Raw genomic sequence first — 144,179 nt, forward strand, 5'->3', positions numbered from 1 at the left:
CTATGCAGGACTGGTAGCATCTTCCTAACAGGTTCGTGTAGTCTCACAAATGGGATAATAAATGTGCTTACTCAGAAAACAGCCGTACTTTTGTTTACCCTCCGGTAAGTTCAATGAGATAGTGGATAGAGGGTCGAACCAGGATCGACGAAATCCGCGTTCAAGTCCCACCTTGGTCATAGAAACTGACAGGCGAGTGAGACTAGTGGGAAAAAAAAACCCAACACCCTTAAATATCACACGTACAACACCCGCCACACATCAGAGTCGACAGCACATCACACAAGTGAGCCGTTAGCTTTACAAACTGCTAGGCGGTTGACCTACGAGCACAGCAGCTGTGCTTTTATTAACAGTGGAGCCAAAGAAACCAGGACGCAGCCCCTATTGTCTCATCAGGGCGAGGCTGCATCTGACCTGACGGAGGGAGGTTACGGGAAGAGGGCAAGAACAGAAACACCCGACAACGAGAGACGTAGACTTCGGCTTCTCTAGTACGCATGCGCGGACCAAGCCGCGGCCCGAACAAAACGGGGGGACTTTGCGACAGTTAATGTCGTTGCCCTGTCCGCATGCGCAGTCTTTCTCAAAGCAGACAAAATGGCAGCGCCCGTGGACCTTGAGCTGAAAAAGGTATTGGGTGGAGGCGGGAGGGAGTGAAGTGCAAACAAAGCAAAACGCCGGTTAGGAGCTGGTGGAAAATGTTGGAGGGTTTGGTACTCCGAGGCTGCTGCTTTCAGGAATGAGGCGGATGGACGTTGCTGGTTGCCATCTCCTCTCCAGTGGGACTTGTTCGGGGTGGCACGGGAATATCAGAATTCTTTCTTCATATGGACTCCCTTGGGTGCTGTTCTGTTGAAAACAAAGCAACGTCTTTTAATTGCAGTGCCTTGAGTTAGTCGAAACATTGGAAGAGCTCTCCTTAAATGGTTCTATTTCATCCAGCATCCTGTTTTTCCAAGTTGGCAAATCAGATAAGCATCCCATGGAGGTCTCAAGCTCATCTTGAGCCCAACAGCCTTTCGCCGTGGTTGGCCCAGAATTTGTCCTTTGTAGACATACTGGCTGTGATCTATTTAACTGTCATAACCAGTAGGTACTGATCAGTCTCTCTGCCACACTTTGAGTTAATCTTTTCTCAAAGTCCTCTAAGTATACTATAGCTGTCACTGCTTCCCGAGGGGGTTAATTTTGTAAGTTATGATGTTTTGCATTAGGAACTTGCGTGCCCTTAATCTAGAATCCGTCAGTTTCTTTGTATTCTAGTATTGTTGGAAGTGAATGTCGTGTTTCTTTCATCCCAGCAGTGTACAATTTTATTGTAAAACAAGGGCTTGAATTAAACAACATTTAGTTTGAGAGAAGAACAATTAATCAGTGCACCAACAATGATGGAAATTGTAAATTAAGGCACTCATTTAAATTCTGTGCCATGTAATCACTAAATACCTACATTCTTCTGTTTTATGCTGACAGCCAAGCTTCCATGTATCCATTTCACCTCTTTTTCTGTTAGCCTGAGTTCTTTTCTGAAGTTTGAGGGAATGTTGAAGCCCAGGATTCATATTATGCCAGACTTAAATAAGGATATCTGCTTTTGAATTCTAAACTCTTAGTTTTCACAGTTGACTAGTTACATAACTCATTTTAAGTTGCTTCTCCAGAGTTTATTAAATACATTAATTGTATACAAAATGAAAGCTTATTAATTCAGTTACAAAATTTGAAAGGATTTAAACAAACAACCTTGTATGTGTGTTTAATAATAATAATAATAATTTATTGTCATTGTCAGTATATACACATACAATGAAATTCACAGACACCCAGAGACCAGACACATGCACAAACATAAAATTCCCCAAACACTCCCCACCCACTAAAAGTCCCCCACTAAAAATACAAACATCTACCCCGCAGGCCAAGTAACACAGTCCAACTAATTATTCACTACTGGTGGTCTTTAAGCTCATTATTAATTGCAATTACAGCTCTGGGATAAAAACTATTGAGAAAACGTGTGGTCCAAGTCTTAATTGTTCTATATCTTCTGCCAGATGGTAGCAGTTCAAAAAAGTTATAAGCAGGATGGGAAGAGTCTCTCAGGAGACTAAAAATTAAATATTGCTGCATGGTGATCTTCATTAACTAAGTTGGATATGTGCATCAATGTGAACATGCTTCCACACTTGTGTTTAGTTCTGCATTTTTTTGCCATCCTTGTCCCTCCTTATCATTATTGAAATATTCAATTCATTCCAAATTCCTAAAAGCTGATGTTGGTGGGATAGTGGTTCTACTTGAAGAAAAACAAGATCCATTGCTTGCTTATGCTGTTGGATTTAGGATTGCTTCTGCATCTGCTGTGGCCAAAAATGCCGTTGTCTAGTTTCAAGTAGTGTGTTAGCTGTCCTTCCAGAGGAAGGCAGTGATCCATGCCTTACCTGCCTCATTTAGAGAACAACAAGTTCTGTATGTTGCTGCTCATTGAAAATTCTTCAGAAACTACGGCTAATGCAAAATGTAGTAAATTACAACTAGAATAGGCCCATTTAATCAATTGAACTTAAGGGGTTGAGTCACCACATTTCTAACTGATCTGATGGACATATTCTAGCTGTGACTTTCTACTGGATCCTAGTAATTCTGTTCTTTGGAGACCATATGGTATATTTTAAGTTTTAAACTATTTACACTGATTTCTGAGACTGGTTCAGGATGGTGGTTAAAGCCCTAAAAAGCATGGTGCAAGAGTGTCTGACTTTTTGTGTACAAGCCTATTTTAATCTCTGATCTTTGTCAGTAGATCTCAGGACTAAGTAGAGTGTTTGTTTGAACTTCTATCCCGTCCATTAGGTGGACAAGCCACTATTCTGTGTGGCTTTCAGGATATCACAAAAACATACAATACAACAGTTAGAAAAAAATTGAATATATAAAAGCAAAAGCTGTTTGGTGAATCATGGGCTGACGTAAATTCAGTACAAAATTAATATTACAAAGGGGTGAGGTTTTTAAAGGCCTGGGTTAAAAACCAGGTTCACTTGTTACTGAAGCTCAGGAGGGTGGGGCCCAATCACACCTCTACAAGGAGGGAATTCCAGAGTGGGGCAGCCACTACCGAGAAGCCCCAGCCTCTGGTTGATGACTTCTAGGCCTCTCTCAGAATGGCCACCCACAGCATCAGGGATTGGGAGGTGCAGGTGAGATGGGAGGATGACCTGAGGGAGATACGTTCTGACAGGTAACAAGGTCCTAAACCCGTAAAAGGCTTTATACATTAACATCAGTGCCTTGAATTTGACCTGGAAGCATACTGGCAGCCAGTGCAGGTGAGCCAGGATGGGTGAAATACGGTCAAATTTAAATGTATCAGAGACCAGCCTGGCTGCTGCATTTTGCGCTTGCTGCAGCTTCCGAACTGTCTTCAAGGGCAGCCCCAGGGACAAAGCATTGCAATAATTGATCCTTGAGATTAGCAACGTGTGAACCAATGTTATTAGAAACTTCCTATCAAGAAGGCGGTGGCAATGTGCAATTTGACTCAGATGGAAAAAGGCAGATATGGCCATGGTCAAGATCTGCTTCTCCATCAAGAGGGCTGGGTCCAAAAGCACACCCAGATCATGGGCTTGATCCTTCAGGGAAGTGTGATCCCACTAAGATCAGACAACAGACCCCTTAACCAATTAGGATGTCCTCCCAACAGCAAGATCTCCTTCTTGTCAGGATTCACCTTCAGCCTATTTGCCCTCATCTAGTCCCTAACTGCGGCCACAAAATGCTCTAGGGTCTGTATAGCTTCCCCTGCTGAAGAGGAAAAGGAAAGACAAGAGTTGCGTGTCATCAGCATCCTCATGACATCGCATTCCAAATCTCTGAATGACCTCCCCCAGTGGCCTCATGTAGATGTTAAATAGCAAGGAGAGATGGTTGGCCCCTGTGGGACACCACATTATAATCTCCACAGGGATGAACAGCTTCCCCAAGCTGGACTCTCTGGCACCAGCCATCAGGGAAGTAACAAAGCCAGCATAATACTAGGCCTCCAATCACCAGTCCCAACAACTAGTCCAGGAGGATACAGTGGTCAATGATATCAAAGGAGGCTGAGAGATCCAGGAGAACCAACAGGTTTATATTGACCTGGTCAGCTTCCCATAACCGGTCATCTAGCAGGGTGACTAAAACTGTCTCAGTCCCATGATGTTGGCCTGAACTCTGAATGAAATGGATTCAGACTATTGTTAATTATCCAAGAACACTTGCAGGTGGTCAGCTACCAACATCTTAGTCAGTTTCGCCATTAATGGTGTGTTAGCAACTGGATGATAGTTCAGGTCATTGGTTGATAAGGTGGCTGTTTTCAGAAGGGGTATCCTTCTAGATGGAAGGTAAATATCCTTCCTGTAAGGAGGAATTCACTATCTGAGTGGCCCATTCAGTGGTCACTGCCCTGGCCGATTTTAAGATCCAGGAGGAGCATGGGTGTGATTGAGGCAATGGGCTGAGCCGGTTCCCTTGCACCTGTCCAGAGGAGGGAATGTTAGAACCCAGAACTGGAACCAAATGCCAACCCCAGGTTCTCGTGAAATGGCCAACAAATCCTCCAGCACCATATCTCCCCCTCCCCATCACCACCAATATTCCATTGTGCCCCCACATATTTAATTTTCCAGGTTTAACCCTCTACCACCAGGCCTTAATTCCACCACCATACCAAAAAAGGAAAAAATTAAAATATATATATAAAATATCCCACCCCATTTAGTCCCAAAACCAAAGAAAAAGGTCCCTAAACTAAACTTCTGAAAATTAAATTTACAAAAAAGGCTTAAAACCCCTAAGGAAAACAAACTGAAGACTAACAAGAAATAATTATGACCTAATAAATACATAAGAAAAATAATAATAAATACAAATAATAGTGGGCATATACAGCAAATGTATGATAAACACACAAGTGTTAAGGCAACTACACCAAAGAAAAGGTCCAAGAAGCTATGGACATGTTTGCACTAAAGAGGTGAGTCCAAGAGTGGAGACGCTCTGGGCAGGTGGGAAATGGCAGCTGATGGTGTTCAGTATCAGGCCCTTCAGCACTCAATGTTCACAGACTTAGCTGGGCCAACTAAGTCCAGAGAGTACCCTCCAAACAACAGTCTTTTGAGTGTCAATGTCCCCACCTTCATAACTAACCTCCCTAATCTCTGGGTTCCAGTCATCTTCGGCTAGCTGAAATGCCACCATCCAAACTGACCCTGTCGTCTAGAATGATCTCACCAGCTCATGTCCAAGCAGGACATGGTTTCAGCACAACTCCTTCATCCTCTCTGTCTGCTCCAGACCTCTTTCCATTCAACAATCCAGCACACATTCATCTGAGCCTTTGTCTGCCCTCCAAACGTTCCAATCTGTGCTAGTTAGCCTCTTGACCCAGTTCTTATCATCTTCACATATTTCTGTCTTCCTTTATGGTGATTGTGTTAAAATCTATACATCCTTGCTGTACAATAGAGCCAAGTATACATAGAAATATACTAATAATTCTACGGTGTATTAAGCTAATGTTATGTTATATTGTACAGTTGTCAATACACTCTACACTTTTATTTTGGATTGTTAACTGCATTTCTTGGGCTGCTAGCTTTTTATTGATGACCATGAACTTGGTATCTTAGCAGTCAGTTTTAGCTTGTGTTTATTGCTTATTTCATTGATTTTACTGAGTAAACTTCAGAGACCATCTGTATTGTCATCCAGTGCCACTGTAATATCTGCATATTGTATGTTCTTGGGACCCTTTACATTTCAGTTAGCTTTCCTAAATATGTTCTTAGAATACAAATTGAAAAATAGTGCTGATATAGTGCACTCTTATCCTGTTCCTTCTTGTATCTCTATGTTCTGTCATCTAATCCAGGGGTCCCCAACCCCTGGTCTGTGGCTCTGTGCTGGTCCCTGGGCTTCGCAGTACCAAGCTGCAGAGAGAGATCTCCCGCCCCTGTGCATGCGTGGGTGAGCGGGCATGTTCGTGGATGGGTGTGACACATTTGCATGTGGGCGTGGTGTGCTCGGGAGTGGGGGTGGTGCACTCATGGGTGGGCGTGGCACGCTTGTGCACATCACTCACCCATGAGCGTGCCACACTCATCCGTGCATGCGCGCAAGCGTGCCACGCCTATAGTCAGTACAGCAAGCATACATATCCACATTCTTATCACAGTATCACTTGCTATTTACATATTGGTAGAACAGTGCTTCCATGGCTCCAGAGTCTCCTGTGAATACAAATTGTGTATGTTCTGCTCCTTCTTTACACATATAAGTTATGCAGTGTATTATTTTAAAAACAGCCTTAAGTAACTGGCTCAATGAATTTATTTCTCTATTTACCTTTTTGATCAATTGAATAAACATTGATCCCTGCCATATTTCAGGAATGATTACTATTTTTCAGATGTAACTGAAAAAATTAATTAAAATATTTAGCTCCCATCATCTTTTAGATTTAAGAGGCCCGTGAAAATATCCCAGAATCAAAGAGTTTTGCTGCTTTTTATTAGTTGTACAGTACTGCATTTTGAATTTTAGATTTATATATTTCCAGTCTAGTTTTTACTGTGGCTGTTGCCCCCTTGATCCTTTTCAAGCTCATTGAAGGAATTCTGAGTACTGTACTCTCTAGGTTTTGTATTTCTGGACATCATCCAAACCTCCAATTTTGATTCAGATACTTTTATGTAGTTTTGTATTAATGTTTTCTTTATTTTTCCATTTTCATCTGTACTCCATTATCTCTGTTTCTAGTTTTTTACATTTCTTCTTTATAGGTTGCTCTTAGCCATGTCAATTAAAGCCTTCATTAGTTTAGAGCAAATTACATTTCAATCTGAGCTAGCTGAGTATGCAGTCTTATCGGTCCTTTCAGGAATTTCTTCCATAATAATAGTATATAAAATTGGATCACTTTGATGTTTATTTTATATGCTTTTCTTTTTTCTTTTCTTTTATTTGAAATTAGCAACAGTGACGTCAGAATGATGTTCTGAATTTAGATCAGCTCCAGGATAGGGTTTCACTGATTTGTTAATGATTAACTAGAATATAATCTGTTTGATGTTTTACAATGTTGTTGCTAGGAAATATTCATAAATTCTGTCTTCTTGATGGTAGTTTGAATTCAGTGATGTCAACTACAAGCGCTTCTTCACAAAACTATATAATTTTCAGTATACATTTCATTTTTCTAGTCTGTACTTCCCTTCCAACAAAATCTCTGCAGATGTCTTTCCCTCTCTCTGTGCGGAAATCACTGATTGAGAAATTTAGTCGTTTTTTAACTTATTTACTTACTGTTTAATTTATATAGTGCCCCATTAGTGCAGGAGCACTATTCTGGGTGGTTTAACAACAAATTAAAACATATAAACAGTAACTGGTAAGATTAAGATTAAAACACATAAAAACCAATGGCACCATGAACAATTTCCTAGTTCTAGCAGGACAGGAGTTAAGCAATCCATCAACCAGGGTCAATATGAAAGGCCTCTCTGAAAAGAAATGTTTTGACTTGCCTTCTAAGTGACAACAGCGAGGGAGGCAGGCATAGCTCCTCCGGGAGCTGGTTTCGTAAGGTTACAGCTACCGCGGAGAAGGCCCTTTATCTTGTAGAAGATTTCTGGTCTTCCCTTGGGGTTGCTACATGGAGTAGCTTAGTGTAGAATGATTTGGTGGGCCAGGTAGGTGAAATAGGGGAGGGACACTCTATTTCATGTTTTTATAACAGTTTTGAGTTCTTCATGGAATGTTCTGTACTTTCACCATGTTTATCAGCAGTTGGAACATTAATACATTGCTTATAAAGTGTTGCTATTTATAGGATTTATTTTTTTATTGAGTATGCCTTACTTGGTCTGTGTATGGAGAGTTTGAAGTGGCTGCATTTAGATCTTACGTTGGGATGATTGCAATAGTATGATGGTGCTATGTATTATTACTGCCTCTATAAAATAACTCCTATACTAAAAACAGAAACAAAAACAAAAGTATTATTGCACTTTTAAGACTTAAATTTATTTCAGTGTGTGTTTTCATAAATTACAATCTACTTTTTATACACAGCTAAGTTGATTATTATACTAAACATGTACTTTGTGACAAGTGTGTGTTAAGCCTTGAGAATGTGCACTATTAGCTCATGGAGCTTAGAATCAGCATGCTTGAAACAGTTTATCCTCTACTACTACACAGCAATTAAATGGTGTTAAGACCCCTCCCTCCCTACAGTTGCTGTGTAGGACAAGTCCTCTAGTTGTTGAATGAAGGGAGGTGGTGAGTACACTTTGCTAGCCAGGCAAGTATCAATGAATGAGTCAGGCCAAGTTGTTTCACTGAAAAGGAGTAGAAAAAGTAGGGAGGGGTTATAGTCAGTGCCATAAATATTTGCTTCTTCTGTGGTTATTGGAGTATTGTTTTTATTTGTTTTTATAAGGTTGGATTGGTTACTGTAGAAACAGACTATGAGTATCCTTCATATCAGGGCTGAGCAGAAGAGAGTTATAAAGGGGAGTTTGGAATCTGCTGCAAGATACCTGGCTATTGCTAAACAAGCAGCAGGTTTCTAATTTCCCTTTGTTTAATGGGGGTAGAAAAAAGTTTCCCCAATCTCTAAATTAGGTGAAGGGGAATGGGTGGAAACAAGGAGTAGATTTTTGTGAGAACATACTTGTAGTCTGATTCCTGATATAGATCCTAGTCTGAGCCCAGAGACATCAAGTTCTTTATCTGTGAAGATTCTCAGCCATCCAGGTGTGACTATCTGGAAGTTGAGTCATGGCAACTGGACTTTATTGATTGATTGATTGATTGATTGATTGATTGATTGATTGATTTGATTTGATTTGATTTGATTTCTACCCCGCCCCCTAGACAACGTCTACTCGGGGCGGCTTACATATCTTAAAACATATTAAAACAGCTTATAAAACGTATATAGTGCAATTATTATAATTAATTCTTTCTTATTAGGTTGCAACCTTTTGCTACTCATCCAAATAGCTTTTTCAGTCTTCGTAGGAGATCCATGTGAAATCAACCACGAATCAAAAAGTACAATATTTTGAAGCCAAAAAAGGTTTTTAGGGACATTGAGGGTTAAAAAAAGATATGGGAAAATAAAATATATGTAATATTATTTTTGAAAGCCTAAAAACTGTAGCAATATAAAATGATAAGTGCATAACTTAATTAACATATACCATTTTACTATTTGGCATATTGAATTTTACCAATATGAAAGCCTTATTTCTTGTGCAGACCAAATGATGTATATGCCCTGTGTTAAAGAGAGGGTTATAAACTGCTGCATCTTATACTACCTATGATAATGTATTACAGTTTTTGTAGTTTAAAAATAGGGGGGGGGGAGGAATGAAAACAGCATCCACAAAATAAGATGTATTTGGATGGAAACAGTTTTGCTTCTACTGTGAATGTCTCCCTCAAACCAAAATGAGGGTTACCCGAAAAGGCAAGCAGTTGTCTGCAAATAATGAAAAAACCCTGCCTCCTTATGCTCCTTCCATGAAGATGACATCAGGCATTAGATGCAGAATGCGTCTTGGAGCTGAGTGTTCTTATTTTTCTACAAAATGCTTAGGACTTCTCATTCTCTAATTCTGTAGACTGTCTCATATACAGATCTTCACACAGTGCAGTTCCTAGCATTTGAATGAGTAATTTATTTTCTTCGAAATTATTTCATTTATTCCAAAATTTCATCAGAATTGTTCTTCCACATTCTTCCAAGTTCCAGTATTCCATTAGAAAAATGTGAATTAAAAATCCTTTAAGGAGGGGGAATGAAAAGAAAATACCGTCCTCCCCCAGTTGTTTCATTTCCCCCCCTAGACCTTTGTGTCCCTGTCAAGAATCAATATTAAGAGATTTGGCAACAGTGAAAAATACTAAGAACCAGATCAGTTTCCATATAATAATCTTTGCTTGGCTGGGCTCCATTCCTTGTCCTTCTTATAGGTGATCCTGAGGTTGAGGGGGATTTGTGCCTTTGAGGGAATGGGAATGAAGGGATAAGGTATATCTTCATGAGAGGCCATGGTGTTCACCATAATTGGAGAGGATAGTACATTGTGATGTGTTCTTGCTTATACATCCTGACCAGAATCCAGTTGGTGTTTGTAAGTTGCTGTGGTTAACTGCACCCTGGTTAACAAGGTACCAGTGCATTTGCGTTGCATGCCTGATTGTGGACACAGAAGCAATATTCTACCTTTATAAACCAGATTTTTTATCTGAGGAATTGAACGTAGATGGCTTTCCTTTCAGAAGAGGATTGAGAATAATGAACTCAAGTTCTCTGTGCCTGAAATGTACAGAAGTACTTTTATGAATAACCATTCCTTCCTCAGGAGTAAAAAAATACATTCCTGTTATTTTGGGATTTTACTATACTTGGCTTCTCAGAACTGGTAAACTTGTCTAATAACATGAATATCGTTTAGAGGTGTGGTTAAGTCAGTCACCGATAATTCACTAACTTATGCTTATGCTGTTTTCCATATTAGGCATTTACTGAACTTCAAGCTAAGGTAATTGATACACAGCAAAAGGTGAAGCTGGCAGATTTACAGATAGATCAGCTGAACAGGACGAAAAAGCATGCACATCTGACTGATGCAGAGATTATGACTTTGGCTGATGAAACGCGAATGTATGAAGGGGTTGGAAGAATGTAAGTAATTCTTCTTCTTCTATCTTGTATATTCAGTTTTGTACCTGAACATACCTGTTATCTATGGTTGTTGTTATCTGTTATTGTTCAGAGCCAAATTTTTTTGAGAATATTGTTGTTTAGTCATTTAGTCGTGTCCGACTCTTCGTGACCCCATGGACCAGAGCACGCCAGGCCCTCCTGTCTCTCAAGAGCCTCCTCCAGCACCACAATTCAAAAGCATCAATTCTTTGGCGGTCAGCCTTCTTTATGGTCCAGCTCTCGCTTCCATACATCACTACAGGAAAAACCATAGCTTTGACTATGCGGACTTTTGTTGGCTTTTTAAGATGCTGTAGAGGTTTGTCATTGCTTTCCTCCGAAGAAACAGGCATCTTTTAATTTCGTGGCTACTGTCACTTTCCCAATACAGTGGTGCCTCGCTTAGCGATGTTAATTGGTTCAAAAAAACACGTTGCTGTGGGAAAACATCGCTAAGCGAAACACCATTTCCCATAGGAATGCATTGAAAACCGGATAATCCATTCCAATGGGAACGGATTACCGTCCTTAAGTGAAAATCTCCATAGGAAACATCGCTAAGCGAAACGTGGTTCCCCCATTGGAGTGCATTGAATAGGTTTCAATGCATTTCAGTGGTTTTGACAGGTCCATATTCACTGTTTTTAAATGTCTTAAAATGTTCAAAAACTGTTTAAAATGCTTGGAATTGTTAGTGCACCCTGTAAAACCTTTGCAAACTTTATTTGGCTTTGTTCTGAGTCTTTGTTAATTTTTGGTGAAGCAAGGTCCCGAACATCGCTATGCAAAATTTCCCCATTGGAAACATCGCTAAACGGAGCGCAAGATCGCTCCAAAAACCTCATCGCTAAGCGAATACATCGTTAAATGAGGCAATCGCTAAGCGAGGCACCACTGTATCAGGGTCTTTTCCAGGGAGTCTTCTGTTCTCATGAGACGGCCAAAGTATTGGCGCCTCAGCTTCAGGATCTGTCCTTCCAAGTAGCACTCATGGTTGATTTCCCTTAGAATGGACTCTCAAGAGCCTCCTCCAGCACAATTCGAAAACATCAATTCTTCAGCAGTCAGCCTTCTTTATGGTCCAGCTCTCACTTCCATACATCACTACAGGAAAAACCATAGCTTTGACTATGCAGACTTTTGTTGGCAAGGTGATGTCTCTGCTTTTTAAGATGCTGTCGAGGTTTGTCATTGCTTTTCTCCCAAGAAGCAAGGGTCTTTTAATTTCATGGCTGCTGTTACCATCTGCAGTGAACATGGAGCCCAAGAAAGTAAAATCTGTTACTGCCTCCATCTTTTCCCCTTCTATTTGCTAGGAGGTGATGGGACCAGTGGCCATGATCTTAGTTTTTTTGATGTTTAGCTTCAGACCATTTTTTGCGCTCTCCTCTTTCACTCTCATTACAAGGTTCCTTAATTCCTCCTCACTTTCTGCCATCAGAGTGGTATCATCTGCATATCGGAGGTTGTTGATATTTCTTCCGGTAATCTTGATTCCGTCTTGGGATTCCTCCAGTGAAGCCTTTTGCATGATGTATTCTGCATATAAGTTAAATAAGCAGGAGAACAATATACAGCCTTGTTGTACTCCTTTCCCAATTTGGAACCAATCAGTTGTTCCATATCCAGTTCTAACTGTTGCATCCTGTCCCACGTATAGGTTTTTTCGCAGGTAGATAAGGTGTCAGACACTCCCATTTCTTTAAGGACTTGCCATAGTTAGCTGTGGTCCACATAGTGAAAGGCTTTTGCATAGTCAATGATGCTGAAGTAGATGTTTTTCTGGAACACTGGCTTTCTTCATAATCCAACACATGTTAGCAATTTTGTCTCTAGTTCCTCTGCTCCTTTGAAATCCAGCTTGTACTTCTGGGAGTTCTCGGTCCACATACTGCTGAAGCCTACCTTGTAGGCATATTGAATGTAGCACCTTAACAGTGTCATCTTTTAAGATTTTAAATAGTTCAACTGGTACGCCATCACCCCCAGTGGCCTTGTCATTAGCCGTGCTTTCTAAGGCCCACTTAACTTCACTCTCCTGGATGCCTGGCTCAGGGTCAGCAACCATAATATCTGGGTTATCCGGTATATCCAAATCTTTCTGGTATAATTCCTCTGTGTATTCTTGCCACCTCTTCTTGATGTCTTTTGTTTCTGTTAGGTCCCTCCCATTTTTGTCCTTTATCATATTCATCTTTGCAGAAAATGTTCCTTTAATAGCTCCAATTTTTCTGAACAGATCTCTGGTTTTTCCCTTTCTATTATTTTCCTCTATTTCTTTGCATTGTTCATTTAAGAAGGCCCTCTTCTCTCTCCTTTCTATTCTTTGGAAGTTTGCGTTCAATTTTCTGTAACTTTCCCTATTTCCCTTGCATTTTGTTCCCCTTCTCTTCTCTGCTATTTGTAAGGCCTTGTTGGACAGCCACTTTGCTTTCTTGCATTTCCTTTTCTTTGGGATGGTTTTTGTTGCTGCCTCCTATACAATGTTACGAGCCTCTACCAAAGTTCTTCAGGCACTCTGTCCACCAAATCGAGTTCCTTAAATCTGTTCTTCACTTCCACTGTGTTTTCATAAGGGATTTCGTTTAAATTATACCTGACTAGCCCAGTGATTTTTCCAGCTATTTATTTATTTATTTATTTATTTATTTATTTATTTATTTATTTATTTATTTATTTATTTATTTATTTATTTATTTATCTATCTATCTGTCCGTCCGTCCGTCCGTCCGTCCGTCCGTCTGTCCGTCCACCCACCCACCCACCCACCCACCTATCTTGATTCGATTCGATTTGTATCCTGCCCATCTAGACTACATCTACTCTTGGCGGCTTACAGTAAAAACATGAAAAACAACATATAAACAATTAAAACGGCAATTCAGATCAATAATATTAGTGGCATTCAAGACGGAAAAGCAAAATGGAAGTTAAGAAAAGAAAATCAGGTAGTGACTAGAGGGAAGGCCTGCCTAAAGAGCCAAGTCTTAACTTGGCTCTTAAAAACACCCAGCGAGGGTGCCAGGCGAATTTCTGATGGAAGTTTATTCCAAAGTTCTGAGCATCCCTTGGCATTAGGCCCCTTGGCCGCCTTTCCTGGCTATATCGAGTGATTCAAGTAGATCTAGGTGGGAGAAGGCGTTGCGCTATCTTGCATTCCAGGTTCCTATGCAGTATTTTTCTTTGCAGCATCAGACTTTCCTTTCACTTCCAGGTGCATCCACAGCTGAGTGTCCTTTCAACTTTGTCCCAACCACTTCATTAGCTCTGGAGCTACTTGTCCTTGTCCTCCACTCTTCCTCAGTAGCATGTTGGACGCCTTCTGACCTGAGGAACTCATCTTTCAGCATCATATCTTTTAGCCTTTTGCTTCTGTCCATGGAGTTTTCTTGGCAAAGATACTGGAGTGGCTTGACAGTTCCTGCTCCAGGTGGATCGCGTTTAGTCAAAACTCTCCACTATGACCTGTCCATCTTGGGTGTCCCTGCACGGCATAGCCCATAGCTTCTCTGAATTACTCAAGCCCCTTCACCACAACAAGGCAGCAATCCATGAAGGGGGACTAACACAGCTACTTCTTCTTAATCTACTAGTAATGTTGCATACTTCTTCTGGAGTCAAGGATGGGGTGGCTTTTCTTTTAAAAAAAAGACCTGCTATCATTATAAAGGCTATTTTGCCAGTTTTCAGGGTTAATATCTCTATCATTTGTTAGACTAGAAGTCTTCCTGCATATTTATAACCTGGAATGTCAGAAATGGGTTCAGGTGGAGAATCAGAGTATGATGAGAATAGCAATGTTTGAGAGTCTGTGGGAATGTTGATGTCTCTCAGAATTGGATCTCCTTTCTCCACTTATAACCTGTCAGTGGACCCGGAATATGCCGTGTGTGTGTGTGTGTGTGTGTGTGTGTGTGTGTGTGTGTGTGTGTGTGTGTGTGTGTGTGTGTGTGTGTGTGTGTGTGTGTGTGTGTGTGTTAATTTGGGGGGGGGGTTATGTGTGCTGATCTGGATGTTGTCAGTGCTCCCCTCCATCTTTGTCAGTGTGGCAAAATTTGAATATTTATGGAATACAATTTATGGACTACTGTAGTACAAAAGACCTAATGACTGTTCCTGCTACTGTGCAGGCAGTGGGACTGGAACCGAGTGCCTGAGCAATGTATAGTCTCATTGTGCCCTGTTCAGAAATCCAAGCTAAAGAGAGGAAGTTTTCCTTTACAGTTTTGACATCTCAGGATGACAAGTGCCATGACCTTTTTATTATCTGGACTGTATTCTGAAAGGTTCTTTTCTACACACTCATATATTGTAAAAGGAAGCCGTGCAAGTGTCCAAACAGAGCATTCTGCATCTTAAAATTTCATCATGGTTCCAAAGTAAAACATTGATGTCAGTTCGCAAGTAGCTGAAGCAGCAAAACTAGACATTGGTGTGTATGAGTGTATCAAGCTACATAACAAGTCTTTCAAAAGAATATGAACTAATAGAATTAAAATGCACTGGCAAGATGCCAAGATCCTGGACTATCTTTTGAGCAGCAGATACTGTTTGCCTACAGTATGTACAAATTCATCATACCCTACTATGCAGTGTTGGCTTTCCTTGTATGAAGGCAGAAATAACTGTTGGAAGAGAAAACAGCATTAATTCTGGTCAGGCTTCTTAATTGAAGCGTGGAAGAGAGTGACCTGAAAATCTACATGTTGCATGTAGTGTTCTTTTCATTGCTTTTATTTTTATTTCTTCTGTTCTTGCTGCTACTGTTGCTTTATACAAATATAGTCTGGTATGTGATGAGATTATTGATTTCAGAGGGACTTCAGTGTGCCACATATTTCTGACTGAGCCTGTATTTGAATAAACATGCATAAGAGTGTGGCATTAAGTCCACTAAAATCCCCAAATATATGTTGCTTACAGCTGCAGCTTATTTTGGGTTTTGTGGGGAGGTGGTGTATTTTGATGTTCCCAAACTGAGTCATGCTACGCTACGCGAGATGTTAGTTGCTACAGGGTGCTTTTTAAATGTCTGCACCAGCATATATTTATATGATATCTGTCCACTGCCCCATGGGTAATGGTTTTTGCAAGCCACAATAAATCTTGGGGCACTGTTTCAATTTATGGTTCACTTTGAAATGTTTGCTACAGAAAACTGCTTCTTTATAACATAAATGTTAGTTCTGCTGCTGTATCCCTAAAATGTTTGTACCAGCATTTTAACAGTAGAATATTTAGGAAAAATCAGGCACTCTTGACTCCTTGCTTTCTCTCTCTCTCAGTCAAACCATGATATCCTATATATGCACTCATCCTAGCATTAAACACATGCTGTGAATAAATGTAGTGTATGATATCAAGAGAGCACTAAAGTTGCATACAGATGGATTATACTGTGAAGGATGCAATATAAAGTTTCATTGAGCTCCTGGAAGCAAGATGGGAGACAACAATGAACCAGTATATGTACACAGTCGAAATATGAAGTGCAAAAAAGGAAGCAGTCCCTGATTTACATGCCTGTATGGCCAAAGTTAGTTTTGGTATTCCTATTGATACCATAGGAAACCTAGGACTCATTTAAAGCAGCAAGTATACATTATATCTCATTTTTATTGGATCACCTCTCTTGTGGACAGAAGGAATATTGTAGACATAGTATATCTTCACTTCAGCAAAGCTCTTGGCAGAGTGCTCCATGATATTCTGATTAGCAAGCTAAATAGGTGTGGGTTGATTAAGACAACTGTCAGGTGGATACACAGTTGGCTACAGAATTGTACTCAGAGGGTGATGATTAATGGCTCCTTCTCAAACTGAGAAGATATATCAGGTGGGGTAGCACAGGGTTCAGTCCTGGGATCAACGCTCTTCAGCATTTTTATTAATGACATGGGGTCATCAGGGGGTACAGAGAATGCTAATCAAATTATCAAATTTATGGGTGACACAAAATTGGGTGGAATAGCTAATACTCTGGAAGACAGAAAAAAAAGAAATTCAAAATGATCTAGATAGGCTTGAGCACTGGGCTGAAAACAACAGAATGAAGTTCAACAGGGATAAGTACAAAGTATTACACCTCGAAAAAAGAAAACAAACACAGAGGTACAAGATGGGGGATACCTGATTTGGCAATACTACGAGTGAGAAGGATCTTTGAATCATCATAGATCACAAACTTAATATTAGCCAACAATGTAATGTGGCTACAAAAAAGTCAAATGCTCTTTTAGGCTGCATTAACAGAAGTATATTCTCCAAATCCCGCAAAGTACTAGTTCCCCTCTATTCATCACTGGTTAGGCCTCATCTTGAGTACTGTATCCAGTTCTGGACACCACACTTTAAGAAGGATGCTGACAAATTGGAACAAGTTCAGAGGAGGGCATAAGGGTGATCAGGGGGCTGGAAACCAAGGCCTATGAGGAGAGTGAAAGAACCAGGCATGTTTAGTCTTGAGAAAAGAACACTGAGGGGAGATATGATGGCACTTTTCAAATATTTGAAAGACTGTCATATGGGGGGAGGGGGGCAATATCTCTTCTCAGTCATCCCAGAGTGCAGGACATGCAACAATGGGCTCAAGTTACAAGAAGCCAGATTTCAGTTGACTATCAGGAAAAGCTTCCTAACTGTTAGAGCACTACGACAATGGAACCAGTTACTTTGATGGTTGGTAAGTGCTCTAACACTGGGAGGCATTCAAGAGAAATTTAGACAACCACCTGGGATTTGTATTCCTGCATTGAACAGGGGTTGGACCCAATGGCCTTATAGGTCCCTTCCAACTTCATTATTCTATGATCCTGTGATATACACTTAACTTGTAATTAGCCCACTGAACTCAGCAAGGCTTGCATTTGAGTAGACCTGTGTTGGATTACAATGAAAATCTGTTATATGCTTGATTTTGGCTAGATTTCAGAGATAGGCAGAATATGCCTCTGCTTTTCTTGGCATGAAGACACAGCTGTGGGGAAAATGTCACCTGCTAAATGTTTTGCTTCAAAAAAAAAAGGGAAGAAAAAAAAAGAAAAAGAAACAGGTCCGTCTGCTCTAAGGAGAGGGAACAGCATCTATCTCACTATAACTCATATTTGTGTTAGCTTCCTCAAGGAGTACAGAGTCAGTCTACAGCTCTAGCATATTACATTACTTATGCAAACAGAAATAACCACACAGCTTCCAAATGAGGATTTTTGCATTGCTAGACACTTAACTGGATAGTAGATTTATACCATTGTCCATAATTCACCCCCTTTCAAATGAGGTAACATCTCTGAAACACAACTTGAGACAGTACGCACTGATAAAGATAGGCAAGGATTAGTTTTTAAATGATTGTTCTTGTTGTTTAGTCGTTTAGTCGTGTCCAACTCTTCTTGACCCCATGGACCAGAGCAAACCAGACCCTCCTATCTTTGATTGTCTCCCGGAGTTGGGTCAGATTCATGTTGCTCGCTTCGATGACACTGTCCAACCATCTTATCCTCTGTCGTCCCCTTCTCCTCTTGCCTTCATACTTTCCTGACATCAGGGTCTTTTCCAGGGAGTCTTCTCTTCTCATGAGATGGCCAAAGTATTGGAGCCTCAGCTTCAGGATCTGTCCTTCCAGTGAGCACTCAGGGTTGATTTCCTTCACAATGGATAGGTTTGTTCTCCTTGCAGTCAAGGGGACTCTCAAGAGTCTCCTCCAGCACCAAAATTGAAAAGCATCAATTGTTCGGCGGTCAGCCTTCTTTATGGTCCAGCTCTCACTTCCGTACATCACTACAGGAAAAACCATAGCTTTGAGTATTCAGACTTTTGTTGGCAAGGTGATGTCTCTGTTGTTGCTTTTTTTTTTTTTGAAGCAAAACATTTTTACATTAGCAGAAGTAAATTGATGATTCCAGTAGAATTATGGGAAGAGAAATTCAGGAAGGGAGGCACTGAGCAGTGGCAGTAGCAGTGGAAGGTAAACTCTTGGATGATCTTTTGTAGACAGTGGCAGGGAAACTCAAGCAAAACCTTGTTAGTACTACTCAAACAACGCCAGTGGTAAACCCATCTGAATATTTTATACCTTGAAAACCCTGTGATGAAGCAGTCCAAATGAAACAAGAGATAATGCCGGAAGATGACACTTTCAGGTCAGAAGGTGCTCAGTTAACTGTTGGCAAGAGCAAACAATGCTGCTGCTTTTGAAGAGTCTGGATTAAAACTGAGACAACATTTAATGGCCCATTTGCACAGTGGCAAAAGGAAAGTCTGATGCTGCATGACACATACAATTGGAACATGAAATGTGAGAAGTATGGAATGTCTAAATTACTTGGTGTGCAATCTTATTAACCCATTGTGGTGCCGGGCTTCTATGCTGGCCAGATTTACTATTTTCCCCTCTGCTGTTCTTTTAGGCAGATATTGTAATTTTAGGCAGATATTGTAAAATCCCCTTTAAGAACCGTCAGTGTAAGCATTGTCTAGTAGAACCGGACTCAATCCCACATATTCTTCTTCCCTACATTTAGCGAGCCCCATCAATTACTACTTAGCTCTATTATTTCAAATTTCATTGGCTCCCCTGAGAGCTTAATCCAAATGATGTTAGCAGATAAACAACCTGATTTGACTGAGCGGGTAGCTGAATATCTTGCTATTGTAATGAACTAGACTGACTGTGCCAAGGAGCTTTGACGTAACTTGACCATATTTATCTTACTGTAGTAGAAAGCATAATCTTTATTGTACAATTACTGGGTTTTAATGCCAATAAATGCTTTAATAATAATAAAAAAAACTTTGATGTGAGTGAAGTAACATGATCAGAACAGGACTTTTTCAATGAGACAGAAAACATACTTTCAAAATGACAAACTGAGAAGAAATTGTGGGTCTTTGATAGGGAAACAAGATGTTGCACAGGCAGTTTGGTTTTGTAATGTAAACTCTTAACTGAGTAATATCTACCACACCTCTTGGGAATCTGAAAATAACCATCATTCAAACCAATTCTCCAGCTACAGATGCTGAAGAAGTAACAGAAAAGATTTGTGCAATGTTTAGGAAAATGCTGATCACACACCAAAACAAGATGTGCTGATAATTATGGGTGACAAAAGTGCAGAGGTGTGAAACAAAGCAGAACCAAACATTTGCCCAGGGAAATGGGATATTAATTCTGAATGGAGACACTACTAGTAGAGCAAGCAGTCTTTACAGATTGTTGTCACCATGCCCTGAACTGTTTGATTGTTGCTGTTCAGTAAATGTAGAAGCCATGCCTGGGCAAGGTGTGGCAATTCAGCTAAGGTCAGGGGCCTGTTTGTGCAGGTTCCTATGTGGTTTTTTTAAAGTAAGATGTTGATTGGTTATTTGTATAGTTTATATATAATAAACTAGCTTATTTTATGTTTCTACCGTCTCCTTTTCTCACACTATTATAGGTTTATCCTTCAATCCAAAGGAGTAATTCACAACCAGCTCTTAGAAAAGCAAAAAATAGCAGAAGAGAAAATTAAGGAATTGGAGGTAAGTTTTGAATTCTTAAAATAGTTATACTCTTACAATGCTTGCATGTCTTTGAGCTGGCGTGATCTAGCAGTGGATGTGGCAAAAGGAAAATGTCCTGGCCACTGCAACTGAGGATGCTAAAGACAGTCCTACTAAACTGCTGCCTCTTGGGTAAGTGCTAAAGGAACTTTTTCACTTAGAGATTGGAAACCCAGGTCTTGCCCAGATCAGTGAGATGAGCCTCCTGGACAAAGACCCTGGCATGACAAATATTTTTGTGGCATGCATTTGTATGTCTCTTGTGGAGGGAGATCTTCTCACACTTTCCTCATCTTTGAACATCTATTTTTGCTTGTTTATTTTAAATGTAGAGGAGGGAATAGATATGTTTAGGGACAACTGCACTAATGATATGAAGTAAGCTAACATTTTAATAACATTTGGGGCTGAATGTCAGGTCTGATCAAATGAAGACAAAGTCTACTTGACTCGACAGTTAAGGACAGCCTTGGCGGCCAGTGCAGGTCAGATGCCCTAAAGGAAAAATGGCAGACATGTTATAGCTATATTTGCTCCTCTTTCAAAAATGTGTTTGGGAATAACAGCTGTCATTTCTCTGTGATGGTGACCATAATGACCTCATTGCTAGGACAGTTGGCAATAGGGTTTGGGGAAAAAGCTCAGAACAAAGTTTCATGTCTTTTATTAAGCTTGTTTTACAGTTAACTGAACCATCATTATTTACGATATTATTATATAATATGGGATTTTTCTATCCTTTCTGTGAAGTGTTATGATAGCATGAAATGAAAGGGTGAATTAGATGATACAGAACAGTAGGTAAGCAAGAAAGGTGATGTATGCCAAAGTCTCCCGCTATTATTACAGTTTTCTTCAGTGGATATGTAAGCAGCAGCATGTATTCAGACATTGTCAGTATACATGTGAAAAGTAGGATATTTAATATAAAACCATCTTGGAAATTATGCCTTTGTTTTTCCGTTATTTGCTTAGCATTTTTTAGTAATAATTGTGTGCTGACAGATAATTTCTGACTCATGGCAACTCTTTCAAGGTAGAGAATATTCAGAAGTGGTTTACAGATATGCAGGCCCATGAGAATCCCAGCAGTGACTCATTAATTGCCAGCAATAAGCAACAGAATGATACACTGTGAATGTGCATACTCCTTTTCCAGAACTCTGGTCTTTTGGTAGAACCTTTTTTTGTGGTGAGGTGAACATTAATTTTTTACTGAGTTTTAGACGTGATTTTGTTTGTAAGAAACTGCATGGTTGAGAATTCACATTTCATAATTAGAGCAAGTTGTGCATAGGAGTTGTAGTTTGACTACTAGGATAATTTGCATTTTAACTGAGAATCCAGAGTGATCTAATTGCCCTTTTCCACCCACTTTTCTTAAAATAATAATTTGTACATTGAGCATCCAGAATTACATACATATTTTTCTCTATCCAGTAAGTATTCCCCAGTGATCGTTCTTGTATATTGACACACACATATACGTATACACACTCACTCACTTCTGTAGCTCCATGGATAGTGTTCTTGGAGCACGTCCATCAGGCCCATCATAACTGGGAAGAAGCAGACTGGAACTTTATGTTGTGACAGGCATTTGCCTAACAGACCTTTATCTTTTTGAAATATCTGCTGCTTCTTTTCCTATTGCAGAGAAACTCAACCAAACATTGTGTAATTGTTGAGCCTTTGGCACTGGAGACCCAGGCAACTGAACCTAGGCAAAACTATGTGCACTATAGATGAATTATGACCTCTGCTGAGTTATTGTTTGTAGTCTTGGCCAGTCTTCTTCATCACTGAAATGTGTGATCTCTCTCATGGTTTAATGATACTGCATATTCTTGATAGATCTTAGTAAGATACGTATGTGCTGGGGTGGGGGTTGGTTTGGAGATATCCTAAAATAATGGGGACGAGCCCTTGTCTCTCAAAAGTACTGACAGAAAAATATTGTGTTTTTCTTTCCTTGTACAGAGACCAACATAGTAGAATAACAATAGGGGAACAACACTGTTTCAGGAAAGCATTATCTATTTTCATTGTCATTTGGTGTGTTTAAACATGGCCTTTTAAAGAGAACAGTTTTGTGGTGTCCTAAAGACATGAAAAACACTCATTTCTCCTTATGGAGGAAGTGATTGTGGGTCACTGTTTTCACTGCTGGTACTTGATAATCCCCTCTACTATTCTTGCCTGCTTAGTCGTCGGGCGTTGTCAGATGAAATAGCTAAAAATAGCAAGTAAGGGGGAGGGAGCTCTGAGATGGATTTCTCCAGTGCTGCGACTTGCTGGATTTATAATTGCCATATGAAGGGGGTATGAGTGGGGTGGGAGACAAAACCTTTTGGCATTTTTGATAAATGGATTTCTGTTTTTAAAATACTGTGGATTCTGTTGCTTTGTGTTTCATGCTATAGCCAGGGCTGTTTGACCAAATTCTTGTTCAGGAATAGAAAGGTCCCAGTTCTCTCCGTGCTGTGTCTAAAACTAATAGAAATCGCCATGATACTGTTGCAGCTTATGGAGGTCATACTTCAATAGGATTTAGAAGGCTTATAATGTGAAGTAGGTTCTTGCTTAACAAACAAGTAGTGAATTTTATCTGATTATTCTATTGCTGGATTTTGATTTATTGCTTAAATTTGAATGGCCTTTAGGTGGGTGTAATGTTTGAAGTAATAGAAAATCTGCAGCTTGTATACATAATGTGTCCATCTTTTAGATTCCATTATTGTGATACAGTATCTATTATATTAGTACCTTGGGAGAGTAAAAGGCCTGGTTCTCTCTGTTGCTTTCCTGCATTATAGCCCAAATATTTTAAAAGTGCCATTAAGAGATGCCAGAGGTGAGAGGGCCTGGATTCCAGATATTTATGTGTGAGAACAGTTAGATTGTGTCATAATCTCTTCCCTGTGTAATCTTCTTCCATACGTGAGGATCTGTTTGAATATAGTGTTCTTTCTATATTTCATAGCTCTGCTCAGGAAGTTAACCCTATTCAGTTGTCACTGTGAGATTGTGCTGCTTTGTCTTTTGCCCCAATGTGTTTTTCTTGCTTAACACTCTTTTCCTTCATGCACTAGAAGGTGAAGATCTAGGTTCTCTGAATGATTTGGAACCCCATATAGACAAATTCCTGCCTTTTTTTGGCAGACGTCATTCCTGCAAAAAACGCATGGAGGACAATAAAGCCAAGTGACAGTTACACAATGAAGGGTCAGTGTTGGTGAGTGTGGTCCCACTCCCACAAGTGGCTTTTTTGTGTGTGAAAAAAGAATGACTGAGCAGGGCAAGAATTGCACACTTAGCCTCCTAGTGTCATGTGTTGCATTTGGTGTTGAATGTATGGTTCTGTAAGAATTGTATCCACATCCTCTAAGCAAAAGTTACTGTCTTAGTTAACTAAATTCAGCAATACTCCATAGACAGCAGCAATCCCCCAACCCTGCTGTCTTTGCAAAGACAGCAGGGGTGGGGGATCACTTAGATCAGGCTTCGCTCCTCTTCCTATCCCCACTCGGGCATAGGAAGAGGAGGAAAATGGAACCCAAGTGATCTCCCACTGTCTTTGCAAAGACAAAGGGGGTGGGGGATCACTTGGGTCCCCCTTCTTCAGCCCTCGAAAATGTGTAAAATATATGATGTAGCACACACACTGAAAAGTTTGTAGGTTAGAGCCAGTTCTTTTGTAGATAAGTCTGTCTTGTTTTGAACTTGAATTCATTCTCAAAAGTAAATACAGTAACTGCATCAAGTCATAGCCTCTACGCATGTAGTTACTGCATAATTTCTGAAGTACACATTTGAGTACTTATGATTGCTCCTAGAGAGCATATATTACACAACAGCTCTTCCTAGAACTTGGCAGAGTTTGGGATATTGAATCAAGAACATCAGGTGTCAGTTGTGTGTTAGTGTATGATACCTGCAAGAATCACAGCTGCCTGAAAAAATTGCCCAGGTTTATGTAAGAGTGAAACATTTTATATCCCTTTTTAACTCATCAAGTCCTCCTACATTTATCTGCAAACCACAGATATGACCTTACCATTGCATGCTTGCATATAACTGTATATTTAAAATGCATCATATAATGAATGCTTCTGTTAGCTCAGGTTCACTGGCTGCTAGTCTATTTCTGACCCCAATTCAAACTCGTGGTTATGATTTATAAAACCTTGTAGGGCATGGGTCCAGGCTATTCGAAGGACCGTATTTCCCTATTTGAGCCTTCTTGGTGTGGGACGCTAGAAGAAGCCTCCCTGAAGAGTGGAAAAGCATTGTGAGCACACTCAGGCATCCTATGGGCAACTAGGTGCAGCAGGCCAATCCTTCTAGAAGCATTGCTCCGTAAACAGGCACAAAAACTCTGCTAACATCAAGACCACCTATACTACAAAGCAAAAAGCAGTAATTTCACAGCTCAAACCAATAAGCGTTGATGGAGACTTAAGTTGTACTTAAGTCACAGTAGTGACTCGACTCAGACTTAACTCACCTGTTTTTTTTTAATGACTTGAGCTCGATCGGTGACTTGGAGCCTTTTTCCCAAGTCATTTTTTCGAGTCACTATTCTTTTAATTAAAAAACAACACTTGTTTCCCTTATTTTTTAAAACATTCCTTTTTCTGGCTAGAACCTGGTTTAACAGGCTGCAGAGGGAAATTGCAGATTAGAAGCCTCCTCAGGCTCCTCCCTCTTTCCCCCCCTCTCTGTTTGTGTGTCTGTGTGTGTCTGTGTGTCTATGTGTAACTGACATGATCATGGAGGACCGCCGAATATCAGCCAAAAGTATTGCCAAAGACTTATCAACATCCCTGCCAGTAAGCTTCTAACTATTTGTTCTCATGTGTATATGTGCTCCCCATGTTGCCTGATCTCCTGGATTAGCCCCATAAGGTGGACTGGTTTCCAGGACCAAATCTGTTGCCCACCCTTGATTTATAGCATAGTAGTACAGACAGAGCAACAGTGATGTTAACTTCACTTCCAGTTTTCAAATAGGTCATATGTACCCTCATTAGAGCAGACAAATTACTGCAGTATAACAAATCCAGTGTGTGCTGTTATGTATTTCTCTGACATACTCCTCCTCTCCAGGTAGCAATGTGGTGATTGGTGAAATCCTCTGGATGATCAGATTTGGGTTTGAAATCACTTCTGGCAACTTAGTCTGAGATTTAATTACTGTATATGGAAAGATGGATAACAGCATTCTTTGAATGTTAACTGCCTAGAGTACTGACTTGCACTAATTGAATAGTATAAAATTTCGATGGATGGATGGATGGATGGATGGATGGATGGATGGATGGATGGATGGATGGATGGATGGATGGATGGATGGATGGATGGATGGATGGATGGATGGATGGATGGATGGAGGTTTCAACAGAATGTTTTAGTGAAAGCAGTCTTCCTTTTTAAATTTTTATAGGAGTTTTTTTACTGCATTGTCTGTATGGAATGATTTAGTTTTCTTCCATTTGCACTTTATACAGTATTTTCAATAATTATTGAGATCACTGGGTTCAGAGTAAAAATAAAAGTACAGAGCAAAATCCAGAATCCTATATATATTGCCCAGAAAGTTCCCTTATGTCCTGTAGGCCAGGGGTCCCAAACCTTTTTCACCCTACGGACCGGCTGGGGAAGGCGAGGCACCCCCAAGCTCATGCACATGCGTGAACTAGTGCACGCTCATGTGCATGTGTGAACGAGTGCACGGTTGTGCGCATGTGTGAATAGCGCCATGGCGTTTGTGCAGGCGGGCACACATGTGCAAAAGGCAGCATGGGTGCTTGGGCGCTTGTGTGCATACATGAACAGCGGCACTCGTTTGCATGGACGCTGGAGCATGCAGGGGTGAGTGCATGTGGGGGTGGGGTGGGGCAGGAGGTCTGTCTCCACGGCCTGGTCCGGCTCAGGCCACAGATCGGAGGTTGGGTGCAGGGGCAATTTTGCCATATCTTGAGTTTCTACAGCATCCTTCAATTTTTAAAAGGTTCTGGATGCAAAAAAGGCACAAATGGGCAGTTTTCAATTAATTTTTTCCCATTTAAAAAATACTGTACCCATTGTAACAAACATTACACTGCATGACTTTCATAAGGCTGCCTACTTTAACAGAGAACTGGCTATTCCATTGTGCTTCGAACTATTACTGTATGTCTTATTTTTAGAAAAATGCTTTGTATTTAGGAAAGTCAGTCCTTACAGTACAAAATTAGCAAGATGTTTCAGTTAATTTAGACTATGCCTTTAATGTAACAACATTTTAACAAGCTTGAAAATTGGTAATAAGATACTTTTACGAGGGGATGCTGATAAGTATTGAGCCTTTCCCAGAAAAAATTGAGCTAGGAAGCTATAAATTGCAGGGTGTATTGGCCAATTTGTCTGTATTCAGTGGTGCAAAAATCAGCTACCTATGATTTTAACTTATCTTTCATGTTCAGAAAAGTGCAGTGTGGAAGAGCATAGGACCATAATCAAGTTCCTGTTTCTCCAAGGGAAAGGTGCAAAACAGATCCATGATGAAATGTCACAAACTATGGGTGACAGTGGCCCTTCATATGCAACAGTTAAATGTTGGGTTTTCAGTTTTAAAACTGGCCATTTCAGTGTTGAAAGTGAGAAACCCAGTGGAAGGCCTGTTTCTGTCTCTGCAAATGTGAAAGCCATCCATGACATGATCATGGAGGATCACCGAATATCAGCCAAAAGTATTGCTATATATCTGAGACTATCACGTGAGAGAGCTGGTGCCATTATCCACAATGACTTGGAAATGAGAAAGCTGGCAGCATAGTGGATCCCCAAACTTTTGACAGCTGAACAAAAGAGGAAACCTGTGGAGTCATCGGTGGCTGTTTTGTAACATTTTCCATGAAACAAGTCAGATTTTCTGGGCAAACTGGTAACTGGTGATGAGACATGGATCTACTGTTATGATTCTGAGACAAAGGAACATCTAAGGCAGTGGTCCCCAACCTTGGGCCTCCAGATGTTCTTGGAATTCAACTCCCAGAAATACTGGCCAGCAGAGGTGGTGGTGAAGGCTTCTGGGAGTAGTTGTCCAAGAACATCTGGAGGCCCAAGGTTGGGAACCACTGGTCTAAGGAACGGAGGCACAGTGATTCCCTCAGGCCAAAGAAGTTCCAAGTGCAAATGTCAGTGCAGAAGCAAATGGCAACAATTTTTGAGGATAAGAAGGGACTTCTGCTGGTGGACTACCACCAACAGGGTTCAACCATCAATGCAAAGTATTACTGTGCTTTATTGACGAAGTTGAGGCAAAACATCAAGGAAAAACATTGAGGAAAGCTCTCCAAAGGTGTCATCCTGTTGCATGACAGCGCCTTGTCACACACTGCAGGCGAAGCATTGGCAAAACTGACATCCTTAGGCTTTCAAGTGATGCCCCATCCACCCTAATCTCCCGACCTGGCTCCTTCTGACTATTATCTGTTCCCCAAACTCAAAAAACACCTAGAGGGACAACGATTTGGGGCAACTAATGCTGCAACTGAGTGGTTACACCAGCAGTCGGAAGAATTTTATTTGCAGGCACTTAAGAAGCTGCAGGACGGATGTCGCAAGTGCATTGACTTCCTGGGGGAATATGTAGAATAGCGTTGCAGTTACAGCTTCCTAGCTCAATTTTTTTTCTGGGAAAGGCTCAATACTTATCAGCATGCCTTTGTATATGCTCAAAAAAGGAATAACTTCCCAGGCATGAGGTCAACTGCTCAAGTTTTTAGAATAATGCTTAGTATACATAGAGACCAAGTGTTTTGTACCATTGTTTTCGTGGGTATATGAAATGAGTGTATTAAAATGATGTACTTTTTGGTTCTTTACTTGTAAAACCAATGATTTAAAAGGATACTCTCAGATCACTTTTGCCTTAACACAGTGTTTGTAGAAAATGTTTTCTTTTTGTGGCATTTCCACCCTTTTCTAACTTTCCAATGGAGAAAGCTTTTTTTTAAAAAAAATTAATTTTCATGCCCAGCCAAGTAAAACTGACTGTTCTTTGCTCCATCCACCCCTTGCAACAACACCCCTGGCTATTAGCAGTTGTATTTCACCAATATTTTAATCTGGTGTTCCAAAGTTGACACAGCTGCACATTCATGATAACATTCCCAAGGGGCTCTGGGAGTGTCCTCATTTTCTAAAAAGAAGATTTTATGGTAGGGGTTCCCTGTTTTTCCAACTCTGTACTGTGTTTCATCACACTAGAAGGATTCCTATGAGGTCAGCGTTGGTGGTGAGGCAGTTGCTCTACCCTTTCTCGAAGGCATTTTTAAGTTCATTGACATAGCAGGAAATGTATGTGGTACAGAGGCTGTAGCCATGTGAACAGTTTCCCCCCCCCTAAACCAATAAATATTTCTGCATTATAACATCTCTCCTCTTACTTCCAAATCAGTGTTCCTAAGTCTGGGTTTTTATTCTGTTTTTAAAGGACAATGTATCAGAGTATTAGGGAAATATTAGGGAAGTGTATGCATTTTGAAAGCCAACTACAGTGGTGCCTCACACAACGATTGCTTCATACAACGATGAATTCACACAGCGATGGGTTTCTTTGAGGAATTTCCCTCATCGTTTAACGATGTTCTCTATGGGGGAATTTCACTTAATGATGTCCCTTTTTCGCTCCTGTAAAAGTGTCTTAAACTGTTAGAAACCTGTTTTAAATGCTTGCAATCGTTAGCCCACCTCCTGAACCCTATGCAAGCTTAATTTGGTGTTGTTCTGAGTCGTTGTTAATTTTTGGTGATTTTTTAAATTCTCCATTGAAAGCCTTTGAATGGTCCGTTCAAAGGCTTTCAGTGGAGAATAAAAAAAATCACCAAAAATTAACGACGACTCAGAACAACACCAAATTAAGCTTGCATAGGGTTCAGGAGGTGGGCTAATGATTGCAAGCATTAATCTGTTCCAATTGGAACGGATTAACCGGTTTTCAATGCATTCCTATGGGAAATGGTGTTTCACTTAACGATGTTTTCACATAACGATTTTTTTATGGAACCAATTAACATCGTTAAGCGAGGCACCACTCTATTCTGTTTCTTCTTCGTGGCCCTTGTGAATGCACACGAATGGGTTTTTCTGCATCTGTTCAGGACTCCTCGGAATATTCTAAAGCTTAAAAAGATGTAATTAGTAGGAAGTTGCCCTGTGTTGCGCATGCTCCACCTGCCCGAAATACCTCAGTTCCTTTTAGCTGCCACTGAGTTCGGACTCCTTTAGCGATTATTAGAGCTTCTTCCATTTTGATTTAATGGTTTTTGATCTTCGGCTTGTTGAACAGTTTCTCAGACTTGGCTTTGTTGATTGTTTGATTACGGCTTTCTGATCTTTGGACTGTTTATCGTTAAGCATTTTGGATCATGGACTTGGGCATTCTGCCTGTGAGGTACTCTTTTCTCCCCCCCCCCTTCCCCCTATTTCCTGCCTCTCTTTTATGGCCTCTTTGGGTCCTTTCAACAGGTGCGTATCATGTCTCAACAAAATTCCTTTCACTGACGGCCACAATCACTGCTTGTTTTGCTTGGGAGAGAGACATCAGACCAACTCCTGCATCGAGTGTAAGAAATTAACCAAGCTGGCCCTCAAGCTTCTCTTGCAATGACTTCGGTCGTATCTTCGGAAAAGTCCCTATGACCTTCCAGCCCTTTAGCTAGCCCTGCTGCTAGCCCTGCAATGGAACCTACCGTTGTTCCTTCTTCTCAGTCCAAACCTTAAGTTCCATTGGCACTGATGACTCCCTCTCCTAAGACATCCTCCAAAGCTTCCAGGCCTAAGACGTCAAAGTCACCTTGAGTCTCTACCAAGAACCTCTCTCCTAAGAAAAAGAAGGATGCAGTTAGAGACCCGCTTAGCTTTCTTTTATTTAAGTCACATTGACCCCGTGAACCTTAAATGGTTCACATTTCCCTCCCTTCTCCTATCTTGGAGGAGTTATCGAGGAACATTCCAGACCCAGATTTCCTTTCTGAAGCTGGAAAGGTGGGACTGCTTCCTCAGACTCAAGTCTCGGCATCGGTACCGAGCTTGTCAGCATCTCATGGCCACTCTGAGGCTGATGTTATCTCCAGCCCGGCCTCAGACCATTCTAGCCCTATTTCTATCAGGCGGGCAATGGTGATCCACCTTTCCAACTCAGATGCATCGCTTTCTCAGTCTCTTCCAGAGGAGTGATCTGCTAAATGGCACCACATCTTTCCATCCCGACAGTATCATCAATATTGGGAGGTGATTCTTGTGCCACGCTCGTTTTGACACCACATGATTTCTAAATATGGTGAACCTCTTTATTCTGATGTGGATCAGTGTAGCAGTCAACACCGATGCAGGTTGAATGAGCCTGATCACCACTATGTTGAGGATTATTATGGGCGACCTAGGCACATGCATTATAGGTATGCCTCTTCCACATCTTCTCAATCTTCACCACTTCCCGCTCAACGTTTCAAACATGGATTACCCCCATCTGAGATCCCTCGACCAGACCTAGTACCAACGAAACATGCATGTTTATCCGCCTCAATTTCACAACTGGCTTCTGTTGTCCATAGGTCCTGCTCACATCACACTTCAGGTTCGATTCCACAAGTTTTAACCTCGGCTCACTCACCTCGGGCCCATCATCGTTCCCCTTCACCTCGTCTCTCGAGGGACTCTTCAATTTCGACAGCTTCTGAGCAGAAGCAGGATCTCTCTTCGAAAGCTTCTAGGGAGTCCCCGTTAAATTTGCCAACACCTGACTCTGATGTCGCAGATATCCACCCATCGTCTTCATCTGAGGAACTCAACATCGAACAGCCTCCACCCCCCGAACAGGACATCGTCTTCAACGACATAGATGAAGAGAAATCCCCTCTGTTGAGTCTGGCATTCATACCAGCCATGTTGGACCTTATCAAGGAGTCATGGGACAAGCTGTCTACTTCTACCCAAATCTCTCAATGCATTGAGAACCACTATAGAATGCATGGATCCAACACAGCTTTTCTCGTGAAACATCCTGCTCCAAACTCCATTATAGTGCAGTCAAATCAGTCCCGTGCCGGTAATCGATCTCCAGTCACTCCTACCAATAGGGAAGGCAGAAAGTTGGATGTCTTAGGCCATTGCCTATATTCTCTGGCCTCCTTTCTTATGAGAGTCTCGAATTACCAAGCCGCGATGGGAGCCTATCAGAGACAACTGTGGAACAAGATCCTCCCGTTCCTTCAGGCTGCTCCCGAGGAGACCAGAACCTCTGCCCTCAACACTCATCTTGAAGCTACATGCTAGCTAAACAGCAGCATCTCGCATCTTGCCACACAGCTGACGCTGCCTCAAAGGTTTTAGCCTCAGCTATTGCCCTCAGAAGGCACGCTTGGTTGCACTCCGCAGGGATCAATGATGACGCCAGATCCCACATTGAGGATCTTCCATTTGATGGCATTGGTCTTTTTAATGGGGTGATGGACAATTTGCACAAGATGCAAAAGACTGCCTGTTCCTATTCTACCCAGCAGCCCAGATACCAACAGCATAACCAGTGGCGCAGGCCCTTTACCTTTCAACAGCAGTACCAGCAACCCTATCGGCCCTACAAACCTCCAGCTCTGGCTCCTGAAAGATCCAACCCTCCTCAACTTTCCGCGGTTCCTCCCTTCTGTTCCCAGGTCCCTGCTCAGCACAGACATGGTTTCTGTCACCCTGCAAGAAAAAACAAGCAATATCTTTGACTCTCGTCTCCTGGACTGTCCCCATCATCCCCGGCTGGCTCCCTTTTCCAGCAAGTGGTCCACCATCACCAAGGACACTTGGGTGCTTGCCATCATACGTTAAGGTTACCTACTGGAATTCAAGTAGCTTCCTCCTCTCGGTCATGCCAGACCCACAACTTACTCACCTGCTCTAGAGGAAGAGGTTACACTCCTTCAAAAAGTGCTATCCAGAGGGTGCCTCCCCAAGATATTTTGAATGGTTTTTACTCACGTTACTTCATGGATCCCAAAAATGATGGAGGCCTCCGTCCCATCTTGGACTTGCAACTTCTAAACACCTACATTCATCCAAGGCATTTTTGCATGGTTGCCCTTGAATCAGTCATCCCTCTACTTCAGACAGGCAATTGGTTTGTGGTTATGAATCTACAGGATATGTATTTTCATATTTCAGTTCATGAGCGCCATTTCAGATATCTCCGCTTTCTTTCCATGGGTCTTGCGTATCAATTTTGTGTCCTTCCCTTCGGTCTGTCCACTGCTCCAAAGACCTTTATGAAGTGTCTGGCTCTGGTCGCTGCCTGTCTTCATCTGCACCCCATCATGGTATTTCCATATATAGACAATTGGTTGATAGTAGTAAGATCAATCAGCTCAGCCCCAAGGGATTCTACCTTTGTTCTTCAGACTCTAGCAGATCTCATCCTGCAAGTCAGCTGCAAAAAATCTCATCTCAGACTATTGATTATATTGGGGTGCATCTTGATTCCATTACAGCCAGGGTATTTCCTCATTCAGAAAGAATACTCAAGTTAAGGCAAGCCATTTGCCCCTTTTGGCGTTGCACCACAGTCACCGCTTACCATACGCAGCACCTGCTAGGTCTTATGGCTTCAACTACGTCTGTACTCCAACGTGCAGGACTGAAGATGCGGTCCTCACAGGCTTGGTACCTGTCCCAGTTTGACCCTTTGCTAGACCATCTTTCCAAGAATCTACTGGTGACACTGGAGTTAGCTCGCCAACTTACCTGGTGGACCTTTGTCCCTCACCTCCTGGTGGGCCGGCCATTCAGGCCTCTCTAGCTCACGGTACAGGTGACAACAGATGCCAGTCAGATAGGATGGGGTGCACACTGCGGTTGTTGCGAGATCCATGCTTTGTGGTCAGGCTCAGAGAGACTGCTGCACATCAATCACCTAGAGTTGATAACAGTCATCAAATTTTTCCAAGCTTTCCAATTTCTCAGAGCTAGTCACAGTGTCCAGGTCATCACGGACAATATGACCACCCTGTATTACAGTATATCAACAAATAAGGTGGCACCCATTCTTTAAATCTTCTATATTTAGCTATTCAGCTGTGGGAATGGTGTTACGATCACTATGTCTTTCCAGTGGCTCTTCACGTGTCTACAGAGACCAACGAGGTTGCAGACTGTCTCAGCTGTCCATGAGTGGACCCTCAATGATACCATCTTCTCTCATCTCTGCAGTTGGTGGGGAACAACAGGTGTCGACGTCTTTGCCACTCAGGTCAACTCCAGATGCAGCAGGTACTGCTCTCAGGCAGGAAGAGGAGAGAACTCTTTAGGTGACGCTTTCATTGTGGACTGGGGCAACAGCCTTCTTTATCTTTTTCTGCCCATTCCTCTCATCCAGTGAACGACAGTCAGGCTCTGTCAGCTGAGCTCCGATGCCATTCTAGTAGCACCATGGTGGCCTCAACAACCATGGTTCACCACTGTCAGAGCTATGGCTACTGACTCAGATTACCTCTTCAACTGTCCCTTCTGACTCAGGACAAATTTGTCATCTCAACCTCCACACTCTGCACCTTACAGCGTGGAGAATTTCCCCACCGTGGCTGAAGTTCTAGATAGGGCTAGGAAGCCCTCCAATTATTATATTCATATAAGTGGAACACTTTCACCAAATTTACTGCATTACAGAAATTGCCCACAGTTCCAGTTTCCTTGGACACCCTTCTCAAGTTCCTTTGTTATCTGTTTGACCAAGGTTTGGCTCATTCAGCGTTGAAAGTTTATATTTCTGCTATATTTTCATATCAGCCTGTGGGGTCTAAGGCCTCTTGTTTATTTTCTCATCCTACCTTGAAAAGATTTCTGAGAGGTTTACGGAACATGCATCCACCTACACGGCCTCCACTTCCGCAGTGGTCTCTCCAAGTTGTTCTCCGTGCACTTGCTCGTCTTCCGTTTGAGCCCATGACCTCTGCACATCTCAAACTTCTTTCCATCAAGACCTTGTTCATTGTGGCTATAACTTCTGCACGTCAAGCAGGCGAGCTATCTGCTCTTCTCTGTCTGCCCCTTATATTCAATTTTACCCAGACAAGGTTGTATTATATCCAGATCACCATCTTCCCAAGGTGATTTCTGATTTTCATGTTAATCAACCGTTAATCCTTCCAACATTGTTTCCAAATCCTTCTTCTGATGTTGAGCTCATGCTCCACTCCCTCAATGTTTGTCGTGCCTTAGCATTTTACATTTCTAGGATTAAGGAATTTCACACTTCTCCTAGACTCTTTGTATGCTTCCGTGGCCCATAAAAAGCCTCTCCTGCCTCCTCACAGACAGTTTTGAGGTGGATTGTCTGTGCTATTACTTTAGCTTATGACTTGGCAGGCAGGACACCAGAGGTACTAAAGGCACATTCCACTAGAGCTATGGCAACTTCTACAGCTTGGTTGTGTGGCGTTGAGGTCCCTGACATCTGTTGAGTGGCCACTTGGTCTACACCCTCGACTTTTGTGACGCATTATCATCTTGACATCAGGGTTAAGAAGGAAGCAAGTTTTGGAAGGGCTGTGCTGACTTCATTGTTGGCGTGATGGCCCTTCTTCCGGTAAGTGAGCTTGCTAGTCACCCATTTGTGTGCATTCACAGAGGCCACAAAGAAGAGTGGTTACTTACCTGTAACCATAGTTCTTCAAGTGGTCCTCTGTGAATCCACACATCCCGTCCATCCTCCCCGCTGGCCATCACTTGGTGTCTTGAGCTTGTTGGAGTCAGAGCCTTGACAGCGGCGGACATTCCGGAACTGAGGTATTTTGGGCAGGTGGAGCATGCGTGCCATGAGGCAACATCCTTCTAATTACGTCTTTTTAAGCTCTAGAATATTTTGAGGAGTCCTGAGCAGGTAAGTAACCCTTATACAGTGGTGCCTCGCATAGCGACGTTAATCCGTTCCGGATTAATCGTCGCTATGCGAAAACATCGCTGAACGGAACGGAAAAAGCCATAGGAACACATTAAACTTTGTTTAATGTGTTCCTATGGAGGATAAACTCACCGTTCAGCGATGTTCCTCCATAGGGGTGGCCATTTTTGGTGCCTCTAAAGCGAGGCAGCACAGCCGGTCGCCCATTTTGGAACCGCCGACCAGCTGACCGAAAATGGGGCCTTTGGCATTTTCTCCCAGCTGAGTCGCGGGAGCTTCAAAGCCCCGCCGCTCAGCTGGGGGAAAATGTCGGCAGTCGGCGGTGGCTTTGGATGGACCCCAAAGCCACCGCCGACCGCCGACATTTGCCTTCCGAGCTCTCAAAGGGCTTCCCCCCCCCACACACATTGGAGAAAGCCCTTTGAGAGCTCAGAAGGCTCTCAGCGGCGGCGGGGACAGGGTAGGGGGTGTCCGAATGGCTTCCAGGCGAAGCACTGGAAGCCATTCGGAACCCCCCTGCCCCCGCCGCTTGGAGCCACCCCGCGCCCGGCCAGCGCGTCCGAGAGGCGGTGGAGAAGCCTTCCCCCGAGGCCTCTCGGATGCGCTGGCCGTGAAAATGCTGGCCAGCGCAACCGAGCGGTGGCGGCGGAGCCTTCCCCCTCCTCTCGCCTCTGCCCGACCCACCCCTCACCCTCATCTCCGCCGCCACCGCTGGGTTTTGGAAGCCGCTTCCAAAGCCCAGCGGCGGCGGCGGAGAAGGGGGTGAACGGTTGGGAGGAGGGCGGCCGGAATCTGCCCCCCCGGCCAGCTTTCCCTTCCATGGTCGGACTCTCAGGAGTCCAGCCATGGATGGGGTAACCGGCCGGGGGGCGGATCCAAGCCCCTACCGCTGTCACCGCCACTTGGATCCATCCCCCAGCCGGTTCCCCTTGCATGGTCTGATCTGACCATGCAAGGGGAACTGGCTGGGGGCCGGATCCAAGCTCCTACCGCCACCGCCGCAGCTTGGATCCGGCCCCCGGCCGGTTCCCCTTGCATGGTCTGATCCGACTATGCAAGGGGAACCGGCTGGGGGCCGGATCCAAGCTCCTACCGCCGCCACCGCAGCTTGGATCCGCCTCCCGGCCGGTTACCCCATTCATGGCCGGACTCCTGAGAGTCCGACCATGGAAGGGGAACCGGCCGGGGGGCGGATCCTAGCCCCGGATGCCTGATAGGCATCCGGACCCCTGCCGCCACCGCCGCCGCTTGGATCTGCGTCGCGGCCGGCTACCCCATCCATGGTCGGACTCCTGAGAGTCCGACCATGGAAGGGGAACCGGCCGGGGGGCGGATCCTAGCCCCGGATGCCTGATAGGCATCCGGACCCCTGCCGCCGCCGCTTGGATCCGCGTCGCGGCCGGCTACCCCATCCATGGTCGGACTCCTGAGAGTCCGACCATGGCGGGGGTAGCCGGCCGCAGGGCGGATACAAGCGGCGGCGGCGGCGGCAGGGGTCCGGATGCCTTTCAGGCATCCGAAGGGGAATCCCGGCGGTGGCCTCGGAAGGACCCTTCGGAAGGGTCCTTCCGAGTCTACCGCCGGCATTTTCCCCCAGCTGAGCAGCGGGGCTCCCGCTCAGCTCGGGGAAAATGCCCCCTCCGAAGGGGAATCCCGGCGGTGGCCTTGGAACGACCTTTCGGAAGGGTCCTTCCGAGGCTACCACCGGCATTTTCCCCCAGCTGAGCAGCGGGAGTGGTCCTTTGGAGGCTCCCACCATTCAGCTGGGGGAAAATGGGGCCTGTGGGGAAAACATCGCAAAGCGATTTTTCCCCATAGGCAACATCGCAAAGCGATGGCAAAAGAGTTTGCTTTTTTGCCATCGCTATGCGGATTCATCGTTAACCGGGGCACTCGTTAAACAAGGCACCACTGTATATTATTTAGTGATAAAAGGACTTCCTTGAATGCACAGGTTCAATTTATAAGGATCAGAATAGAGATTGAACCAGTATGTTTATCTTTTTAGCACAATTCTTTATTAAAAGGAGTGTCTCTCTGCCTGTCTGTCCCGCTGTCCATCTGTCCATAACCAAAATCCTCCACAGGAAAGATGACATTGAAGGGATACGTGCTCATCATTACATCGGAGAGCAGCCAATGCAGTCAACAGGAATTCATTATAAAACTATATACAGACAACTTGCTGTGAAAACCTTCCACAGTTTTTTCCTTACTGTTAGAGCAATTCACATTCACCCTCTGACAAGATAGTTCAAAGTCTACTGGATGGTTGTTTCCCCACTTCCCTTCTCAAAGGTTCCTTGTCTTTAATGCCTTCAGGCACCTCTGGTTCCTGTACTGGCATTAAAGTACATCCCAGTGAGGGCTTGGTCCTCCACAGATGGAGCCCTGGTGATGGATGCCAAGCGTAGCCCTCTACCTGACTGGTGCTCTGAGGGGTTGCGGAAAGCTTTCCGGACCAACAATGACCCTCTCACAGTGGGATATACATTTAATTAAAAAGTAAATAAATGCCCATGTTCCATTTGTTGCTGTTGACTAGATATGAGTAATTGCTACTCCCAGAATCCATGTATTTGCATTAACCTTGGATAATGAGCTGTCCTATTCACTCTTTGCACCTTATTGCTCATTTCACCTAATTGCATAAAACTGGAATAATCTCATTGTCTTTCCTCCTTTTGCAATCTGGAGGGGCTCGACATGTATGAACAAACTCAGCAGAGCCTCATGGCATAACTGGGCTGACAAAGCATTGAGTCATCAGTACCAAACACACCTTAGCTTTTAACTATATGGAAGTGGGTGGCATTACAACTTCCTGTTGGGCTTGATCCTCTCCTTTACAAATACCTTTTATTTTTCTTGCAGCTATGTGTTAATAGAGAAGCAAGGCACCTGCCTCTCTGTTGTATATAACTGCCAGGCACAGAAAAGTTGAGATATGTGTGTGCCAGGAGGTTTTTTTTATATTGGTTGATGTTTAACTTTGATGTTTAACTTTTGGCTTTCAAATACATGACAGATTTCAAAAACAGGAGAAACATTTAGGATGAGTACTGCAAAAACCAATAAAAAAACAGAAAGAGGCTTTTTCTTTCATTTTTGGGTTCTTTCAAGGATCCTTGAAAGAGAGCCTCTTAAACCAAAAGGATTCATTTAAACAAAAGAGGACACAAAACTTACATGGGTTTTGAGGGTTTTTTTTGACATTTATATCTTATGTTAAAATATTCCTTCAGATCACCCGGGAAATTTTCCTTGCCTCACTGCCACTGATGGGCTATCAGGTCCACTTGATCTGCTCTTTCTCCTGTCTCTCTTTTCTTTACCACTGCTGCCATGCTCCTTGCCCTACTGCCAGCTTTGCCAGCCCCACTTTTCCCTCACCCTTCTTTCTTTGCCACACGACCATCACTACGCTCCTTCCCCTCCTGCTGCCATCAGCCCTACTTTCTTCACTGCAGCACCATTGCCTGTCCTTCTTAGCCTTCTGCCAGTCCCGCTTTCCTTTCCCCATCGTTCCCTCTTTGCTGCCTTCATCCCCCCCTTAGCCTCCAGCTAGCCCTGCCAGCCTAGCTTTCCTCTCCCTCTGCTTCCTTCACTGCTGCCACCATGTTCTTTATTCTCCTGTCAGCATTGCTGGTCCCAGTTTCCTCTTCCTCTCCTTCTCTTGTTGCCATTGCCACCGACAGGCTTCCTATCTTCCTGTGAGCCCTGCTTTCCTCTCCTCCTCGTTCACTTGCCATCCCCACATTCCTTATCCCCTTGCCCTGCCTGCCCGTCTTTCTACACTTTGCCCTACCAGTCTAGCTTTTTCCACCATGTCTGCTGCTGCAGAAAGGGGGAAAACCAAACCAAAACAACATGAAAGAGGTGCTCCTTTTCATGATAAAAGAAGTGGCACCCTCCCAAAATGTAAAGTAAAGAGACATCTCCAAAAGAAACCAAATCAAAATAGACACAGAGGTTTCTGACCTGCACATTCCTGATATCTACCAAGGTTGATCCGTCATAGACACCACACTATTTTTAGTGGAAGGTGGTATATACATTTTAAAAATAAGTGTGTTTTTGTGATGTAAGAGAGAAGTAATAGAATCTACCAGAAATGGCAGACCAGTTCCATGGCAATAGTCTCTCCCTCTCCCTCTGAAGGAGAAGGGGAACAAGAATATGTTGCTATGGATGTCAGTGACTTCAGAATTCCATATTAACTGCATTGTGTAATACATTTATGACCTTAGAAGAGTGATGTACTCTGACATGGCAACCCTTGATAATTACAGATTGATCTATTTTTGGACTGTTGATGCCTTATTGCTGAATGCATTTTCTGGGCTGTTAGTCCTAGCTAGGATAGATTCGTCAAATACATGATATTCCCATGATTATTTATTGAACAAACCCCATTCATTCAACAGGTCTACTCTTGTTTGGATTAGATATCAGTCAGTTCTCTCCTCTTTTAAAGATAGGTATCTTGAAAGATTTTATTTTGGTTTCAGCAACTGTATATGATATAGTTTTGCATGTCAGCATAACTGAGAGTCGTCACAAGAGATATAACATCTTAAGATGCTCCAGTGAAATCACTAGACAAATAAGCAACTTGATAATACTAGTCTTTCTTAAGTTACTTATTTTTATGCCTTGCAACCTATCCAATTTGTCTGGAATCTGGAAGATGAGGAAATCCAATTAGATTCTTCTTTGAGATCTGATGTCTTCTCCTAAAGAATGATTTTCCTTGGAGAGAGACATGAAACAACTGAATGAACTGTAATTAATTTTTAAAATTTAATTAATTTTAAAAAATCCAGGTGGACAGTCTGTTGATGTACAATCAACCCAACAACAGTATTCAGACCCCCTTTTGGGGTGGGGGGACTGCAACCTCAAGAACACTCTGTCATTGATTACTAAACTCTGGAACAGAGAAATTCAGATTTTGGTGTCAAGCAGATGGACAAGAATTAATCAAAAGGCTGAACTCTAATTATCTGTGGGACAGAATGGCTGAAATTCTGTTGCGCTGCTACTCAAAATGTGGAATATTTGGAGGCAAATTGGTCCATGTTAAGAAAACTTTGTAGACATTATCAGTTGCATACTGAGTCAGATGACAATATCCAACAGATAATGTTGACAGATTTCTTGATTTGCAACTGTTCACCTCCAAAAATTACACCTTTTCCATAGGAGCACAACAGGATTTCAACCCGTGGTGCTTTTGTTTTAATCCCAATGCATGTGTAAATCAGCTCACTAATGCATTATGTCTCAGCACTAGTATTCAGAGTGGTTCGCAACTTGGAAGTAACAGCTCGCAAGTAGAATCTTCACCTGCAACATATTGCTTCTGTGGGTAACAAGCACAATGATGGACCTGTTGCAAAATAACAAGTAGTACAATTTTTTTAAAAAAATGTTACTTTTTAAAAATAATGCTCTAGGCTCTGAGCTAAAATTTGCCACTGCTCTAGCTGTTAATAGTATGTGCTTATTTGACATTTCAATAGGAAGACTTGGTGAATTCTGTATTTTATGTTTAAGTGGACATTACCATTTTTGGTATTTTAAAAAGAGTTTACAGCATACCTCAGTGTCACTGTTTTACTGCCTTTCTTGTTTTCTTACTCTCTTTATTGAGACTCTTGTTATTTTAAAAACAGGTGTTTAATTCTCTAAATTAATAAACCAACTATAATGGGATAGTTAAAAATATTTTACTTGGGTGCTCTGAAAATATGGCTCCAAGGTGTCTTTCCATTCACCTAGGACCATGTGGACCATGTGAAGCATTCCAGTGATGGCAGCAGCCCCAGCAACCCAGCAGAACTACAGAAACCTCACACTACCCCTGTCTGACACCTTACTGGGTGGCAGGAGTCTGTCTCACCCCTCCTCCTTTGAAGCTGGGGAGGGAAGTGCTGTCGAGACAAACAAGTGTGTCTAGCTGGGTCTTGGGATAGGATGATCACTTTCCTGAAGAGTGTTCACACACAGTGTCAGAGGAATGTCAAAAATGAAAAGTGTTAACTTTAGAGATTCAGAAACTCCAGGCCAGACATTTTTTTCAGATGGTGTCACAAGACACTTGACATCAGGGATTTTTATTCAAGGCAGCTGTATCATGCCCCAGGATTCCAGGCTTTTCGTGGATAAAGGCATCTGAGCACGAGCATCTATTAGGCTGACACTTCAGAATGTGATGCCAGTGGTTCGAAGAGCATCTTCAGAAAGGGAAGCTGACTTTTCTGTTTAGCTCTAGAGATGCAGGGATGGTGACCTGTCCTCTTTAGATCAGACAGAGCAGCATTCTGTTGATTCTTGGATCAAGTATTCAAGTATCCTGTGACTGAAACTGGCTTGTCGGTCCATATTGCCAGCTCTCCAAATCCCATAAATTGTTGAAATACAGCTTTAGGGAAGAAATGGGACACATTCCTTACAGAACTTTAGGCAAATGGTTCTCACTGTTTGGTTCCTGGATACTGTTGAACTAAGATTTTAAGAATCCCTAGCTGTGTTGTCTGGAGCTTCTGGGATCTGGCATCTGGGCATCAGAATTTGGGACTTAGTGCTTTAGGTTCTTATCTCTAACAGAAGGTCCATTTGGATGGCTTGAGCTAGAGCTAGCGGAACACCATGATTGCAATTCCTGCTACAGCTACAGCCTACATCCAAGCAAAGGTCAGGAATCAAGCACCCTCCCCTTTAATCAAACATAACAGCAGATGAATAGGCATGCAAAGCAGATTTCTGTTAGGAGATTGTGTGCTTTGTTTTTAGAAATTAGTCACTTGTGGTGTTTGAGTCATGGGTATTTCCTGAATGTGTGGAATTCCTGCAGGATGACTTGTTTTGATCTCTTTTCTTTATACCTGTTCGAATAGCAGCTATTTGTGGATTTTATTAAGAAGGTTGTTTTGATGTTCTGATGGAAGTTTCAGTTAGGAGCCAACAGCATATGACCTGATTAAGGGATTTCTGCAACGTATGAGCCACAAAGATCCACACAGCTCACCAGCCATGTATGGCAGCCTACCAAGGTCTCATGTCTGGGACATCCTTAGCTTCGTTGTGAGTTGCATGGAGCTGACTAAGCAAAGGTCCATCAAGGCCTTGGCAGAGAATATGAGAGAATGAGCAAGTAGTCTAACCAGGCAAACTACATTTTCTTCTCCCAACATGCCCTGTATCTGTCTGGAAACTGAGAATTCTAATCTGCAGGATGTAGTAGTGGTTGCACCAGAGGTTTCATCACTGCTTTTTTTTTTTTTAAGAGTGGGCTGATTTCTGTTTAGACAGTCCTGGAGAGGAAAGAATAGTCAGGCATTCTGATGGTGTTAATTCATGTCTGTAAACGGTTTGCCTAGCAGGTCTTAAATTTTGAGTTTATTAAGCACGAATGAAACTACTCTCAACTGTTTGCCACCCACCCACTGCTGTTAAATGAGCTTATTTTCTATGAGTAGGCTCGGGTCCATAAGGTTTTAATATTAGTTTCCTTCTTGGAAGTCGGTGCATGAAATTATGGTCATAATAAATTCAGATGGGGACTGCAGCCAAGAACTCAGAAGACTGATATTATGAAGGGCAACCAGGAAAAGATCAACAACTGTACGGATATATCACTGGAGACCAAGGTGAAGATCATTGATCCTATAGTACTCATGATTACTGTGGATGTGAAAGATGGACAGTGGAGAAAGCTGACAGGAAAAAAAATATATTTTTTTGAAATACAATGCCGGAAGAGAGCTTTGTGTATATTATGAACCACAACAAAGATAAACAAGAGGTCCCAAATAAAATCCAGTGGGAACTTTCTCTAGAAGCAAAAAATAACGATATTGAGCTTGTCATAGTTTAGGAATACAGTGGTGCCTCGCTTAGCGATTGCTTTGTTTAACGATTTATTTGCTTTGCGATGGGTTTCTTTGAGGAATTTTCCGCATCGTTTAACGATGTTCTCTGTGGGGGATTTTCACTTAACGATGTCTGTTTTTGCTCATTTAAAAGTGTCTTAAATGTTTGAAACCTGTTTTAAATGCTTGGAATAGTTAGTCCACCTTGTGAAACCTATGCAAACTTAATTTGGCTTCCAATGGGGGGGGGGAAATTCACCAAAAATTAACGAAGACTCAGAACAAAGCCAAATTAAGTTTGCATAGGTTTCACAAGGTGGACTAACTATTCCAAGCATTTAAAACAGGTTTCAAACATTTTAAGACACTTTTAAAGGAGCGAAAACAGACATTGGAAAGCCATTGAAAATCATTGAGTCTGCTTTAATGATTTTCAATGGGGGAAACATTGTATCACTTAGCGATGTTTCCTATGGGGATTTTCGCTTAAGGACGGTAATCCGTTCCCATTGGAACGGATTAAACGGTTTTCAATGCATTCCTATGGGAAATGGTGTTTCGTTTAACAATGTTTTCCTATAGCAATGGTTTTTTTGGAACCAATTAACATCGTCAAACGAGGCACCACTGTATCATGAGAAGACAAGACTTCCTGAAAAGGAGAGTAGTACTAAGAAAGTTCAAAGCAGGAGAAAAAAAAGAGGGAGAACAAATAAAGGAAAGATTAGCTCTGTGAAGGAAGGCATGGCCTTATGTTTGTGGAAGTTGTTAATGGTAGGACATTTTGGAAGTCACTTATTCATAGTGTTGCCTTAAGTCTGAGGCAACTTGATGGAATATGACAAGAATAACAGCATCTCCTCCAGACACTGACTGCATCATGCATTGGCTTCACCTGCACTTGCGTTCGAAGCTGAAACACCAACCATCAGGTCAAGGGACTCAACTAGTGCTCCGATGAGTTTTCCCTTCAGGTACCAGTTAAGTAGTGAGAGGGCTGTGTGCACTGCTTGTAGCTGAAGAGACTCTCCTAGTACCTGGAAAGGATGTTCTTCCAAGTGCCAGCTGATTATCCAGTCACTTCTTATCCCAGCCAAAACAGCAAATAGGTGAATATACCGGAATGTGGAGGAGTCCCTTCTCCTGGCTTTTCTGACCTTTGTTCCCTGTGCACTTCCTCTAATTGGGAGAGGGGTGGGAAGCAAAGCAAGCCCAGATGCAGTTTTAAAGGAACACACCTCATAGCCATAGCTGAGTCAACTTCATTCCCCCTTTGCTTTCCAATCACAGAAAGAAAGAGGGAAGCAAGACCAACTGAATGCTTCCCTTGAAGCTCAAATGCTGTTTGCCTCCCCTTCCGCTGAACGTTGAGGGGCTTTAAGGAGGCAGAAGAAACTCATTAATGACATGATAGACTGAATGGACTAGCCTAGTGGCCCAGACCCAGAGGAAGACAGGGCTGGACAACTTCCACAGGTCCAGAGGCCTCAATGGGCAGGCCACCCTACTCCCTCCCTTGCAACTTAAAACGGGTCTCACTGGGACATGAGGCAATTTTGCCACATTCTTTCCCAACCTATTTTATCAAAAGGCTTCCCCCCCCCCAAAAAAAATAGAATTATATCTCCCCATATAATGGTTGGTTGCCTATATTATTCCTGTACTTTTTGAGAAAGTAGACATGCAAACAAAAGTGTACAGTTTACAGAAGATTTTGTGGTACTGGGGGATACATTGAAAAGGACTTTTCAGTAGGAGTATCTCTTCTTTGGAATTCTCTCATCAGAGGGGCTTGCTTGTCATTCCCTCTCTTATTTTTCCCTTGCATTCTGAGGACTTTTAAATGTATCCAAGCCATTGAAACATTTTTATACTGTTCAATCTTACTTTGTTGTTTAGTTGTTTAGTCATGTCTGACTCTTTGTGACCCCATGGACCAGAGCACGCCAGGCCTTCCTGTCTTCCACTTCCTCCCGGAGTTGTGTCAAATTCATGTTGGTAGCTTCGATGACACTGTCCAACCATCTCATCCTCTGTCGTCCCCTTCTCCTCCTGCATTCACACTTTCCCAACATCAGGGTCTTTTCCAAGGAATCGTCTCTTCTCATGAGATGGCCAAAGTATTGGAGCTTCAGCTTGAGGATCTGTCCTTCCAGTGCAGTGATTTCCTTTATAATGGATAGGTTTGTTCTCCTTGCAGTCCAGGGGACTCTCAAGTGCCTCCTCCAGCACCACAATTCAAAAGCAGAAATTCTTCGGTGGTCAGCTTTCTTTATGGTCCAGCTCTCACTTCCATATATCACTAAAGGAAAACCATAGCTTTGACTATGTGTAGGTTTGTTGGCAAGGTGATGTCTCTGCTTTTTAAGATGCTGTCGAGGTTTGTCATCGCTTTCCTCCAAAGAAGCAGGCGTCTTTTAATTTCATGGCTGCTGTCACCATCTGCAGTGATCAAGGAGCCCAAAAAAGTAAAATCTGTCACTGCCTCCATATCTTCCCCTTCTGTTTGCCAGGAGGTGATCGGACCAGTGGCCATGATCATAGTTTTTTTGATGTTGAGCTTCAGACTGGGTTTTGCAGTCTCCTCTTTCACCCTAATTAAGAGGTTCTTTAAGTCCTTCTCACTTTCTGCCATCAGAGTGGTATCATCGCCATATCGGAGGTTGTTGATATTTCTTCCGGCAATCTTAATTCCAGTTTGGGATTCCTCCAGTCCGGCCTTTCGCATGATGTATTCTGCATATAAGTTAAATAAGCAGGGGGACAATATCCAGCCTTGTTGTACTCCTTTCCCAATTTTGAACCAATCACTTGTTCCATATCCAGTTCTAACTGTTCTAACTGTTGCCTGTTCCACATATAGGTTTCTCAGGAGATAGATAAGGTGGTCAGGCACTCCCTTTTCTTTAAGGATTTGCTATAGTTTGCTGTGGTCCACACAGTCAAAGGCTTTTGCATAGTCAATGAAGCAGAAGTAGATCTTTTTCTGGAACTCTCTGGCTTTCTCCGTAATCCAGCGCATGTTAGCAATTTGGTCTCTAGTTCCCCTGCCCCTTCGAAATCCAGCTTGTACTTCTAGGAGTTCTCGGTCCACATAGTATGAAGCCTACCTTGGAGGATTTTCAGCATAGCTTTGCTAGCATGTGAAATGAGTACAATTGTACGGTAGCTGGGGCATTCTTTGGCACTGCCCTTCTTTGGGATTGGGATGTAGATTGATCTTTTCCAATCCTCTGGCTACTGTTGAGTCTTCCAAACTTGCTGGCATATTGAATGTAGCACCTTAACAGTGTCATCTTTTAAGATTTTAAATAGTTCCACTGGAATGCCATCACCTCCACTGGCTTTGTTGTTAGTCATGCTTTCTAAGTCCCCCTTGACTTCACTCTCCAGGATGTCTGGCTCAATGTCAGCAACCATGCTATCTGGGTTTTCTGGGATATCCAAATCTTTCTGGTATAATTCTTCTGTGTATTCTTGCCACCTTCTTTTGATGTCTTCTGCTTCTGTTAGGTCCCTCCTATTTTTGTTATTTATCATGTCCATCTTTGCACAAAATGTTCCTTTAATATCTCCAATTTTCCTGAACAGATCTCTGGTTTTCCCCTTTCTATTATTTTCCTCTATATCTTTGCACTGTTCATTTAAGAAGGCCCTCTTGTCTCTCCTTGCTATTCTTTGGAAGTCTGCATTCAGTTTTCTGTAACTTTCCCTATCTCCCTTGCATTTTGTTTCCCTTCTCTTCTCTGCTATTCGTAAGGCCTTGTTGGGCAGCCACTTTGTTTTCTTGCATTTCATTTTCTTTGGGATGGTTTTTGTTGCTGCCTCCTGTACAATGTTACAAGCCTCTATCCAAATTCTTCAGGCACTCTGTCCACCAAACCAAGTTCCTTAAATCTGTTCTTCACTTTCACTTTGTATTCATAAGGGATTTTGTTTAAGATTATACCTGACTAGCTCAGTGATTTTTCCTACTCTCTTCAGTTTAAGCTTCAATTTTGCTATGAGAAGCTGATGATCAGAGCCACAATCAGCTCCAGGTCTTATTTTTTGCTGACTGTATAGAGTTTCTCCCTCTTTGGCTACAGAGAATATAATCAGTCTGATTTCAGTATTGCCCATCTGGTGATTTCCATGTTGCCTCTTGTGTTGTTGAAAAAGAGTGCTTGTGATGACCAGCTTGTTCTTACTTAGTGTAAGCTTTATAGGGATTTTAGTATAACTGCTGTCACTAACATTCTGTTTTGTTCTTTTGGTTGTTTTGTAATGATTAATTTATATGGTTAGTTTTAATTTTCAGCTGCCATGGAAGCTCTTTTTTATTGAAGAAATCTTGGCAATTTTTAATTAAAGTGGCCATCCTGTAGCTACAATAAAAATCTTTTTGTGAATCTTTAAGTTCTTACTGTTGTTCATCCCATTTTACCTCTGTGCCTCCTACACTGTGCCCCTCTCACTTGATTCAGTTTTTGTCAGACCATCCCCAGTTGTGAGTAAGTGCTTACTGTGCTATCAGGGAAACAAGCCAGCAGTTATGTGTGCAGCTTTCTGTGTAAATGATCTACCTTGCCCTGGGCTCCCGTGGCACAAATATTTTGCAGATGTGTCAGCCAGCTATTCCTTTATTCATGTGTAATACTGCTTAAGGTTGTTATGGTCAAGATTTCTTGACAATATTGGGTGTTGTTAGAAACATAGTCAGTCAGAAATGTACAGTTGTCCATTCTGTAAAAAACATAAACCCCAGATGATTGAAAACCTGTGTCTCTCTTCTAAAAGAGAGAGATTCTGTACAAGAAACATTTCTGTAATCTAGAATGTGCTTTTGCCTATCTCCTTGCTGACAGCAGAAATGCTACTCATTTACCATTGTTGGGTGCATACATCAAGGGGAGGTGATAATAATGATCCAGGATAAACAGAGGAAGAAGAGAGGGATTCCTTAGAGACAGGGAATTCTTCAGGGAAATTGTGGAACAATGGAAAGTCAAAGGCTCCACTTCCATGCTGTTACCTTGAGCAATTTGGGCGCGCTAAGCTCCTGTTTCCCTCTGCCCTGGACGGGGGAAGGAGAAGGTGGCTGATCTCCATCCCATCTTTCTAGCAAGGTGAGAACTAAGCATTCATTTGCCCTTTGCTTGCCCCCAGAAGTTGTGTTCTGTAACGTAATGCTACATAAGGCTGATATCATCATTCACAGTGCTTCCTTTGTCACCACAGAAGAGGATTTCAGATGTTCTTGGTACATTCCTCTAAGCTTCTCCATGTTGTTGTCCCCCATCCTATGTTTCTTTCAGCAGAGGAAGTCATACCTGGAGCGGAGTGTGAAGGAAGCTGAAGATAATATCCGGGAAATGCTAATGGCTAGAAGAGCACAGTAAGCCCCTCCATTTCAGCAGTACCTGCCTACTTCTTACATTTGGACTGAATAGTGAAAAGCAGCACATGCTGTAAACCCTGGCTATAGACCTTTGTATGTTGAAGACATGACGAACTTGGATTATGTGGCCATGTCACATGAAAACCAATAAATTCTGCCTAGATCACATCCTGTGGCTGCTGGACCTCTTGGTTGTATTCTCTCTCAACACTGGTTGTGTGTTTTCCATCTGTCTCTTCCATTCTCTTGCAGCAGAGTAGGTAATGTCAGAGGCACCAACCTTCCGGAAGTCTGTTGTTTGAGCCTAGAAGAAGGCAGGAGGACACATCTTCCTCGGCTCTGCACTGCCAACCATATGCTTTGTGTAAAGGAGCTTTAGATTCCTGTTTTGTTTCAGGATCTCTGTGTTGTACACAGACCCAGAGTTAACCTTGTCCAGGGCCAGTTACATTAGGAAAAGTCTAATGAGGTTTCAATATCAGGATAGGAGTGCAAGTTGACATTAGGATTCTTGTTCACAGTTACTTCTTTTTTAGCTGAGACCACATGGGGCAGTGAGACTTTATAAGAACAGTGAGTGGCTAAATAAAAAAATTAATATCTAATTGAAGAATGGGGACAATGGAGGACATTAGATGTGGGCTGAGTAGATTTAGGGGATGGCTGCCACAATAGAGGTACTTTAGTGTAGTGTGAGGACCTTACAGCTGACATGTTGCAGGCAGAGTGCCCTTTCAGTAGGCCAGTATTCTCTCTAAACAACTTACTGCAGTAATCAGTCACTCCCAAAGAAGTTATACAACTCTACTAAGTTCATAGCTATTAAAGGTTAACAGAAGACTGTGATGTTGCTGCCACCTTGTGCATGACATTTTTATCGGTTGTTTATTTTTATCCTATCCTTCAGGGAGCTCGTGTGGCCTTGTTTATATTTCTTCTCACCTGGTATTTTATCAAATATTGTGGGGTAGTATAAAAAAGTAAAGGTAATGTTGAATAAGGATAAAATAATCCAGTATCCACATTGCACTGATATGTTAGGCAAAAATCACAGAATGCTATGCAAGTTTTCATGTTATCCAGAATTATTTATCATGCAAGATACTAAGCAAAATTAAAAAAATAAAGGGGGGGAGGAGAGAGAGAAAAAATCTGCTTTAAAAAAATCTCGCCTGAGGAAGCATTCTAGAGAACATGAAACCTTGCACAGTATTTTCTCCTAATATGCATCCAACAGAGTAGCTTGGGATAAAAGATGATTAGCCACCCAGTTCCTCAGTGAGCCTTCCCAGTGAGTAAACATTTGAACCAGGATCTCTCTAGTTCTAGTTCAGTTCTCTTCTCACCAACTTCCAGTCTTTATCAGCCTTTCTTATTGCTTGATAGAAAATACGTCAGTCCCTCATCCGAATTAATGCAGTCAACATTAAGAAGCAAACTAACAGTAGTATTCTATTATATTAACCTTTCAGGGACGGACATATCACTTCAAGGGCAATCTGAAGTTTGTATTCTTAAAACTGCCATCCCCTTTCTATGATATCTAGTATTTCCAACTTAAATGGACAATGTGCCTGAGATGGTGGGTGGGGAGACATGCTAAGTAAGGTGTTGAGTCAGTAAGCCAGCGTGATGGACAGGGTGTTGTCCTAGGACTCAGGAAACATGGCTTTGAATGCATGCTCAGCCATAGAAACTCACTAGGGATGGGGTAATGGTAAAGCCACTTGTTAAATATCTCATAAACCCTGAAGACCCTGTTAGGGCTGCCAAAGTCAGAAGCAACTTGGCAGCACATACTACACAATACTATACTGCTTGCACGTAATGCTCAAAAATGGAATTATTGTAACTCTGCTCTGTCTGAGGAAGAAACAAATGTACAATCAAAACTAAAAGGATGTTCCCACATATTTGCCAAAGACCATTCCAGACACGTTCTTTGTGTGTAAATGCTTCACATTGTCTCCCCAGAAGGAGAGAGCACTAAGAAGGTATGCGCTGTTGTTGCTGTTGTTTAGTCAAGTCGTGTATGACTCTTCATATGCACTGTAGGCTACTACAAATGGATCTCCCTCATCACTGAGAAGCTGTCATGAAAAAGTATTCAAGAGAAAGATTTATCATGAGGCTGTGATAAATGCCTCAGCTGCCATCTGCTGGTGGGAACCTGTTTAATTCCACTGCACAATGGTTCTTCTGACTGTGCTCTCCAAGTCTAAGCATAAAGGTACTAAACGTAAGATTACTCAGATTGCCCAGCAAATAATTTTGAGATTCAGAAATGGGCAGTATATTTGCTCTTCCATGTGCCCCCTCCTTCCTTATCCCAGCATGTGTAGAAAGGGCAACTTAGAAGCATCTGTTTGTTAACTTCACATTCTTAGTTCTTCAGAATTGGCAAACAGTGTTGCAGACCTCAATTTGGATGTATTTACTCTCTTTTCTTTGTCTGAACCACAGGATTGAACAAATTATATGTTTGTAATACTGGACACGACACAAATGTCTGCATTTATATACAGATTTTTCAAAATTCAAATCACAGTTATCCTGTTTTTCTTACTGAAACCTCAACAGCAAATAATAAGTATGAATATTTTTGGCTAACAGCAAATTAGTTATTAATTTTTCTTTTTAAAGTTCAATCAGGTGTTTAGCATTGTATTGTCCTATAAGCATATAATTAAAGAGGTATGGTAGTGCCCTTTTGATAAAGGCAGATCATGGGGGGGAAAGGTCAGAATGTTTTCACTTATAGAAATAGCATCTATTGAGTGAGAAATTTTGATCTATGATCTACTCAATACTCACAGCTGTGTGAAATTGCAAATGAATCCTGTAAAAATGAGAGTTCTGACTGCAGCACAACATTCTTAAATCTTAGTTCTGCTGTTACTCCTGTCATTCCATCTTTACTGTTTCCTGAGCTTTATAGGCTCAATCCAGCAGGTGGTGGCACTGGCAACTGCAGTGGCTCCTTGCTTTTGGTAGTTTTGCTTTGATCAACTGTCAAATGTCCTGGGGGAGCAGACCTTTACACCTCATTCTTCTAAGCCTCTTTATTACTGCTGTTGCTTTATTAGGCATACCATGAGGTACAGTATTCTGCTTGCCCTGCATATGGATTGTGGAGTAGTTCAGGCTGGGTAGCAAACAAGATTATTGTCCTACCAAGGTAGCAATGTCCCCCTGATGGTATCAGCAGCTCCTGCTCTCAGAGAGAGATTGGAGAACAGTTAATCTAAAAAAGAAACTGCTCTGTACATTTCTGTCAGCACTGTGATCAGAGTCTTAAGTCAGGAAAGAAAATCCGAAAATCCTCTTCTCCCTGTTGATGAGTGAATGCCCTAATGCAGCACATCGCTGCTACGTTTTATTTGCCAGTAATGCATCTGACCAAACACTGGATCACAGAAGTAGGTCACATGATTACTAAGCAGTTAATTACAGTACTGCTAGCACATTTTTCTTTTTATAGCCAAGTAAAAGGGCTATGCAAAAAGCACTTAGAGAAAGTGCTCTTTTTGATGAGGCCCTGGAACTTCACATTGTATGCCACTACCTTCTGGATTAAGGAGTATAAATCTGGAAGGTGCTTGTAGAGCCAGGCTCTTAGTGATGTGGTCCCTTGCATCTCCTCCTGGGCTTTACACAATCTTAATCCCATGCCTGTGCCTTCCCAGATAAAAAGTTAGTTTTCTGCTTTCTGGAATCAGCTGCAGCCCAGCAGCTGAGGTTGAGACACCCAGCTGCCTGTATTTCTGGATTCTTCTTGAGAGTGTGGCCTATGGGGCCTATCACACTGATTTCAAAATTTACCACTGAGCAGACCCATTGTGCTCCAATGGTGGTAATTCCTTTATAGTCACTGGAGATGAGAATCTTGAGGAAGGAGCACAAGTCAAAAGGAAATTATCCCTTAGAATGGGCACATTCATTTTGGAAGAGACACATTATTCACTGCTTAGAATGTGCCCCAGAGAGCTAGGGTGGTGGTAGCCCTGGGACTGGGTAACCAATTGTTCTGTCTGCCAAAATTCCCAGTAACACTCATGATCCACTGAGGAGGATAAAAATGTCTCTATAATTCAGGCTCTCATGCCTTGAAGCAATGACAAACCTAGACAGCATCTTTAAAAGCAGAGACATCACCTTGTCGACAAAGGTCCGCATAGTCAAAGCTGTGGTCTTTCCAGTAGCGATGTATGGAAATGAGAGCTGGACCATAAAGAAGGCTGACCTCTGAAAAATTGATGTTTTTGAATTGTGGTACTGGAGGAGACTCTTGAGAGTCCCCTGGACTGCAAGGAGATCAAACCTATCCATTGTGAAGGAAAGCAACCCTGAGTGCTCACTAGAAGGACAGATCCTGAAGCTGAGGCGCCAATACTTTGGCCATCTCATGAAAAGAGAAGACTCCCTGGAAAAGACGCTGATGTTGAGAAAGTGTGAAGGCAAGAGGAGAAGGGGACGACAGAGGACGAGATGTTTGGACAGTGTCATCGAAGCTACCAACATGAACTTGACCCAACTCTGGGAGGCAGTGGAAGACAGGAGGGTCTGGCGTGCTCTGGTCCATGGGGTCACGAATAGTCGGACACAACCTAATGGCTAAATAACAACAATGCCTTGACGATGTGATATTCCCTATTCAGGGTCTGATCTGGCCTGAAATTCAGTTTATTAAAACATTAAAAAAAACTGAAAGTAGCATACTTAAGCAGTAAAATAAGTTATGGATAGGAAATATATAATACCACCAAAATGGCTGTGGGTGAGTGGGAGATTGCAGCTTCTGCATTTCTTTAACAGAAGAGTAAATAGCTCTTGTGATGGAGGGACTCCATTGCCTTGATTTAGTCTGGAGTGGGGTCATACCTTGTACTGCTGTGACTCACAACCAAAATAAGTGGCAAGGTGACTTTAACATTAGGCAGTAGGAAATATAACCCCACACAGAGACCTTTTAAAAAAGCAAACCATGCTTCTTTGCACAGCATTCGGTGTAAGTGACACTTTGTAGTTACAGCTCTACCTGAGCCTTGCTGATCTCCACCTTGCAGTAGTAGCTTGTGGAGGGGGTGGCTGGATTCCTGTTTAAATGAACAGCAGCACGGGAAGAACCACGCACAGAATTGACCGTTGCAGCTGGATACTAATCCCAAGGTGTGTGCTGAACATTCTGCTTTAGTCAGAGCACAGCTTTCTGATTTTGGGAGTACAGCAGCAAAATTTTGGGAGGGGCAGATGGGGGGGACATTGCTCAACTCTTTTATCACACTGAAGTAGCAATAAAATAGGCTTCAGTTGCAGCATTATAGCCTGAGTTACAGTAGTCAGTGTTCTATGAAGAAACAGCTACAATTATGTAGGTGTATAAACTCTTAAGAGCTCTTTGTTTCTTAGAAACTGGGGGTGTGCTCATTTGTTCTTTTGGATTTCAACTCTCGGAATTCTCCAAAAGTTCCCCAGACAGAATTCAGGGCATTTCAGCCTTCATACACGCACCTACGGACACCTACATTTTGCTCACATGGAGCAGGACTCGTTCTCAAGGCTGCCTGCCCTTCCCTGGCCTTGCTGTCTGTTAAATCCTTGGAACTGCAATCCAAAAACATAAAAATGTGCATACCTGTTAGAGACTATCCTGGAAGTAGGCAACACTGTTGTGGTAATTCGGGGGTGGTGGTGGTGATTGTATTTCTTTGAAAAAAGGTCTGTGGCAAGGCACTCAGATCAGATGTAGTGAAAATCAAAAATCTGTAAGATCTCCAGATCCAGACGTAGAGTACATGGAACCTCGTGTGTGGGCCCTAGTGGTCTTGTGATTGGTATGCGCATGTGCCCACATACACCAATTCTGACAGCAAGTTTTAGCTGTTTCCACAGCTGATGATGAAACACTGTAATCTCTCTTAATCATGTGCCGTCAAGTCAATTCTGACTTATGGTGACCCTTTCCAAGGTTTTTTAGGTAGAGAGTACTCAGAAGTGGTTTACCCTTCCCTTCTTTCAGGCTGGGACTGTGCAGCTTGCCCAGGGCCACACCGGCTGGCTCTACTGACATGCACAGTGGGGAACTGAACTCTCCAACTCCGACTCTACAACCAGATACCAACTCACTATGCTGTCCGGGCATGCCATAATCAGTCTTACTACTAATTAAAGAATAATAATATCTGTAACGTTCAGCCCTGCCCTCACCTGTCCGTCACAGCTGGGCAGTGGAACAGCAGCCAATGAGGGGACGGAAGGTGGTGCTAAAGGGGGAGGAGCTGGGATATAAAGGGGTGTATGGTGTTTGAGAGATCAGTTTTGAGAGATAGAGATTAGAGATGAGAGTTTGTTTGTTATAGTGAGTGAGAGAGCCTGTCAGTGTGAAATAGTCTGTGAGAGCCAGTGATTTATTTACAGTGATTGACTTATTGATTCTTCACCAGTGATTTACCATTTTTATTTCCTGTAATCAATAAACTAGTTTTTGTTTTCAAAGTTACACTTGTCCTTTTATGATTTTTTAAGGATAGGTTGGTGGCAGCAGAGTTTTAAAGTGAAGTAGCAACCACTCTTTGAGGTTTGAGGGTGGCTGTTACAATGTCTTACTTTTTTTGAGAAGAAAATACAAGGTACTGTACGTAACTTTCAGTTCATACCACATTTTTGTAATTTAAAATGTTTATATTACCCCTTTCCACCTTACAGGAAATCACTAATTGGCTGAACAGCAATATAGACAGATTTGACAGAGATATTCATATTTATCTACAAATATATTGGACCCATGTGGCCAGGAAGCCCAGTCCTGCCTCCCTAACTCGACCTGACCTGTCCACTTATGGGTCACCACACAGTGCACAGGACTGTCATCCTGTTCATCGTGCCAATCTTGGATGTAGCCCAACTGCTGCTTCTCCACCTTCCTGCACTTCTGGGCACTCAGCACCTGAGTAGGGAGACACATCATCCCACCCCCTTGGCTGGAGTGGCCTGAAGTGCAGGAAGGCAGAGAACCATCAGCCGGGCTACATCCGAGTTTGACGCAGTGAGTGGGATGCTGGTCTGGCATGCTGCATGGTGACCTCTAAGTGGACAAGTTGATTCAGGGAGGTGCAACAGGGCTTCCTGACTATCTGGGTCCAGGATATTCCATCTCTAGACATCTGTAATTCTATTTCAAAAATTTAGAATGGTGACTCCTTTGCTTTGAAGCAAAAAGGATCAGGCCACATCATTGCCACTGTGCCTATCAAAAGGTGTGTCTGTTACATTATATTTGAGTACACAGTGAAAGGTGCCTGCAGAATATCTAAGTGCAAACATTGGACAACAGGATAATCACAGTATCAGTTAAATTTTAATTCTAGTGGGCTAAAATTAATTTAAGTTCTCAGTTTTCACCTGCAAAATAGTAGCTTTAATTTTAAAAAGTTAGTCCCAAGCATTCACATCATTTTGAGATCATGGATACATAATAATAATGTATGATAGGAAAAGTCCTATTTTTTCTTGATTATTTTTAATGGGAAAAATTAAAATATGTGCAATGCTTTATGAAATCTATTTTTTTATTGCTATAATATGAAATCATCTACAGTATAGCTTAGTAAGTCAAAGCACACATAGGATTGCAATCCCAAAAGTCTGTGTGTCTTGTTTCCTACAAGCTGAGCTGCAGTACTATGTCCAGTACTAGAAAGGGCTGCCAACTGCTGTATCCTAGACTACTCAAGGGTGTGTATTTTAATACTTGCTATATGAGAAGGAAAAATAAAGGCTGAAAATAGTAACCAGTGACCTTTGACTAAGGTCACTGGAAGGCACCTCCCAATGTGTGTATCAGCATCTGTCTACCATATGGATGGTGATTCTTCCCCTTATGTTTTAGATTCTTTGCCCCCACACACAAAAAATTCATTTTATGTTTTATAAGAAAAAAAGTCTTAAAGCATTTCATACATTTCAAAACAGGAAATATTATTTTGTAGACATTTCTCCCCCTCGCATTTTAAAACTGAAAAAAAGAGGGTTGGGGGAGAAAAGGAAGTCTTCCAGAGTACTGTACTTTTTTTTTGAAAATCTATCCTATATTATTCCATTTTTTCAGAGTCTTTATATGTACACACAAAACAGCCAGTGTATATATGCTTACAATCAATTTGTTGTGTTCATAATACTTCTGTAGCAATTTGAGCAATTTGCTCTTGGTGATATTTCGCTCCACAAATGCTTATGGATAGATACCTTCAGACAACAATTAAGCTTCACTGGTGAATGACCAAAATCAGTTTTGCAGGCTGCTCTGTTTCACTGTTTGGTTGGGGGCAAGAAATAACTAAGAGAGCAATACTGTATTCCGACTCATGAATCTGCAGGAAAATATCAGAAGCAATTATAATTGCCATTTGAATACTCATTACGGTATGACACTGGTGCATGGTGTAAAATACTAACTTGCACTGGTAAGTGATTACCAGTGCAAGTTGGTATTTTACACCATATTAATAATCATATTAATAACTTGTGATGAAAAAAAATTTTTTTTGCAAGCAGTGTGTGTGTGTGTTGTGGTGGTGAAGCTTTAGTATTAAAAGCTCCTTCATATCCTAATCAGGAGAGGGTCTTCAATGCTGTACCTTGTTTCCCCGAAAATAAGACAGGGTCTTATATTAAGTTTTGCTCCAAAAACACATTAGGGCTTATTTTCAGGGGATGTTTTGTTTCTTCATGTACAACAATCTACATTCATGTCATCATCATCTGGTTGCTGCACAATGGTGGAGGGTGGGGTTTTACTTAATTGGGGCTTATTTTGGGGGTAGGGCTTATATTACGAACATCCTGAAAAATCATACTAGGGCTTATTTTTAGGTTAGGCCTTATTTTTGGGGGAAACAGGGTATATACCATATTTTTCTGTGTATAAGACAAATAAATAGAGAAAAATAAATTGGGCTTAGCAAGTGTAAGGGGAAAGGATCACTTTAATCCCTGCTTTCCCCTCCACTTGTTTTTGTTCTCTCCTCAGCTTACTTCCGTGCATAAGACGAGCCTCAATTTTAGTCTAAAGATTTTAGATAAAAGTATAGTCTTATACATGGAAAAAATACGGTAAATTCCTTGATGCAAGCCCATTACAGTAAACTACTCAAATCCACGTGTCTTTCATGCCAGCAGACAGGCCAATCACCACTACAGTGAAGTTTGTTTCTTGTACAGCATATGAGCATGACTGGTAGGTTCCCCATATTGGAACTAGAGATTTCTATGGGCATGTAGAGAATGCTGCTTGAAATGAAATTTTGATTCAAATCAGAAGGTTGAAATTAGCAAGCAGCCAAACATGGCTGTCAGTTTCAGTTATGGAGGCTTCAGAAGGATTGGCTGTGTATTACAAACTGCTGAACAAATTCCTGGCTTGTTCATTCTAAAAACAGTTAACAGTACAGTCATATATCTGCAGGATACTTTAGGCAGAGCAGAGAAGAAGTTCCGTGAACTCTACTGAAGAAATCAATCTGCACAACCTCTTGCCTAGTAGCTGTAATTTTTAAAGCTTAGTAGAATGAAGAATATAATTTGCAAGGCATTAGAAGTATGGCAGAAGGAAGGGGGGCTTTGATCAATTTCTTCAAAGCATCAATTTCTTCAAAGATTTTTCCAGGAAACATTAGTCATAAAAAGGGCACTGTGTTCTACCTACTGTGTAGAAATGACATGGCACAAAGAGGGAGTGGAGCTTTCTAAAGTTATCTCTGGGCAAATATTTGGCATTACTGCCTTTGGTACCTTAGAAGCACATGAGAACAAAAACTGACGTGTAGCCTTCATGTTACTGGCTCATACCTTTATTGAACAAAGTTTATTAAAACAGAAGTGGAAGCAAGTAAGAAAAACACAAATGATTGGCTCGAATTATTGCATATTACTCAGTTTCTAAAAGTGGTAAGAATTATAAAAACATAATTTGCAGTAAAAGCCTTTTGGCCAAAAAAAGTGTTTAGCACATTCTTTAAGGAACCACAGAGTCTTAGAAACATACGCTACAAAGAGTGGATGGAGGAGGTTTTCCTCCACTGAAACTAAAAAGTGCATAACCAACATCATGGTGCTACCTCTATGGCGGACATGTATTATTGTCGCCTGTGCAAAGCGTCTCATTCATTACAGTACTAAAAGCTGTTGAGGAGAGAAAGGAGATTGGAGGAGGAGGAGGAGGAGGAGAATGCATAGCACTCCACATTAGAGGTACTGAGACACTTAGCATCTCAGGGCACTCAGGTCAGCATGTCCCAAAGGCAGCAGCAGCACAGTGCAGTCCAACATGCCGTCAGGCAGGCACTTTCACCTGTGTCGTCCCTTCGCCGTTCTTCCACAACGTAGACTGGAAAGGGAGAGAAAAAAAAAATCCCATCAGAGACGTCAAGGGATGCTGCATTCAATGGTAAAAGTTCATTCAGTGCAGTCACATTTACAATGCAAGAGCATTACACCCATTCACACAAGTGGCTTTCAGTGGTACTACTGGCTGCTAACTCTCCTTGAGAGAGTTAAATGTTGGTAAAATGTGAGTACCCAGCTTGCTGGGGTGGGGTGTGTGTGTGTGTGTGCATTGTGTAACCTGCATAATTAACTTGTAAACTGCCCAGAGAGTGCTTGAAGCACTATGGGGCGGTATATAAGCAGTACGCTTTGCTTTTGAAATGGGAGAACCAAGTAAATCATGAAAAATCAGGAAAGGGACACATGCTTGTGGAAACGATCCAAATGCAGGAGCAGGTGATAGCCTTTAATTGACCATTAAGAAATTTTAAAGAAAGGAAAAAAATAGTGAGCTTTTGGTGATGAATCATCTTCAAGGCTGTGCATCAAGTTCTGGTGGGCAGTTCCAAACTTATGTACTGTTTTTAATGTCCCAAATTCGCATGGCTAATGGTGTAGAGGCCAGGTAAGCTTCCTAGATGGAAGGAGCTGCAGCATGCATTTTGGTTTCAAGATCATGTTTCGGGGGAAAGGGTTCACCTATATCTTGACACATTGACTGAAATCCTGTTGCTTCGTATATCTTAAGGCTTACTAGAGCAGACTCATTGAATCAGAGGGTATTTGGTGCATCAACTCCTCTGTAAATTCCACTGATTCAAATGGACTTACTCTACTCTGGCTGTGACTTAGTAAAGTCACAACTAGCATGACTTAATAACTGTGAAGATTCTCAGTCATCCAGGGGAGGTTATTGGGAAGCTGAGTCATGGCAACTGCACTTCTTTCTGCTAAGCAACTGCAGACACAGAGAAGCTTGGATTACTCACTTTTTTTTAATAGGATGAAAATTAACTGCTTTGTAAACAAGATAATATCTATTTACCCCCTAACTCATCTTCCAAATTCCTAAATAAACATCCCTGACACTAGAAAATGAAATATTCATCATTATGACTTGGGTGTCACCATGCTTCTCACTTAACGTTCAAGTGAACCCTATAGTTGTTGAGAAGCATGGTGACACCCAAGTCATAATGATGAATATTTCATTTTCTAGTGTCAGGGATGTAATGCCTTCTCAAGACTGTAGCCACAGGCATTTAAAATCTCAGATGCTGAAAAATGAAGTCACTTTTACTAGGGAAGATAAGGCAGTAGTTCACCCACTTAGTCAAGGGTAAACTTCCTTATGCCTTCCCAAGTTCCTTCCAAAGGAAGCACAATCACTGGGATCTTTTAAAACAGTTTCAATTAAAATTAAGAGATGCAAAAAAGTATAATATATATATTTATATATACAATTTTGGGCCTGAAACATGTGGCTACCTACACAGATTTGGACTCTTCTCTCCTGGATAGGATTCTCTCCTCAGATAATCTTTTTGATGACTTTTTTCAATAACATTTCTAGCTTTGTGCCGGCATAGACTTACTGAATCCCATAATAGCTGGACCAAGGCAGCCGAGGCAGGCTGAAACTAACTGAACAGGTTTGTCCTGAAATGTATCTGGACTTTCCTTTGTGTCCTGTTAGACAGAATGAATGGAGTCTAGCAAATAGCATTTCTGTTTGTCTGTACACAGGGTACGCATTGTTTTGCTGAACTCCAATATCAGCTGGCTCTACAGCAACTCCACTTAACTCTCACCGCATCCTGACCGGCACAGCCACTGAAAGCTCGGCAAGACTGCGAGGCAGCCTTCCTCATCCTAGTGCCCTCCAGATGTGATGGAATAAGTACTTGATAATTTGATGCATATCACTTGGGCCTGGAGATCTTGCTAGACAACCAGCTTTCCACTGATCCTCTGAACCACTACACAAAAACTGGGCTAGACAAGGGATGCGGTGTTAGACACTACTGCCTACAGATACTTATGGTAGTGAGCATCCGTAGCAGTGGCATCCAAGAGTATATGCCTTCCACTCAGTCTTTTCCAAAATGTCATATGAAATGTGGGTGGTCCTCGGAAACCCCATGGGAAGACAAGACTAAAATGGGAGAAACAGGAATTAATACTCTTTATCCCATGTTATAGCCCCCTGTCCACACCTTCAGGAAACAAAGAAAAATATATTTAGCAGTCCAGTCCTTCTCTCTCATGTCACATCTAGTTCAATAATTGTTCATGAGGAGACTGGTGCCACCAATACTAAAGATGTGGAAAGAATTCTAAAGATTGAAGGAGATGGCTTGGAATGATCTCAAGAGGAGGGGTGTCATCTTTTCCATTAAATTCTCAAAAGCAGAGAGGCAATTAGGTGCCACACAGGCTCCAAAGTGAACTCTTATCAGGATTTTATCAAACTGTAAGGAATTTTCTGCCACTTGTGTTCTACCTGTGCCCCCCCCCCCTTATTTATCACTGAGTGGGCTTAACAAGAGACGTTTCTCAGAAAAAATCATGTCAGTCACCCAGGTCATCTCCATATTCCACTTAGCAGAGCTCGGAAAAGCTACCTTTTTAGACCACAGGCCCTGGAATCTCCCAGCTAATATGACCAGTGGCCATGCTGGCAAGGGATTCTGGGAGTTGCAATCCAAAAAGTAGCTTCAAGCTCTGCCACAAGAATATCAATAGTTGTATCAACAGAAGCTCAGAGAGCCTCAGGAATGCCTAGAATTCCTTAATGGGTGGATTGCTCCAATAGGAACCCAACAGCCCAAACTTCAACAGGAAGTAATCTTAAGAAAAAATCTTCTCTCCCCATTTTCCTAGTGAGTCCAAAAAACTTTGTGAATCTCACCACATCAAGGAGATCGTTTGTTCTTTATTTAATTTTAAACTATTGCATCCCTGTTTTCAATATATTGTAAAAGTAAACCCAATTGCTATACATCTCCCAAAACAGTAAAGCTCTGCACAGTACATAACAACTGATGAAATATTAAATTACAAATAAGAATGTGAATATAAGGAACATACTTTTACAGTGAGCGGAAGCACTGAAAACAACTAATTCTAAGACATCTGCTAATCATTAGTAAATGCTTTCTGAAACATGTTTTAGCCAGACACCTAGAAGAATATAGTATCACACCAGATGAAATTTGTTAGTGACAGCATTCCACAAAGTGGGTGCTGCTAATGAAAAGGTCCTGTTCCCAGTCATTGTGAAGTCTAATTTCAACAATACATCTGTGCCATGATCTCAGAAGTGGAGCTGAATATATGGAAGGGCACAAAGATAAGAAAAGGTCCTGATGTTACCCTAAGTCCCAAGGACATTAAGTTCAATTAGTTGATCAAGAACCGGCAACTCGTATGATGTTCGAGTCATCTAATTCTGCCCAACATGGCTAGTGGTGGAACACATTTTCTCGTAGTAAAAGTTTCTGTAGGGGTTAGCAGTAGTTTTAACCTAAAAGTAGCTACAACATGAAGTCCAGGTTTCTTAGGAAGGGATGCACCTGGAGTATCACCTCAGCTAGAAAAAAAGCACTGCTAGTCTCAAAAACCATTTGCATATCCAGAATGACTGCCAGGCTGGTCATTGGCACTTGTAACGGGTTTAGTTGTTCCAAGAGCCAACTACCAACCACATACCTTCCTTATTTGGATTCAGCTTATAATATTACACTGAGTCTCACCCAGCTGACCAGCAACAGTTCTTACTGGCTTCCTAAAATCAGATGTAAATGGGCTGCTTCCTTCCAGGCCCTTCACATTCTGCTTGTATTGAACCAAACTCCCAGGTACATACAGCTGAGAGATCAAGTCCCATTAGCCTATCCATCCGTTCACAGTCATGCAAGTCATGTCAGCCTTTCCTTGCCTCCAGTGACTTGTTCATGGATGAGGCAGCCCTTATTATTGATTGACCTAGTATTAAATAACAGCACAAGCAGGCCCAAAGGCAACTGGCAGAGCAATGAGGGCCAATGCAGCTAGGGGAAAGGCTGGCTATACCCAACTTTGTCTGACCTCCAGTGCCCTCTTTCTCCCTACCACTGTTATACCCTGTGAAACACAGTATTTTCCAAGGTACATATTCTCACCTGACCTGAGAAAGAAAATATTAGCCTCCAACAAATGATTTAAAAAGTGGTTAACACATACAAAAAAACCTTCAAGAACAGACTTCCCAGGCTGATATCTTAAGGAACCTTATTTTAAATTTTCAACCCTAGATCCAAGCTTGTCATAAATTCTATACTCAGTGCAGCCCAGAAATAAAGATGTGGGGTGGGCACTGCCTCTGAAGCTGGTGGCAAGTGTAATTTGAGCTTGTGCCAACAAATGTCATAACCAGAACTGCAATTAGCACACTCCAAAATGACTTGACGGTATTCTGTGAGAAAGGCTCCCCCCTTTAAGGAACAGAAAGCCTCTTCCTGATTGTATTCTCCAGCACTGCGACTGGGATTGTCCTTTCCATTTACGAGCAAATTTCCTATCCAACATAAAAGCCCAGACTTTGCTACTATCCTTGGATATTACTTTTTAAAAGTTCTGGCTTATAAATGCAGTCTAGAGATTTGTAAACTAAGTGTCCTGCCCGTTGGACTATGAACTTAGATAGCTTACACTTTTGAAGAGGTGGATGGCCAAGGAAGGGAAGAGGGCAGAAAGATTACAGGATACCAGAGTTCAGACTCATGACAGGCATAGAAGGGCGTTAGCATTCTTGTTGGTAGGCAGAAGTAACGAGGGAAATGCCATTCTGGGAATATGACAAATTCTTGGAGCTTGCCAAAAGCAATACTTTAATTAGCTATGTTTAAAGCAGGCAGCCATGTTAGTCTGCTTCAGCATGCGTAACAAAAATGAAACCAAAGTATTGTGCCACCTTTAAAATTACAGCTCATCTCACTGTGAACATTCATGGATTAAAATCCATTTTTTCAGTCACAAAATGTTTTCTTGATGTTTGCTGTATTTTGCCCTCACAAGAGAGGGAGGTCACTATTGTCTTTGAAGTAAGACAATAAGACTCATTGTGGGGAATCATAAAACTCAATCTGTGAGATAAACTGGATTATTACCTGCCCTTTACAAGTTAAGAAAGCCAGTAGCCCGCCAGATGACTGAACAAGCCGGGCATGACCATGCTTTGTATCTATCAGTAACTTTCTAGTTCTGTTTAGGCATTCCCCTGAATGTGAGGAGTTGGGACATGGCACAGAAGACATCATGCTAGCCCATCCCAAGCATGGCTCCATGCGCTGTCCTTTTCTGCTCCACTCTTGACATTTGTGTGGACAAAGGCCTGGCGGGCCTAATACTGTATGCATATTTGAGTGAACAAGTCTTGGCGTCATCAGGAATGTGCACTGAGCAGGATCCCATCCCCCGAGTATGCACTTTTGCTGAGGTGCATGAACCCCTCTTGAAGCTTTAATCCTGAATTGAAACACATTAAAGGAGGTTGGAAGAGATGGGGTATTCCTAGCATGTGCACCCCATTCCTTTTTTTTTCATCAGACCTCATACCCTGAAGTGAACACCTGGACAAAACATCTGAGAAGTCTGGCTCTGAAGACTGACAAAGACCAAGTTTGGGCAATACCTCTTATGGATCACTAAAAAGTTACAAATATGATGAGCCTTCTAGACTCCAAAACTCTTCCTTAGGCAAAGATGGTATAAAACCTGGGGTGAAAGCAAGCAGTTCAAAAGATAAAGCAAAATAGGTTTAGAATCTGCATGAGAGAGAGAGGAGGAGGAGAGAGAGAGATAACAAAGGTGACAATAGGCAGTTGCTCTCCACTATATAGACTAAAAGTTGGCTCCACACCTTCTTTTAAGACAGGCTTCTTTAGGTTTGAAGCAGAGAACCGTGAAGTAAGGTCCCAGTCTTTACATTAGCAAAGCAGGAGAGCACATTTCTGGTATCATAGTAGGCTGAACAATCAGTTGCAGCCAAATTAAGTTATATCTAGTGGACAAAAGAAAATTTTGTACCCTACAAGAAACTTGCATGAATTTCCATTCAACACATTTCCCTGAGCTTTTAGAAAAACACACTCAAGAGACAGTCAACCCCATACAAGGTCACAGAAACACTTGCATGCCATGCATAAATATGTGCAGTTACAAGAGGAATTGGAATCTTTTGTACTGTTCTTGCTAAAACCACACAATGGACAGGACTTTGAAAGGGAAGACTTTTTTTGCATACCCTATGTGCTGCTTTCACTGAGTTTTAGTTTTCATACAGATATTTCTATCAACCAGCATCTCCAACACAGCCTTAGCAGTAGTTACAGTACAGCCTTCCTTCCTAGAGCTCTTCATGCCATTAGAAGATCAGAAAATCATCCTACTGGACTTCTAGTACTAGTACAATTTATACCTAGTGAGGCCTCTAAGTACAGTACATTGTCTACTTCTTGCTAATCCCCTGGTTAAAGACCCTTCCAAAAATGTACCCAGACATCTTTCTGGGCAGTATGTCATAGAGAAAGAGGTATGTGAAACTCAAATCTCTTTGCAACTGGCACATTTGTGCCCCCAAATTCTGAATTTGCCCAGGGGCTTCATCTGAAGTGTTAGACAAATAAGGACATACCAAAAGTTTTGCTAAACAGGAACAAAAGGCTAGACTATGAGGGAGTGCTGATAAGTATTCAGCCTTTTCCAGAAAAAAATTGAGCTAAGAAGCTGTAACTGCCACATGGCCAGGTTTAAAATTGACACCCAATGTTTAACTGTTGCATATGAAGGGCCACTGTCACCCATAGTTTGTGACATTTCATCATGGATCTGCTCTGCACCTTTCCCTTGGAGAAACAGGAACTTGATTATGGTCCTATGCTCTTCCACACTGAACTTTTCTGGAGGTGCTGCCATGTTCATTTTGGACCTGAACATGAAAGATAAGTTAAAATCATAGGTAGTTGATTTTTGCACCATTGAATACAGACAAATTGGCCAATACACCCTGCACTTTATAGCTTCCTAGCTCAATTTTTTCTGGGAAAGGCTCAATACTTGTCAGCACCCCCTCGTATTATTTTGTTCCCACAGTGACCCATCCCTTGCCTTTAAGAAGCCCACAAGCAGGGTATGAGTGCAGTAGCTACTCTTCCCCCCCAGCAGACAATAGTGAGAGGTACATTGCCTCTGATACTGGAGGGAATACATAACCATAGTGACTAGTAGCTACTGGACATCTTTATTTTGCATGAAGGCTGTGCCATGCTTCATACTTCAGGACAGGTCATCATGGATAACATTTTGAACATAATGAGGCTGTTTAATAATGAGTCAGATCATCGTTCCATCGAATTCAAAACTGTCTACCGTGAATGGCCAGGGTCCTCTAGGGTCTTCAGAAGAGCTCTCCCTCAGCTATGGCTGCAATGGCAGGTTCTGAACCTGGGACCTTTGGCATACAAATCATGACCCGTTCTACTGAGCTTCACTCCTCCCTATTTGCAAACAGTACAAAAGTAGGGGATGTGGGTGAATATTCCACCTGTTCCCTGGTAGTCTGTTGATTTCTGGCACCCACCCTGATTTGCCACCTGATTTACCAACCCTGGATCTAATAGTGGGGCTGGAAAAAGAGCCATAGCGGTAACACACAAACATCAGAAGGCAAGAGTTGAGTTCAGCACTCGCTCCACATATCCCTTGGGTACTTCAAATTGCATTTCACACACCTTTGATGAAGCAGATCCTTGTTTGAAGATAAATGCTTGCCACTATCACATATATTTTTATCCAGCACACTGTGAAAATTTGATGTCAGGTCCTTCCTTCAGTCACACAAGGCTGCACCTGAAACAGCAGACCTGCCCAGGAACCTGATCTGCCTACTCTTGAAACATTCTCTGCATGCTGTGGGACCTCAGGCACCAGATGGAACTGCAATGGAGATTATATTAAACACTATCTTTGAAGGAATCATTGTTTATGGAACTGAAGACCAAAAGCACAGGAGATATCAGTGGTTTGTGGGTTTGATTCTGCCACAAAGGAAGTAGGAAGTGGGGGGGGGGCAGGCAATGGACTGAAATTTGTGTCGCTGATTAATCTTTAAGCAGCAATGTAGCAACTTCATTTACTGCTTGTTGAAACCTACAGAACTATTAATTTCTACTCACAACCTTGCCATGATGAAGGCGACAGATGCTGTTTCTCAACAGCAACCCAACAAAGTGTGGCTCTCAGCACTGAAAAATACAGCCTGCAAAAGGTCAACGAACTCTATAAGGACCAGCAATCACTGCACACTAAGCTAACAACACCCATCAATCACAGTGACAGATCATATCTTCCCCTTGTCACAAAAATAGACCCACAACAAAAAACACACTGATCACCATAATCACCCAACCTCCTGAAAAGGACAAAGGCTGATCCCACAGCTATAAATACTCAACTATCCAACAAACTGCAGCAGAGCACAGGCAGAGTTCTGACTCCTGTCCTCTGAAGATGCCGGCCACAGAGACTGGCAAAAGAAAAATCTTAAGAATACAACCAAACAGCCCGGAAAACCCACAACAACCATCAGATGCTGTTTCTCTTTTTCAACCAAGACCAAAGCAAGAGCATTTACTACGACAGATGGAAAACAGAAAGCTGTAGTCTCAGTTTATGTCAATTACAGTGGGGTCTTGACTTGAGAACGTAATCCGTATTGGAAGGCAGTTCTCAAGTCAAAAAGTCTGTAAGTCAAGTCTCCATTGACTTACAGTGCACTGAAAACCGATTAATCCCGTAACAGGCTGTTTTTGTTCCATTTTGGTTTTTTTCTGGTCTGTAAGTCAAATCTCAGTCTGCAAGTCAAACCTAAATTTTGCGGCCACAGAAGTCTGTAACTCAAAAAGTCTGTAAGTCAAGCCATCTGTAAGTCAAGGGTCCACTGTATAAACACTAGTTCCTCTGTAAGAGATTCAAAGAATCATTGAATAATCAAATTGGAAGGGGCCGATAAAGCCATCGAGTCCAATGATAAAACTGAAATTTACAAGCCATGTAAGCCTTTAGCTATTTCCTGATGTAACAGATTCTGGAAACAGATTCTATGAACTTCCCCAAAATCTCTGGACAGCAGAAAGTATTCTTGAAGAAAGGAACTTAGAAAACTGAAGATTCCCCAGCATCTGTTCTTTAGAAGACAACCACTTAAGATCTTTCAGGAAAGCATCCTCTGGATCTGGGCTACCACCACCTTGGAAGCTTGTTATCCAACACACTGCTTTATCTCCTGTGGGCGTTAATGCTGACATCAAGTACCAGTCAGTACAATGGAAAGAGTATGCCCAGGCTTTATTGCAAATGAAACATGTCACCTTTCTCTGACTACACAGAATTTTATCTTAAATTGTGCACATTTGGTTCCTGCCTGCCCAGATAATTAGTTACTGATTAACCTTGGAAAAAAACCTGTTAAGATGTTTTGCTCTGGATTACTGGGCATTAGTGAGATGCATATAGGAAGATGGATCATTTAAAATCATACAGATTATCAAAACAATACCCTCTTAGAGCTGGAACAAAGCCGACTACTCACTTTTATGGGGGAAACAGTCTTATTAAAAATGGCCATCAGCTCTATGTACCAGCCTATATAGTACTAGTTTTCATTCTGTGGTAGGGAACCCTTAGGAAAGAATGCTCAGAATTGTAGGCCTTTTCAAATCTAACACTTCCAGGCAAAATAAGGCCTAGGGCCCTTTCCTCCTTTAGTGAACAGAAAATAGTAGCTTTTGGGGCTCTTCCTCAAGAGGGGTGTGTGTGTGTGTTTCATACTTAATGTGAACTACTATTTAATTTAGATAATGAAAGAGATATAAATATTTGAAATAAATAACATACAGTAAAATGGCCATAGTCAAGATAATCTCATGGGTCTTAGCTATAGTTTGGCTGACAGTACAGTATGATTCAATTATATCACACAATGAAGGGCATCAATATCAACCTGGGCAGTGGGCAACCACACCCAAGTCTTTGAGATCAAGGACTTTACTGCAGTAAGAAGCTATAAAACTTCTGGAGCTTAATTAGTAACCAGAGATCATTTCTGTATCATCTTTCAATATGATTTTCCAGAATCGTAAGAAGGAAATGTTAAAAAAAAACCCACACAATTAAAACAGAAATAATGCAAAGCCATCAATCATAAAACAAAACGTAAAAGGCAACAAAATCTAAAATGCAACATTAAAAGTTAGCCAGCAGGATTGAAAGGCCAGAAACGCAGAAATATTTTTGAATGGGGCCAAAAGAATAATAAAGTAGGCACCAGGCAGGCAACATTCCATATCTTGGACACCATTAAGAGAAGACTGTCTTCCTAGAAACCTTTTGTTCTGCTTTAGAGGGTATGTACATACATTTGTATTTAATTTCTATGCTGCCTATCTGGCAACCTAAGCCACTCTGGGTGGTTTACACAAGAGGTAGGGATACCCACAAAAGGCCTTTCACTTAATATATTGTGTAGAGGCAGTGGAAGACAGGAGGGCCTGGCGCACTCTGGTCCATGGGGTCACGAAGAGTCAGACATGACTTAACGACTAAACAACAACAAATGTAGTCACACATAGAGCAAGATGGCCCTTCAAGTACCCTGGTCCTAACCTTCAAAAATCCAGACCAGTTAGTGTTGAAATGGGTGTGGAAATGTACAATGTAACTAGTATAAGCAGTGGCTTAAACATGATCACAATATGGTCACAATACTCGGACTCATCTAGTAATCTTGTTGCTATATTGTGAACTCATAGTTGTTTCACAAGTGCCTTCAGGGCAGATCCATGCAGACCACTTTCTAGGAGATTAATCTGGATAATATCACACCAACAATCACTGTGGCCAGCCTGTCTCTCTCTCTCCCAGTACAACTAAGGTTGATGCACTAGCCTAAGGTGATAAATGGCATTCCATGCCAGTGAAGCATCACATATCTCCGTTGACAGAGATGGGTAATGTGGCACCTGTTCCTCCAGCCAGAATGCAACTCTGTCTAGTAGAGAATAATCACTTCCACTGGACAGACCATCCAGCCACCTCCATTTTATCTGGATTAAGTTTCAGGGTTTTTGAGTGGGGGGATGGGTTTTGGTGACAACACTGGATCAATGAGTACTCATCTCAACTGCAAAATGAACAGTTCTATTTTCATTTAAAGCTTCCCACTAAATGAATCATTCACTCGTTTTGCTTAAAACGAAACTCAGATTCAAATTACAGGCATATCTTGGTTTACGTATGGCTTGGTTTATGAGCTGAAATCTGTAAGAAATAATGCCTCGGTTTACGGTTTTTACAGGTTGTTTCCTGCTGTATGAAAAGGATGCATCATGCCTGGAGGTTTCTAGTGCTGCCCCGGTTGCTATGGCAATCTGCGTTCCAGTTTACGTAATTTCTGCATTACGTAACATCCTGGATGACAGATTAATTTCGTAAACCAAGGTACTACTGTATACCCAAATTCTACCTAGAAAGTCTGCTTAGATTTGTACTTAGTTTCAAAAAAAATTTATATAGCAACACTATAAAATAACTTATATCATAGTAAAAAGAAAAAAAGAAAATATGAATATGTAGTCTTCATATTTTTATTCTAATAATGTATGCATAAAACACTATTTCACAGAACATAGTGTTCATTGCCCATTTTCTCTTACTCTGATACTATTTGACAACTTGATCATTTCAGCAACTTCCTACAATTCCTTAAAGTTATTAAAAATCAAGAAAATTATTTTCATACGATTTCATAGTTTAAGTAGAGCAGAAGAGTTACATAGTACTTTATATAGAGATTTATCAAAAGGTTCTATTTCCTGTTTGTTTAAGGGAAAAACAATAACTCTGAATTGATCTTTGCATTTCCAGTCATAAAACATGACACAGAACTTGCAAGATCTTGTACAAGTTATGTGTACAGCTTTTTCAAAAGGTGTCTGACAAATAAAAGTGCAGTAGTTCTTTTTTTCTAGGATTGGTTTTAAACTTTGATTTTAACAACCATCAAGCTTTCTGAAGTACAAGTACATTCCATCCTACCTCCAGGACAATTTGTGACATTTAGCAATTTTACTATGTGAATGTGTTACTTTTTAAAACTATCTGTTTATTTCCCCCTTGCCAGGAGGGTTGTTTGTAATTGCACCAATGATGAATTGCTTCATTCTTTATCATTTCTAGCCGCCTAGAGTGGTCCTGACCCGACCAGATAGGCGAGATATAAAATAAATAAATAAATAAATAAATAAATAAATAAATAAATAAATAAATAAATAAATAAATAAATAAATAAATAAATGTGTGAACATTGCTGTCAATTTGTTTCCTTTGCCCAAGGGTTGGGTTTCTGGGTGCGGTGGCTATTTCATGGCCCTTGAGCTTGTGCCCTTAATTTTTTTTAAGGGATATCACTAAATTGCTTTTAGCAGCTGCTGACAGTGGTGCTGCCACCATCATCACAACAACAACAACAACAACAACAACAACAACAACAACAACAACAACAACAACATGAATACATTGCTGAGATGGTGACAGACATCCACTCATCCCTTGCAGGTAAAAGAGGGCTTGAGGTTTTCTGTTTTGAATTGTAAAGAAAGGAGTGTTGCATTTTTTAAAGCCTGCTCTTCACAATACAAAGGGACATGGTGGCGCTGCGGGTTAAACCGCAGAAGCCTCTGTGCTACAAAGTCAGAAGACCTACAGTCGTAAGATCAAATCCACATGACAGAGTGACCCCCCGTCGCTTGTCCCAGCTGCCGCCAAACTAGCGGTTCGAAAGCATGCAAAATACGAGTAGATAAATAGATACCACCACGGTGGGAAGGTAACAGCATTTTGTATCTAGTCGTGCTGGCCACGTGACCACAGAAGATTGTCTTCAGACAAACGTTAGCTCTATGGATTGGAAACGGAGATGAGCACCACTCCATAAATTCGGACACGACTGGACAAATTGTAAAGAGGAACCTTTACCTTACTTCACAATACTTTGAAAGTCTTTCAAAACCCGCTTCCTCCTCCCTACGCTATTCAAAAGGGAAAAGAAAAATGAAAGCCAAGAACTGAAAGAGAGATATGCAGGGAAAGTGAGTAAAGAAGAGAAGGGAAAAGAAGAGGGTGGAGAGAAGGCAACGCTTCATCGATCTATCAACTTTGGTGACTTTAAAAAATGGACATGGGTGTGACAAACCCAGACCTACTGGGATATGCCACAGTTTCACTCAGCTGCCACCAACCATTCCCTATAAGAAGTCACACAGACCAGGGATGGATTTTCAACAAATAAAAGAATAAGGTTTATTTAAAACAACACACAGGGAAAATAAAATGATCAGGTGAATAAGATACAGTAACGTGGCTTAGTCTCAATCATACATACACACAGTTTGGTTCACACAGAACACTTAACTTGAAGCACAGACCCTGAACCTATCAGTTCTGGCTAACCATACAGACACCTGAACCTATCAGGTTGGTACTGACTGACACACAGTAGTACCCTGTCTGACACACAGACTCCCACTCAAGCTTCTTCTCTCAGCTTTTTCTCCAGCTTCTCCTTCTCAGCTCTTCACACAAACTCCACATATATATACAGTACAGCCCCTCCTCCTGATGTCCCGCCTTCCACTCCCCATAGGATGGAACTTTCCCTCCAAACCCATGACAGACAGGTAACATCAGTGCTGTATGTAACAATGGGGAGGCTGTTTGCTCTAAGAAACAGTAGAAAAAATGAACCAATACAAAATTAAAGAGCAGTGTAGCCAGTTAAAATGGAAATAAATAAATCTTTATGGTTAAAAAGAATGTGAATGCTCCCAACAATATATATACCACGTGACCACTGAAAAATGTATAAGTACAACAAAGGTATGGAAAGATAACTGGGATTATTTTCTCACGTATGAGCGAGCCCTTATCCTCACATTCAGAAACCTTAGTTCATGAGAAAAATATATTACTATACTACAATAAAGCTAAAAATAACTTTTTTTAAAAAAGCCAAAAGTTTACATAGGTAAACAAACAATAATATAACTGAGTGATCAGTGCCTTTTTGCCTATCAATATGAATACATTTTCACTACATGACTCAATTCCAACTTTCCCTCTAAACCGTACAGGCTGTGGCTCTGTAGCGCTGCCACCCATTTGGTTCAAGTTGCGACCAGAACACTGTGTGCAAAGGATAACCACCACCCCAGTGCTGGCAGAAATTTAGAGGAAATGTTGCTCAATTCCTATTGATAACAAAAGGGAGTGCCATGACACAAACTCAATTTTCCCTTGTATTAAAGAAACCAAGTATTGTTGTTGTTGTTGTTGACCTATGTGCATGTTTCACTCTCCGCAACATCCAAAACTTGGCTCAGTCATGCCACTGTTTTTCTATATAGATGAGACTCTTAATTTTAAAAGACACTTAATTTAAAACAAATTGTTATCACTCCTTCAAGTCAATGAGGAGATTTTAATAATGAACTGTTCCAAAATCCTTCTGCTCCCTTTATAATCTGTGACTACATTGAATTCTAAAAGAACTGATGTTTCTATAACAGGAATGGGGATTTATCATAGTAATTAATTTCTTATTGGAATACCTGTATAATCTATATATAATATGTGTTTATCAGTTGTTCCTGAGATAATGGACATTCTCACTTGTTGCTGAAAGATATCCTGAGTACAGAGATGAAGAGAAAACAGGCATTCTTGCTTCACACCCCTTCAGAATCTGAATTTATTCAAATAATAATTAAACCATATCTTGCATAAAGTGTTGATGTATTTTGTGAAATTATTTCTTAAACTGAAATGAATTATTTGGTGTTTTTAAAAAGCTTACTATAGCCTGTCAGAGATTCTCCCCACATATAAAAAACGGAGTAATATTTCTGAAAGAGCGCTAGGCTCAGTTAAACTGAGTAAGATCATCAGCATTAAGGTTTTTATATACATATGAGCACCACCTGCATTCAATGATCCTTCCATGGCCAGGATAGGGTGGCAACTCTGACATGTCACCTGGATGCCCAGATTTAGAACCTGTGCATTGTTAGATCTCTTACACAGATCCAGTAATTTGTTTGCCTCTTAGTCTGAAAACTTAGTCTGAATGCCTTTTAAAAGTTACGATAGTTTTTAATGTTTACCTGTTTGTAATTATTCAATTGTATTTTAATGAGTCCATAGTTTAACTGTTTTTTAATGTTTCACTTATATTTTTAATTCTAACTTTCTTACTGTAATGTTATGAGCTGCCTTGGGTCCCTCTTATCGAAAGACAACCTATAAAACTAACTAACTAACTAACTAACTAACTAACTAACTAACTAACTAACTAACTAACTAACTAACTAACTAACTAACTAACTAACTAACTAACTAACTAACTAACTAACTAACTAACTTACAGTACTTTATTCCAGACAGCCTTCAGTCCCTTCCATGGCTAGTGAAAGCAGGTCTTCAGGTTACTGTGGGTTGAGCATACCTTCTTTCATTCTTTTTAAAAAGATTTTTTTTATTTGCATTATTAGAAAGGTACAGCAGCCTTTAAGTTGGGAAAAGGCCTGTCTAAAACATTTCTTCCTTCATCAAACACAGGAATGGTTTTCCTGCTTCTGTTTTCTATAACAAATCATAAGCAGCCAGAGGAGCTTGAATCTGGATTTTCTCTACACATGGAGAAACAGCAATAAACAACAGAGCAGGGGACAAACACAGGAATAGGGAACAAAGTCTACTGTTTTCTTTAGTGTTGCACAAGGTACTACATGATTTGATGTTCACAACAAGAACTGTTCTGTCTCTTTTCTCTGAGTGCTTTACCTGAGCCTCTCCCTCCTTAAGGCTGGTTCAGATGTATATGTTTCCTGCTCGAAAGAAGAATCTGTGAACTGGATCTACCAAGAAGTTGGGAATGACAATAAGTGACATTAGTGCTTTGTATACTGATTGATATGAGATCACTCTATCTTTGAAATCAGCAATGAATGTCATCAGGGAGTTAACACATACATGGCGACTGACCAGCATACCTGATCTTTATAGAACAGCCTCCTCTGGGCTATCCATCTACTTTTCTCCAGAACAGAGACTATGAATAGCCTGTAGGCAACATGCAGCCATTGCAAGAACAGAGTAATGTGGTTCTCATTCTCCCGGTTTTAAGGACCAGCTAGAGGAAGGAGAGATCAGTGTCTACAGCCTAGGGCTCTGAAGCTCGAAATAGAAATGGAACATGCAATATGAGATGAAGTGGGAGCTGGCTACTGACAAGCCTAGCAAGCTAGCCAGCCCCTGAAAATTCTCCATAATTTTGCACTCAGCACACTGTGTAGACCTGTTCTGAGAGGTGTAAAGTACTAGCATTTCCTGAATTTTCATAGCAGCTTCAGATCTTGTTGAGGAAGATCCGTCTCCAGACACATATTTAGAATGAAGGTTATTTTTAGTTCAATGCCATAGAATACACCGTACTAACCTAATAGGAATTTGTCGGAAGGGGATATAAATATATCTCTTCCCCACAAATGTTTCCAGGCTTGATTTTGACAGCAGAGAACAGAGTGGAAAGAAAAAAAGAGAGAAACATTGTGCACTTTGGTTGTGCAACTAAAGGTTAAGCAAAAGTCTTCCTGAAAAGATGAGTTTTCTAAAGAATCTTAAATAGGGGAGTCAGTGAATTGTACACATACGTGATCAAGGAAAGCATTCCATGAAATGATTACAAATGACTAAGAGAGTAGACACCATCAGGCAGTTGAGGATTGAAAGTTGGGACACCGATAAAGATGATGAAGGAGCAGGCAGAGGGTTGTCTGTGCATTAGCCGTAATGTACTGGGGAACATGAATGGTAACTAATTGAATATGGGGAGGAAATTCAAGAAAAGAACCAAAGATGAAACCTTCATGCCTGGTTCACAGATTGATGCTATCAATATAGGGAATAAAAATGAAAGATATGTAACATAACCTTGCTGACCTTGACACAACAATGAGAAATCCTAAGCAGTTATATTAGACCGCCAATTGACACTGTGGTTAGAGAGGAATCTCTGGGCATCATCAGCTTGCGGGAGGTACTGAAAACCTTGGGATCTGATAGCTTTCACAGAAACATTGTGCAGAGAGAACAGCAGAAGATCAAGGACAAGAATCCCTCCCCCCCCCCCGAAAGGGCTATCTGCACTGTGGAATTGTTGAGCAAGAAATGCAACAGACGAACAGAAGCAGCAGACCAATAGTGTTGAGCTTATGTGCCATCAAATCGCACAGAGTGACCCTCTGAATAAGGGACCTGCAAAATGTCCTATCATTAACAGCCCTGCTTAGCTCTTGCAAATTCAAGGCTGTGGAGTCAAGCAAATGGAGGGTTGTGCCAAAATCAAAGGCATGTTAGGACTCAAGGAGGAAGTTATTTTGGGATCAGTTCAACCGGCAGAATTGACATCAACAATTCTTCAGGGGCTAAAACTGCAGTTTGTTATTTCTGGTCCATTTCTGAGCCACCTGCAAGTTAATTTGATACACACATTCTCGTGGGGTGCAAGTGTCATGGCTACAAGCATGACCACTAGTCGGCTAGTTGGGATACATTTTTAACAACTCTGCCTTATGAAATGCCACAATATGGCTTGTGTCTGCTACTTTGTCTTCCAGTCACATGTACAGGTTTCTTTTCATATCTGCTAATAGAGAAACATTGGGGCCACAAGGAAGTCCAGACAGGAGGGATACAATTTCCTTCTATGCAAAACCTCTTTAGCTGAGGGGACTGTCGATACAGTCCAAGAGGTTCCACTGTCATGCAGCTTGTTTCCTTCAGGGAAACATTACTCAAGTTATGCAAACAGCATGAACTTAGATACAGATCCCCTAATTTTCATATACAGTGGTGCCTCGACTTACGAACATCCCGACTTATGACCATTTCCAGTTATGACCAACTCCGGCTGCAAAATTTTGCTTACAAGAAGAAAAAGGCAGGGGAAAAAGGCAGGAAATGCAAATTGCTAACTTCTGGTAGGCAAAGAGGCTCTTCTTTGTAGCACTTTCACCCCAGCAGTTAGAGAGTGTGCGATCAGAGGTGGTTTCAGACTGCCTGGTAAGGTAAAGGTGCTGCTTTCTGCCTTTTAAAAACTGTTCTGGGTGGGTTTTGCAGTGTTGTTTTGGGCTGGGGGGGTTATGTTTCTATGCTGTGATGGGTCTTGGGGGGTTGCTTGCTTTTTGGAGTCCCCCCCATTTCTGATGGGTCTTAAGGGGTTGCTTCCTTTTTGGAGTTCCCCTCCCATTTCAGATGGGTCTTGGGGGTTTGTTTGTTTGTTGGTGCTTTGCTTTTTCCCCATTTCCAATGTGTCTTGCATGCCCTGCTTGCTTTTTGCTTTACTTTCCCCCCATGTCCGATGTGTCTTGCATGTTCCGCTTGCTTTTTGCTTTGCTTTCCCCCCATTTCCGATGTGTCTTGTATGTTCCACTTGCTTTTTGCTTTGCTTTTTCCCCATTTCCGATGTGTCTTGCATACTCTGCTTGCTTTTATTCCCCCCCACCCTCGGCCAGAAGGGATTAATCACATTTCCGATGGGTCTTGCAGTGATTTTGTGTGTGTGTTTGTGTGTGATTTTTTCCTTCAGCCGAAATGGATTAATTGCATTTCAGTTCATTTCAATGGGAAATGGTGCTTCGACTTATGACCATTTCGAGTTACATCCATCTTCCGGAATGGATTAAGTTCGTAAGTTGAGACACCACTGTATTCAGTTGTAGGAGGAGAGGTTTCATAGTCGCTGTGTTGGGGACTGTTTTTGATCACAAAATCCTATTCCCCACTTTCCTGCCTTTCAAAGCTTTCAGACAAACCTAATCACAATAAACTACTTTTCTAGGATTCCTTCCTTAACTACCAGTCTAAACATGTATCATGGTCAGTTCAGGGAGTGAACCATCAGGACAAATGCCAGTGCTTGCACAGTTGCAGCCCAATCTCCATTCTAATGCCCCTTGTCTAGAGCACTGGTTCTTAACCTTGGGTTACTCAGGAGTTTTGGACTGCAACTCCCAGAAGCCTTCACCACCAGCTGTCCTGACTGGGGTTTCTGGGAGTTGCAGTTCAAAAGCATCCGAGTAACGAAGGTTAAGAACCACTGGTCTAGAGAACCACTACCCCTAGAACAAATTACTGGATTATTAAAATGTATAATTATTGAGACATGTCTGTCCAGAGCTCTTCTCCATTACTGATCTCTGATACTCTGGAATGTTTATTATTTTGCACTGAGGAGGTGGGCTATAGGCCATGAAAGCTTATGCCAAAACATGCTGCAAGAGTCTTCACTGTTTTTGCTACAAAAGAGTAACACACCACTCCTTAAAATTTCTGTATTCTGGAGGTAAACCTCCAGAATGTTTGGACCACAAGCAAGAAACCTGCAGTGGACCTGCCCACCCTGTCCTCCTGTCAAGGTTGCTGCTGCTTCAAGGCTCACTTCTTTCCAATTCCTAGCAATGCTGTTGCTGGACAGGGGACAGAGCCTTAGTCAACACAAAGCAGAACTAGAAGAAGAAAAGCAGAGCTAGCAAAGCAGAACTAGAAGAAGAAAAAGATCCGCTCTTGGGATTTTATCCCCGCCCCCAAAAAATAATTCTTACTATTTGTTGCTCAGTTCTTTAAACAGCTCAAGAAAGTTATCCATCCTTTAAGGAGAACTGTGATGCATCTTACTTTTTATTTTTAATACACTTCAAAAGTTATAAGAACAACCACAATGTCCCCAGCTTCCCATCATTGAGCGATTCTCATTGGGTACTTCTGACACCAGTTCTTTCCCTGCTTCTGATTTCTAACATTTAATACCACCTTGCTAGAACTGAGAACTTCCTTGGTACTAGGGAATGGAAGCTTTGTCTTGAGCAAAGGCTCTCCCTCTCTATTTACTGGAAGATGAGCAAAGGGCAGGAAAACAGAATTAGATTATCTAATCCAGTGGTTCTTAACCTTGGGTTGCTCAGGTGTTTTTGAACTGCAACTCCCAGAAACCCCGGCCAGCACAGCTGGTGGTGAAGGCTTCTGGGAGTTGCAGTCCAAAAACACCAGAGTAACCCGAGGTTAAGAACCACTGATCTAATCCACTTCTCCTTCTCACCAGCACTTCCTTCTGCTAGTTACGGGACTCAGGCAGCTTCTTTTTTTCTTTTTCTTGAACATGGCCATGTTGACTGAAGGATACTGAAAGTTGTAGCCCAAAAATATTTTTTAAGCTCTGCTTTTTCAGATGCACTACTCGGAGGTGGACCTGACAGAAGCCCTTTTATGCTGAAGGTCATCAGTCAGTTAACTTTGCAGAAACACCAACACCCTATTTGGCCTTTGCTTCCCAAAAGTGAACTTTTCATCTTTTCCTGTTCCTCCCTCTCAGTAAACAGGATGACAACATGCTGCTAAAAATGGAGTACAGCCCAGGGTTTCAGTAGACTCTAAATCAGGGGTTTTAAACTCAATTTACCTGGGGGCCACTAGAGGCAGAGTCTGGGTGAGGCTGGGCCACATCAGATTTTCCGCCAAGCGGAGCAAGAGCCCGAGGAAGCCGCCCAGGAGTTTCCTTAGCCGACAGACAGGTGCAGTTCTGGATGGAGGGTGCAAGAGGTGGGAGAGAGCCGGCGAGCGAGGCAAGGCTTTTTTTTTACTCTTGACAGCAGAGGATGTGTGGGTGCTTTGGGGGGACAGGCAAGGCGAGGGCCACAAACTATCATATGGGGGCCCGCAAATGGCCCCCGGGCCGCATGTTTGAGACCCCTGCTCTAAATGATTTAGATATTCTGACACACACTGGCTGAAATCCTGCTGTGTAGCTAGACCTGCATAACTCAGCGTTGTACAAATGGTAGTGAAAACAGCATTGAGGAAGAAGTCATACTCACAAAGGAATTCCACAGGCATGTTGCACAACAGTCACACTATGAGTTGCACAATAAAACTGTGCAATGCAGGCAGCATTTGCATAACAGCTACAAACTTCCACAGTATAGCTTTATGTTACAACAACAGTAACAGGATTTCAGCCATCACTGTTAAGAACTGACATGTATATACAAGAGACTTAATATAAAAGAATTAAAAAACAAAGTCAACATTTTTAGTTGAAGCAGCTATCTGGCAATTCAAACCTTTTTGAATCATCAGTTTTTGTCACCATCAAGTATGATATATAAACCATCCAGAGTGGCCTTGGTAGCCAGATGGGCGGTACAGAAGTCAAATAAATAAACAAATAAAATAATAAATAAGCAAGAGGAACTTGGTAGTTGGGAGTCAACTACTGACCGCCCAAAAAGAGGAAGCGGATGAAACTTTTGAAAAAGAAATTGCAGGATTTTCAGACAGACACAATGTAGTAGTGATGGGGGATTTCAATTATCCAGATATATGTTGGGAAGCAAATTCTGCCAAGTATGGCCCTTCCAAGAAATTCCTGACTTGTGTGGCTGATAATTTTCTCCTACAAAAAGTGGAGAAATAAACTAGAGGATTTGCTTTCCTTGACTTGATTCTGACCAACAGAGATTACCTGTGGGGGAAGTGGCAGTAAGGGGAACTCTAGGCGAGAGTGACCATGTCCTTCTAGAGTTCAAAGAAAACAAAAGCAGAGTGTAGCTGCACACTTCTGATGGATTTTTAAAAAGCCAATTTTAATAATCTCAGAACAAGGATAAGTAAGGTCCCATGGCAGGAGATCCTAACAAGAAAAGGAGTCCAAGAAGGTTGTGAGCTTCTTAAAGAAGAAATTCTAAAGGCAGAACTACAAACAATTCCAACAAGAAAAAAAGGTGGGAGGTGGCAAAAAAGGCCAGTGTAGCTTCTCAAAAAGCTCAGGGAGGACCTAAAAACAAACAAAAAACAAACAAACAAAATAAAGGAGTGGAAAGAAAGAAGGCCAGGCCACCAAGGATGAGTACAGTCAAGTAGCAAGGAAATGCAGGGATTGCATTAGGAGGGCAAAAGCTGAGAATGAGCAAGAGACACTAAAAGCAATAAAAAACATTCTTCAGGTATGTGAGTAGCAAAAGACAAACAAAAGACATAGTGGCAGAGCTCCGCAATGGAGATGGAAAAATGATAACAGCGGACTAAGAAAAGGCAGAGGTGCTCAATTCCTATTTTAGTTCAATCTTTTCCCATAAGGCAGACTATGAACTTCCAAACAAATTGGAAGTGCAATTTGGGGGGGGGGGCAGGATTGCAGCTGGAGATAGATAAACAAATAGTCAAGGAATACCTTACCACCTTGAACAAGTTCATATCTCCAGCGTTGGATGAACTGCATCCAAGAGTACTGAAAAAACTCGCTGAAGAACTCTCAGAACTCAGAATAATATCCTTTATTTTCTTGAAATCATGGGAAACAGGTGAGGGTGCCAGAGGACTGGAGGAAGGCCAATGCTGTCCCTATCTTCAAACAGGGCAAAAAAAGAGGAACCTGGGAACTACAAGCCAGTAAGCCTGACATCAATCCCAGGCAAAATTCTGGACAGATCATAAAGCGGTCATTGTGCAAGCAGCTAGAAAACAATGCAGTAATAACTAGAAGCAAACATGGATTTGTTAGGAACAAATCCTGCCAAACTAATTTGATCTTGTTTTTTTATCAGGTAACCTCCCTGATAGACAGAGGGAATGCTGTAGACATAGTATAGCTTGACTTCAGCAAAGCTTTTGATGAAATGCTCCATGATATCCTGATTAGCAAGCTCACTAGATGTGGGCTGCATAGATCAAGTGTCAGGTGGATACACAATGGCTATAAAAATGTACTCAGAGGGCGATGATTAATAGGTCCTTCTCTAACTGGGAGGAGGCAACAAGTGGGGTACCACAAGGCTCAATCCTGGGCCCGGTGCTCTTCAATATTTGTATTAATGACTTGGATGAGGGGCTGCAGGGAATGCTTGTCAAATATGCAGATGATACAAAATTGGGTGGAATAGCTAATACCTGAGAAGACAGAAACAAAATTCAAAACGACCTTGATAAGATGGAGCACTGGCCTGAAAACAGCAGAATGAAATTCAATAGGGATAAGTGCAAAGTACTGAACCTCAGAAAATGAAACCAACTGCACAATTACAAGATGGGGGATACCTGGCTCAGCAAAACAACATGTGAGAAGGATCTTGGAATTGTTGTAGATCACAAGTTAAATATGAGCAAACAGTGTGATGTGGCTACAAAAAATTCAAATGCTCTTTTAGGCTGCTTTAACAGAAGCATAGTCTCCAAATCCCAAAAGGTACTAGTCCCCCTCTATTCAGCACTGGTTAGGCCTCACCTTGAATACTGTGTCCAGTTCTGGACACCACACTTCAAGAAGGATGCTGACAAATTGGAACAAGTTCATAGAAGGGCAACAAGGATGATCAGGGAGCTGGAAATCAAGCCTTATGAGGAAAGGCTGAAAGAACTGGGCATGTTTAGCCTTGAAAAAAGAAAGCTGAGGGGTGATATGATATCACTTTTCAAATATTTGAAAGGCTGTCATACAGAGGAGGAGCAAGATCTGTTCTCGATCATCCCAGAGTGCAGGACACACAAGAATGGGCTCAAGTTAAAGGAAGCCAGATTTCAGATGACTATCAAAAAAACTTCCTAAATGTTAGAGCAGTACGACAGTGAAACCAGTTACCTTGGGAGTTTGTGAGTGCTCTAACACTGGAGACATTCAAGAAAAACTTAGATAATCACCTGGCAGATATGCTTTGATGGCATTCTTGCACTGAGCAGGGCACTGGACTTGATTGCCTCATAAGCACCTTCCAACTTCACTTTTCTATGATTCTGAGATCAAGAGACTGCCTGCCAGAGTAACAGATGAGGCCCATTAAAATGGGTGACTAAATTACCTATTGTAAAAGAATTTATATAAATTATTTATTTAAAATATTTTACCCCACCTTTCTCCTTAAAAAGGACACAAGGCAGCTTACATCCTTGGAAGACAATATTTAAAGCTGAAAAAAAATGAGTATATAATGGTGGCTTACATAATTAAAAGACAATATTTAAGGCTAAGAACAATAAAGAGGCAGCTTACATCGTTAAAAGACAATAGTAAAGCTAAAACCATACGTATGCAAATACTAAAAAGGAACAAACAAATACCACTCTGAGAGATGGTAAACACAAGCAGTATACAAGTGGAATCTGGAACTTAATTACTGGGGCCTAGCAAGTTCCTGTGATTAGAAAGCTGCCATCCCCCTCGTGTCTCCAAGGGTAGTAAGAACAGGCTGAATGTGAAAACCCAAGAGATGGGAATCCATATTTCAAAAGACCCATGAAGTTCGGGTAAAGCTGTAGGAATAGGAAGAAGCACCCTTTCAAGTTGCTGCCAGGTTCCTTTATCTGAAATCATGTTCCTGTTCAAAAAGGGAAATGTTCAATCACAAAGCAATCACTCTTTCATGCATGCACTAGACATTACCTGTATTCTTAGGTCCATCTGCATAGACTGGTCCTGGAGGCGGAGGTGCATTCTGCCATCCGTACGCTGGATAGCCCTGGTAGCCTGGTTCGGTTGGTGCATATGGCCCTGCAGGCCCTACTGGGTAGCCAGGATACGGGCCAGGACCCGGTGGTCCGACTGGCTGCTGGGTATATGGTGGATATGGGGCAGTTGGGCCCGGGCCAGGATACGGCGGAGGATGTTCGTGGTTCATGTAGGATGCCAAGCGTTTCCTAAAGATACAGAGATGGATTTTACTTTGGTTTGTTTGTTTTGATTTATCCATACATCAGGAACATGCATTATTAATTGTTACTACTGTATATCATCTTCCATATGCAGAATGCTTATTACTGCCCTCAGCCAGAGCTAAAAGCAAACATTACCAAAACAGGGAAAATGCAACTGCACCAAAAAGAAGACAGAAATAGATTTGCATAAAATGTGTGTGTGTGTTAAAGTCTAGAGAAGCAAAATTGAAAATAATAACTATAATCTCTACAAAAAATATAGTCAGTTTGAAGTTGATTTAAATCACTACTCAGAAATTCTTGATTTAATTGTCCTTGCTATAATCTAAATACACCTCCATCTCCAACAATTCTCTATTCACTGAGAATTCTACTGTTTGAAAATGTGCACATTCAGAGGAAGAGAGAGGTAAAAGCTTTCTTTCTTTACAGAAGGTTGCAGAAGAGCAACGGCTAGTGTTACCATTCTATAAGAGTCAACATCACTCAAGGAAAATATTACTGTACAAACAATCCTGGATATTTTTAACAGGAGAACTTCCAACAGTGTTAAGAAACTGGGAGAAAAAACAATTCAGTAACAACTTCCATCAGAGTTGGATGGAAAACAGGGCTAATCAGCTTTGGTAATTCTTTATTTCCATATACTACTATACAAGCATGTATCTCTGGACACACAACCCCAGTATGAGAACTGCAGCACTTTCTGATGGTATCTACTGGACAGAATGCTAGAGGAAACTGGAAACTTACCTTAAACCATCTATATCAGGGGTCTCAAACTGTGGCCCTCCAGATGTTCTTAGCCTACAGCTCCCAGAAGCCTTCAGCACCACCTCTGCTGGCCAGGATTTCTGGGAGTTGAAGTCCAAGAACATCTGGAGGGCCACAGTTTGAGACCCCTGCATATGGTTTAAGGTAAGCCTGTGGAACCTCATAAAACTGAAGAAGCTCCAATCAAAGAATTTTGGACCTTACTTATGAAACATTTTAAAAACAGATTATAAGAATATATTGGCCAGAATCCAACTGAGTATTTATGCTGGCATACGTGTAATCATGTAACTTAGAGTGGCAAATAGCCACTGATTAACAAGCCGCCCCCCCGATTATGTACCTAGCTGTGTGCCGAATTAAGCTTGCAAGTAGGGATTCAGTTGAAGATTTGTTGATTTGCAGCTATTACAGCGGTGGAAATATTCAATTGGATTGTAGCCACTGTCCTGTAATAAGAGAATTAGAAGTTCAAATCCCTATTCCATGATGCAATCTTTGATCTATAATACAGTTAAATTAAAATGATCACATAGAGGGTGTTTTTCCAAATGAAAAAATGGTTTGGCAATAACAATACAATAAAATCTTGCTTCAAAATCTGAATATTTTGGAAATATATCATGACTTGTCCCTTTAAGATACAGACAAGAGACCTTGAGAACACAAACTGCATCCTTGGCTATCTATTGCTTTGATGGAAGTTGTGAGTGTGGTACATCATTTTCTTAAAGCTTTCTTTCTGGAGAGAGAGAAAAGATACATCTGTGCTTTTTTGTATAAAACTGTTTCTCTTCAACAATGTAAATTAAGATCTAAAATATTAGGATGGGGATAGGGAAGTTAATTGTAAAATAAAGGGATCCTAGTGTTACAGCAATACAACCTGCTAGCAATATATTTTGTGTTTTCATAAATGTGGTAGATGGCCAAGGATGTGGTTTGCTCTCATATTGCAAGGTATTCTGTCTACATCTTAAGGAACTGATGGATTTTATTTCATTCTACTTGTCTTCATAATTTAACCACAATTTCCTTTTTGGAAAGGCCTCACTTCTGGTTTGGTTCCATTTGATGTTTTCTTTCAATGCTCTCTTTGAATTATCTAGGGTAAATGACTACTGGATAAAAAAAAACCCCAAAGATCACTGTATGATTTAAACAATAACATATAGAATCTTCTTCCAAAGAAAATTCTTAGGCGTTCCCTCCAGATATGGAGAAAATCAGCACCACCTTCTAAACACCTCCAGCAAATACCATTACTATTCCTGAGAATGTATAAGGTATTACTTGATACAGTGCTTTATACCAATTTTATTTTATATTTAGACATGGAGAGAAAACTGGTACTGTGGTCTAATTTCTCTCTCTCTCATAGCTAGATGCTGATGGATAAAATTCATTTCTCATTTGACATTAAAGCCCCCTCTTCCCTTTTACTTGTGAACTGTTGAGACAATACATCCTTTTATCATCCACTAGCAAAAAGACCTGGGTTTGGGGGAGACAACTGTTACATACAGCACTGATGTTACCTGTCTGTCATGGGTTTGGAGGGAAAGTTCCATCCTATGGGGAGTGGAAGGCGGGACATCAGGAGGAGGGGCTGTACTGTATATATATGTGATGCCTGTGTGGTGAGAGAGAGATGCTGAGATGCTGTGAGACATTGGGATGTGACGAAGCAGCAGCTGGGAAGAAGGAGCTGTTGTGGGAGTCTGTGTGTCAGACAGGGTACTTCTGTGTGTCAGAGTACCAACCTGATAGGTTCAGGTGTCTGTTGGTTAGCCAGAACTGATAGGTTCAGGGTCTGTGCTTCAAGTTAAGGGTTCTGGGTGAACCAAACTGTATGCTTGTATGAGTGAGAGTAAGCCACGTTACTTTATTTATTCACCTAATCATTTTATTATCCCTGTGTGTTGTATGTAAATAAACCTTATTCTTTTATTGTTTAAAAATCCATCCCTGGTCTGTGTGACTTCTTACAGGGAATGGTTGGTGGCAGCTTAGTTAATGTGTGGCAGATCCCAGTAGGTCTGGGTTTGTCACATTGATTGGTGTCCAGCGTGTGGGATACGACTGGTCCAGTTGTCCAGTGGTCCAGCAAAGCCTTGGCAAGTGTGCCCAGAGCAAGGGGGGTCTAGTCAGGGACAGTCTGAGGCGCGTAGGTAATCTTCTAGGTGTACCTCACGGGGAGGTGCGCTAGTAGAAGAACGTGCCAACTGGGGAGACTTAGATTAAGGTGCTCTGAGGCAGCCTAGTTTTGGCGGGAAAAAGCTGAGGCAAAACTGCGTAGTAACAGTGATCTAGCTTGCCAGCTGAGAGGCCCAGCAGAGGGGGGTAGGCTCTGACTCGATACTGTTGCAAGTTAGTGCTGAAGAACAGCAGCAATCTCTAGGGAGAGCTGGTTCTGAGGCAAAAAGGAAAAAAGTGGTCGTTTTATTTTGAGGCTTGACTTTTTAAAGCAGCCTGTTCTGAGGGGGGATTATGCCCTTGACTCGAAGCCCAGTAGCAGACATGAGTGAAGTGAAAGACCCCCAGATTGACCAAGGTTCTGAGGATGAATTTGGCTCAGTGCAGGGTGACAGCACAGGAGAGCAGAACCCAGAACTTAGAAAATTGCTCATAGCCCAACAGCATGAACTGAGGATGAGGCAATTTGAAATGGAGGAAAGGGAAAGAGAAGAAAGGGAAAGAGAGAAACAGCGGCAATTTGAAATAGAGAGATTGGAAAGAGAAGAAAGATTAGAGAGAGAGAAAATTGCTCTGGAAAAAGAAAGGATGGCGTATGAGTTAAGAAAACTGGAAATGATGAACCAGAACAATAATAACAATAGGGATTCTGAGGGAGGCCAATTGTCTAAGGCTGACCTGAAGAAATTCCCTGTGTACCACAAGGGAGATTGTCCTGAGGTGTTCTTTTCCTTAGTGGAAAGAGCGTTTGTGGACTTCTCAGTGAGGGAAACTGAGAAGATGACCATCATGCGATCTTTAATCAGTGGTAGCCTGGCTGAGGTTTATGCCGAGATGCCTGAGGAACTGATGAAAGATTTTGCAGAGTTTAAAAAACTGGTGTTTGCCAGACATGGGATAAATGCAGAGCAGCTGAGACAAAGATTCAGGTCCCTCACCAAGAAACCAGAACAGACTTTTACCCAAGTGGGGGCCCAATTGGTGAGGCTGCTCGAGAAATGGCTATCGCAGGAAGGGACAGAGACCTATGAGCAGCTTAAAGACTTGATAGCACTGGAACAGTTCTATTCAGTCCTGCATGGGGAATTGAAATTCCAGGTGAGGGAAAGGAAACCGAAATCTGTGGCAGCAGCCGCTGAGATTGCAGATTTTATTTCCCAAATAAGAAAGCCCTTGGGTGAGGGGAAATCTGTAGGTAAACCCAAAGAAACCTACAGCAAGTACTCTCAGGGACCAGGGAAAAGCCAGCAAGGGGGAGGGGCCCATGGTGAAGGGAAGCCCTCAGACATGAAACTAAGACCTCAGATTTTGGAGGGAAAACCAAAACAAGATGAGAGAGAATCAAAATACACCAGAAAATGTTATTTCTGTCAGGGAAAGGGTCATCTAATCTCAGAGTGTGAGAAATTAAAGCAGCTAAAAGGAATGGTGCCTCAGAATTCTAGTGGGACCAAGCCAAAAGCTGTGTTCTGTGTCCAGAAAGAGCAAGGCTCAGTGTCACAGAGGGAGCCTGTTGCCATGGCTACTCAGTCTGGAACAGCTACCTCTGCTGATCAGGCTGAGGAAAATGGTCCTCTGGTGGAGGTAAAGCGCTGCTTGCTGGTGAAAACAGATTCTCAATTGTTTGAGACAGCCGGGGTGGACGTAGGAATACTTGACCGTCAGTATAGGGGGCTGCGGGACACGTGTTCCCAGGTAACCCTGTGCCATCCCGATATTATTCCTAGGGAGTTTATAATCCCAAATGAGAGCATAAAGGTGGCAGGGATTGAGGGGCAGGTAATCTCTCTGCCAGTAGCAGAGGTACCTGTCAACTTTCAAGGCTGGAAGGGAGATTGGCGGCTAGCGATTTCATCGACTCTGCCAGCAGCCGTGCTCGTGGGAAATGACCTGGCTGAACATGTGAAACGGGTGCTAGTGATTACACGCTCACAAGTCACCACAGGGACAGTTCAGGGGGGTAATGATGAGCCAGAGACGGAAGCAGAGGGGAGTTCAGAAGCTGTGGTGGAAACCTTAACCACAGACAGCAGATTTGGACAGGAGCAAAAGGCAGACGCCACTCTCCAAAAGTGTTTTGAACAGGTGACTGACGCCCAGCTAACACCTGAAACCCCAGTGAGATTTCTGGAGAAAAAGGGGATTTTATATAGAGAAACCCTGAGGAATATCTCAAAAGGGGGAGATGGGATCAGAAGTCAGCTGGTGGTACCTGAAAAGTATCGCCCCATGATCTTACAAAGGGGGCACTCTGACATGTTTGCTGCACACTTAGGGGTGAACAAAACACAGCAGAGAATCACACAGAATTTCTACTGGCCTGACATAGGGAAGCAGATCAGGGAGTTCTGTAAACAATGTGATGTGTGTCAAAGGCAGGGGAATAACCGCGACAGGACCAAAGCAAAGTTGTGCCCTTTGCCTGTGATTGACACTCCGTTCAAATGCATAGGGGTGGATATTGTGGGACCTTTGCCCAAGGCCACAAAGAGGGGGAACAGGTTCATTCTAACAATTGTGGACCATGCCACAAGGTATCCTGAAGCCATACCCTTGACTAATATTGAAACTAACACAGTGGCCGATGCTTTGGTGGGGTATATGTCCAGGATGGGATTTGCCTCAGAGATAATCACAGATTTGGGCGCATCGTTCACATCAAAGCTCATGAAACGCTTATGGCAAATCTGTGGAATTAAGCACAAGGAAACCACTGCCTATCATCCTGAAAGTAATGGGTTAACTGAGAAGTTCAATGGGACTCTAATGCGCATGATTAGGGCTTACTTGGCAGAGAATCCAAACAATTGGGACCAGAAGCTGCAATCCCTTTTGTTTGCTTATCGATCAGTGCCACAAGCCAGCACCGGGTTCAGTCCATTTGAACTTTTATTTGGGAGAAGGGTGAAAGGGCCCCTTGATTTGATCAAACAAAATTGGGAGCAGATCACCCAGGATGACCCACAAGACGTTGTGACTTACATAGACACCTTGATGAATGACCTAAGGAGAAATCTAGAGCTGGCAGCAGAGAACCTGCAAGCTCAGAAGGTCAGACAGAAAACATGGTATGACCACAAAGCTAGAGAGAGGCACTTTGACCCAGGGGAGGAAGTGCTTTGGCTTAGGCCCTGCAGAGAGAATAAACTGCAGCTCAAATGGGCAGGACCATATAGGGTCATCTCCAAGATGTCAGACCTGAACTACCTAATAGAGCAGGAGGAGAACCAAGCAAGGAGGGTGGTTCATGTGAATGCCCTAAAACCCTACTACCGAGGGGAACAGAGGGTTTTATTCGCGATAAAAGCAGCTGAGAGTGAGGAAGCGGAATTACCCTTCTGGGAGGGTAGAGGGGAAGTAAAATACAACCCAGAGGAGGTAAAGATCAGTCCTGCACTCACCCAAGACCAGCAGCAAGAACTAAAAATGCTGCTTAGTAAATACCAACAGGTGTTTTCCAACAAGCCGGGGATAGTGAAGGGAGTGATGCATCGGATCCACACAGGGGATGCACCCCCGCAGGCAGTATCCCCATACCGAGTAACGGGACCCTATAGGGACAAGGTGCGGAAGGAGCTGGACGAGATGCTTAGGGAGAACATAATCGTCCCCTCTTCTAGTCCTTGGTCCTCTCCGATAGTCCTTGTGGACAAGCCTGATGGGAGCATTAGGTTTTGTGTCGATTACAGGAAATTAAACCGTGTAACCACTCCTGATGCCTACCCAATGCCCAGGCTAGACAACCTGATTGAAACCATAGGGGGTTGTCGGTTCATCTCATCATTGGACCTGGTAAAGGGATATTGGCAATTAAGAATTGATCCCAGGGATCAAGAAAAGACTGCCTTTTGCAGCCCTTTTGGTCTCTATGAGTTTCGAGTCCTGAGCTTTGGTCTCAGAAATGCACCAGCCACATTCCAAAGGCTGATGGACCAGACCTTGGCAGGGCTCAGTGACTTTACAGTGGCCTACATTGACGACATAGGGATCTTCAGTAATACCTGGGAAGATCACCTGATACACCTGGAGTTAGTGCTGCAGAGGTTAAGTGCAGCAGGGCTAACAGTAAAGGCCAGCAAGTGTCAGCTGGGTAGCCCCGAAATAAAATACTTGGGTCACATGGTAGGGGGAGGAGTGATAAAACCCCTAGAGGCCAAAATAGAAGCAGTTCGTGATTGGCCTAGACCCAACACCAAGAAAAAAGTCAAATCATTTCTTGGGTTGGTGGGCTACTACAGAAAGTTCATCCCGAGGTTTAGCGAGATTGCGGCTCCGCTGACCGATCTGACGAGGAAGAAGGCTGATGACCGCATCCCGTGGACCAGCGACTGTGAGGCGGCGTTCCAGATGTTGAAGGAGGCGTTAATCAACTATCCTGTCCTGCGTGCTCCAGACTTCGACCGGGAGTTCATCATCTACACCGATGCGTCTAACAGCGGGGTAGGAGCAGTTCTGTGCCAGGAGGATGAGAATGGTGACCAGCATCCAGTGTCCTACCTGAGTAGGAAACTTCAAAAAGGTGAGAGACATTTGGCAACCGTGGAGAAGGAGTGTTTGGCCATAGTCTACGCGATCCAGAAGGCCAAGCCTTACATCTGGGGAAGACATTTTGTTCTGTGCACTGACCATTCACCACTGCAATGGTTAAAGACAATGAAAACCCACAATAGCAAACTTATGAGGTGGGCTTTAAACCTACAGGACTATGACTTTGAAGTGAAAGTGGTCAGAGGGTCAGTGAACTGTGTTGCTGATGCCTTATCAAGAAGACCTGAAGATTGAAGACGGCGAAAGAACATGGACTATGTGTATATAATGATGACAAAAAGTTAAATGTACCTGGTTTTGAATTGGTTTGTATGAATAAAGGTAAATTGATGTAAGGTATATGGTAAATGTTTAAATGCCTAAATGGTAAATGTTTAACTTAGAATGTAAGTATAAGTAAGTATGGTATGTATAACTGTTGTTGTGTGTTTTATTCAGGTTGTTTTTTTGGTGAAAAGCACGTTAGCTTTCCCCCTACAAAACAACTTATAAAGAGGGGAGGTGACAAACCCAGACCTACTGGGATATGTCACAACAACTATAAACTCACTTTACCCTTTCTCTTTTCACTGATTGCATACGGAGATTCTGAGTGTGCAACTACACAGAGAGGGAAAGGAAATTTACTCAAATTCACTCACTTTATTGCCTTGTAGGCACCTTCCCACTCTCAAGTTGCACCAGGGAATTTGAGTCTCTTCCCTCTTCAGAGAGGGAAAAGGACTGTGTTGTTTCCAGCTGTCTGGTAGCCCTGCAGGAGGCCCAGTTACAAGGGAACTACCTAATAAGCTGTAAACAACGGAGTCATAATGCAGAGGTTAAAAGAAGGATGTAGGCAGCTCTCAGGTGTGGTACCTTCTTCCAATAGCATTTGCTGCATTCATCAGCTGGAAAACTCAGCCAGGCTTAGAGAAAACTATTACAAGGAGTGATGCAAAAGAACAGAATTTGGAGACGCTACCTTGGGGCTGTGCTGGAGGGGGAGTCCTTAGAATGATAGTCCCCCTCAAGTAACTGTTCCGAGCTCTAGTGACATGGCTGCATAAAACCAAGTGAAGCCATAGATTGTTTCAGATCCTGGTCCGTCTTAGCCACAGATAACCTCCAGGCTGATAAACAGCTCAACAGCAGTTGCAGGGAAGGAAGAAACTAGAAGGGATTATGCATTAGAAGCCTGGTTCCCTATTCCTGAACAGTGCCGTGGCCTTGGCATCCTGTGTATCTCATTGTTCACTAAGTCCACTTGCAGCCCTGGTCACATGTGCCAGTGTACCAAGCTACTATTACACTTATGTTAGCCTTAAGACTGCTAAATAAAGAGTAGTTCTGCATGTTGCCCTAATGCACCTTGACCCATATAGCTTGTTTGACCACATACTTAAGGGCAAGGGAAGCAGGTCTTACTCTAAGGAAGTGGTGCATGCCTCTGGTGTTGACTCCCAGTCTGTTAATGGCAGGTAGGAGGAACAGGCCTACTTTAGCATTCCAAGAATAGTAGCCACCTCCCACTGAAAAACAGATAACTGGACAGGTTTTCATCCCTTATCGGTTGTAATAAGACTGAAACTCTCTTAGTCCCACCTCCTCCTTTAAACACAACTAGCCTGTGGCAATGAAACACTACAAAAGGAAGACACATCAGGTGACACACTTGTCATAAAGGAAAAGAGTTTTAGGGAACCTTCCTTATTTTTCTATGTAGTTGGCAGGCCTTCCTTTTTGGGCCTGAAGTCCCATTTGTCCACCAGCAAGCACTGGTCATTCCGCATGGGTGAAGAAGGATTCTTTATGGCTCATGCTAGCCTTTTTTAAAATACTCTTTATACCATCATCTCAAGAGGAAGAATGTCTCAAACCCCAAGGTGCACCTCTCTGCTTATTTACAGGCCATCCTTGCTATTCATCCGCTTGAGGTATTTTTTCCCATGTGCCGCCTCCTGCTGCTAATGGGGGCTTTGCTTTTCAGCCATCTGTCTGATTTGCTCAAAACCTCGAGAAGCTGAAACAGTTGCCACACCCAAAACAAACAAGCAGCAATTTTGGTAAGTGCAGTGCAGTCCTGGACCAAGCACTTGTGTGCATTAGAAACATTGCCCCCACATTACTGTCTTCCCAATGGAGTTATGGCTTCGTTAAAAACAAAAAAAAACTAAAAAAAAAAAAGCAAGAGCCACAACATTAAATAAAAAAGAAAGCAGCAATTCAATGGATTTCTGCTTGTATTGTGGCAGAATAATAAATTAAATGGCATTTGATCCTTTCCCAGCAAATAATACTCTTCAAGGTTATTTAACAACAATGACAACAACATCTCTAATGGCAATGTAACTGCTGAACCAGACATGACACACGATATGGGTCTGCCTCCTGGAATCCCAGCACTATGGTGAGTTCTCCTGACAATGTGTTGTGTGCTTCCCTACTTCCCATCACAAGTTCAGGCTGTGGGAAACACAAGGCAGGTAGTTCAGGAAAAAGGAGAAGTTAGAAACTGCTGTTCTGATGGCAGCCCCACCCTCTCTCTGCTGAGAAACACAGGAGTTTTCGTGTGATATTTCCCCCTCCTTTTTTTGGAAATGGCTTGTCTATGGTCTACCTAATGAGTTCTTGACTGAGATAGGAATCAAACAGGAGGATTTTCCAAGGCAAACTTAGCTACAGCAGCTACTGATGAACTGCACAAGATTATTTTTCCTTATCTAATAACTCATCTCCAAGTCATCTTAAACAATGACTCTTTTTCACATGAAATCAGACTTTCTTAGAAGTCAGATCGGTAAAGGATGCTAACACAACTTTCATAATCATGAGGATGGCTGATAAACGAACTATCAGGAGCACAGTTTTGGTATCAAAAGCAGCAGGTCAAAGAGCCTTCCTGTCACCCAAGTGGGAGCTGGAACAGGGCATTGTTTTGTCCCTACCAGAAATTGTGGGATTCTTGAAGCAGGCTACAGGGACCCGCTGTGGGCTAAACCGCAGAAGCCTGTGCTGCAGGGTCAGAAGACCAGCAGTCGTAAGTTCGAATCCACGCGATGGAATGAGCACCCGTCGCCTGTCCCAGCTCCCGCCAACCTAGCGGTTCGAAAGCATGCAAATGCAAGTAGATAAATAGGTACCATCTCGGTGGGAAGGTAGACAGCGTTCCGTGTCTAAATCACACTGGCCATGTGACCACGGAAAGATTGTCTTCGGACAAATGCTGGCTCTATGGCTTGAAGAGCGGGATGAGCGCCGCCCCCTAGAGTCGGACACGACTGGACAAAAATTGTCAAGGGGAACCTTATTTGGGGACAGATTTGGATCTCTTCCAAAAATGTAACAGGTAGCTAGATTGTGGCCTGGGATATAAATAGGTCATGTTATGCTCCACTCCAATGCTAGCAGGCCTCCATGAGTATGGAGAGAAGGTGTGTATTCTCAAAATTGCACAAATATATTGATCTTCCTGCACTCACTAAAAAAAAATATTGGTTTTAAAGTTTCTATACTCCTTATAAAGATAGAACAGCTCCCTGAACTCATGGAGTAGATTATGGATTTAACTTTGGAGGCTTTAATCCACTCTGAAATTTTGGAAGAGTAAAATCATCCCCTCAATGATACCAAAGGGATTACCAAAATCCTTCTGCGCAGCTCTGTCTGTACAACAGACAGACATAGTTAGCTGCAGATTGCTGCTGATTAAATACCTTTTTAATTTCCAGGTCAGGCCAGTTTACACACAAAGTTGCATGCATCCCAATATTCCTGTTGTTCACCTAACAGTCCGATTATTTGTTTCATTTCTAACATCTCTGTCCTTGTGTTTGATGCAGAATTTTAAGAGCAGTGATCCAATTAAAGAAAACTTAAGTCCAGTAGGTAAGTTTTAATTGCTTAATTAATTACATTTGTAGGTATTTATATATTATTAAAATAGCAACACTGAAGATGTTTTGCTTTGAGCTGGAACATAAAATACATGGCACATCAGATACATTGTACAAGAGAAATACCCTCCATTAATATGCATCTTTTAAAAGAGTTCTACATTTTAAAAATTAGATTTCTCTGTTAACTGGGGAGACCTGCAGTGAGTTACAAAGTTTAAACTGAACTGATTAAGAACTATAACTTTAGTTCACACTTAGGTAAAGTTTCCCCTTGACAATTTGTCCAGTCGTATCCATCTCTAGGGGGCAGTGCCCATCCCCGTTTCCAAGCCATAGAACTAGCATTTGTCTGAAGACAGTTTCCGTGGTCATGTGGCCAGCGCGACTAGACACAGAATGCTGTTACCTTCCCACCGTGGTGGTACCTATTTATCTACTCGCATTTGCATGCTTTACACCAAGACATCAAATGGCTAAAAAACTAAGCAAAGATAAGTTAAGATCTGAAGCACTTGATTGGCAATTTATTTACTGGGAAATCAAATCACAGACGTGTATCAGTTGCTAATCTTTATCTTATGCTGGAGGGCACTGATTGTGGCTATGCTTGGTAGCCACCTATTCTGTATGATGGCCACTACACTTCCTCCTTCTCCAGCGTCTCCTGCCCTGCTATGGATGTTTCAGACCTTTCCCACTGCATAGGAAATCAAGAAGGTACCTCTAAACTAATATAGACTGCTTTTCCTTTTTCACTGTTTATGAGGAGACAGTGTACAGGCATGTGGGCGTAAGTACATGTGTGTGTGAGCATACACACACACAGAGAGAGTAAGTTGTTTGGCTTAGTTTTCCTCTGCAGCTTCTAGTATAAACTGCCCTGTTTAGTTCTTTTAACTGTGACTACCATCACTGGAAAAGAAAACAGCAGAGGCAGTCAAACAATGAATGAAGACAATCCATGATCAAAACTCCACTTCTTTTTTTTCCACGGTGGAGATGAAAAGGTTCTCGTAGGAACTAGGTGATTGTTTCTGCCTAAACACATGCAGGGTACTGTCTTTCCCTTGGCGCTTGGTAACCACAACACAAAGGGTCCCAGATGTCTGATTACATTCTCTGGAAAAACAGAATGCATCATTTGAGCAGCAGAAAATTACGCCTGAAACTATACAGACACGTATATTGAATGCAAGCCCTGTTGATCTCATTGGGGCTTTCTTCCCAGTACTAAGGCATACAATTGGGCTGTAGGAAAAGTGGTATGTAGGCAACAAGAGAAATACAAGATTAATGGAGGAAGGAAGAGATAGAGGTGTGCAAGCAACAAGAAACAATACTAAGAGAAGAGAAATGAGCTATACTACACATTTAATTCAAGGGACGTGGTGGCGCTGTGGGCTAAACCGCAGAAGCCTGTGCTGCAGGGTCAGAAGACCAAGCAGTCGTAAGATTGAATCCACGTGACGGAGTGAGTGCCCGTCGCTTGTCCCAGCTCCCGCCAACCTAGCGGTTCGAAAGCATGCAAATGCAAGCAGATAAATAGGGACCACCTCGGTGGGAAGGTAACAGTGTTCCATGTCTAAGTCGCACTGGCCATGTGACCACGGAAGATTGTCTTCGGACAAACGCTGGCTCTATGGCTTGGAAACGGGGATGAGCACCGTCCCCTAGAGTCGACCACGACTGGACAAAAATTGTCAAGGGGAACCTTTACCTTTACCTTACACATTTAATTAACTGTAGAGCTGACAGCCATTTCTGGGAAGATTTTTTTAAACTAAAAAAGTAAGTGAGGCTAGAGTGAGACCCAGTGATGATAGGGTTGTTTGGCTAGGACTCCTGGGTTTAAATCCCCAAGTGATCATGGAAACTCACTGATAGGTAGAATTGCTAAATCATTCCTTAAACATCTCACATATCTCAAAGCATCGTAAGTTAGAAGCAGCTTGATGGCACATCACCACCACAACAATGGTGTGTGTGTGTGTTACAGTTAAAACACCCAGGTAAGGTTTTACTCTTCCCATGCTAGTAGAGAGCCCAAAGAAAATAAAATATGCCCTGCTCACTTGTTATCTCAAAAGCTTAAGGAAAAGATCTCATTGCAAACCAGCTACATTCTTCAGCACCACCCCTTATGGTAATTTCTGTGCAGGGGGAGGTTTTTGTGGGATTGTAGCTGAGGAAGGAAGAGTAAAACCTCCTTGCGTACAGCAATCTTGATGCAAAATCCTCTTCCCCAGCATATTAACTTTTTTTATATATGTAAGAATGTAGAAAGAGAGCAAATGCTGATGTATTTGCCTGACACAAGGTAAGCACAAAAGGCAGAACACTTCCTCTCTTCTCTTAGCTGCCTGCTAGCTTCTGATCAGGCAAAGGGAAGAGGAATACTGCAGTGCTGCCCAGTGATAGTCATATAAATACTCTGAAGGTCTCCTTGTTTTTTTAACAAGTAGCCATCACTAGAGGAATGTAGAAGAAGCAGAAGATAGGGAGACTGCAATTATCAATGAAGTCTGTTTTTAAGGCATAATTTCAAAACAAATTGTCCCTCCAAAAGAAAGGAGAAGAGATGAAAGTGCCCTTCTCAATCCTTTAACAATTTATTATGCCATTATGGTTCTAGAGGAATGGAATCTGGGTGGAAGAATACAGGCTATGAATTAGTTACTTCCTCCTCTACTTGATACAAGAACATGCAGGGCTTATGGAGCCCAGTCCCCAATCTGTTTTGTAGGGCCCTGGATGTATTGTCCAGAATGCAAAGAGTCCATTGCTATGTAGCAATGCTTGTTTCCTCTTTGATTAATTATTCCTTGTGTATGTAGGGTGTGGTTTTCAAGGTGGGTAGGGAGGGAAAGGTTAACTCTCTGAACCTAAGGTGGTCAGCTCTCCCAACCATAAGCAGTATATCTCCACAATTTCCATGACAATTAAAATGACAGAATATGGGCAATTTCCAGGCATTTCACCTTGAAACATGAGCAGCCATGGGCCCAGGTATGCGTAGCAAATTCGTTGACATGCTAGTCTTTTGCTAGCGCTTTTGTTACTGTGTGCTGCTTATGAACACAGGGCAGTAACATGTGATCACATACATTAATTCCTTTGGTTTCATTAATTCCAATCCCATCTCTGTTAGAGGCAGGCCATATTAACTGGGCAGCCTTCCCTCCCCCAGCTAAAGAGAAACTCTCCGAATTTCAAAAAGGCAGAAATGGAGAGGGAGGGTGGGGGCCAGATTGCCTGTGACTGTCCTCTGTTTTAAGAGATGGGCCATAAATTCCAAATTACTAGCTGAAGCAGAGCTTGAAACCAACATGCATGCTGCAGCTGTTTCCATATAAGAAGTTTGCCTGGCTTCTACACCATCACCCATGCGAATCTGGGACATTAATAAATAGCACATCAGTTTGGAACTGCCCACAAGAACATGATGCACAGCCTTGAAGAAGATTATTTATCATTGAAAGCTCACTATTTCTCTCTCTCTCTCTCTCTCTCTCTGGTTGATGAAAGGTAGCACTTACTCCTGCATTTGTATCAGTTCCTCTGTGACATCAAATGATTTCTCATGCTGTCTCCTTGTCTAAGAGAACAAACTTTGGATACACACAACACACACACTTCCCTTTGCTTTTGTGCACCAAAAGAAGCAACACAAGACCATCTACTTCCTGTTTTAAGGCCACAGTAGATCCCTGCGATATCTTAATTAGAATGACTTAAAATTTAAAACGTTTAAACTTTTCTTAGGAAACACAAGCCAAGATCTAAAATTACAGGCCTGATCTGCTGAAGTCACTCTGTTTTGCCTCACAATGCCATCAGAATGCTGCCCCACAGCATGGCCAGATGAGACCGCTTACATCTCCGGGCAGACTTCACAGACTTCACAAGCAAGTTTACTGTAAGCAAGCCCTTTGGCCTACTCAGATAGGCTGGAGCCCCTACACCATTCCAATCAAGACTCAGAAATAATGTCCATATTTAATGGCAGCAATGTGAATTCCCTCTTACTATTACAAATTACTATTGCAGTTCTGCTGCCATGATCATGTATTAATTTATTTTTATCATTTTATCATTTTTAATATTATTTCTTATATTGCTGTTAGCCGCCCAGAGTGGCCTGGTTGCCAGATGGTGTGGGATATAAATTCAAATAATAAACAAACAAACAAATGACAGCAATCAATATTTGTAATTAGAAGGGGGCAGTTTATGATTTCATCATTATGGACAGGAAGGGAAAAGCTATTTGTCTTCATAGACTCTGAATGTTCCTGTCTTTATTTCCTACTAGTGCCATTACTTCTCCATTAAGCATTTCTTACTGGTGTTTCAAAACTGGCCCTTAGGTTTCAGTCTCGAAGATGACATTTACAAGTTAAATGACCTCACTTGTTTATCATGTTTACCAGATAAGTAAAGGTTCTTAAGAAGCACAGAAGAGAACAATTAAACATCTAGGTAAAGGTTCCCCTTGACATTTAGTCCAGTCGTGTCCGACTCTCGGGCGTGGTGCTCATCCCCGTTTCCAAGCCGTAGAGCCAGCGTTTTGTCCGAAGACAATCTTCCGTGGTCACGTGGCCAGCGCGACTAGACATGGAACGCCGTTACCTTCCCACTGAGTTGCCCCCTATTTATCTACTCACATTTGCATGTTTTCGAACCGCTAGGCTGGCAGTTAAACATCTAGTAATGCTTAAATAAGAGGGACGTGGTGGCGCTGCGGGCTAAACCGCTGAAGCCTGTGCTGCAGGGTCAGAAGACCAGCAGTCATAAGATCGAATCCACGCAACGGAGTGAGCTCCCATCGCTTGTCCCAGCTCCTGCCAACCTAGCGGTTCGAAAGCATGCAAATGCAAGTAGATCAATAGGGACCACCTTGGTGGGAAGGTAACAGCGCCGTGTCTAAGTCGCACTGGCCATGTGACCACGGAAGATTGTCTTCGGACAAACGCTGGCTCTATGGCTTGGAAAAGGGGATGAGCACCGCCCCCTAGAGTCGAACACGACTGGAAAAAAATTGTCAAGGGGAACCTTTTTAATGCTTAAATAATGCTGAACACACACTCTCTTTCTCTCCCCCCCCCCCATGCAAGTCATCAGGGCAGGTCATTCTGGTACGCAGGCTGAAAAATCTAATCTTATCCTCCCAAGTGAAAACTTACTTACTTTCTCTCTCTCTCTCTTTCTTTCCATAAGCACTAGGTTTGCTTTACAGTGCACCTGCTGCTTTCTCTGCAGCTTTTCATTGTTCCCCTATATGTACATTGTTTTATTTGCTGCCGAACCAGCTGGTTTTAACCAGGGTGTTATTTTATGCTATTTTAAAGTTATTTGTTTTATTGTGTTCCTTGCAACTGAAAAAAGCAGGTATAACTAGTAAAACGTATGGTACACATGTTAACAATGGCAGGAACTACACATTTCAGATGGCCCACAAATTTTTTTTTTTTACTGTGGGTTGTCTGAACACAGGCATGAACCTGCTTGTTTCACACATCCTATTTTAATGTGCATCTTCGCATTAAAGCAGGACATGGAGTCATACCTAATCTGCAGGCTGGGGGGAAGGGGGGAGGAGCCCCTGGAGCTGCCCCAACCCCACCAAGAGGAATGTTCCTGTTGGTGTTCTTGCCTCGGGGCAGATCCAACAGCTCTGGTTTTGCTGCATGATGAGCCTCAATCTTAGTGCCCTCAATAGGTGGGAAACCTCCCAGCAGTGGCTGATCAGGATGGAAGCTCTGGTGTGGCGTAGATATGGCGCCAAGGTAGCCTTCTTACAACTGCACCAAGGCTTTGCAGCAAGTGAAATGACCACAGTTGCTTTGTGGTGACTTTGACCGTTTCTGCAAGTGTAGTTGCAGCCAATGTTCCTAATGCACAAACCCAAGACCTCTTGTGCATAACAAGAGGCACAATAATTGTTGGGAAGAAAGGAAGAAGGGGGAATAGCTGTACAGATAAGACCGTGATGCAAACGAGCAATGTAACTACTGCATGTCATTACTGGAATTACAGTACTGTGTTATCATAGTAAAACCTGTGAGTGTTTCCTTATTTATAAAGAAATTTTATAAGTCAAGTGGTTTAGACAAGAAAGAATGGATCAGACATGGATTACTCATCTGATCAGGGCAAACCATGAAACCACCTAGGCTACTATATTTAACAAATGAGCAACATCCTCATAACCGAAAGCAGAATAGGAGGTGTACTCTGTTTTTCATCACAAGGTAGGTGAAAGGAAGCCACATTAATCTCAATCCTCAAAGAGAAAGGGGAAGTGGAGGCTAGCCAGAAAATATCTTTCCGAGAAATCCAGGAAGTGAATTCAACCAAATGATCTTTTCTCAAGTATGGGCAAGTGTCAATAAGTCCATAATAAATAAGCATGGTATTAAACACAACTTCCTGTTTATAGGAGGAAAAGCTACCTCAAGTTCTGAAGAACTTGAATGCTCATCTCAGTTGTGACTTTTTAAGGATTCAATAAGAATGTTACCCAATCTTGGATTCTCTCACTCTGAACTTGATTACACAGTCATTTTTTTATTATTTGTGTCATCAGGCATGCTAATAAAAGTGGATCAGTATAGTTACGGACTTTGTTATGGTGAATTTTACTAACTTAATGTTTCAAGAGTAGCTCAACTACAACAGAAGCAAAATGGCTATTCTATACCCTGGCTGGCCGCGAACACACTACAGTTACAGGTCTCATTCTATGCAAAGTGGTTTTTGTTTTCATTTTCATCCCACTAGCATAACTACAGGTAGTACATATATGTTCTCCTACTTCTCTTTTATCTTTGTGGCGTCTTTGTGAGACAATTTATGCAGAAAAAACCTTGACTGGGCCATGACCACCCAGCAAGCTTCCTGGTGAAACCTCGGTTTTGGAGGAGACCTCTGGGAACACAGTTTAATAATGCAGGATGGGACCAAAAGTAAAAGGCTAGGGTCAAAAGGACCAGCATATTTTAAGACTCTATGGGTGAATAAACCCATACAAATGTTTGGAAACCGGTGGCGTCACAGGGAAGGGAGGATGGTGGCCTAAGGAGTCCCAAAGGGCCAAACCATACAAAGGCCAGATTAAACCCCAGAGTTTAAGTTTTCCTCGCCCGGATCCCTAAAGAGAAACAAGGGCTGTCTGGTCAACATTTGAATTAGAGCCCACACCCAAGACCTCCCAACTCCGCTTTGAACTGCCTCTCCAGCCAACAGGCATCTGTCTGGTTTGCCCCTCACCATTTTTAAACTGCCCCAAATAAGAAAGCGGCTGGTAAGATGGGAATCCCAAAGCAGATATACAATCATGCCATGAAAGAAAGCGATCCCATAACTCGAGTTTTAATTTTCTAAGTAATGGCCCTGTTAGTCTATGCAAGCACATCAGACCAGAAGCTAAACAAACAAACAAATAAAACCCTAATTATCTCTTGGAGAAAGTCTGCTAGGAATTACAAGCACACTTTGTCGAAAGCAGTGGGATGCTGGAGCCCAGAATGAAAGGGGTTGTTATCAAATCCTCCTGCGTTGTTCTTACTGGAAATGTTTGTTCAGGAGAAATCAGAGAACAGCTTCTTGACGCCGTTTATTTATTCTAGGGGAATAACCATGATGGTCTGCGGAATCAGCCTACGATGTGCTGGGAATATCAGAAACACGACATTTTCTGCCTCTGACCAACCCCAGGTTTCGGGCTCAGGAAGACGTCTGCCAGAACGAAGTCGTTCCTCTCCAAAAGGCGCCACAGGGCTTTGGCCAAGCGAATCCAACGACGGTGACCAGAACAAGGCGCCGCCCCCCCCTTCTCCCTTCCCCGTTCCCTCTCCCTCCCTCCCTGCCGCCCCCTCCTCATTGCCTTCCAGCCAGAAGGACCGGGATGACTCGGACTGGCTTGCTTTGGCTTGGCCGAGCCGGGCAGGCGGCCAGAAGGACCCCAAGCGCGGAGAGCCTCCGGGCGGCCACAGCGTTCGTATGAATGCGGGGGAAGAGAGGACGCGAGAAGAGCAGAGCCGGGAGACCACCTGGCCGTTCACTCTCCTCCGACCCCGGCATTCACGGCGCCCGACCTCCGCGCTGCCCTCGGAGAGGGAGGGACTCAGGCCGCCGGGGCTGGGCTGGCCGGGCGCGTTCCCCCCCCCCCCGGGGCGGCCTCCCTCGCAGCTCCGCTCCCAACCCGGCCGGGGCCGCCCCTTCACCGGCAGCTCGTACCTGCCCGCCGCACAAAGGCTCGTCCTCCTCGGCCTGCCTCGCTGATGGCCGGCTCCCTGCGACCGCCGCCTCTGCTCTTGCTGCCAAAGGAGAGCCTGGACGCGGAGCCTCCTCCTTCTCCGGCTGCTGCTGCTGCTGCTGCTGCTCCTGCTGCCGCCACCTCAAGCGCCGCAGAGCACACGGGCGTGATGTCACTCCGGGAGTCGTGGTCACCCGCTGGCCGAGGAGGGAGGGACGGAGGGCGCTGCCGGTGCGTCACTGCATGCACAATATACGGATGCTCCGAGCATGCGTGGAAGCGAAGCCTCCCCCGTGGGCTCGTGATAAAGCGCGCCATCGGGCTTTCCGGGAACAGAGCGTGATGGCTGGCACAGGGAGGCGGACCCCACCCGCCGCTTCCCGCACCCCTTCGACTCTGTGCCGTCGTCGGGGGGGGGGGAGATTGCAAAGGCAGCTCGTGGTCAGATCACGAGGAGGACGGGACATCCCCGCTCTCACACAAGTGCAATCTCTCTCTCTCTCTCTGCTTTGCTGCTAGGCATTGATTTTTTTTAAAACTAAATTTAAAGTAATCTGAAAAATTCTTCTCAAAGTGTCTTATAATGACTGTTAAAAGTAACTTCTAGAGATGACTGTTAAATACTGCTTGTTACACCTAGAAGTAACTTTGTAGCTACTTGGTGCCTTGCTTTATTTGTGCCTACTTGTTACATTACTCGTTGTTGTTGTGCTTTGAAATTGTATCTGACTTCCAGCAACCTTGACAGAGCTTTCAAGATGTTTAAGGAGTGGCTTCACCAGTTCCACACCCCCAGTGGGCTGCCCGTGATTGAGTGGGCATTCGAACCCACGCGTCCTGAGTCCTCGTCTGTCACTCTATCCACTACTACACCATACTGGCTATCCATTACTTGCTACCTAAAAGCCATTAGCTAGAGGTAGCCACTTTACTTTTAAGTAACTAATTTCAAGCTCTGATCTGGGATGTGAGAACTGTTCTGTCCACCATGCTAAGTCACTACACCCGTGCAGCAGATACATCACAGTGTGTGTACTGTAACAGCTGACTCTTCAGAGAAAAAAGTCAACGTTTTTGGAAATGCTTTCACCAGCTTGTAGAAAGGATGCCGGGCAGGGAAGAGAGCAGGAACTGCTCAGCTTTCCAAGTGTTGCTGGAGTGTTCTCTCCCCTCATCCCCAGTTATGTTGCCTAGGGATGATGGGAGTTGCTGTACACCGGTTCCTTTTCCATCAGTCAGGGAACAGGCAGCTGCTCTTCTCTCTCCTCCCTTCCCACCTCCAGCAAGCGCTCACGTTGCTCCTTGTGTTTACCTGGGATCTTGGCATGTTTGGTTCTCCCTCTGGTGGTTCTTGGGAAGTACTGCATTTCGGAGCACAATTGTGTTGCGGGGCGGATGCCAGCTGTTCTATTTGGAGAACAGTGCTTGAAAAAGACTTCTGGGAAGCAGATGATTATAGATGATGCTGAGCACTTGGGTGTTTTAAAGTCTGATACTGTTGTGGGAATTGAAAACATGCTTTGTTGAAGCAGCTCGGTTATGAGGATGTTTTGAGCTCTACCTTTCCTGGGCAAGATAAAGAGGGAGGATATATAGGGGGTTACTCTTAAAACACACAGACACATACTTTATTTTGATCAGGAGATATATATCCTGGGCGAGATAAAGGGTATGGTTATGGGTGTATATACCTGCAGTTGAAATTAGTTATCCATTGTATGGTATTACAATAATAAATATAGATAGATAGATGAACATAGAAAAGCAAAAGTATTGTGGCATTTGAAACAACTCTCCTTCTCCCCATCCTTCATTAGTAATGGACAACCTCTTTGATACAAAATTCTAACTAAATTGTAAGGTAGTAGATAAGATATAGCTGCTATGAGGTGGTTTTTGGTTGTGAGAACTGCCTGAAAGGCATGGTCTTTTTTTTTTTAAATTAAATTGGACTAAAGATTCCTGGAATAACAAAGCATTCTTGTATGTACATTTCTTTTGACCACCACTTGGGTATGTTACCAAAGTATGGGAACTGAAAAATTTCATACTGTCTGCAAATGTGTGGAATGTAACTGTTGTTAGTGGGTAGTTTAGAAAAGCAAACTAGAAAAGAGGGGGTGCTTAACCTCTCCCCCACCTACCATTTCTGTGGTCCAAACCATGTCTTTCTGTCTCTCCCTTATGTGCCCATATACTGCTTTTCCTGTGACCAGGTTACAAATGTATTCTGCCCTAACAAAGGTGGAGTAACGGGGGCTTTGCCTCAGGGCACTGCCATGTAGAAGAGAATCGACTGATGAGTATTATGAAAATAAATGGAACACCTCTTTGCCCTGTTCACTTCCCTTTTATTTGAAAGTGTGAACCCCTCTTTCTTCTTGTGGAGACACCCCATTATTTTCCTCAGTTTTCTTGGGAGGTATTAGGCCCAAGCACCAGGGTGGAGTGTTTGGGAGATGGTGCCAAAATGACTAGATATGTCTCTGCAAATGTATGACAGTCTCAAAAAACAGTAATAGAAAGCATTGTCCACATACTGCCCAGTTACCCCCTAGGCATGCCTCTCAGTCTTTTACTCTGGAGAAATTTCCTGACAGTTGGGGGACAGATTCAAAGCCTGGCTCTGTTTATGTAGGAGTATAGATCTAGAGGCATATCTTCTTTATATCTTTAAGGCCTGTGACATTTTGACCAATCTAGCCTAAAACCAGAGATTTCTCTAATCTTGCTTGCTGAAAGGATGCTGGATATTTCTGCCAAAGCACATGTGCCCTACCGAATGTTCATGTCAAAGGGCACTTTAAATGGAAAGTTGCGGCATTTGGAGAAGATTCTATAGGCCAGATCCATAGAAGGCAGTCGTGTAAATGTCCCCCTTGCTTTGGCAGGTCTCCATCATATAACTAATGCTGTGAAGAGTTGTGGGATAGATATTGCAACCAGCGTGAGACCGGACACCTGAAAGGGAGGCTGTTGGAGCAGAGGAGGCAGGGCTTACACCACAAATGGCCTTCTGCTCCTAACCGGATACTAGTATATATCTTCCTGAAAATATCTTCTGTTAACACTTCCTGCAGACGCTGCTGTCCTGAATAGAAGATGATGAAGAAACTGGGACATTTCCTGTAGAACTACTGAACTTAAGAATCATTGCTACTGCTGCTGAAACTAATTAGGACTATTAGGCAAGGTGCTCCTCCTAATGGTTGGTTTAATTAAAGATGATTTGGTCACCAGGTTTCTTGCTCTGTCAATCAATTTATATTTGTCTGATTGCACAAACTCAGGTATCTGTAGCCTGAAAGCTGGCTCAGTTATTCCAGGCTTGTAGCTAAAAAAAATGGAACCATGGAAAAGTGGTTACTGTCCATCTCTCTAATGCCATCTGAATAAAACTGGTCAAAATTTAACTCCTTGTTTCCCAAGTCCATGTTCCCCAAGTGCTGTGTGTTTATCTCACAGAGTGCAAAAGAATGGCTGAAATTCTGTTGCTTAGCATAGCAAGTCACATCTAGAGTAGACCCATTTGAATCAATGGAACTTACAGAGGAGGTGATTCACCAAATCCCCACTTCAGTTGGCCTACTCTAGTTGTGACTTGCTATGCTAAGCAATAAGATTTCAGCCAATGTTTCAGTTCTAGTTGAGGCTGTAGGCCCAGAAGAACAGAACCGTGCTACAGATGGAAATGGTTTGCTTTTGGTGGCATTTGTGCATATGGCATATATTCACTTTTACTGTGTACAAATTCACATTCTGCTAACAAATGATCCTTCCCAATAGACCTTTAGTGGTCATAAGCATTGTCTTCACATAAATCATTGACACATTTTCTGACTTTTCATTGACAGCCAGCCAGGAGGATGAAATTTTTGGCTAGATTTGTGACAATCCCTAATGACTCTTCCTTCCCCGTGGTTGGCTTCCCTGATTGAGAGAGAGCCTCCACTTGACTGACTTTGTCCATTCCAGAATATGGCCAAATTCCCTTCAGAATCACAGAAGGGGTGATGTCAACTGAGGACGGGCAAAATATAGCCCCCAAGAGTATTTTTGCTATCTCCCCCGATCCATCTGCTGGTTCCCACCCACCCCCCAAAATGTTAATTTTTGCTCCTGGAAGCCCCGAGGAGCACTGGTTTCACATTAAAACTGCTTTATTTTGTTCCCTGTAAAATCAAAACTAAATGTAGACTTCCGAATACTTCATGTTTGGGTTTGTCCTTCCTTCAAGTATATATCAGCCCTCAATCCCTGGAGCTTACGTACCTGGGGGTAAACTCACAGGTTTAATTGCTGCCAGTTTTGTCTCCTCTTGGGTGAAGTTTATATATTGATGTGGCCATCAGAAAGGAACATTGCCCAAGTTGCATCTTTAAAAAAAGCAAAGATAGCCATTGTTAGCCACAAGAAAGAAAAATCTATGTTAGTGTAATGCACCATTATTAGGCAACAGTACAAGGCAGTTCTATCAAAAGGTTACAAAACTTGATGATGAAACTTTCAAGTTCTTCAAATTGCTTCATCAGGCTCAATGTGTGAAAAAGCAGGTTGGGAGCTGGGGAGCAGTATATGTGCAGCAATGTTTCAGTCACAGGGTCTGTACCTGTTAATTAAAGCTGCTCTACCCCACAGGAGGCAGTGGAAGACAGGAGGGCCTGGCATGCTCTGGGCTATGGGGTCGGACAGACTTAATGACTAAATAACAACAACAACCCCACAGGAGGGCTGTCACTAGGGCAGAACAACTGGGGCTTTGCCTCAGGGTTCCAAAAGCTACAGGGCACTGAAACTTGAAGTTGAGTGTTAAGAGAATAAAGATCAATATTTCCTGGATTTATTTGCTTTCTTTTTTAAAAACTGATTTTCTCCCCTCTGTTTCTTTTCAGTGGGTACCATTTTGTCCTTCTTTTGTTTTACTGGGGGGGAGGCTCATATCCATGCTTCGCAGTGGAGGAGGTGCTGCCTGCCATAAGTGCCAGAATGGCTAGTTACAGCTCAGATGCCATTTTTTTCTGTGACTATGAATAATGGAGACCATGCTTTAGAGCTTGGAGATGTAGAGGTTGTGCCTTGTGCTCTCAGCTCCATCCTCATGGGAAAATATGGGAGTTTCTTTTGAACAAAGCAGGCACTTGGACAATATTGAAGGGTTACACACTTCTAGTGTGTTCAGAGATGCTGTGAATTGAATTTGGCTTTATTTATTATTTAAAATATTTTTACCCTGCATTTCTGGACAGCAATGAGGGGGCCAGCCTGGCCTCCTGTGGGAGGGAGTTCTAGAGTCTGGGAGCAGCCACAGAGCCCTCTCCCATTTCCCCATCAGACACACTTGTGAAGGTAGTGGGACTGAGAGAAAGACCTCCCTAACAATCTTAATTCCCAGACAGGCTCGTAGATAGAGGGAGATGTGGCCTTTTAGAATAACTTGGACTCAAGCCATTTAGGGCTTTATGAAATCATGTTAAGCAGGATCTGCACTGGCTGCCCTCAGTGCTTTTAAGGAATGCCTCTCCTGAATGCAAGATGGCTAGCAAACTCCAAAACATTGTAAAATCTACAAAATCATGTCAACGCATGAAATAAAATCGTTGTTGTCTTATTTTAGAGGCCAGTAGCCAGCAGACAACATGAAAACACCACTCTTTATTCCCAAAGATGCTTAAAATGCACTTTGGACTTCTTTCTGGATAAAGAAGCTCAAATGGTTTTACAGTATTTTGGAGAGAACTCCACTGGCTAGAGGCCAGCCTCTCAAGTGGCTATGAAAGGGATAATAACCACCCAGAGTAGACATGTTCTAGATGGGCAGTAAACAAACAAACAAACAAACAAACAAACAAACAAACAAACAAACAAACAAACAAATAAATTTTAAAAATGACCAGTTGAAAAGCCAGGAACCCTCTTGGAAGTTAATTGGCACCTAGTGCAACTGCAACAAAACCAGACCAATATATTTGCTAGAAGTAGACATAAAATGCAACCTCTTGCATCTCCAATTGGAAGGTGTGTATGGGGATGGGGTGAGGAGACTCGTTTTAAGATGTGATCTTCTCCAGCAAGGTTAGTTGGCATCCCTGCCCCAGTCAGTAAGAAGTATACTCACTGTATATCTTTGATGTACCTGGCTTTCTCAGAAGCAGGACCTCCATCTTCCGGCCCTGAATCCAAACATCTATCCAATCTCTGCTTCTGTGACAGGATTTTACTGCTTTTTGCATGTCAAACAGAAATTAGTCTCACACCAATGTGGTGATAGGAAAACAATATCTATTGTTGCTATCCATGGGCCTAATCACACAGGCCATTTGAACAGTTTTAGTTTCCTACTTCATTTATACTGATATATATACTTGGCGGAACGCCTACTTCCACCAAGTTCTACTCGTGTCACTCGCGCGAGTCAGGAGGTGAGGCTGAGAAGCCTAACGCCGAGGGAGGCCCAGAAAGAAAAGACAAGAAATCGGGCCTTCTTGGCGGTGGCTCCTCGCCTCTGGAATAACCTTCCCCCTGACATTCGCTCGGCTCCCTCACTGGGTATTTTTAAAAAACAATTAAAAACACTGATGTTTCGGCAGGCCTTCCCCTCAACCAATTCCTGATTTCCCTCTTTTTTCCTCTCTCCTAGTGTCTGTTCCATCTTGTCCAAAGTTTGTCCCCTTTTAAAAATTATTTTAATTATATTGTATCACGCTTGTTGTAAGCCACCTAGAGTGGTCTTAAGTGACTAGATAGGCAGGATACAAATAAAATAAATAAATAATAAATAAATAAATAAATATATTTATGTATAGTCACATGGCATATAAATCACTGGATGTGTTCACATGGCTGTCTTTTCTTTTGATGCATTTCTTGAACTTTGAACAGCTTTTGTAAGCTACACATGCCTACCCCACAAAATCGACTTACGTATTTTCTGTCCTGTTTCAGGAGCACCGTGCCCTAAAATGGATTTTTGTTGTTGTTAAAAATGCCTACATACTCCTAAAGTGGCATCTACATTTGTGTTAAAATTTTAGAAGGCAATACTGTATTGGAAAATGTGTCATAACGTGAGGTTTCCCCTGGCAGTGCTTTGATTTTAGGGGACTTTGTTTCTTAGAGGACACTAAAAAAAGGTAAAGGTTCCCCTTGACAATTTTGTCCAGTCATGTCCAACTCTAGGCGGCAGTGCTCATCTCAGTTTCCAACCCATAGAGCTAGCGTTTGTCCACAGACAATCCTCCGTGGTCACGTGGCCTAGACATGGAATGCTGTTACCTTCCCACCAAGGTGGTACCTATTTATCTACTCGCATTTTTGCATTTTGCATGCTTTCGAACCGCTAGGTTGGCGGGAGCTGGGACAAGCGACTGCGGGTCTTCTGACCATGCAGCACAGAGGCTTCAGCGGTTTAACCCGCAGCGCCACCACGCTAGGTGGAGTCTTTCTCCACATTGACAAGTGACGGGCCAAGCAGAAACCAATGTTACATAAGGAAATGAATCAGCAGTAAACTCTTGGGGGACAGAATACCAATACATCACTCAGTAGTCATGCAGTACCTATGGTGGTGAAAACACAAGTGGGTGCAAAGTAAATCCACGTTTACACATGCCAAACCAATGTGGGTAGAAGTGACTCAGGTATCAGATCATTCTAAAAAGCCCATCCTGGCAAAGTAGTTGGCCAAATGAATCACTTTTACCCATGCATCATGTGAATGGAAATTTATAAAATGTTTTAAATAATGACAGAATCAATATAACCGTAGATCTTATGGTCTGTGTCATTACGACCTATGTTAGGCCCTTTTATGACTGGTCTGCTGAAAAATACCTTGAATTGTTCCATAACTTTTGTTCTCCAAAGAAATGAAAACCAAAGGTATGGAACAATTCAAGGCATTTCATTAGGCCACGGTTTTATGAAAGCACAAGAATAATGATAAGATCTTCTCCCTTTTTTGTGTGCAATTTGGAATTTTTCCTGCCAAGGAAAGCAGTTTTAACAGCTGCCTCCTTGGGCAGATTGGTTGGGTATTATTTATTAGAGTCATGCAAATTTTATTTTTTTAAAATGTTCTTTCTTTATTTTACTATAGCTCCCAGAACTGTCCAAGCATCAGAGTTGCCTTGGAAATTCTGGGCGCAATCGTCTGAAAATCGCAAATGTCCTCTGCATTTTGTTTATTTATTTATTTGTTGCTGTTTTCATGGAAATTTAAAAAAAATGTTTTAATAGAGATCTTTTCTTCTATTTGTATTTTATTGCTAGTCCTCTCTATTTTTTTTTTGGCAGAAATACAGAAATGTAATAAACAAAGTTACAAGCATTGTGTGACTTCTGTCTTGTACACAGACATATAAAGCTGCCTGATACTGAGGCTGACTACTAATCCCTCCACTGTGACAATCCAGAGTATTCATTTACTCCATCAGGTTTTCCAGGAAGTACCCACCTATGTGAATAATGTGGCATTTCAAGGCCCTTAATGGGTAAGATACAGAAGCATCCTTTAACTTTAGGGAAGTCCCTTGCTGGCTCTCCCCAAGACCCTTTTCTCACTAGTTTCACCTGGTTGTAGAGGACTGAAATAACCACAAGATGGCAGTGCTTTCTATAGTTGCAAAGGCAAAGAGAGGACGAAGGTTGTACAGGCCCAGATCAATAGAAGGATGACGTTCAAAAACAAAATAGGAAATGGGTTTTGAGCAGTTCAGCCTGATTTCTGCAGCAGAGAAATAAATGGCCAGAGGCGAAGGATGAGAGGGCTTCTGTACCTTCGATAGACACATGAAAGTGGCCCAGCTTGTTCTTCCTCAAATCCTATGTGCTTGCCAACCCCCACCCCAGCCCAACTAGGTTAATGTACTGAAAAAGGATCTCCATCAGTCCAAATGATATATACTTGAATGTGACTAAAACGAGAGCTTTTAAGGGGGGGCGGGAAAGTGTACATCTTTTGCCTCCCAGTCACTTGTTTCTGTGCAGGACAGTTTCCAAAACTTCTGATAGCTGAGGCACACTGTTTAATTATTTAATTTAGGACTGACAGCTGATGCAAGAAATTTTAGTCAGTTAATAAAATCCCTCTTAAGTGGTTAATCAATCAGTTTAAATGCTATATATATATATACTCGTATAGGACTATAACAAAAGCTTTACCCTACTGGGACTGTCAAACTGCAGCTCCTATCACCCATTGCCCTTGGCTATGCTGGCTAAGGATGCTGGTAGCTGTAGTCCAACGAGATCCGGCTGAGACTTGTCCAGCCCTGTTTTACAAGAAAAGGATGCCTTTTCCTTTCAAAGCTATTGTTTTAGTCATATGGAAGTGTTTATATAACTTTCACTGGTGGCGTAATCACTCAAAAGGAACCTTATTAATCGACTATGATTTCTTTAACAAGTGTCAGCCCTATATTAAATACTTCAGAAATGTGCCTCAGCGATCAGAAGTTTGGGAAACACTGCCCTATGTGGAGGCATCAAACTGGGAGGCTAATTCATAGAAACATCAGTAGGATAATGAGGAGGATATTGCCAGCCTGAAATGTTTCAGGATAATAAATCTGATTTCCCCTCCCCCCCTCATCTTGACATCACACAGTTAATTTTCCTACTGTAGGGACTTAGTTTTATATTGAAGGTATGGAATATATATGTAAGTGGAGATGGGTTAGGTGCCTTCTCTTCTTTGTTGAACCCAAATTCTGCAAACCCATGAGGCATCTTCTCATGAAAGGATCAGAAGGAAAAGCAAACAAAAACACCTGTAATCCAGCCCCTCAGAGTTTTCCTACATATTGTGCTTGTTGCAGTGAAGATGCATCCAAAAATGGCATCCCTAGCAGGTCACAAATCTGGTAAGTGATCCCTCTTTCACTTACAACACAGGAATTATTTACCATCAGGGTTGCTGTCATCATGTTACGTGCCTTCGTGTCCTCATTTGCCTGGAAGCACCGCATTTCTTCTCCCATTTCAGTGGAGGAAAATATTGCAGGGCTTTTAACAAGCTGTCAGGAGATGGTTGATCCCTGCTTTGGAAAAGGAAGATTCAGGACCCATACTGGGCTGCAATGCAGGATGTGTTGTTTGCTCTGTACTACTTACTACTTACTACTTACTACTACTACTACTACTACTACTACTACTACTACTACTACTACTACTAATAATAATAATAATAATAATAATAATAATAATAATAATAATAATAATAATAATAATAATAATAATAAAGGCAGACTGAGGAATAAATGACTGTGCAAGTAACAGCTTGACACTGGAATCCTCAGGACAGGTCCATCTGAATGGTCTGCCATGTTTAATATCTCCTGAATGCACAACCAACATGTTGATTTGTTCTGAATGGTGGAATACCTGAAAAAAAGGGAAGTGAATGAATGAATGAATGAATGAATGAATGAATGAATGAATGAATGAATGAATGAATGAATGAATGAATGAAGAAAGGCTAATGGCATGATTGCTGTAAAAATATAACCTAATTTGGATTCAATAGATGGGAAGCACACTGAGAACAAGAACTAGGTTACCTTTTATTGCAAGCCTGTTTTCCAACTGGAAGCTTGTCAAACTGGCTTCCTGAGAACACCTCCACATGCAGGCCACCTTGCTGTATTCTGTTCGAGCCTGTAATGAGAATATCATCCTAGTGGCAGGAAATTTGAAATATTGCCGAATGCCCTTTTAATACTAGTGGTTGGAACAACAGAAGGAAAGAAAGGTGTGAGGTAGGGCAGGAGAGCCAGATGTGTTGTGGAAGAGATGGGAGTCCATAGTATGGTTCAATGTAGGACTCACATGAGTTTAGTTTCCATACTGTATGAGCAATTAATAATAATATTCATAGGACATTGAGTTGATGCTGACTTATGGCAACTGGAGATGAGCACAGAGCTAACAACAAACCAGGATGTTCATTGAAAATCACTGATTTGTTGATTCAGGGCTGTTCGGGTTCATCCAAACCGGAGAACTTGAACTTTCCCAAAGCAATGAATTTTTGGGCAATGCAAAAAACTTCCTGGTTTGTTGCCCCCTCCCAGCGTATCCTTGCCCCTTTCTCATTGCTCCACAATGCCTCTCTACCTTGTCCTTGTTTTGCCACTGCCATCTTTGGAGACAACAGCCTGGTTTCCCTTCTGGGAGTATGTGCCATCTCTGCACATGTGCCCGCCTCTCAGCTGAGAGGTAGTCTTTTTTCTTTGCTTTTAAGATAGCCCCTGAAAACTGTCTTAAAAGGAAAGGAAAGGGGGGGGGGGAAAACTGCCCATGGAGTTTGGCCACCTGTCAGCTGAGAGGTGGGTTTTTTTCCTTTCCTTTTAAGACAGTCCCCAGGGCTCTCTTAAAAGGATATAGATATATATTGAAACGCAGCCGGCCAGCTCCTGGCCTCTGTGCATATGTGCCCACTTATCAATTGTGAGACAGGCACATGCTAGAGAGGGCAGGCCTGGCTCCTGAGAGGGAAGCCAGGCAGCTGTCTTCAAAGATGGCGGCAGAGGCAGCAGGACAAGGTAGAGAGGCAACAGAGACAGTGAGAAGGGAGTGGAGGCAGTGGAAATGGGGTGGGAAGACAGCTTGTGAGGGGGGGGGGCTCAGCTAAGACAGCCTGGCTTTTTTAAAAAAAGACAGGCACTGGGCTGTCTTAAAAGACTAGTGTTGAAGAACTGACAAACCAATTAATGGTTCATCAAGAAAAACTTGGGAAATGTGTAGTTCATCTGCTTTGGCAAACCGTGAACACACTGCAATTTTGCGGGTTCGTGCCCATCTCTAATGACAGCCCTTTCCAGGGTTTCTTAGGTACAGAGTACTCAGAAGTGGTTTACAATTCCCTTGTTTTGAGGCTGCCCTGGAACTGTGCAACTTGCCCCCCCCCAAGGCTACACAGATGAGTTCCTCTCCTGAGTGGCACAGTCCATAATGGACCTCCTGACATCTGGCTCCACAGCCAGGTATTCCAGCTTACTGAGCCACCCAGCCAGTGCATGAGGATCTAGGATCTGATTTCCTATCAGTATGTGTGCTGCAAAGGTTAGCTATGTGTTAAATGCTGAGTGGAATGTACAGTCATTCCAATATTCGGGGACTTTTGTTTTCTTACAGCAGTCAGTTACTTTGTTTGAGCCAAATGTATTTAAAAAGAAGTTCCAGACTGGGGGGTTTTCTAGGCTTTTAGAGACTGCTTGTTGCCTCCACTTGAGGCACTTCACATTCCACAGCTGTGTCTCTGTCTCTATCTGCAGTGCTCACATGTTCGTTCCCCATCCCATATTTTCCCAGTGCTGCTTCTGTCTTCTTAGCAGTTACAGTGTTTTTTAAAAAATAATTTTATTTGATACTAAAACTAAAATACAAACGCAATAATAACTACAGTACATGCAATACACATTGGATTATTCCCACCTGTGCCACCAGGTGACCAGAAGTATGAATTGATATCACTTTTCATCCTGTATCTCTCCCAAAATATGTTGATTCTTCTGCTGGCCTAGCAGTTACAGTTTTTAAAAGGAGATGAAGCCCAGGATGGCAGTGTAATCTTCCAGGGGTTACAGAGGGGCAAAAGGATGGCTGAGACAGGATAAAGAGAGTTATCTCAGGGGAGGCGGATGATGTGCTGCAGTGCCCTGCTCTCTCGGCCGTTGCCCTTACTTATTTCTTCTTCTGCCATTATCGCAGACAAACTCAGTAAGAATGTGGTAATCACCCAATTAGATAATTTGACTAGATTTTGCTCATTTTCTTAAAAAGGTAATTTATTGTAAGTGCTGTTTTGCTTGTGTTTATTGGAAAGTTTGGTGGCAAATAATCTTCCCCATTACTCTGAGCGGGCTTGATGACTCCAAAGCTTTCTCTTGTGCTCTGTCTACTGTCCCCCCACCTTCCTCCCTTAGAAAAAATAGCAAGGAGCCGCTCAGAGCCAAAGAAATGAATTTTCTTCTCAAGCATATTTAGTAACATCCAGTTTTTGAAGAGAAAATTTCTGAAGAAATTTGAAGTAAACAGTTCCTCTGCAAAAGTGTATTTCCTCCTCTTACGATCTTATCCATCCAGGTAATGCAAATCTTTCAGTGCTATTGGCCCAAAGCTAAGGTGAGGGGAAAAAACAGACACTCTTTCCCTGTTAATAATAAACTGCTCCTAGACAGGGAATCAGTGTCACCTCGAGTGAGGCCCTAAGAAGGCCGCAGATCTAGTGGATTTCTGTCCTCTTCATTCCCATTTGACATCATAAGCACACAGTGGTGCCTCAGCTTACAAACGTCCCAACTTATAACCGAGTTACAAACAACTCTGACCACAAAATTTTGCTTCAACTTTCAACCGGCGCTTTGAGTTATGAATGGGAAAAAGATGGGGAAGGTAGGGAATTTGAACTGCTTTCAATGAACCGTTGGTCAGTGAAGAGACTGCTTCTCTGTAATTCTTTCACCCCAGCAGTTAGAGAGTGTGGGTTCGGATAGAGACTTCGGACTGCCTGGTATTGTACTGTACTGTGGTGTTTCTTGGCATTTTTGTTTTTTAATTTTTTTTCTTTATCGATTTTTTGCTTTGTGACTTTATTTTTTAAAACAGAGAGACTGCCTGTTCTCGGTGAGTACTGTATGTACAGGGTTTTGTAGTGTGGGTTGGGGGGTTATGTTTCTGTGCTCTGATGGGTCTTGCAGTGTCTAGTTGTAGCATTTCAAGTCTCTGCTACAATGAGTTTTTTAAAATTCTGTGGCTCCTAGGGTTTGTGTATTGTGACCTCTCTTTTGTTTTAAAAGGTGTTTGGTTTAAATTGTGTTGATGTAAAATGTGTAGGCTTAAAATGTATGGGTTTGACATGTGTGGGTTTAAATTGTGTTTTAGACTCCAAAGACTCTCCCCTCCCCATTGTCTTCTCTCTCTATCCTCTCGTTTTGTGCCTAAAAGCACAAACCTTTGTCTGAGGGGTCTGTGTGCCCCAGTGATGACCTTCTTTCTTTCCTCTTTTCCCCATTGTTCCCTCCCCCCTCCTTTCCTGCCCCCTTTTTAAACCTAAGTCATCTTAGGTTAAAAGAAGAAAAATTCTCCCCCTAGTGGTAGAGGACGGATTAACCGCTTTTGCATTAGTTCCTATGGGAACAAATGCTTCGACTTGCAACCAGCACCTCTAGATACAACCAAAAAACAGCCGGAACGAATTAATTGAGTTTCAATGCATTTCAATGGGAAATGCTGCTTCGACTTACAACCACATCAACTTATGACCATCTTCTGGAACGGATGAAGTTCGTATGTTAAGCCACCACTGTATTAAGATGGCTCTTTATACACATTGTTCTTCGCTTTAAATGTTGTATTTTAATGGTGTTAACCATCATTGTCTACTTACTGTTTCGAACTTTGAACATTGTCTTTCAGTGTTGTAAGCTGCCTTGGGCCCTTTTCGGGGGGAAAGGCAGGGTAAAAATAAATAAATAAATCCCCTATGTTAGGAGGGTGGAGGCTCAAGCCCCAGAGGAAAACTATGTACAAAGCATCTGTGTGGGGCGTGAAAAAGGATCTGACGATGGAGCTCCTCAGTCTATGAAACAGTTCTGTAAAAGGAAAAAGGCAAAAGTCAAAGTGAATATACATTGTGCAAGTTTTCCTACCAGAATGATGTGAAATGTTACCTGTGTGTAGCTTGCTGTGATTTCTCTGCAAATGTGCAGAGGAACACTTCACTTGAAGTTCCTTTAAAGTTGTTACTCTCAAAAGCCAGGATTTCCAGGTCTGCTTTTTGGTGATGAACCACTGAACCATTGAATAGTGCCAGCACATGTTGATTGAGAATGAGCTTTCTGTTACACCACTGTAAATATGCAACATTGGGCAGGGGACCACATGCAGCTTCTGCCTACGTTCATTTCTACTAACAGAGCTCACTCAGAATTGAGACCTTCAGCAGAGGCCCGAGTTGCACATTCCACCACTGCAGGAACCTATATTGATGATTACACAAGACAGGACTTTCTTCTATAACAACCTTTCAGTCAGGAACTTTTTCCCAAGTAAGTCAAACTGGCTCCCTCTTTACTGAGCTCCTGATAGGCAGTCAAAATATGAAGCAAACCTTGCCCTTCAAAAGTTTTCTTAGTCTGTTTTTACAAAGATGTTGGTTTCTATTCAACTTTTATATTGTGATTTGATTGTTACACGGCTACCAAAATCCAGGTGGGCAGGAAAGAAGTGATTTACAAATACGTTTAATAACAAAGAAACAGACAAGCTGTCTCAGAGCTGTGAGTTCTTTCACGAGGGTTGGCTCTCTAGTGTCTCAGAACAAAATATCTGCCTGGGCACTGACATTCCTTTGCAATCATGTATGGAATTTCAATTAAAATGAAAATTAATATCTGCAAACATCACACGGCCCAAACCAATGATCGAGAACACGTTCTGTATGAACCGTGCTTCTCTCTAAACTTAGCCCCTGTGTGTCACATAATCGCCACTGGACAGGAGTTCCTTCGCTAGCTCACACAGCTTAGGGATCGCTCCACTCACTGATCTCATGTTCCTTTGCACAGCAAGGTGGAGTTTGCAATGGCAGTTCTAACTGCAGTACAAACTTTAAAACAATTTTGAAACCGAAAGGGTTAGGAGGATTATCGTCCTGTGAAAGCGAGCTGGGGATTCTGGGCACCGTCTCTACAAGTTCTCAGAGTTGTTTCAGACTGGTTCACTTTCAACTTTAGAGCTGTTTTTAAGAGCACAATGGGGTGGCTGAAGCCTGTAATTAATGCTATGAACTATGCATACGAAACAAGCAGATTGTAAGCTAGCACTTAACAAACACAAGCAATTTTCTTTATGATGTTTAATTTTAATTGCACAGTCAGAAGTATGTGTAATACATGAAGAAGAAGCAACTGAATCCATTTTAAAGAGGAAATAAAAGAGAAGAAAGAGAAGAAAAGAGAGGGAAAAAGAGAAAGGAGGACTAAGTAAAATAAACAATGGTTGTTGTGGGTTTTTCTGGCTCTTTGGCTGTTGTTCTTCCTAACGTTTTGCCAGTCTCTGTGGCCGGCATCTTCAGAGGACAGGAGTCAGAACTCTGTTTGTGCTCTGGTGCAGTTTGTTTGGATAGTTGATTATTTATAGCTGTGGGATCAGCTTTTGTCCTTTTCAGGAGATGGGTCATTGTGGTGATCAGTGTGTTTTTTGTTGTATATGTATTGTTGTGAGAAGAGGGAGAGATTATCTGTCACTGTGATTGATGGGTGTCGTTAGCTGGTCTTTTGTGTACAGTGATCACTGGTCCTTGTAGCGGGGTAGAGTTTGTTGACCTTTTGCAGGCTGTATTTTTCAAGTGCTGGGAACCAGGCTTTGTTGAGTTTTAAACTTTCTTCTTTTTTGTTGAAGTTCTGTTGGTGTTTGTGGATTTCAGTGGCTTCCCTGTGCAGTCTAACATAATGATTGCTGATGTTGTCCAGTACTTCAGTATTTTGAAATAGAATTTCATGTCCAGCTTGTTTTAGGGCATGTTCAGCTACTGCCGATTTTTCCAGTTGTTTTATTCTGCAGTATTTCTCATGTTCTTTGATTCTGGTGTGGATGCTGCATTTTGTGACTGTGCTGAATTGCTGCTAATTGATTTGTCACTTGAATTCCTCGTTGCAAACCAAATTGTGCAACTTGCACATGACTATGCATGTGAGCAATTAATTAGCAGTAATTTACCACCACATTTTAAACAGTTACATTTTAAACACAACATTTTAAACTGCTGTGAATCCACAATAGGATTCAGACCAGTATGTTAGGATCTGAGAACTGAGAGAAAATTTCATTTCGAAAGAAAGGTGTAACTTTTCTGATGCTATGTACATTCCACTGTATCTCCTGAACCTCTTAAGAATCCACAGAGCTTAAAAGCCAACATGAGAATGGGTTGATGAGTGTGGGAAATGTTATTGACTCCAAAAAACGGCATGATCATCCAATTCACTTTAGGTGCTTGACATTCCAGCTGTGCCAGGGGAGGAGGATGTTTTTTCTTTGATTCCCACAAGGAGCAACCCATCCAGTTGTTCCTCTTCCCAAGCAATTTATGTAACCCCACCCCCATCCCATGTACACAGGATTAAACTATGTCACATATTCTTTGTAACATGCCTTGAGGAAGTAAAGTGAAGGAGGAAATGGAATGGTCCCCTCCTCACCCACAGAGTGATGGCCTTTCCATCAGAAAGAATAGTAGATAGTGAAATAGCTGCATAAAAAGCTTTCATCCTGCTTAAAAATCAGCAGGTAGTGGAACAGATGTTGGAACGGCATTGATTTTGCAATATGAAGAGCCTTCTGCCTAGAAGCAGCCATGGAAAATCCTGGCCATTGCTTAATCAAAAATGAAAGACAGCCGATTTTCCCCACTGAAGATGATTTTAAAATCTGAAACAGTGGAATACATATTTTGTATGCCAAATTTCTTAGATTAGGTGAACCTGCTGCTTCTCCTGAGCCCCATGTCCATAGCATTTCTTGGCGGCATTGACAAGCATGCTGTTAACAGTGGCATGCAAAACGCATAATTTCTCCAAAGTCTGGTAGAAAGAAGTTCTTGGGTTGCCAAAGTTAGGCGGCAGGGCGAACCTCTTATGCGAAGCTGGCTGCCAACCAGGTTTGGCTCTTTTGATTTCCCAAGCACATTCCGGTCAGGTACTGCAATTACTTGTGACAAAACATTCATTTGATAGAGATGCTTGATTTTAGGAAACTGTCTTGGGTGGTTTGCAGTTATAAGTGGACAGCGGCAAATCATCAGAACAAATTGGCATAAGAAACACTCTCCTTTTTGGCTTTTGAAACCTTCTGTAGACAAGAAGTTAGTATCTTTACAAAGAACAAACTGATTAGCATGGGAGGGTGACCTCCATGTTGTTTTCAACACCTTTCCATGATACTTTTGTTTCTGCCAGCCCTACATGAGAGCTCTCACTGTGAGTCTTGCCACAAAGATCAGTTTACTCACATTTCACAAAGCCTTCCCAAACCTATCTGAATATGTAGAGCTCTTTAGACACAGCTGGAATGGAGCAATACAATGACTATCTGTAGGGATAGTCTATGTATCAGGCCACTTCCAGCTGTCTGCCTATCGTCTGCAGTGATAAGGCATAGGCAGGCATCTTAGCTGTGTTTTCACCTATCATGTGGCAAATATATTGGTGCAACACAGAGATATTTTGGCAGTCAGTGGAGGGGACAAAACTGATCCTACTGTAGTCACTTTGAAAAGCCAGTGAAAAATCCTTTTGAAAATCTTACTTTCCTTACATGAGGGAAAAAGATTTGGTTAAGGAAAACAATTATTTAACTATTTAGTAGGCATAGTTAAATTCATCATGAATTCATCATGAATTTAACTAGATAAATTACGTAGTTTTAAACTATTTAAACTAGAATTTAAATAGTTAAATTCATCACGAGTTGCAGTCACAACTGCAAGATGCAGAACTCTTGGCACAGCAGGAGGAGAATCAGGACTTTACTGATCATGGGGAGGTTAAGAAATTATTTGAAGCAAAATCATCTGTGACTTCCAAACTGTGGGATGAGCCCCCCACCCTCAGCTTTGACTGATCAGTATACATTATAGATATTGGAATTTGTTTAGCAAATTGACATGCAACCCTAGCATATGATCACCTGAGAGGAAGCGTTTGTTTATTTTGCATGCTGAGTAGCTACTTTGCCCCTTCATGGATTGCTGCTGTGTCATGGCAAAGGGGCTTGAGTAATTCAGAGAAGCTATGGGCTATGCCGTGCAGGGACACCCAAAACGGACAGGTCATAGTGGAGAGTTCTGACTAAACACAATCCACCTGGAGCAGGAACTGGCAAGCCACTCCAGTATCTTTGCCAAGAATGCCCCATGATCCAAAACAAAAGGCTAAAACGCTGGAAGATGGAACCCTCAGGTTGGAAGGCGTACAGCATGTTACTGAGTGGAGGAAAAGTAAAAGTAGCTCCAGAATTAATGAAGTGGTTGGGCCAAAGCCAAAAGGATGCTCAGCTGCAGACACACTTGGAAGGGAAAGGAAAGTCTGATGCTGCAAATAAAAATACTGCATAGTAACCTGGAATGTAAGATCTATGAACCTTGGTAAGCTGGATGTGGTCAAAGAGGAGATGGCAAGAATAAACATTGACATCCTGGGTGTCAGTGAACTAAAATGGATGGGAACAGGCTAATTCAATCCAGACAATTATCATATCTACTATTGTGTGAAAGAATCCCATAGAAGAAAGGGAGTAGCCCTCATAGTCAACAAAAGAGTGGGAAAAGCTGTACTGGGATACAATCTCAAAAATGATACAATGATTTCAATACAAATCCAAGGCAGACCTTTCAACATCACAGTCATCCAAGTTTATGCACCAACCACCAATGCTGAAAAGGCTGAAATTGACCAATTCTATGAAGACTTACAACATCTTCTAGAACTGACACTAAAGAAAGATGTTCTTCTCATTATAGGGGACTGGAATGCTAAAGTAGGGAGTCAAGAGAGAAAAGGAACAGTAGGTAAGGTTGGCATTGGAGTTCAAAATGAAGCAGGGCAAAGGCTAATAGAGTTTTGTCAAGAGAACAAGCTGGTCATCACAAACACTCTTTTCCAACAACACAAGAGGAGACTCTACACATGAACATCACCAGATGGACAATACCGAAATCAGATTGATTATATTCTCTGCAGCCAAAGATGGAGAAGCTCTATACAGTCGGGGAATACAAGACCTGGAGCTGATTGTGGCTCTGATCATCAGCTTCTTATAGCAACATTCAAGCTTCAACTGAAGAAAATATGAAAAAAAACTGGACTAGTCAGGTATAATCTAAACCAAATCCCTTATGAATATACAGTGGAAGTGAAGAACATATTTAAGGAACTAGATTTGGTGGACAGAGTGACGGAAGAACCATGAATGGAGGCTTGTAACATTGTACAGGAGGCAGCAACAAAAACCATCTCAAAGGAAAGGAAAAGCAAGAAAGCAGTGACTGTCCAATGAGGCCTTACAAATAGCAGAGAAGAGAAGGGAAATAAAATGCAAGGGAGATAGGGAAAGTTACAGAAAATTGAATGCAGACTTCCAAAGAATAGCAAGGAGAGACAAGAGGGCCTTCTTAAATGAGCAGTGCAAAGAAACAGAGGAAAATAATAGAAAGGGAAAAACCAGAGATCTGTTCAGGAAAACTGGAGATATTAATGGAATATTTTGTCCAAAGATGGACATGATAAAGGACAAAAATGGGAGGGACCTAACAGAAGCAGAAGACATCAAGAAGAGGTGGCAAGAATACACAGAGGAATTATACCAGAAAGATTTGGATGTCCCAGACAACCCAGATAGTGGGGTTGCTGACCTTGAGCCAGACATCCTGGAGAGTGAAGTCAAGTGGTTCTTAGAAAGCATGGCTAACAACAAGGCCAGTGGGGGTGATGGTATTACAATTGAATTATTTAAAATCTTAAAAGATGACGCTGTTAAGGTGCTACACTCAATATGCCAGCAAGTTTGGAAAACTCTGCACAGGCCAGAGGATTGGAAAAGATCAGTCTACATCCCAATCCCAAAGAAATGCAGTGCCAAAGAATGCTCCAGCTACTGTACAATTGCACTCATTTCACACACTAGCAAGGTTATGCTCAAAAGCCTACAAGGTAGGCTTCAGCAGTATGTGGACTGAGAACTCCCAGAAATACAAGCTGGATTTCGAAGGGGCAGAAGAACTAGAGACCAAATTGCTAACATGCACTGGATTATGGACAAAGCCGGAGAGTTTCAGGAAAACATCTACAGTACTTCTGCTTCATTGACTACGTAAAAGCATTTGACTGTGTGGACCACAGCAAACTATAGGAGTGCCTGGCCATTTTAATGTATCTCCTGAGAAATCTATATGGAGGACAGAAAGCAACAGTTAGAACTTGATATGGAAGAACTGATTGGTTCAAAATTGGGAAAGGAATATGACAAGGCTGAATATTGTCTCCCTGCTTATTTAACTTATATGCAGAATACCTCATGCGAAAGGCTGGACTGGGGGAATCCCAAACCAGAATTAAGATTGCCAGAAGAAATATCAACACCTCAGATATGCAGATGATACCACTCTGATGGCAGGAAGTGAGGGTTAGGGACACGAGTGGCAATGCAGGATAAACCACTGAGCCACTGGGCTGTTGCTTGAAAGGTCAGCAGTTCATATCTGCGTGACGGGGTGACCTCCCGTCGCTTGTCCCAGCTCCTGCCAACCTAGCAGTTCAAAAGCATACAAATGTGAGTAGATGAAATAGGTACCACCTCGGTGAGAAGGTAACAGCACTCCCTGTCCAGTCATGCCAGCCAAGTGACCACAGAACGTGTCTACGGACAAATGCCAGCTCTTCAGCTTACAAACAGGGATGAGTTGCATACCAATCAGTATATGACAGATTCAAAGTCACAGTCAACTTATGCTGTCTTCCTGAAGCAGAGATAAGAACTGAAGCCGAGAAACTTATCACTGCTTTCCTCACCATGATTTGAGCAAGGTGTCCATAGAGGAAACTTCCCAGTTTGCAGCCTTTGCCAGGCTCAGATCATATATCACTCCATCTCAACAGGTGGTTTTCCTCCATGATGAAGGACTCACTTATATCTTTTCAAGTGTTAATGTAGTTCTTAGAATATATTTGAGCATGATGGTCACTAGCTGTTCAGGAGAGAAATCCTTCGGCAAATTGGCACTAATACAGAATTATCTGAGAACATGCTGAGCCATGAAAGAGTAAGTGCTCTATGTCTACTGGATGTAGAGAGCAGTGTTCTAAAGAAGATACAGTTTGACGAATTCATTAAAGATTTTTCAGATGCTAAGTCTAGAAGGAAAGACCTTGTAGAAATTGCAGTATGATGCATATACTGTAGCTGTAAGTTGGTAAAACTTACTGTACTTAGCTTAGATAAAACTTTTGCACTGAGAGGTTCAACATTTAATTTTGTTGTGTAAATTGTTCAGTCAGCCATTGTTATCATGGAAACTAAAAAATACATAGCATAGCTATATTCTTTGTAATTTGTCTCACCTAAAAAACTACAAGTCCGTGATGAAATGGATTTGTCCATGAAAGCTCATGTTAAAGAATATAAATGTTAGTCTTTAAAGTGCCACCATGTTTTTGTCTTTTTTTATTCTTTATCTTTATTTTGTCTTCACCTATAAAGCTACATTTATTGTACTCACTAAGTACATTGACTCACTAAGTATGAGCTCTGTGCCTTTCTAGAAAATAGTAATTATGCAATCAACAGAGACAAATTTAACATTCATTCTATTTCTGTCTGACTCATACTCATACAGCCAGCAGATTGCAAATCATTTTAAAAAATTGTTAGATATGGGAACTTCTATAGAAATTAATAAATGGCTTTGGAAGCAGCTGGGAAAGCCAGTCCTTCAGGGTTCCTTCAGCAACTTCAAAAGAGGTTCTTTTAAGCTGGTGTACTCTACATCTGTCTCAAATGAAGTTGCCTAATATTTATGGAGAAGTACCTCAGGGTCTCTCTGCTACACGGAAAGGAGAAGCATGGTCATTCAGACATCCTGGAACCAAAACTACAGTGTTGGACGTACGATTATTTATTGTTCCTTAAAATTTCCAGCAAAACTGATTCTATCCAGATCTTGATGGTAATAAAGGAGATATAAATAACTGTAGCCCTCCGAATGTTGAAATGCTGCAAACTCCCAATCAGCTCTAGCCAGCAGAGCTGTGAGAAAGGAATCCTAGAACTTGCAACGGAGCAACATCTGGAGGGCTGTAGTTGTCTACCACAAGCTGAAAGAGATAAAATAAAAGGGGCTTATTCTGTTACTATTTACTACAATAAGAAAAGTAACATCCCAGTGAAAGAAAAACTCACAGAATCATCACAGCTTCCTAATGGCAAAGAGGTATGCTGGAGAATTTCACCTCAAAACTAGTTTTAGTTCTGAGAACTAACTTTAGTTCACCTTGCAAAATACAGTTTTGCAGCTCAGTTCTGCAATATAGAAAACACCTGGTGAACACCACAGGCATGGGCAAAGGCTTGCGGGCACAGTTCCACTGGTATAAACCAGTGGAATGAGAAATAATTAATTTAAATTAAAGTGAAGGTTCCTATTCCCCCCCCCCCCCGTTTCAGCTTCTGAGGCTCCCTGGGATTCCCTTTTGCCTTGGGGAAGCCTTGGAGAGCCTCAAGACTGGGGGGAGAGAAACCAAAAGCACCTCTGGATTGCTGCTAGTGGTGACCCACTGGCAATTTTTCACCATTAAAAGCTCCCTCCTTCCCATTCCAAGGCTTCCAAAAGCTTCCCCAGGGGAAAAGGAGCTCTAGGGAACCTTGGAAGCTGAAACAGCTGAGCTCACCTTGTTCCCTGGGCTCCCATTCACTTCATTGCTTCTAATCTACCACAGGGCTTTAAAGTGGAAAACAGGAAACTGTTGCCTTTACCTAAAGCAGGGGTCTCAAACTCAATTTACCTGGGGGGCCGCTGGAGGCAGAGTCTGGGTGAGGCTGGGCCGCATCAGATTTCCCACCAAGCGGAGCAAGTGCCGGAGGAAGCGGCCCAGGAGTTTCTTTAGCCCGGCTGGGGCTCCGAGGAGGGGGAGGAGGGACGCGCAAGCCCTCGTCGCCGGCCATGACCCCCTCTTGCTCCTTCTTCACTACCACCACCAGCAGCAGCAGCAGGATGAAGAAGCAGAGAAGTGAGAGAGCGTCAGCGACCGCCTAGTTGGGGGGGAGGGCACGACACATAAACACACATAAACACACACAGAGGTCCAGCAACCTTCCTCTGAAGGCCTCCCTCAAAACACGCACACTCAGCAGCAGCAGCAGCAGCAGCTACCCCCACCATGATAGGGGAGCAAACTTTGTGAGATGAGCCCAGGCAGCCTCCAGAGCCGAGGTGGCTGAAGCAGGACGAAGAGGAGGAGGAGGAGGAGGAGGAGGAGGAGGAGGAGGAGGAAGCATCGCCAGGTGCTGAGGCGGCCACTGGCTGGGCTGGTGCTGGGGGTGCCGAGAGAGAAAAAGAGCCAGAGAGCCGCTTCCTTAGAAGACACGGCGGCAGCTGCTGCTGTTGGCAGCACTTTTGGAGGTGCTCTTCGAGGACGGGCATCGCTCGGCGGCAGCTTGGGCGCTCGGGGAAAAGGGCTGGCAGCACACCTCGCTCACCGCCTCTCCAAGACAGCGCCTCTTGCACCCTCCATCTGGAACTGCAGCTGGCAGGGTGCAAGAGGTGTGCAAGAGGTGCTGAGGGTGCAAGAGGCGCTGTCTTGGGAGAGATCCGGCAAGTGAGATGAGGCTTTTTTTGACTCTTGACAGCAGAGGACGCGTGGGCACTTCGGGGGGCAGGCAAGGTGGGGGCCACAAACTATTGTCCGGCAGGCCGCAAATGGCCCCCAGGCCACATGTTTGAGACCCTTGACCTAAAGATTTATGGTAACATAGCAAAAAGATATATATTCCTCATCCAATTATACTTCGGTAAGGGCTACCAGGAACATATAACTTTTTGTTCACAAGGCTGTACAAGATTTCCCAAACCATAAATTATTCACTTATCAGCAGAATCTTCACTAGTTGTTGCAGTAATATCTGATTGTACACCTCCTCTCAAATTTGAAACAGTTACATTTACAATACTAATTTCCAAAGATTCATTTAGATCCCCTTTTCTCTCATCAGCCACACCTAAATTGACTCCAACATCCAACATTGGTCTGTTCACATCCAAGCTCTTGGATGACCTCGTTCAAAACTATTTAGCACTCAAACTCCCAACTTACAATTCCTTGTCCCCTAGCCTTAGCTTGCTACTCTTCACCCACCTCTGCTTAATACAACATCCAACCAGATGGGCATATGAATATTCTTTAATTGTGCTTCTCAGCGCCCCTGCTTCTCAAACCAACCCCTTTTTAAATTTAATTTAATTTATATACTGCCCAATAGTGTGATACATATTCTTTGGGTTGTTAACAACCAAAACATATAAATAGAATACAGTATCAATTATAACCACTAGCAAACAATAAATGCTAAATAAAACCACAAAACGCAAAGAATCTGACATAAGTAAATAAATGTAAATGACAGTTGGACATCAAATGACACACATTAATAAAAGGCAGCTTTAAACAATTCCATTTTTAGTAGCTTTTTAAAAACTGTGAGGGAGGGCACCTGGAGAACCTCTACAGGTAATTTACTCCAAAGATATGGGGTCACAGTAAAAAACACCCAATTTCTGGTGGTAACTTTTTTTTGCCTCCTTAGGTGTTATTGTTTTTAACAACAATTGTGAGGAATGGTTTGGACAGGTGACTGTTTTGTAGGCGAGATGATCGATCCAGATAATTACCTAAAAACCATGTAGGGCTTTTAAGGTAATAACCAGCACCTTGAATTGGGCACAGGAGCAAACAGGAAGCCAATGAAGATGTGCCAGAACTGGAGATGTGTGTTCATATCTGTAATCAGTCTGGCTGCTGCATCTTGGACCTGCTGGAGCTTCCGTACTAGCTTCAAGGCCACATGCAGAGAGTATTACAGTAGTCTACAGTGGTGCCTCAACTTCCGAATGTCCCTACTTGTGAAATTTTTGAGATACGAAAAGCTCTGGTCGCAAAATATTGCTTTGACTTGCGGCCAGATCTTCGAGTTACGAAAGAAAGAAAAAAGCGGGGGAGGCGGGGAAAGTGCGAAATTTGAAGTTTCTGTTAACCGTTGGCCAGTAAAGAGGCTGCTTTTCTGCTACCTCGCTCGTTCCAGCGGTTAGAGAGTGGATATGGAGAGAGTCTTCAGACTGCCTGGTATTGCCTGGCGCTGTACAGTACTGCCTGGTACTGTACTGTTTGAACTGTACTTTTTTTGGCTTTTTTATTTTTTATTTTTGGATTTTTGACTTTTTTAAAAAAAACCACAGAGACTGCCTGTTTACTGTACTGTACAGGTTTTTTTGCAGCTTGGTGGTGGTGGGGTTATGTTTCTATGCCCTGATGGGTCTTGCAGTGTGGATTTAAAATGTGAAATGTAGGCTGTAATCATGTAAGCCGCCCCGAGTAGACATCATCTAGAGGGATGGGGTATTAAGTCTAATAAATAAATAAATAAATAAATAAATAAATAAATAAATAAATAAATAAATAAACAAACAAACAAACAAACAAACAAACAAACAAACAAAGAAAGAAAGAAAGAAAGAAAGAAAGAAAGAAAGAAAGAAAGAAAGAAAGAATGAATGAATGAATGAATGAATGAATGAATGAATGAATGAATGAAATTAAATGTGAAAATTAGACTGCAATTTTAAAATGTAAAATTTATTTTTTTTATTTTTGCATTCTGTGGCTCCTAGGGTTTGTGTACAGTGACCTCTCTTTTGTTTTAAAATGTGTGTATTTAAAATGTGACTCCAAGGTCTGTCTCTTTTACAATCAGACAATATTCTGTGAGGGGCTGTGGTGCTTGTTGATGCAGCCAGGCTTTAAAATGGAGTTTACTGTAGACTCAGATGTGCTTGGTTTTGTTTAAAAGGTGCTTGAGTTAAAACATGTTCTGTTTAGAAAGTGTTCCCTCCCCCCTCCTTTCCTGCCCTTTTTTTGACCTAAGTTCATTTTAGGTCAAAAGAAGAAAAATTCTCCTCCTAGTGGTAGAGTACAACCTAGCGGTTCGAAAGCATGCAAAATGCAAAATGCAAGTAGGTAAATAGGTACCACCATGATGGGAAGGTAGCGGTGTTCTGTGTCTAGTTGTGCTGGCCACGTGACCACGGAAGATTGTCTTTGGACAAACGCTAGCTCTATGGGTTTGAAACAGAGATTAGCACCGCCCTCTAGAGTTGGATATGACTGGACAAATTGTCAAGGGGAACCTTTACCTGGTAGAGTACAGATTAACTGGCTTTGCATTACTTCCTATGGGAACTAATGCTTAGACTTAAGAACATAAGAACGAAAAACAGTTGGAATGGATTAAATGGTTTTCAATGCATTCTTATGGGAAATGGTGATTCGACTTAAGAAAATTTCGAGTTGTGGCCACCGTTCTAATACGGATTAATTTTGTAAGTCGAGGCACCACTGTATTTTGCATGCACCAAAGCATGAATTTACATTTGCTCTCCAGGTAGGAGTGTGGCTGGGAAATCAACCAGAATTGATAAAAGCAATTTTGGTCAGGACAGATATTTGTACCTCCATAGAGAGGGACAGAACTGGAAGTACACCCAAGCTGTGAACCTGATACTTCAAGGGGAGTGTAACCCCATCAAGGCCAGGCTGCAGACTGGAAAGCTATTTTCCAGTTTGATATCCCTTTCTTTGACTTAGGCAAGCTGAGGAAGAAAAGCTATAGTGGACCAAAAGCTCTACAGATATGTTGTGTACATGTTTTCCAAAATATGTCCATTTGTTGTTTAAAATTAAAAACAAGGAAGAGTTTTGCAGATAGCAAAGAAAGTCACTGGAAAGCAAAGTCAAAATCATGCATACTATGTGAAAGGAAGATCATGAAGAAGGAACCAGGACAATAGCTATTGCTATTGTCAGTGTCTTGGATCAGTTTTTTTGCACCACTGCAAAACCATGCACTCAGGTACCCATAATTTCTGTATTGTAATCTGTGGACACAAATACAGCCTATGTCTGGACAGTGGTTTGGGAATGATCCTGCAGAAAAATCGTGGATCCATGTTTTCACACCATTGCAAAGCCATGTGCTGGAGTACCCATAACTTCTGTCTTGTAGTTTGTTCGCAGAGATGAGACCTATGATTGGACAGTGATTTGTGGATGATCCTGCAGAAGAGTCATGTGGATCCATGAGGATCTGTGCTTCTGATCCATGTTTTTGTGTGACTGCAAGGCCATGTACTGAAGGACCCACAATTTTTCTGTTTTATTGTGTGGGCAGAAATGGGACCTATGATTGGACAGTGGTTTGAGAATGATCCTACATCAAAATCATGGGGATTCATGGAGATCCATACATCAGATCCATGTTTTTGAAGCACTGCAAAACCGTGCACTGGGGGACCCATGATTTCTGTGGCATTGTCTGTGGGCACAGATTGGGCATATGTTTGGAAAGTGGTTTGAAGGTGATCCTATGTAAAAATCATGTGGATCTATGGGGATCCGTATTTCAGATGCATGTTTTTGCACCACTGCAAAGCCATGTGTTTGTGGGGAGCATGATTTCACCTCCCCACTGGGCTCCTGCCTCCTGTTGCGAGGGTGATGGGCCACTAGCAACCTCCCCATTGCAATCGGCCGGTAGCGCAGGGTGATGGGGCAAGGCAAGGAGGGCTCCGTACAGCCCTGACAGCCCGCCCACTCTCCCTTGGGAACCTGCCCCCAGCTCACCCAAGAGGTTGGCATGTCACGCACAAGTGTGAGAGGCGTGTCACTCATGCGCACAAACTTGACACATCCATCTGTGAGCATGGGGGGTGCCCCCGCCCCCAATCGGTCCACAGATGGAGTCCATACCCCTCAACCGGTCCGTGGTCCGAAAAAGATTGGGGAATGCTACCCTAGAGGATTTGAAAAATGTCCTGGGCCTTGAACAATTCTTCTCAGTGTTACCCTGGGGAATTGAGATATTTAGTAACAGATAAAAAGCCGAAAGATGGGACGTGGTGGTGCTGCAGGCTAAACTGCAGAAGCCTTTGTGTGCTGCAGGGTCAGAAGACCAGCAGTTGTAAGATCGAATCCACGCGACGGAGTGAGCTCCCGTCACTTTGTCCCAGCTCCTTGCCAACCTAGCAGCTCGAAAGCATGTAAATGCGAGTAGATAAATAGGTAACATCTCGATGGGAAGGTAAACAGCATTCCGAATCTAAGTCGCGCTGGCCACATGACAATGGAAATTGTCTTCGGACAAATGCTGGCTCCACGGCTTGGAAATGGGGATGAGCACCGCCCCCTAGCGTCGAACACGACTGACTAAAAATGTCAAGGGGAACCTTTACCTTTACCTAAAAAGCCAAAAACTATTTTGGAGGCAAGCAAAACTGCTGACCACATTACAGAAATCAAACATCCAAGTACACTGAGGTAAAATTTGGAGAGAAAGCTTGGGATGACAGAAAGAGAGAACCCAGAATGTACCTCAGAGACCAACCAACAGTTGGAAGCCATTTTAAGGGCAAGCCCTCAGAGCAGGGCCAGCAGAAATTTAAAAACTGGGAAGGAAAAGGAGAGAAACCCCCTAGTTTTGAACGAAAAGCTGTTAGATGTTTTGGTTGTGGGGAACAAGGCCACTTTAAATCGCAATGTGTTAAAAACAGAGATTTTGGGCAACAAAAAGGGAATTTAGATGTGCCTAAGAAAGTATATTGCGTATAGCAGAAGAAGGCACCTACAGGGGCAGTTGAAGTGAGTGCCATGGCAACCACAGTTAGTGCTAGAGCAGAGAGCTCAGAACAACAAGAACAACTCCCAGTAGCTCAAATTCTCCACTGTTACTTGATTGAAAATAATCAGGAACTTATGAAATATTCGGGGGATACTATTTATATAAATGAGACTAAATATCAAGCTCTAAAAGACTCATGCTCTCAGGTGAAATTATGCTATCCAGAAATAATCCCTTCAGAATTTATAGTGAAAGGAGAAAGCATAAAAGTCAAAGGAATTGGGACAGAGGTAATTACATTACCAGTGGCAAAAATACCAATAAATATCAAGGGTGGACTGGTCGGTGGAAAATAGGAATTGCTAGTGAACTGTCAGTGTCATGCCTGATAGGTATAGATCTCTCTGAGCATGTCAAGAGTGTTTTGGTGAATACTCACTCCCAGAAAGAAAATAAAGAAATATTTGAGGAAAAACTTGAGTCCCTAGGAGGGAACGATGAAATAGCTGACTTAATAACAATGAAGAATCTGAATGAGAGTACATTTAAAAGAGAACAAGAAGCAGATCCAATTTTAGAACAGTGCTTTAAAATGGTGAGGAAAGATCCAGTAACACCCGAGAACCCCGAGAGGTACTTTGAGGGAAATGGCCTTTTATATAGAAAGATCTTAATAAATCCCAGGAGAGAGGGGGAGAGCCTTCAGAAATTACTAATAGTTCCTTCTAAATACAGAAAGAAAATACAGTGGTGCTCCGCATAGTGACGTTAATCCATTCTGGATTAATCGTCGCTATCCGGAAACATCGCAATGCGGGTGGGAAAACCCCATAGAAACGCATTATATTTCATTTAATGCATTCCTATGGGGCGAAAACTCACCGTTATGTGAAGATCCTCCATAGCGCTGCCATTTTCGTGCCCTCGGTAAGCGAGGAAACATGCCAAAATGGTTGCAGTGGCCATTTTGGAACCACCGATCAGCTGGCCAAAAATGGGGCCGGCGCTCGGGCAGGAGGGCGGGGGAAGGCTCCCCCGCCCTCCTCCCGAGCGCCCGCCAGCTTTTTCAGCCAGCTGACCGGCCGGCGCTTGGCCAGGAGGGTGGGAGAAGGCTTTTTTGGCCGGCTGACTGGTTGGCGCTTGGCCAGGAGGGCGGGGGAAGGCTTTTTCGGCTGGCTGACTGGCCGGCGCTCAGGCAGGAGGGAGAGCGAGCCTTCCCCGCCCTCCTCCCGAGCGCCCGCCGGCATTTTCCCCCAGCTGACCAGCGGGAGCTTCGGAAGTTCCTTCCGAAGCCCCCGCCGGTCAGCTGGGGGAAAATGGGGCCTATGAGGAAAAATCACAAACCGATGTTCCCATAGGGAACATCGCAATGCGATCGCAAAAGCGATCGCAAAATCTTCTTCGCTATGTGGATTCGTCGTTAAACAGGGCGCCCGTTAAGCAAGGCACCACTGTAATGGAAAAAAAGTCACACAGACACCTTATCTGGACATTTAGGTATTACAGGGACTAAGCAGAGAATATCTCAGAATTACTACTGGCCAAAATGGGAAAGGAGATAAAAGAATTCTGTCAGAGCTGTGACATATGTCAAAGGAAAAGAAAAAGGGACGATAAAGCCAATAGGGAGGAAAAGAATAATAGGGATGATTATAATAATTATATTGAAGACATTAATAATATTTTTAATCAACTGAAATGGGAACACAGAGAGGTGTCAGTACTTGGAAAGAGTGGGGATGAGGTGAAACAGGTTAATTTTGTGTATACAAAATCAAAAGGAAGACAGGAAACACTAAATTCAAAATTAGAACAAAATTGGGAGAAAATAGAGGGGAAGCAAGGTCCTGAAACAGCAATTCAATTTATAGATAACTTAGGGAACACTTTGCAGAGACCCCTAGAGATGGCAGCAGAGGGTTTACAGGGCCAGCAACAGAAACAGGAGCTAGAGTCTGACAGAAAAGCTAAAGAGATGACATTTAACCCTGAAGATGAGAATCTGAAGCTAAAACCCTCCAAAGGGAAGTAGTTACAATTAAATGAGGCAGATCCACACAAAATAATCCCCAAAATGAACAAAATAAATTATAGAATGCAAGAGAAGGGAGAACCAGGGGTAGCACAGGAAGCAGTGCACCAAATTGATACTAGAGGTGCAACTCTAAAGGGTACACCAGAGTTCAGGAAACTCTGTCCCTACATTTAACCTGACACATAAAAACAAAGCTGAAAATGTCCAGGGGGGCGAGCAACTGCGAGGAGGTCATTGGGAAGCGGAAGGAGGTGGTGATGGCCGGTCTGATCGTGAGAGGCTTAGAGTCCCGGAAGGAGTTCCACGCTGAGGTGTCCAGATTCGAACCCAGAGCCGTGCTGAGCCAAGCAGACTACAAGAAAGATCATCAGCCAGCTACGTTCCTGAGTGGAAAGCTGCAGATGGGTGAGAGACACCCTGCATCAAGGGAACGTAAGTGTGACAAAAGGGGCTGGTTATTACAGGAGATTAAGCCGTGCAAGGGGAAAGGACAATTTGAACTATGCACAGACTCTTTACTTTTAATGGAATTATGAACTGGGAAAGCCTACAAGAACAAGCTTGCAAACTGTAAGAGGAACTTGCAAGGTTTGGACTTTGAATTCTGCAGAAAAAGAAAGATTCAAAAGATAGTTGCTGAAGCCTGGGCACGAAGACCGAATGAAGAATAAATGGACTACTGAAAGGAAATGTAAAATGTAACAATATGGTTCCAGTAATGTATAAATAAAAATAAGTAATTGCAAATGTAACTCTCCTTTAAATGAAAGAATGGTAAGCAATGTAGAATGTAATAAACTGTTCCAGTTATGTATAAATAAAAATAAGTAATCGCAAATGTAATTGTACTTTAAATGAAAGAAGGGTAAGCAATGGAAAAGTGTAGTGTAATAACAAAGAAATTGAAAATGTTGATTGCAAATGTTAATTGAAGTTAAAAATGTTGAGTAAGTATTAATGTGAATTAAAAATGTGTAAAGTTATCATTATAAATTGGTAGAAAAATTAAACTGCTTCTACATTGTTCATGGAGCAAACCACTATAGGTTTACTACATGGAACAAACTTGCTAAGGGGGGAGGTATGTAGCGGAATCCAAAAAGGTGATGTCATTCCTGCCTGTCCATCACTGCAGCTAAGAGGGAGGAGCCAAGGATAGAGCAGGAGGGGCGGAGTTAGATTGACAGTTTGGGGGTGTTGAAGGGACAGTTAGAGTGAGGGAGAGATAGAAAGAGTCAGGGACCAGAAGATGCAGAGAGAGTGTTAGGGTTTAGGAATAAATCTAAAGGGGTTAGGAGAAGAAATTGAAAAGTTAAAACACACGTTGAACAAGCAGGAATGAATGCACAAATGCTACGTGAAAGATATTGATTAAAAGCATACAATAGTTCTGAATATAAGTGATTGAATACATGATCTAATATACATTTTCTTTAAATGGTTGATCAAGGGGATTTTAAAAGGGATTGTTTTATTCTGTTGTTTTACTTGAGTTTTTAATATTGCTCTTATGAGTTTTAATAAATCTGTTTAATGCTTTTTTAAATATTGTAATAATTTACTGTTTACCTTTTAGCTTTGTTTCTTTTAATACTGTACATTGCCTTTAGGACAATGGTGTCATATACATATTTTAATTAAATGAAAAAATAAATACAAACATTATTGTACAGTATTTGCTGTTCTTTCTTTTTTGGCTTTTGTTCTTTCTTTTCTTCATTAGTTCAATTTATTCTTTTATGTCAAAGCTGCAAAAAACAAAAAACAAAACAAAACAAAAACAAAAAACCCCTCTGACAACTATGTTCCCAGAAATTGGCATTCTTTCATTATTTACTAATGAAAATCAACATTTTAGATCATCACAATTTTCTGGCTCTACCTTCTCTAGGAGCTAGAATATTGGCTGTCATTAACTGGAAAGTAGGTAATAATCTTACAATACCTGGATGGTTGAGCAAAGTATGGGATTTGGCTCTTATGATAAAATTAGCATCACAACTTTATGCTAATTGCTCAGTACACAATAGAAATAGGTTTCTAGATGTCTGGTCTCCCTTTATAATAATATGTATGTAGCTCTCCTACTCCTCTGCCACCCACACATGCTAATTTGAAGAATGATTTGTTTTGAATATGGGCTGATTTCCACACAGGTTTTTGTTTGCTGCTGTTTTCTTTATGGTTGTTTGATTGTGAAAATGTATGATGATGTTTTTCTTTTAATAACAATATATATATTTTAATGTATGTCCCCCTGGGAATGCACCCCCCCCAGGTGATAGGCAACATGCAAAAGAGCCCTTGGAACTGCTAAAGTTGCACACCCCTATTTTTAGGAATGATCTGGGAAAGTGCATATAATCTCTTGTACCTCCTTCATGGATTGCTGCCTTGTCGTGGTGAAGGGGCTTGAATAATTCAGAGAAGCTATGGGCTATGCTGTGCAGAGACACCCAAGACGGACAGATCATAGTGGAGAGTTCCGACTACACGCAATCCACCTGGAGTAGGAATTGGCAACGCCACTCCAGTATCTTTGCCAAGAATACCCCATGATCAGAAACAAAAGGCTTAAAGATATGACGCTGGAAGATGGGCCCCTCAGGTCGGAAGGCGTCCAACATGCTACTGAGGAAGAGCGGAGGACAAGAGCAGGAGACAGGAAGCAACAGTTAGAAGCGGATATGGAACACCTGATTGGTTCAAAATTGGGAAAGGAGTACGACAAGGCTGTATATTGTCTCCCTGCTTATTTAACTTATATGCAGAATACATCATGCGAAAGGCCGGACTGGAGGAATCCCAAACCGGAATTAAGATTGCAGGAAGAAATATCAACAACCTCCAATATGGCGATGATACCACTCTGATGGCAGAAAGTGAGGAGTAATTAAGGAACCTTGTAATGAGGGTGAAAGAGGGGAGCACAAAAATGGTCTGAATCTCAACATCCAAAAAACTAAGATCATGGCCACTGATCACATCACCTCCTGGCAAATAGAAGGGGAAGAGATGGAGGCAGTGACAGATTTTACTTTCTTGGGCTCCCTGATCACTGCAGATGGTGATAGGAGCAACGAATTAAAAGACGCCTGCTTCTTGGGAGGAAAGCAATGACAAACCTGCTGGAGGAGGCTCTTGAGGGTCCCCTGGACTGCAAGGAGAACAAACCTATCCATTCTGAAGGAAATTAACCCTGAGTGCTCACTGGAAGGACAGATCCTGAAACTGAGATTCTAATACTTTGGCCATCTCATGAGAGAGAAGACTCCCTGGAAAAGACCCTGATGTTGGGAATGTGTGAAAGCAAGACGAGAAGGGTACGACAGAGAACGAGATGCCTGGACACTGTCATCGAAGCTACCAACATGAATTTGACCAAACTCCGGGAGGCCGTGGAAGACAGGAGGGCCTGGCGTGCTCTGGTCCATGGGGTCACGAAGAGTTGGACACGACTAAACGACTAAACAACAATGTTTTGTACACCGAGCAGGTATTCCTGGTCTCATTTCACCAGCTGCAAAGATTGTGTAGATCCTGTTGGAAATCTTCTATCTTTGGATTTGCAGTTGATAATTGTTTGTCTTCAGTCACCATACTTCTACTTGTGACCAAACCTGATTAGTGTTAATCGAGCCAGAACAATACTCCTTATCCTGAGAGTATCTGGGCTTGGATATTCATTTATTTCTTTGGTCTCAACTTACTTAACTTATTTTGAATTTTGGAGTGGTGTTAGCTAAGAACAACAAACACTGTGGTTATGGTTTATTTACAAGTTCACTGGGATGCACCCAAACAGCCACCTGTCATTTGATATGCACCACTTCCTGTGATACTCCATGACTGCATTTGATTGATAGTGTGAATTTTCTCAAGAGTTTTAACTACAGAGACAGGGTCACCATTTTAATGCAACAAGCATACTTCCTTTATCATAAGTACATAAGAATATAAGAAAAGCCCTGCTGGAATAGGCCAATGACCCATCTAGTCCAGCTTCCTGTATCTCACAGTGGGTCCACCAGATGCCTCTGGGGAGCACAAGAGATAACTAGATACTTGTCTCCTGATACCCCTCCCCTGCATCTGGCATTTGGAGGTACCTTCCTTTTAAGCCTGGAGATTATGCATCCCCATCATGGCTTGTAACCTGCAATGGACTTTTACTCCAGGAATCTTTCCAATCCCCTTTTAAAGGCATCTAGGCCAGATGTCATCACCATGTCCTGTGGCAAGGAGTTCACAGACTAACAGCATGCTGGGTAAAGAAATTTTTCTTTTGTCTGTTCTCACTCTCCCAACACTCAATTTGAGTAGATGTTCCCTAGTTCAGGTATTGTGTGTGACGGAAAAGAGCTTCCCTCTATCCACTTTATCCATCAATTGCATAATTTTATGTCTCAGTCATGTCTCCCCCCAGGTGCCTTTCCTCTAGACTAAAGAGCCCCAAACGCTGTAGCCCAGTAATCATTTTAGTCGGTCTCCTCTGCACCTTTTCCAGTTCCACTATGTCTTTTTTGAGGTGCGGTGACCAGAACTGTATGCAATACTCCAGGTGCGGCCTTACCATCATTTTGTACAATGGCATTATAATGTTGGCTGTTTATTTTTAATCCCCCTTTTAATGAGACCTAGCATGGAATTGGCCTACTTCACTGCCACCACACACTGGGTTGCCACTTTCATTGAGCTGTCCACCAGCACACCAAGATCTCTTTCCTGATCTGTCACGGACAGCTCAGAACCCATTAGCTGATAAAGTATTCTCGAAGGCTTTCACGGTCAGGATCCGATGGTTGTTGTGGGTTTTCCGGGCTGTTTGGTCGTGTTCTTAAGGTTTTTCTTCCTAACGTTTCACCAGTCTCTGCGGCCGGCATCTTCAGAGGACAGGAGTCAGAAGTCTGTCTGTGCTCTGGTGCAGTTTGTTGGATAGTAATTATAGCTGTAGGATCAGCTTTTGTCCTTTTCAGGAGATTGGGTGATTATGGTGATCAGTGTGTTTTTGTCACTCATCAATCACAGTGACAGATTATTTCTTCCCCCTTATCACAACAATAGACCCACAACAAAAAACACGCTAATTACCATAACCACTCAATCTCCTGAAAAGGACAAAAGCTGATCCCACAGCTATAAATACCCAACTATCCAACAAAGTGCACCAGAATTCTGACTCCTGTCCTCTGAAGATGCCAGCCACAGAGACTGGTGAAACATTAGGAAGAAAAAACTTATGAACATGGCCAAACAACCCAGAAAACCCACAAAAACTAACTGATAAAGTTTTGATTTTTTGCCCCAATGTGCATTACTTTACATTTTCTTCCCATTCTCCCAGTTTGGAAAGATCCTTCTGGAGCTCTTCACAATCCCTTCTGGTCTTCACCACCTGGAAAAGTTTCGTATAATCTGCAAACTTGGCCACCTCACTGATTATCGCTGTCTCCAGGTCATTTGTGAACAGATTGAAAAGCTCTCTCCATTGTGAAAATTGCCCATTGACACCTACTCTCTATTTCCTGGTTCTCAACCAATTCTCAGTTCATCAGAGGACCTGCCCTCTTATCCCCTGTGGCGTTTTCTCAGCAGCCTCTCATGAGGGACTGTGTCAAACGCCTTCTGAAAATCCAGATAGACAATATCCATTGGTTCGCCCATATCCACATACCTGTTGACCTTTTCAAAGAATTCTAAAAGGTTTGTGAGGCAAGACTTACCCTTATAGAAGCCATGATGATTTTCCCTCATCAAGGTTTGTTCTTCTATATGTTTTAAGATTTTATCTTGGATTAGGTTTTCCATCATCTTCCTTGGAACAGACGTTAGGCTAACCAGCCTGTAGTTTTACGGGTCTCACCTCATTCCCTTTTTAAAGATTGGCATGGCATGTGCTATCCTCCAGTCCTCCAGCATTGTAGCCATTTTAAGGGACAAGTTGCATATTTTAGTTAAGAGATCAGCAACTTAATTCCTTAGCACCCCTCCCCACTATCACATCACTCCTTGGGCCTGGTAGTTTAACCCACAGTGATTCTATGATGGAGGCAGACCTGCTATCCATCTCCATTCTGCTGGATTCTACCCCTTCTTTGACATAGATGGCCACCCTACCTCCAACACGCCCCTCCCTATCCCTCCTATAGAGTTTATACCCTGGAATTGCAGTACCTCACTGGTTCTCTGAATTTCACCAGGTTTCCATTATGGCCACTATATCAATGTTATCCCTAGACAACAAATGTTCCATCTGTCCCATCTTTGCTCGGACGCTTCGAGCATTTCCATAAAAGCATCTGCATATGGGGTCCCCCAAGAAGGGCTCATAAGATGTTGTGGAAATCTCATCAGCTGGAGGAGATGCAATAGCTCCAGTTGTCATGGGGTGCGTGCATAACAATAGAAAGGGTCATAGCTAGATATTTTGAAGTTGGATAGTCTGAGCGTACTGAGGGTAGGCAACACATGATATTTCTAAATGTATTCTTAAAGAAGCTCTGCATTCTTCACCAGAAAGTAAATTTTTATTCAGTCTAGCCCTGTGAGATTAAGGTCCATTCATGCTGTGAGATGGGAGACCAGAGAAACAATTTGGAGGATGTGAGCCGTAGTAGCTATGGATCCAGTGGTAAGTACTTATTGGACTCAGGTGCTTAAAGAAGGTTTAGAAATAACTGCTTGGTAATACTTCCAAGGAATAAGCCAGTATCATTGGATAGGAATGAGGAAAACATTTCTTTGGAAATGGAATGTGCTTGAACCTTCTATGAAGTCCACCATCGAAACAGAAGGAGAAAGTACCATTTGACCTACCTGCAGAAGTCAGGATGGATACTTCATTTCATTTAATTTTTTCTTGTTACATTCTGGTATAAAATAACAAGTAACTCTTTCAGAAGGATACGTAACAAAATATTTGAAACTTCTCTATAGTATACAGAAAGAAGATTTCTCCCTTCACTGAGAACGGCTTGGATGTGTGCTGCTGCAATACACAAACCAGAGGCCAAAAATGGATAAAATCCTGTTGCGTAATTACACCTCAGTATGCAAACAGCATAATTTGTATTGGCTTCTTGATAGCAACGGATAAATTTCTGCGTAGGTTTTTGGGCATGTGTCCAGCCAGGGGACTGATTAATTGCCAGTGAGAAGTCACTGCAATTTATGCTGTTTGCCTTCCTCGGGCATAACTACACAACAGGATCTTGGCCAGCATGTACTGAAATACTTACAATGGGCTTAGTATGAAAATCCACCCCGCCATCACCCATTCATGTTTTAAAAGAGCTAACCATGTTAGTCTGTGCAAGCGTATCAGGCAAAACAAAAGAAAGATAAAAACAGGCAAAATACAAGTGTTGTGGTATTTTAAAGGTTAACTATAATTTAATCAGAATTGTTGTGGATCAAATCAATTTCCTCAGACATAAAAATGAGATTACATGGCAAATGTTTGTATCTTTATACATGGCACCAAAATAAAGAGATAGTGGTTGGTTGGTTGGTTGGGTGGGTGGGTGGGTGGGTGGTTGGTTGGTTAGAAGATGTAATTTGCAAATTGTGTGAGTCAGCCTAGTAATGATTCCCATATAATATTTAGATTTTTTCCACTGGAGCTTTGAACTTTAAAAAGCAACAGTGATTAGTGGGTGATGGAACCCCTAGCTCAGAATAATAACAGCAAGAACAAAATGGATAAAAATAAGGAGACTGGCATTACACAGCTGGCAATGATGTTTAAGACTCTTGTTTGATATTCAATTCCTTTTTAGGAGGCTTTGTTCCATAAACAATGACAATGGTAGGTGGTTAATTTGCCACAGGCTATAGATGACAGCAAGAACAACACAGTAATGAGTTAAGAATCTCTGGTTACCTTTGAAGTTTTTAAGGCAGATATGGTAGTTAGGAGGGAAATATAGCTAGGATATGCAGCAGGTACAGCACAATAATTGTAGTGTTTTACATTTTGTAATACCCAAAGATACCTTGGCTAGTACTGAGTCTACTGATATGAGTGTCCAGCATGTTTATATATTTTAACTCAGCTATCTTTCTTTCTCTCTCTCTCTCTGAATTCTTGCCCTGTAGTTTCTCTTTCCAAGAATGGCAACTTTCAGATCCTATGCGGAGTGTCCAGGTAAACTAAAATGACATGAAACAGGTTTCTGTGTATTGCCATTCCTGATGTCCTCATCAAGAGTACTTTTACCTATTCTTTGCCAATGTTATTTATGCCCTTTTTTGGCAATAATGTCCATCTGCATTCTACATAGGATAAATGGAACAATCTCTACACAAAATAATTAATGGACAGAAATAAGATATCAGGAATATCATACTGGCAAAATATGACTCACGTTAAAATACAAGAGTTAGTCTTTAAGGTGCCACAATTTTTTTGTCTTTTGTTTCTTTTATTTTTCTTTTGTATTTACCTGATATAAGTTTAATGTTTCTCTCATGTTCCCTCTTGTGTGTAACCTCCCAGTGCCCTTTGTATTTCAAATTGTTTGAGAAATTTTCATTCAATACCATCATGAGGACCGTTGTTAGCAGGCGATCAGAATGTCTGGGAGAGGCCGGAATTCTGAATCTGTAAAATGCCCTGGAGCAGGAATAATGCCTGCTTTTCTTTTCAAGTAAAACATAATGACACATATACAAAAATATGAGAAAAGGGGCACTCCTAAAAGAATTCAATATGGAAAAAAATATTAAAATGTTTGCCATGCACATCTTTAGTCACCTGGATCTTTCCCTCTTCTCCTCAGGACTTTTAGTTGTTCGTGCTATTTTCTTGTGAAGGTCCATGCTGCCTTCCTGTCACCTCTGAGGACCACAGTCTCTTGGAACAAATATCCCTGCTGTTTTCAGTGATTGAAATGAAGAGAGAACTTTGTTTACTAAAAACCATGACATATGGACAATAGTTGTACAATTATGATTGTAATTAAAACCAGTAGGTACAATTTTTCTCCAATATTACTGACACCATCTTTAAATCACAGAACAAAAAATGAAGACAAATCAATGGTGTCTGTGACTTCCACAGGTCACAGTCACTGCCCAGAAACACATTATGTTACTGTCTATGTGACTCCACTGCCTTCTGCTTATTTCTGAGGTTCTCAGGCAGCAAAGCTGTCACATGAAGCAGGGCACTCAAAAATAGCACATGCAACCAACACCTGCTGCAGCACCTCAGTTTTTGTTGAAGGCAATAAGACATTAAGACTGGAAACAAATATGTTTTCAAATGAACTGAAAGAAGTTTAAGAGAGCTTGACTTTCAGTGCCATAAAAATATTTTGTCTTCCTGTTAACTTTGGTCAAACAACCACTTATTCAGGCTTGTGAAACAATAACAA

The 144,179-nt window shown here is 42.3% G+C and overlaps 3 protein-coding genes and 2 long non-coding RNA genes across 7 annotated transcripts in view; 3 read left to right on the plus strand and 2 right to left on the minus strand.

Annotated features, from left to right (window-relative positions):
- The first annotated feature begins 504 nt into the window (after nt 1–504).
- PFDN1 (prefoldin subunit 1) lies at nt 505–48,671 on the plus strand. Of its 2 annotated transcripts, none has more exons than XM_020799410.3 (4): nt 505–633; nt 10,587–10,753; nt 20,209–20,293; nt 48,421–48,671. In XM_020799410.3, the coding sequence occupies exons 1-4, from the start codon at nt 601–603 to the stop codon at nt 48,502–48,504; spliced, it is 369 nt and encodes a 122-aa protein (XP_020655069.1). In that variant the 5' UTR covers nt 505–600; the 3' UTR covers nt 48,505–48,671. The 2 variants fall into 2 exon arrangements, with proteins under 2 accessions (XP_020655069.1, XP_072854495.1); XM_072998394.2 differs by having other exon boundaries at nt 48,424–48,671.
- A 9,664-nt stretch (nt 48,672–58,335) lies between these two features.
- CYSTM1 (cysteine rich transmembrane module containing 1) lies at nt 58,336–103,504 on the minus strand. 2 transcript variants are annotated; one of them, XM_020799407.3, is made up of 4 exons: nt 103,313–103,504; nt 84,799–84,904; nt 83,410–83,663; nt 58,336–58,887 (listed from the first exon to the last, which is right to left on the minus strand). In XM_020799407.3, the coding sequence occupies exons 3-4, from the start codon at nt 83,642–83,644 to the stop codon at nt 58,781–58,783; spliced, it is 342 nt and encodes a 113-aa protein (XP_020655066.1). In that variant the 5' UTR covers nt 83,645–83,663; nt 84,799–84,904; nt 103,313–103,504; the 3' UTR covers nt 58,336–58,780. The 2 variants fall into 2 exon arrangements, with proteins under 2 accessions (XP_020655066.1, XP_020655067.1); XM_020799408.3 differs by lacking the exon at nt 84,799–84,904 and having other exon boundaries at nt 103,313–103,497.
- Nucleotides 85,965–91,674, plus strand: LOC144588937 (uncharacterized). Its single transcript, XM_078392520.1, has 2 exons — nt 85,965–86,225; nt 86,260–91,674. Exon 2 carries the CDS (start codon nt 86,946–86,948, stop codon nt 91,431–91,433), a length of 4,488 nt encoding a protein of 1,495 aa, XP_078248646.1. The 5' UTR covers nt 85,965–86,225; nt 86,260–86,945; the 3' UTR covers nt 91,434–91,674.
- Nucleotides 103,459–110,121, plus strand: LOC144588938 (uncharacterized). Its single transcript, XR_013544704.1, has 2 exons — nt 103,459–103,562; nt 106,412–110,121. It is a non-coding gene; the product is annotated as an uncharacterized LOC144588938 (long non-coding RNA).
- A 31,516-nt stretch (nt 110,122–141,637) lies between these two features.
- LOC144588939 (uncharacterized) overlaps nt 141,638–144,179 on the minus strand; it is a 2,970-nt gene continuing 428 nt past the window's right edge. The window contains exon 2 of the long non-coding RNA XR_013544705.1: nt 141,638–143,675. This is a non-coding gene — a long non-coding RNA (uncharacterized LOC144588939). The remainder of the gene's footprint in view (nt 143,676–144,179) is intronic.

Source organism: Pogona vitticeps, chromosome 4 (assembly GCF_051106095.1).
Source record: "Pogona vitticeps strain Pit_001003342236 chromosome 4, PviZW2.1, whole genome shotgun sequence".
Lineage (NCBI taxonomy): Eukaryota > Metazoa > Chordata > Lepidosauria > Squamata > Agamidae > Pogona > Pogona vitticeps.

What these genes read in the sequence shown, in the direction of transcription:
- PFDN1 (XM_020799410.3), top strand. Translation starts at nt 601, where the DNA reads ATGGCAGCGCCCGTGGACCTTGAGCTGAAAAAG. An exon ending in TATGAAGGGGTTGGAAGAAT is followed by an intron (nt 10,754 to 20,208) that starts GTAAGTAATTCT and finishes ACACTATTATAG; the next exon opens with GTTTATCCTTCAATCCAAAG. An exon ending in AGAAAATTAAGGAATTGGAG is followed by an intron (nt 20,294 to 48,420) that starts GTAAGTTTTGAA and finishes TGTTTCTTTCAG; the next exon opens with CAGAGGAAGTCATACCTGGA.
- CYSTM1 (XM_020799407.3), bottom strand. Translation starts at nt 83,644, where the DNA reads ATGAACCACGAACATCCTCCGCCGTATCCTGGCCCGGGCCCAACTGCC. An exon ending in AGATGGACCTAAGAATACAG is followed by an intron (nt 58,888 to 83,409) that starts GTAATGTCTAGT and finishes CTCCCTTTCCAG; the next exon opens with TCTACGTTGTGGAAGAACGG.
- LOC144588937 (XM_078392520.1), top strand. Translation starts at nt 86,946, where the DNA reads ATGCCCTTGACTCGAAGCCCAGTAGCAGACATGAGTGAAGTGAAAGAC.